At 33.9% G+C, this 144,179-nt stretch overlaps 5 protein-coding genes and 3 pseudogenes across 17 annotated transcripts in view; 2 read left to right on the top strand and 6 right to left on the bottom strand.

The window, feature by feature from the left end:
- Positions 1-12,463, bottom strand: part of LOC138324951 (protein TonB-like) — a 13,060-nt gene extending 597 nt beyond the window's left edge. The window contains exons 1-16 of one of the 5 annotated variants that reach the window (XM_069270237.1): positions 12,225-12,463; positions 11,041-11,117; positions 10,693-10,845; positions 9,720-9,755; positions 9,092-9,115; positions 8,773-8,796; positions 8,060-8,083; positions 7,814-7,834; positions 7,346-7,381; positions 7,042-7,074; positions 4,435-4,497; positions 3,920-3,946; positions 3,033-3,104; positions 1,436-1,462; positions 941-961; positions 360-386 (exon numbers count right to left, since the gene is read on the bottom strand). In XM_069270237.1, the coding sequence (XP_069126338.1) occupies positions 360-386; positions 941-961; positions 1,436-1,462; positions 3,033-3,104; positions 3,920-3,946; positions 4,435-4,497; positions 7,042-7,074; positions 7,346-7,381; positions 7,814-7,834; positions 8,060-8,083; positions 8,773-8,796; positions 9,092-9,115; positions 9,720-9,755; positions 10,693-10,845; positions 11,041-11,074 (622 nt within the window). In that variant the 5' untranslated portion in view covers positions 11,075-11,117; positions 12,225-12,463. Of the gene's footprint in view, positions 1-359; positions 387-940; positions 962-1,435; positions 1,463-3,032; positions 3,105-3,919; positions 3,953-4,434; positions 4,498-7,041; positions 7,075-7,345; positions 7,382-7,813; positions 7,835-8,059; positions 8,084-8,772; positions 8,797-9,091; positions 9,116-9,389; positions 9,423-9,719; positions 9,756-10,692; positions 10,846-11,040; positions 11,118-12,224 lie in introns of all 5 variants that reach the window. The other 4 variants (XM_069270235.1, XM_069270236.1, XM_069270238.1 and 1 more) reach the window with 4 other exon arrangements.
- Positions 12,464-14,765: 2,302 nt separating this feature from the next.
- On the bottom strand, positions 14,766-16,912 carry LOC138326269 (uncharacterized; annotated as a pseudogene).
- Positions 16,913-22,908: 5,996 nt separating this feature from the next.
- LOC138326267 (uncharacterized) lies at positions 22,909-24,863 on the bottom strand (annotated as a pseudogene).
- A 5,829-nt stretch (positions 24,864-30,692) lies between these two features.
- LOC138326266 (uncharacterized) lies at positions 30,693-32,808 on the bottom strand (annotated as a pseudogene).
- Positions 32,809-36,647: 3,839 nt separating this feature from the next.
- LOC138326265 (arginine and glutamate-rich protein 1-like) lies at positions 36,648-44,612 on the bottom strand. Its single transcript, XM_069272391.1, has 5 exons — positions 44,254-44,612; positions 39,711-39,861; positions 39,088-39,470; positions 38,246-38,418; positions 36,648-36,809 (listed from the first exon to the last, which is right to left on the bottom strand). Exons 1-5 carry the CDS (start codon positions 44,350-44,352, stop codon positions 36,683-36,685), a joined length of 933 nt encoding a protein of 310 aa, XP_069128492.1. The 5' UTR covers positions 44,353-44,612; the 3' UTR covers positions 36,648-36,682.
- Positions 44,613-45,874: 1,262 nt separating this feature from the next.
- LOC138324949 (uncharacterized) lies at positions 45,875-130,831 on the bottom strand. Of its 3 annotated transcripts, none has more exons than XM_069270233.1 (5): positions 130,721-130,831; positions 49,685-49,835; positions 48,741-49,129; positions 48,191-48,366; positions 45,875-47,690 (listed from the first exon to the last, which is right to left on the bottom strand). In XM_069270233.1, exons 2-5 carry the CDS (start codon positions 49,830-49,832, stop codon positions 47,555-47,557), a joined length of 849 nt encoding a protein of 282 aa, XP_069126334.1. In that variant the 5' UTR covers positions 49,833-49,835; positions 130,721-130,831; the 3' UTR covers positions 45,875-47,554. The 3 variants fall into 3 exon arrangements, with proteins under 3 accessions (XP_069126334.1, XP_069126333.1, XP_069126331.1); XM_069270232.1 differs by lacking the exon at positions 130,721-130,831 and adding an exon at positions 76,800-77,278; XM_069270230.1 differs by lacking the exon at positions 130,721-130,831 and adding an exon at positions 62,422-62,902.
- LOC138324945 (uncharacterized) lies at positions 103,592-119,965 on the top strand. The gene is made up of 22 exons (XM_069270223.1): positions 103,592-103,659; positions 103,950-104,018; positions 104,187-104,272; positions 104,832-104,927; positions 106,559-106,657; positions 107,878-108,165; positions 108,510-108,645; positions 108,866-109,079; positions 110,024-110,874; positions 111,252-111,369; positions 112,619-112,801; positions 112,953-112,989; positions 113,341-113,604; positions 114,005-114,052; positions 114,338-114,522; positions 114,791-114,995; positions 115,367-115,486; positions 115,861-116,015; positions 116,580-116,693; positions 117,122-117,236; positions 117,565-117,658; positions 118,885-119,965. Exons 1-22 carry the CDS (start codon positions 103,598-103,600, stop codon positions 119,015-119,017), a joined length of 3,672 nt encoding a protein of 1,223 aa, XP_069126324.1. The 5' UTR covers positions 103,592-103,597; the 3' UTR covers positions 119,018-119,965.
- A 112-nt stretch (positions 130,832-130,943) lies between the features above and the next one.
- Positions 130,944-140,333, top strand: LOC138326264 (uncharacterized). 7 transcript variants are annotated; one of them, XM_069272383.1, is made up of 13 exons: positions 130,944-131,061; positions 132,031-132,318; positions 132,967-133,102; positions 133,914-134,062; positions 134,410-135,231; positions 135,470-135,587; positions 136,072-136,245; positions 136,467-136,503; positions 136,919-137,157; positions 137,275-137,322; positions 138,091-138,913; positions 139,427-139,546; positions 140,275-140,333. In XM_069272383.1, exons 2-4 carry the CDS (start codon positions 132,048-132,050, stop codon positions 133,990-133,992), a joined length of 486 nt encoding a protein of 161 aa, XP_069128484.1. In that variant the 5' UTR covers positions 130,944-131,061; positions 132,031-132,047; the 3' UTR covers positions 133,993-134,062; positions 134,410-135,231; positions 135,470-135,587; positions 136,072-136,245; positions 136,467-136,503; positions 136,919-137,157; positions 137,275-137,322; positions 138,091-138,913; positions 139,427-139,546; positions 140,275-140,333. The 7 variants fall into 4 exon arrangements, with proteins under 7 accessions (XP_069128487.1, XP_069128491.1, XP_069128488.1 ...); XM_069272386.1 differs by having other exon boundaries at positions 134,410-135,113; XM_069272387.1 differs by having other exon boundaries at positions 134,410-135,113; positions 135,705-136,245.
- The last annotated feature ends 3,846 nt before the right edge of the window (positions 140,334-144,179 follow it).

Genomic DNA, 144,179 nt, shown 5'->3' with positions numbered 1-144,179 from the left:
CATTGCTGTCGATTGGTCTCATCTTTCAATGATTTTTACGTCACCTTTTGAAGTGATTTTTGTGACGTCATAATCACCGATAGATGGGAATAATAGAAGGTAGTCCGTACTTTACGATCGTCATTTTTTGGATCTCCAACCACCGTACTATATCTACCTGTACCACTAACTGCGAACGTCCCTAATTCAATCCTAGTGTGCATTTAACTCTAAGATTCTGAAATGAATTGTATGATTACCGTCGAATTGTAAAAACATATTGTAGAAGATTTAAAAAGTCTTTTTAAGAATATCCATGATGAAGAGGTAAGTATAAAGCATGCATAATAAATTCTTAATCTTAAAGTATGCATACGTACCTGGTGCAACAAACAAGACATCAGGTCCTTCAAACAAAAAATGGTAACAAATCATTATATTACTATATTTCTCGATATTCTGTCTGATATTTTAAGCTTACTTTGCTTTAAATTCCCCAACCCCCATAAAATGTCGTTTAAAATGTAATATGTAATATGTACATGTTTGCTGTATCATATAAATAACATAGAGTTGTGATTAATTCTCCCCAAAATAGACTCTATATACGTCTCTGAATTCGATTTCGCGTTTGTGTTTTCAGCATTCATTTAGGTGACATTGTTATCAGGATTTTCAGGCTTCCCTCCATATTCTAAGATTTGACTTGTCCTTAAATTACATCGATCGTAAAATCATATTAATCAACTAATACATTTACATATTTGGCATTCACTTTATAAATCCATCAAAATACTTTGTTAATGACAACGTATAATACAATATGTCTAGAAATTACGCATTACTAGAATACATGAAGTTTAAGAAGTGTTATAATCTGGAAATCATCGCATTTCGTTTCCATCCTTACATTATTAGAAAGTTTGTACTTCTATACATTGTATCTTATGGTTTCACCTACCTGAGTATACCGTATTTAATCCTGAAACAGACAGAGCCATAATGTATTTCAGTCACACTGGGTAAATAAAATTTTATATCATATTGAGTCATATTTCATGGTGATGATAACTTGGAATGTTTTAGAACTAAAGAAGAAAATGTATTTTATAGTCATTACTTTTGTTATAACTATTAATAAGGATCGTACATAGATATAATATCAACATAGGATTTCAATTAAACATTATGTGTTTAGATATAGATGGATATCGTTACAGGGCTTGTCTCCAATAAAAAAAAGTACTTGGGAAACTGTTATAATAAATGAAAAAAAAAATAATAAAAATATAAATACATGTATATAATGAAAGCAGAGTCTTAAACGTTCGTGTAAAGTCTTCATACATACATGTAATGTACAAATGACCAATTTCTTATCGATTATGAATATTATTTTCTGAGTAAAGACCTACGTAAGCTTTGTATATGAAACACAATACTGTGTTATACTAACCTGAAAATTGGCTGCCAAATTCGATATCTGAAACATGACCAAATGCAAAAACAAATAAAAATGAAAGTTAAGATTTAAAGGTATGTTTCGCCAAAATGAAATATAATGGCAACGAAAATAGAATTTATCCTATACAAAGGTATATTCTTCGGACCATTTTCAATACATACAGCGAACAATATAGGTGGTCAGTTGTCCAACTTGACCAGGAAAATACTCCTCTAAAAATAGACGGAAGTCAGGTTTTACATAGAAAAAAGACGTTAATTTGTCCAAAACGATGCTGTATCAACAAACGAAAGTTAGCAACAAAATGTCGGAGATCATAGACCTACTATATCGAGTTCGTCTGCGTAATGATCGTTTACACATTCCATATAATCTACAACACTTGCGTTTCCGCTAACATGTGTTGAAGTCCTACCACGAGTCCAACAGAATCCTGGCAAGCTCCGCATCAGACGCGGCTTTTATCTCTACTTTTGAAGCATACCACCTCTGACTTTTATTCCCTAACATATCGATTCCATTCCAATTTCCTCCTCTTTGTTGCCGATTCAGATACCATTTTTTCACACGCTTTCGTTCAGCCATTTTGTTATGTTTATTTTTAGTGCACAACAAGGGCGAAACTTCGACAACCCAAACCATCGCAGCTTCATTTGCATACTAACCAGTCAGTCATTCGTCGTTTATAAAACAAGGATTTCCTCCAATTTTGTATTCATGACATGTTTATTCAACCTCTTACGCATTAGGAAATTAAATTGAGGTATGTTAAATATGTAGTTTCGTCTTTTCTTCTGTTTGTATATCTGTTTTACAAAAATATTTATTAGGTTGGGCGAAACCTACCTTAAAGGCCCAATATCCGTATCTTTCTATTTTTTTCGTGATTTAGAAGAATGTCGAAAAAAAATCCTGTTGTAAATCATGCAGAGACAGGACTAAATCGAAGTCAAGATGAGCGATTATGATTAGAAATATTTTGATAAAAATCAAATAAATATTAAACATCTCTAGGTGGGTTCCACTTAGTCAAACAAGCCGAAGTTAGCCGACCGTATAACGTTGTTGCCGAGAACGTCATGTGACTACCGTAACTACGTAACGTCTGTCCGAACTCTTCCAAACACGGGTCATGAACCTTCCGACTTCCGTTCGGCAATAATCGTAACTTCTGGCGACCAGTTTAAAATGAAGGCATGTTTACATGTATCGACTTTCAACAACTGCTGTACCAAAGTTATTAAAAAAACCATTTATAAATATTCTTTGCTATATCTTAATTTCAACTCAACTACAAATACTAACAATATCGGAGTCGAATTTAACTTGAATTTTTGCTGATAGTTACGTATAGTGTGGCTTTAAAGATATTTTGTCGCAATAGATTGAAGATTCGTTAAAACCGTGATGAATTCATACGCAAATGATATATACAGATAATCATCTCGATAACTGTATGGGTCATAACACATGTAAAATGTATGTTGTTCATGCATGACATCTGGTCTGTTTGATTATGATAAAGTGACATTGTCAAAAGAACAATGAATTTGTATGTAAACATACAAAATAAACATAAATAACCAACCTGAATCATCGTCATCATCAGCACTGTTATCTTCATTGTTTACCACAGTAATAACAGTCGTGGCGCGTGTTTCTACCAAAAGAAGTGCATAAGTAATAATTTGTATGAATAATGACATCAGTAAGATACATGGTGCGATATTGATATTCACATTGACGTGAATATGACTTATTTTAATTCACTGTTTTACGCTGTTTACTTCGTATATTTCAATCCTAGTATCACACATGCCATGTATTTACCAATAAAAAATCTGTGTACGCTTATTTTCTTATACAAAACATTATGTCATTTTTTCAGACATACAAACACTTTCGAAAGCGTATTAGTTTTCATAGGTCATTATCGTTGCATTAAGGAATAGATGTTTATTTTGTTGAGGTTATAATGATAATGGAGCACGTGTAAATTATGTAACCCCGGCGAAGCCGGGCTACATAAAATTTACACGGCCTCCATTATCATTATGCCCTCATAACCTCAAAAAAATAAAAATATATTCCTTATATTTACAGTTTTTCACATAAATAAATATTAATTATTCTCCCGGCAGTTGCATATTTGTTAATTGAAATACCCAAATACCCATTTTTTCACTCCTGTCATCGTCAACGAATTCGATGGAACAGCTGATTGGAATCGAGTCATTCATAAGTTCCCACCAAAAGTAGGGTCATGACCCCACGTTGCTACGCCATCGACTGTTCCCGTAACAATAGAATCGGCGCGCGTGTTGTGCTACCATTATACTCTGATAATACTAGAAAGCATGGTTATTGAGTCTATGTCAGTGCAAACTGTAAATATTTGAATATAACGTGAAAGAAGCCGATCTATTACAGAATATATATTGTTCTGATTTATTGTACAAAAGATGGATGGCGTACCTGCCTGATTAGTTTTTGGTCTTGGAACTGAAACTGAAAAAGAGTTTGTGAGAAAAAAATGAAAAAAGTAAGTATTATCTGTATACTGTGTTTATAGACGTCATTTATATTATTATGTCATATCTCAACTCACCTTATTAGTCACGAGATCCCCCCTTAGTGTAACGTGAATATTACATTCGTTTATCTAAGTATATCCGTAAAATTATTATGTGCAACCTATAGCTTCTTCAATATCCATTCCACTGACCGTTAGAATATACGTTCCAGTACTTAATGTGAATTGAGCTGATCAATCCCATTGTAATGAACATCGTACAACTGTCCAATGGTAAATTATATTAATCATTATGCTGCGGCCTCAAACATTAGAAGTATTCAGATAGGTAATCTATCTTACTCTATCACTAGTATATATAACACAGCACCCACAATAATACGGTTGTCATATCTACTGTTTTCTATTCTGTATATACATGCCACAGCATCATCAATAATATATTTGACATACTTACTGTTCTCTAGTTCCTTGCTTTCTTCCTCCACTTCTTCCTCTTCATCCTCTTCCTCTTCAGAGTCTATAAACATTCACACAAAAAGTAATCAATCATTTGGTATATTCGTAAGCTAAACCTCACTTACAAATATAAACCAAGCTTTATTGAACTCAACATGAACACATAAAAGATAATGGTTACTTAATCATAAGGGTTAAGTTAAATTGATATAGATAAATGTATGCATAACATGATAATTCGACCATTTTTATTTTTTAAATTTTATTTCCTGTATAAAATTTCCTATTTGATAAAAAAACTAAATAAAATCTTGAAATCTTCGATAATGTTATGGTATCTTACAAAAAACAAGTACGATATTTACCGCATTTGCTAAAATACTATTTTTTTCGAAATATAAAAGAGGAATGATCATTCATAATTAATATGAAGAATGAAATACAACATTTAGGTAAATAATACTGCGAATTGAATTAAATTCAATCTTATCTATTGTTATTCTTTTTCATTTTGAACATGGTAAGGAGGAGAAAAGCCGGAGTACCAGGAAAAAACCCACCGACTTACTGTCAGTACCAGCAACTGCCCAATTAGGATTCGAACTCGCGGGCCAGAGATGGAAGGATCGTGGTATTATATATTGGAATATTGGTACATTTTAACCACTAGATCACCATTATCAATTCACTTGCAAAAGGCATTATAAAAAGGAAATTACTCTGTTAGTTTAAAGAAGGAAGACCTCTATCGATATACAAAATGTATATGTATTAAATATGAAATTAATCAAGGATGTTGTGAACAAAAAAAGCAGCAATGACGTTACGGTACCATAAACCGTTATACAACAGCCATAAATATGTAATGTTTATAGTCATGATGGTATTCCAAGGATGAACAATAACGGCACCGAAACAAATAAAAACATACATTTATATGTACAACCAATCTAGCCATACTATGTAAGCTGGTACACCTACATGTACATATATATAGAGAATTTATTCCATTATCATGACGTGAAATGCCTTATAGGGTTGTTGTTAAAATATTTATAGGTAAACATCCATGTTGCAATATTGTTTCCGTTCTCTTGATAATATGATAGTATGCAGTGTGCATTTATTTCATATGAAGGCATGACAACGCCCACGATCGTAGGAGTGTGAGGAATGATTTACCGTGTGTCTTGAGAACAGATTAATAAAACAACCGGGAAGTATATAATGTAACTATAACGACACATTTCATATACTGTACAACTGTCTATAACGACCTCTCCAATTAATGAACAAGGGAAAAGTATCTATATAGCCAAGTGGTTTTTATTCAAACGTATGATAAAGTGTCATTTGTCAACCTAAGGAAGAGGAATAGATAAAGAGGTGATCAAATGTGGTCGCTAAGGCAGATACTGTCATCTGAAACAATGTCAAAAGTAAAGAATATACAATACAGTAAAGGTGGTAATACCATTTTGATTAATATAATTTCAAAACTTTGAATGCACCAGCTTCATATGGGATTCGAACTCGCGTCCAAGTGGTGATCACTCGGCCACCGCGGTCCAAAAATGCATTTAAGAAAAAAAGTTTGTGATTGCCGTCTTTCAAGGTAAACAAAAACATAATCCGTTATGTAACAGTAAGTTTGTTTAAAAATATACAAATAAAATGTACTTAAAATATTCTACAATATAGCAAATATTTAGTCATTATTTTGTATTACTTTGTATTAATGAACTAAAATGTACAATCTTCCAAGGAATATAATTTGGTGCAGTTTATATAAGGAATCCGATGTTGACAGCGTGTAGTTCAGGGATGAGTGGGTGCCAGTAATAACACAGCTTATATAATATCAATGCTGTGTGTACTTGGTGACGTACGTGGTTTTAGAGGAATTTTTTTATCACTTTGTTTTGAATTAACTTGCACATGTTTTTTCATATCAGAAAAAAGGGTTTTGCTATCTTGAAAATTACGACATGGAAATTTATATCTAAAACTCTTCAGTTTCTCTGGATGAAATATCACCATGATTAAATTAATTAATCGCCGTAGATTAATTTCTTACTGACATATACTCTAATAGTAGTTCTGCGTTATGTTACAAGTACTATCACTATTGCACTTTTACTTTTTATTTCACGATTACTCGAAACTAATTTCTTTAGACAATAGGCTTACAATTCAGTCTTGTCATTGTGTATCTCTTTAACTTGGCATAGATACACTCGTTTGAGTAGGAACTCAGTGATTCATAGTCTTTAAGTATGCATCATTTGTGAGAAAGACGTACGGGTCGTTTTTCCTAGGCGACGACTTATAACCAAGTGCATGTACATAAGGGAGAGAGTTTTACTGAATAATAGATGTTTGTAAACGGGTAAACATTATTCCTTACCGGAAATAATGGAAAATAACTTTTGAGGCAAGTGTCAATTATCCTGAAAAACAATTACCGAGGATATTTTCAACTTCCCTGTAGTACCTTACAATTATCATGGGACATTAAATTCATTACTGACGTATAGTATTAATTTCTGCGACAGTCAGGTCACAAACAAACGTACATGCAAAGGGGAATAACTAGTAAACTTACCGGTCATCAACAATTCTTCTACAGTTTTTGGTTCTGAAATCATCAAAAATAAACACTCAACAAAACCTCATTAATATGGAAAAATCTAGCGCTATGTTAAACGTACATAACCGTCACACACGACAGCGCCCAGTTTAGACCACCACAAAATGTCAGTTTTGACGTACTGGTTGAAATTTGAAGAGGAAGAAGGTATAGGAATATTCTGATTTAAAATTAATTCTTTCTGATATTGTAATTAACCCTGTTCACACAAAACAAATCTATATGAAAATTTTGCCGATTTATATTGGCTTAAAAATACCTGGTTTCGGAGTTTTTCTCTTCTTCAGTTTTGTTTCTGGAATACAAAGACATTTGCATCAGACTCTTGCTTCAGGAAATGTTAATTAATTTTGTTCCATAATCCGCCTTTACACAAGAAAACAAATACTTATAATTTTGTATTCATTTTCGAAAGGAAATCATGGCATTATAAATCATTATAACATTTAGTTACAAAATTCATAAGAAACGAGTTTTGTATAGAAATTTCACAAGAAGAAGCAGATTTTAATAAGGTTAAAATGATAACTAAAAATATTCAAATAAGCAAATTTACCAATATGCAGTTAAGAAGTAAAATGTTGCTGAGATATATTTACAGTGCATCAATATTTCAATTAAAGAAATTTGACAGCATTTACTAAGGCATATATAATTTTACTAATAATAGACTTTTATTATGCAAGGACAATTATAGAAGATTTTGCATCTGTCCTTTATGACTCACCTGGTCTTTTACGTGGTTTACCTGAAGTGGGAGGAAAAAACCAATGCAACAGACATGACAATACAATATCTGCTTCAATGGTCAAAGTAGTAATTGAGATTAACAAAAGCAGAGTAACTGAGGAATCAGGAATTATAGTCGTACAATATCAAATGGTGTAATGTTAAATTCTTCCTACAATATAAATTCTCAGTGACCAAAAGATATATTTGATATCTTATGAAAGAATTATTTTAAAAATCTTACCTAGGGACGCATAAGGACCGATACCTGTAAATGATAATAAAAATATTTGCTGATTACATGCAGATTGTAGTTCATAAGTCTATCGCTACACCGCCTTGTAAAATTAATCAATTAGAATACACGTACGTTCATCGTGAATGTAAAATGTCATAATGTTCAACTACTTTTTATTTGTTTATTCTGCACAGCAGTTCATCATCACTTTTTATTTGCATATCCAATATTTTTTTTCTAAAAATGTTTGTCATTTTATTTCTTGTGTCCAGTATATATATGTACTTGATTAGACTACCAGAAAAAAAATCATTCATAATACTTATATATTTCTTGTCATTGCTATGAATTTGGCAAAGTGTAATTGGCATGTCTAAATAACAAGAAAATACAGCAGTCTCCCAAAACATACAAATATTTGCACAAGCAACGTATTAAGCATTATAAGAAGGATGCCATCATTGAAGATCACAGTTGTTAAAAACAATACAATCAATGGTTTAGTTTTTCCTCCAACCACAATGACATAATGGAGCGTATATTTGGATTTCGATGTAATAATAATAAACATTAAAAAACATTTACTTATCAAATATGATATATTTACGGCACCATATCGAAACGAGACATCTACCAACATAATCATCTACACAAATTAAGAAAAAAATGACAAAAAAAAAAAAAATAGCGAAAGATAACAACTAAAACTAGCATCTTACCGATAGGGAAGGTTGCTCTTGGGGCTAAAGTGTAAAAAAGAAAAGTCCTTTAAATTGTGATTTAGTATGCATACAATGTATGTGGATTGATAAACTCCCGATCAATTGCTTGTATACGTAAAAAACTAATCAATTATACAATATACTACTTTTCTCGTGTACTCATGTACAATAATTCGTGTTTTTATTATTTTCAAATACATAAATTCGAGAAAATTTGTATGAAGCGATTTACAGTAGCGTATTGATATTATGTCAATCTTTGTTACATTTCCGCATATAATATGCCTGCAAAATCCCACTATACCCGGCTACTTACCCACAAATTGTTCACGTTCTGGTTCTAAAACACAAAACGACATTTATCAATACAATTTAGCACATAGTCATATACAGCATCAAGCGTACTCTCATCTGATGAAAAATATATGCTAGGTAATTTAAGAAATATGAATAATTGTACTGGAAATTTAATACAAAAAATCTCACTATTAAAAACAGCACAGACATTTATTTTTTAAGAATGAAACTTTACGAACTTAAAGTCAATACGTATCTACTTATACTTATTGAATCTAAACGAATAATCAATGATGTAATAAATGGCGGACAATCACCTTCTTCTTCTTGGTCATGTTGTGCCAAAATTTCTGAAACATACACACACATGAAAAAACAGTAGTTTTAATGCGAAGTTTATGAATATATTTTCTTTTCTTTTCTCGAAACATTGCTTTCATCTAGTAATGTTCGACATTATTGAATTAAATTAATTAACTTATAATTGCTGTTTCCATTATGATTATCCCAAATATATTTCAAAATACAAAAAACTCAACACGTTCTATTATTTAAGAATGGAAACTTACGAACTTATCAATACGTATCTACTTATACTTATTGAATCTAAACGAATATCAATGATGTAATAAATGGCGGACAATCACCTTCTTCTTCTTCTTGGTCATGTTGTGCCAAAATTTCTGAAACTACACACACATAAAAACAGTAGTTTTGATACGAAGTTTATGAATATAATTTTGGCTTTTTTGTTTTCTCGAAACAGTGCTTTCATCTAGTAATGTTCGACATTATTGAACTAAATTAATTAACTTATAATTGCAGTTTCCATCATGATTATCCCAAATATATTTCAAAATCAAGAAAGGATTTCACGCTGTTTCTCTCCTATTTAAACGATTAATCATTAAAATTGTTACGACATATTACAGACCTTATTTCAAAATACTTTTATTTGCTTAATCACACCCAAACTGCAATAGCATTATCTTACTCTGAAATGAAACATCACATAATTAATCGATATATTTTCTTACAAATAACCTTCAGGAAATTAATAAATATAGACAAATGTCATGACATAGCATAATCATATGAACTTATGGTTTACAATAAACGTAGCTAAGATTCCAAAAAGACAAAGAGAATGACCCATACCGAGTCAGATATGGACTATGTACAATACTTGACGAGTGGTAAAAAGTCCACTTATAAATCGTCTGCCTTCTCTTTAACATTGACGGCAAAAAGGAGGCGAAAGAGAGTTCACAGTTAATAAAAATTGACAAGTTATTAATAGTTGTACACAAACCACCACCTGTTTTTGAATTCTATTCCTATTTATGTGATAACAAATACCTTTACCAACAATTTAAACACATCCGACACCGTAAACATTTGGTTTAAAATAACACTTAATGTCTTCTTGAGATTTCGCAGAACTAGTTGAAGCTGCTAAGGCTAAACTAAAATTTTATCCGCCTTTTTCCAACATTTTCTCACCTCTAAGCTAACGAAACATATGATAATTAGTAAATTTTTAGCTTTGACGTTTCCCTTAGCTACACTATTCACCATCTTAAAATCTACCATCACCAAGGCCCCTACACCGGAAATCACCTTCCCACTTGACCACCGGAGGAGGGGGCGTTCCTTTAGGTTTTTCCGGTTCCTTTGTCGAGTCCTCCGATGCAGAGCTTTCTGGCCGTGTTGGCATAGTTTTTTTGTATGTGAATTTTGGTTTCTCGACCACCACAGGCTTAACCTGAACAACTGTTTGTAAAATCAACTCCTCGTTTCAGATTATATTGATCTGAATATAATTGAGAATAATGACAAAACACTCATATTTTCTTATTCGTGGAATAATATATTTACATTATTTTTTTACTTTGACATTCAATTTGGAGAAAATAGTAGATGGGAAATATTGATGTATAGTTGTAATGTCGTATTTTCAATATTTACCTTTCTCTTCAGACTTGGAGCTCCCGCTTCCCATCCTTCGTTACGAATAGATCTCAAATGCACGGTAGTGGTAGGTCCTATCAAAATATTCAATTTAATTGCACTTTCGAAAAATACGGTATTAAATCTAGAAGATTTCACTTGGATTTGGCAGCAGGCAAATCCTATATAGCCCTCTCCATATAATAACACGCAGTTCTATTTTCTAGCGGTGATATGAATACATAGATATTGTTTAACATTTTTTATCTAAGATACCGATTAAATACTAGCCGTATGTATATACTACCACATGACACACATTATAAACTTATATATAGTAGTGACAATGTGTATACGCTAGTCTTGTTTCAAACACTGAATGATAAAGGTATTAATTGATCAATATTCACTAAATAATGATGATTTTCGTGAAAGATGCTCCACCCGCTGACAAATGGTATTTTTTCACTATCAAAACCAAAGGAGCAGACGACTTTAGTATTTTTCTTCAGTTTATCAAAAGTTACTTACTTTACACATTACCACCATTGAAAAGTTTGTAAGCTTACTAATTTACTATAATGTTTAATATATGGAAAAATAATAATTGCAATCCACGAAAAAATTTTACGTGGCACTATATAATATATGGAATGAAGTACTGTATGTGGCATGTAACCAAAGGCTGTAAATAAAATTATTACATAAATATTTGTTGTGTAAATTTAGGCATATATATACACGAATTGAACAACCAATCATCTGTTCAAATGATGTTTATTGATTTTTGCTTTCTTGTCAAGCGGTGGAGCATCTTTAAATAGTTTAACTGTACAAAGTTATTTATTTTCCTCATTAAAATTTTCCTACCCTGGATATATACTTTTTAAAAGGGCAACACTTAAACATGTCATCCATAATGGACAGTTATTCATACATGTAACTATTTAGCAGTGACTCTACTTTAAGTGGCTTTTCATTTGGTACGTTAGACGTTAAATACTCCTCTCTGTGAAAAATGTATGAATATTTATTTTACTTTATTTAAGCATTAAAACTGTCTTTCATTTTGAAACTTGAGTATATATAGATGCCAGAGCTTTGCAGACAAACTACATAATGCGCGATAGCAGACATGGATTTATATAAATATAACATGAAGTTGTATTAATTATATTCTGATATGTCAGTGATATACTTACTATCTTAACCCGGTCGGTTAAGAAAACTGTTCTGGATCAATGACATTGTAATTCCTTTGTAGACAAGTTTTCTTAAAACCACAAAATATCCGAAAAACCTCACATAAATATCAATATTGACATGTATCGTCCCTTCGCACAGGTGTAAATCAAACAGGTATACTGTCTTTATAGTATTGGCAGTGTCTATTCCAATATAACATTATAAAGATAGTATCAGTTACAATGCCCATGCAGACAAACAACTCCTTTGTTAAACGATCATGATTACTTCAGGTGTATCGACCGTGTAGTTCTTTGTGTTGTTTTAAAATCACAGATATTATCTTCATATGACAATGTCATTGATATATAGGGTAATATATAGGAGTTAGCTCCCCTCTAATGGGTAAATAGAAAATCTAAAGCTTTACGATAACAACTGCATTCTGAATTAGAAAGGCACGATGCTCTATAGAAATTAAAGACGTTTTACCTCTAAGAGAATACTGAAATAATAATACTGAATCTAATAGATAATGATACCAACTGGGAACGGTTTTTTTCTTATAGAGTTGTAGATACCTGGAACAATTTCCCCCAGCATGTTATTGATGCAACAGATGTCAAGAAATTTGAAATTCTTTTAGATAATCATTGGAGAAACTGTCAACAAACATTTTAACTTTAATACATGCTTATTAACTGAACATGAATATTAAATTACAAGTATATATTATATATACCGTATACTCTACATATAGCGAGAAGAAGAATATGGATACAAAGAACATTTACAATTACACTAGAAGTAGTAATTATTGTATCATTGTATCATTGAATTCATGTAATATTGATATGGATATAGAGGCTAAAAGCCTGCATCCATTATATGTCGTATTAAGTCGTATCAAATCGTATTATAAATCCGTATCATTTTTTGACTGATTATTGATTTTATATTATTTATTTTAATATATACTTATTGTTTTGCTAAAAAAACGACACAAAAAGGTAGGATTAAGCCCCTTATCATTACAATCTACGCCATCGAAATTAGGGTGAACATTTGCGTCTGGTGCGAAAATTGATGATAAACGACAAATTGTACACTGTTTGTCATCCGAATTGGACACAAGTGCTGTTTTATCGGTTATTTGCTGTGATAGTACCGAAGATGCGTTATACACTCATTGTAATATCAATTATTGATTAATTAATTAATTGATTATCAACTTAATTCTGCTATCAGCGCTCGATTTTGATTTGAGGTTGTAACCTTACCTGGATTCGTTATTTAGCAGTGAGCGCTTACTCTTCGGCAACGCATTGTTCTTTTTTTTTAAAAAGTCGTCGATAAAGGATCTGGAATGAGTGTTCATTTTATATGACATTTTATAAAACATGTCTGATAAGTTACGCTTTACGAGTCTGGGTGAGCAAAAAAAATATCACATGAGATGGACACAAATTTAAAATAATTCTTCTCATCACATAAAAACCTACATATCGAACAAACTGTGCGTAAAATGTGCTGCACAATTGCAAAAAAAAGTGACCATTTTGTCTCGCTTTCATCAAATTCCCACGTCAATTCAATTTGTTTATTTTTGTAAGCCATGCGGCTTATAAAATACAAAGTACAATTTTAATACATATTATTTCTTTGTTCCCATCGTCACTTAGCTAATTCGCTTACACTAGGTTGCTATATAAACTGAGCGAAGTGGAGTGTAGACACGGTGGTTTCCAAGGTTACGTTGTTGTTTGACGTCAATTCAATCCTGCTATTGGAAAGTTTACCATTTGTATTCGGTACCTGTATATTAAGGAGTCATCCGCCCTTACGGGAATATAGTGAGTTCGCGATGGTAACGTCATACTTTTCGGAGGAAAAAACGTGAAATGCGCCCACATAATAATGACGTCACAATGGATACCTACCCGCAAGGGAGCTAACTTTGTGATCTGCAAAGACGGAATACCCTTTATCAAGGATTTCCATTTACGGATGGAAATCCCTAATGTTATTGTTTTATTTGTTTACTTATTATTACAAGCTAACGGAAACTTTATAATATATAATTCTTTTTTTTTTCAGACATTATAAGAGCAGCCACTTGAAACGTCATACACGTGAATATCAAAAGGTCTCCAATACGTTTAAAATGACATACTTGTTGAGTTTAAATTTAGAAAATGAACTAAATTTGGGTAAATAAATAACAAATTTCTAACAGCAAAAGAGTTATCTCCCCTGACCCGGCGATTGAACTCTCATTGATGTTATGTGAGTTTTCCTTATTGCCTTTTGTGTGCATTGGATTACTGTACTGCTAGAAACATTTACATACTAGAATCATATCCTTGCTGAAATACTGGCATTTTTAATACATTTTGTAAGTAGGTGACGTTACAAACGGTGATTTTGAACAATCGGTCATTGCAAGAAATGTTGAATTACGATATGTACAATATAGACATTACATGCTACCTGAACATATGACACTTAACAGTATGCCATAACGAAGAAATATATTACAGAAAACACACAAGAAAGTTGTAAATAAGCAATTTAATAAAATGATTATAACCGTCCATGAATATAATAACTTTAAATATTTTTAACATAATCATATAGACATTTGTTTCAAACTTCCCGAGGACACTCGATCACAAACACAAGATTTCTAACATTATTATCTTTTCTGCAAATTGAAGGACAATCATATATGGCACTGAACTTAATACACGTTAAGCATGTTTGTCTATCGAGATGCCTTTTCGAAATGTTACACTCTCATATACATGTACATGTATACTGTATTGATGCGTCTGCCATGAAGAGCGGCCAGCCCGCGCATTTTCGGTCCATATACAGGGTCATCGGAACTCTTTCGTGAAATGCCGTCATAAAAATGAATATTTAAGGTTGTATTTCCATTTGTTGCCACTGATTTCAAAGATCATATTGCAGTGTCCGAAATATCACTATCTACCACTGGTAGCCCTTTGTTACCTTGTAATATTCCTTCTGTTCGTATCTGTAGGACATTGGCATGGCGCTGACCTTGAGTGGCGGGAGCTGGTCACTGTCTTTGTAAAGGTTGATGAATGGGACAGTCGGGACCTTACAAGTTTTAGCGGAGTCTGATCTTCTCTGAGCTCCACGGATAGGCGGAAGCCGAACACTCTCGATGGCAGTGGTTTCTAGGTACGGCGAAGCTGGTACATTCTTTGAAGATTTCACAAGTTTAAGGAGTGATCCATATTTCAGACTTGAAGATTCAGACATCACAGTGTTTTTCGGTGCTGTTTTCTTTCCGCTGGATTTGAAGCCTGGTTGTGGAATCCATGATTCTGCTTGTCCTACTGAATAGTCATTTTCTTTGTAGTATTTTGAACGCTGAAATTGACACGGTTCTCTCCCCTTTTTTTCCCTCGTTGGAAAATTCCCCTTGCTTTCAGGTACGGTCTTTAATGGTGGCAGCGCATAATTTGGAGATACGTCCTTATTTTCAACTATAATTTTGTGTTTCTTTTTTTTCTTTTCTTTCTTTGGTTTATCTGTTGAAAAGAAATAAAAATAAGCAATATCGTACTGAGACGATTCGATACTATATGGAAAATTCTACTTATAGTCATCCTCGATATTCAATAGATTACTATCACTGTCGCAGTACCCACCCATGAGTTATGTTAGGATAAAAACTGAGAGCGTTTCACGAGAAAGTGTGACCAACTACAAGCGTCCAACTTTGCCCTTATGTACAGAGGGACGCCTAACTTTCAAAACCACACAGTGTACCGTTATTTGATTTTTTTGTTGTTCATCAAGTGACTCATTTATCTATCTCATCCATTGTTGCACACAAAGACTTAAGCTGTGCTATGATATAGGCTAGTGATGGATATCTCGACAGGAGTGGAATATCGAGGATGACTTTGAGGATTCGGGTTTTATTAGTTTAACGTCCTATTAACAGGCAGGATCATGTAAGGACGTGCCAGGTTTATTGATAGAGGAGAGCCGGAGTACCCGGAGAAAAACCATCGACCAGAGGCCAGTACATGGCAATTGCCCTAACATAAGATTCGAACTAGCATCCCAGAGGTCAAGGGATTGTGGTAATATGTCGGGCATTTTAACCACCCCGCTACCGCGGCCCCGGTTGAGTAAATACCCATACTTAGGTTTTTTCTGTACATATGCATGTAAAAATTAGATGCGTTAATTACTGTACCTTCAATGTCAGACGATTAACGATGGAATAAACTAATAGGCGAATCGATGTAGTGTCGTAATTGCCACAAAACTTTCAAGCAATGTTATAGTGGTTTTTTTCCCGTTTTGATAAAATGTTTTATGAAATATTAGAGCCAAGCAATTCTTTTACCTTTTTGTGTCACCTGAAGAGGCATCGTGTCTTCCTTTTGGGACTCCGGTCGGATGTATATATGTTCTGGTTCAGTTCCCGGATTTGGAGATCCCGGAATGGGAGACATGACATAAACAGACCCGATGTTTCCGTAATACATCTTAGTTTCACCAATCACCATACATCTGTCCTTCGAAGTCCTTTTCAGTCGTTCACATTTAGACGATACCTGAAATGACGTCGCATTTTTCGTCTCGTCTTTCTCTTCCTTGTCCATAATTTATCGCAAAATAGTGAGTTTTAAGTTTAGTGGTGTTGAAAAGCAGCCGACGTTAATGTATAAAGCGTAGCTATGGAGGGAATTATGGGTATGTCAATTATGTCGTATTGCATATTGTGACGTCATGATTATTGTGACGTCATCGGACTGTTATATCAGTATCAGAATCACCAAAAACTGTTGACGCGTGCAACAAAAGCATGAGTCCATGAAGTCACGCATGCATAATCGAACAAAAAGTATAGATTTAAATAAAGGCAATTATTTTACGTTATTTTAACTAATATATTTTTTCATCAAAATAATTCGATAATCATCGTCACACGATGCTAATTTATTGCTATCGTACAGGGTGTTTCATAATACTTCTAATAATAGATTTTTGGAGTGAAGAGGTTTAATATATAATCCATAGAAAATGATTTTAATTTTACTTTGAATTCATTTTGGCCTTTTATTTCGGATTGCCGTATTTATAATATTAGCTTTATACCGTTTTTACCTCATTATGAACTAATTCTCAGATCCCGGTGTCTTTTACTTACAAGAAAGATATTTTACACATGGTGGCATTTTTTACTGAAGCCAAAGATATGTATTATAGAGTATTATAGATATAGCGTCGCCAACACGACCATAGAAGTTCTGAAAAAATATATTTCTATCAACTTATGTTTTGATCGTGTTTGCCATTTTATTGATGCGTAATTAATGTGGACTAATGTCATCGTGATTTGTTCCAACTTACAACTTTTTCAGCGCCGTTCGTCCGTGCATGTGTGCGACTTGTGTGTGTGTCTGCGATTTGTCTGTCCGTCTGTCTGCCCATTCATTTATTTGTTCGTGTGTTTGTCTGTCTGACCTAATATAAATCACATTAGACAGTATGTTCGTGTCATATGTAGTGTCTGTTCTGTCCGTCCGTACGGACGTGTACACAGACAGATTAACAGACGGAAGGAAGTTCATCCTCTTTTCCTTTGTTCGTTCGCTAGTTATTTCTATTTTTTCGTGATTGCATTTGTTTGAAGATATAATTAAGACGATATCTTTACAATGGACAAAAAATAAAACATGCTTATTTTATTACTTGGTTCTTAATGTGTATTTCAGTAAATTCGTTATTAATATTGTCTTTTTTAGCGCTGTTCGTTCGTCATTGTGTGCAAATCGTGATCATCCATCTGCTTGTCTGTCTGCCTGTCCATCCATCCATCTGTTCGTCTGTTTGTCCATCCATCCATCTGTTCGTCTGTCTGTCTGTCCATACATCCATCTGTCTGATCGTCTGTCTGTCCATTCATTTGTTCGTGTGTTTTTGGTATTGTCCGTCTGACTTTATGGTGTCTATATGAAAGTATGTGCGTGTCATATGCAGCGTTTGTCCTGTCGGTCCGTACAGACACATTAATACCGATGTACTGCTGGAATCATCATTTTATTAGTTCGTTCCTTCTTCAGTCGTGCCTCCGTTCGATTTGATCGAATACCTGGGTGTGAATCCCGTGTTTTGGTCACGATCAAATCTAGTATATAATTGAATTAATCCTCGGTTGATGCAACTACGTTCTGCATTGTTTATCAAGAAGCTGTCACCAACTGAATTTCTGATTAGTACTCAATGCAGGACATAATTTGATGATCACATTTAACAAAATTTATTACGAAACGCACACACTAAAATCAAAGTTTGAATGGATTTTATTTACATTAAAGATGCTCCACCGCTGACAAATGGTATTTTTTCACTACCAAAAACAGGAGCAGTCGATTTGGTAATTTTCTGCTGCAGTTACAAAAGTTACTTACTTTACACCATTACCACCATTGAAAAGTTTGAGGTTCTAATTCTACTTCAAGTTGAAAATATGAAAAATAATTAATTGCATCCCGAAAAAATTCCGTGGCACTATATCCTATATGGAATAAAGTTACAGATTGCGAATGCACCAAAAGCAAAATAAATTATTTCTATATTATTTTTTGTGTTTAATTAGACATATATATACACGATTAAACACCAATTATTGTTCAAATAATGAATATCATTTATGCTCTGTCGGCGGTGGAGCATCTTTAACGAAGAGCAGCTATCTAGAATAGTTTAATCAATTTATATTAGTTTAAACATATCATCTGAAATATAAAGTTTCAACAATACATTATGGTCTGATGATTTTTGTTTTTCTTAATATGAAGACTTTTCAATGATTTCTGAAAGTTTGATCATAAGCATTGAAACACATGTTTTCCCCGAATACCATGTGCATGAATTCAAAACTGAGGTCGTTTCCTGATTCTAATATATATGTGTATGATAGCAGAATATGAAATGGTTCCATAATGTTAATGTGGCACATAAAAACAATAATGATAATGAAGGCAGAAGAAGACGTTATTTGTTCTTTTACTTTAGAAAACTATAGAACAGACTTGTGTTTAGATCAAAGATAAGAGAGTGACTTATAACAACTACCAAGGAAGCTGCATGATATTTGTATGATCAGTGTAATCACATTACTACAACACATACACAAATGAAACATTAACGTGAACTTGACAGTAATTATACTCGATGATGTAAACTAAGATATGATATAAACAAATGACTGTCTTGATATATTCAAGCAGTAATATTGATGTTAGAAAAACAATTTCTTGTTTTTGTGTAACATTTAGATAAATTATCCACAAAAAATTACCTCTGATTCATTTTCATCATTGAAACAGTGATTTTTATCACAATACAGCAAGTCTTTATAATCGAATGTACCATGGTAAAACAGTATATAATTGTTTTAGTGATGTTATTAATGACGTCATGGTGATTTATTATGAAATCATAACTCTAAATTATTGCTTTCCATCAAATTGTGGTATCGATTGCTCTCAAAATTGTCTGATCGTAAGTCGTGTAATTGAGATTTTTTCATAAAGAAGTTATCACAGTTTTAAATCCAGGACATGTTTTTCTGAAACACCCCCTATATATGGTAAGTACCTGATGTTTACACTTACACCAACAGCATATGTTTCTGTCTTATTGAATAACGAATTTGATTTGATAACAGTTACTTTAGAAAGATTATAGAGATATGCTAAATATATAGAAACAGTGGTAATGATTGGAAAAATTGAAAAGAGCAGTAGAAAGATTTTCATAATTTTCATGAGTGACATTATTTAAAGTTTCCACAAACAAACTAGTTGTTCAACGTTCGTCACTCTTATTGTTTGAGAATTAAAATTGTAAGAAATGTGGATTTGTATATGTTAAACATAGCAAATGTACTAAGAGTTAATTATTATTGTGGAACATATCGACTTGGTAATGACAAAAATGAAAAAAAAGAGTGTATTATATTGCTCGTTATTACAAACATTGCAATTACTCTCTTAATGAACAGTAATACAAATGTGTTTGTTATTGGAAACGTTAAGAATGAATTACATACCAACATACGTGTATTTTTCGCCGAAGATTAATTTCGTGTTTTCAAGCTTAACTGTGATTTATTTTCACGGTGAAGAGTCATATTGGTCTTAAAACATTTTTGCAACGATTTAATTTTGCGAGTTCTATTCATCCAAGAAAATACATAAACATTGATCACATTTAGTTTTAACAGGATCTCGTAGATATGAGGATGTTGGTTGCTCTGTCGTAGATATGAGGATGTTGGTTGCTATGTCGTAGATATTGGTTGTTGGTTGCTATGTCGTAGATATTTGGTTGTTGGTTGCTATGCCGTAGATATGAGGATGTTGGTTGCTATGTCGTAGATATGAGGATGTTGGGTTGCTGGTTGCTATGCCGTAGATATGAGGATGTTGGTTGCTATGCCGTAGATATGAGGATGTTGGTTGCTATGTCGTAGATATTGGTTGTTGGTTGCTATGTCGTAGATATTTGGTTGGTTGGTTGCTATGTCGTAGATATGAGGATGTTGGTTGCTATGCCGTAGATATGAGGATGTTGGTTGCTATGTCGTAGATATGAGGATGTTGGTTGCTATGCCGTAGATATGAGGATGTTGGTTTCTATGTCGTAGATATGAGGATGTTGGTTGCTATGCCGTAGATATGAGGATGTTGGTTGCTATGTCGTAGATATGAGGATGTTGGTTGCTATGCCGTAGATATGAGGATGTTGGTTGCTATGCCGTAGATATGAGGATGTTGGTTGCTATGCCGTAGATATGAGGATGTTAGTTGCTATGCCGTAGATATGAGGATGTTGGTTGCTATGCCGTAGATACGTCGATTTCCTCAATTCCATCCTCGCCTGGAGGATCGTTCCGCAGCTGTAGTTTCTTTTTCTTCAGATTGTCTAATCTTGCCTGGAGCTGCAGATCAAGCTTCTCCTTACTGGAATTGTTTCTGAGATAAAAGATGAAAATGATCATCAAAAGCACGAATCGCCAGAAACATATATATAACATGGTCATATGGGTAAAAATCGTGTTCTTCTGTGAATGTGTATATACCCACATGCATTTGTTTCATGTCTGTTTCATTATAATTATATTGATGGAATTGATATATATCCGATAGCAAAATCCTTCTCTGAGTGCTCAGTCGTGAGATAATTGAGTGATTGTTTAACTCTTTTCGATATAAATAAACCAATTAAAGTAGGCTGTCATATTTCTTTCTTTTTGATATAAATAAGCAGACAAAACACCTCAAATATATTACAGTCTCTTAAACTAGACAAGCTCACACCCAGCACAAGGCACATATCGTCACTTACCTAGTAAGCCTACACTAGGTTGCTATAAAACGGAGTGTAGTGGAGTGTAGACACAGCGGTTTCCGAGGTTACGTTGTTCTTTGACGTCAATTCAATCCTTCTATTGGAACTTTTACCATTTGTATTCTGTATCTGTATATGAAAGAGTTATCTGCCCTTACGGGAATGTAGTGAGTGTGACCTTATGTGTTTGTTAGGGCAACGTCATACTTTTCGGAGAAAACAACGTGAAATGCGCCCACATAATAATGAAGTAAGGGAGCTAACTTTGTGATCTGCAAAGATGGAGTACGCTTAATCAGGGATTTCCATTTACGGATGGAAATCCGTATTGTTATTGTTTTGTTTGTTTTCTTCTTATTACAAGCTAACGGAAACTTTATAATATTTTTTTTTTCAAACATAATACGAGCAGCAACTTGAAACGTCATGCACGTGCATATCAAAAGGTCTTCAATACGTTTAAATGACATGCTTGTTGAGTTTAAATTCGGAAAATGAACTTAACCCTGACAAGGGCATCAGAACGCTTGTTTTGAAAGCGTATAAACACCGTAGTGGTAAAGAACGTCCAAGTATGGTGACAGTGCATATATATATCTGCATCGGAGGGACACAAAAAAAGAGTAATCAAATTGCAATATAATATCATTTTAGATAATCCTCTCAGAGAGCGCAGCAGTAAATCCATACTATTGTTCTTGGGGTTTAAGCTGTTACCAAATAGAAATATACATTTGTTATTAATGCAGTTGACATACCCGGTAAATAAATAACAAATTTCTAATAGCAAAATAGTTGTCTCCCCTGACCCAGCGATTGAACTCTCATCGATGATATGTGAGTTTTCCTTATTGCCTTTTGTGTGCATTGGATTACTGTACTGCTAGAAACATTTACATATTAGAATCATAGCCTTGCTGAATTACTGGCATTTTTAATACATTTTGTAAGTAGGTGACGTTACAAACGGTGATTTTGAACAATCGGTCATTGCAAGACATGTTGAATTACGATATGTACAGGTAAGAACATATCACACTTTACAGTATGCCATAATGAAGAAAAGTATTACAGAATATATGACAACGAACACGCAAGAAAGTTGTAAACAAGAAATTCAATAAAATGATTATAACCGTCAATTAATATAATAACTTCACATATGTTTAACATAATCACATAGACATTTGTTTCAAACTTCCCGAGGACACTCGATCACAAACACAAGATTTCTAACATTATTATCTTTTCTGCAAATTGAAGGACAAACATGTATGGCACTGAACTTAATACACGTTAAGCATGTTTCTCTATCGAGATACCTTTTCGAAATGTTACACTCTCACATGTACATGTACATGCATACTGTATTGATGCGTTTGCCATGAAGAGCGGCCAGCCCGCGCATTTTCGGTCCATATACATGGTCATCGGAACTCTTTCGTGAAATGCCGTCATAAAAATGAATATTTAAGGTTGTATTTCTATTTGTTGCCACTGATTTCAAAGATCACATTGCAGTGTCCGAAATATCACTATCTACCACTGGTAGCCCTTTGTTACCTTGTAATATTCCTTCTGTTCGTATCTGTAGGACATTGGCATGGCGCTGACCTTGAGTGGTGGGAGCTGGTCACTGTCTTTGTAAAGGTTGATGAATGGGACAGTCGGGACATTACAAGTTTTAGCGGAGTCTGATCTTCTCTGAGCTCCACGGATAGGCGGAAGCCGAACACTCTCGATGGCAGTGGTTTCTAGGTACGGCGAAGCTGGTACATTCTTTGAAGATTTCACAAGTTTAAGGAGTGATCCATATGTCAGACTTGAAGATTCAGACATCACAGTGTTTTTCGGTGCTGTTTTCTTTCCGCTGGATTTGAAGCCTGGTTGTGGAATCCATGATTCTGCTTGTCCTACTGAATAGTCATTTTCTTTGTAGTATTTTGAACGCTGAAATTGACAGGGTTCTCTCCCCTTTTTTTCCCTTGTTGGAAAATTCCCCTTGCTTTCAGGTACGGTCTTTGATGGTGGCAGCGCATATTTTGGAGATACGTCCTTATTTTCAACTGTAATTTTGTGTTTCCTTTTTTTCTTTCCTTTCTTTGGTTTATCTGTTGAAAAGAAATAAAAATAAGCAATATCGTACAGAAACGATTCGATACTATATGGAAAATTCTACTTATAGTCATCCTCGATATTCAATAGGTTACTATCACTGTCGCAGTACCCACCCATGAGTTATGTTAGGATAAAAACTGAGAGCGTTTCACGAGAAAGGTGACCAACTACAGGCGTCCAACTTTGCCCTTATGTACAGAGGGACGCCTAACTTTCAAAACCACACAGTGTACCGTTATTTGATTTTTTTGTTGTTCATCAAGTGACTCATTTATCTATCTCATCCATTGTTGCACACAAAGCCGGTGTGCTATGATATAGGCTAGTGATGGATATCTCGACAGGAGTGGAATATCGAGGATGACTTTGAGGATTCGGGTTTTATTAGTTTAACGTCCTATTAACAGGCAGGATCATGTAAGGAGTGCCAGGTTTGTTGATAGAGGAGAGCCGGAGTACCCAGAGAAAAATCACAGACCAGAGGCCAGTACGTGGCAACTGCCCAACATAAGATTCGAACTCGTATCCCAGAGGTCAAGGGATTGTGGTTATATGTCGGGCATTTTAACCACCCCGCTACCGCGGCCCCGGTTGAGTAAATACCCATACTTAGGTTTTTCTGTACATATGAATGTAAAAATTAGATGCGTTAATTACTGTACCTTCAATGTCAGACGATTAACGATGGAATAAACTAATAGGCGAATCGATGTAGTGTCGTAATTGCCACAAAACTTTCAAGCAATGTTATAGTGGTTTTTCCCGTTTTGATAAAATGTTTTATGAAATATTAGAGCCAAGCAATTCTTTTACCTTTTTGTGTCACCTGAAGAGGCATCGTGTCTTCCTTTTGGGACTCCGGTCGGATGTATACATGTTCTGGTTCAGTTCCCGGATTTGGAGATCCCGGAATGGGAGACATGACATAAACAGACCCGATGTTTCCGTAATACATCTTAGTTTCACCAATCACCATACATCTGTCCTTCGAAGTCCTTTTCAGTCGTTCACATTTAGACGATACCTGAAATGACGTCGCATTTTTCGTCTCGTCTTTCTCTTCCTTGTCCATAATTTATCGCAAAATAGTGAGTTTTAAGTTTAGTGGTGTTGAAAAGCAGCCGACGTTAATGTATAAAGCGTAGCTATGGAGGGAATTATGGGTATGACAATTATGTCGTATTGCATTTTGTGACGTCATGATTATTGTGAAGTCATCGGACTGTTATATCAGTATCAGAATCACCAAAACTGTTGACGCGTGCAACAAAAGCATGAGTCCATGAAGTCACGCATGCATAATCGAACAAAAGTATAGATTTAAATAAAGGCAATTATTTTACGTTATTTTAACTAATATATTTTTTCATCAAAATAATTCGATAATCATCGTCACACGATGCTAATTTATTGCTATCGTACAGGGTGTTTCATAATACTTCTAATAATAGATTTTTGGAGTGAAGAGGTTTAATATATAATCCATAGAAATGATTTTAATTTTACTTTGAATTCATTTTGGCCTTTTATTTCGGATTGCCGTATTTATATATTAGCTTTATACCGTTTTTACCTCATTATGAACTAATTCTCAGATCCCGGTGTCTTTTACTTACAAGAAAGATATTTTACACATGGCGGCATTTTTTACTGAAGCCAAAGATATGTATTATAGAGTATTATAGATATAGCGTCGCCAACACGACCATAGAAGTTCTGAAAAAATATATTTTTTATCAACTTATGTTTTGATCGTGTTTGCCATTTTATTGATGCGTAATTAATGTGGACTAATGTCATCGTGATTTGTTCCAACTTACAACTTTTTCAGCGCCGTTCGTCCGTGCATGTGTGCGACTTGTGTGTGTGTCTGCGATTTGTCTGTCCGTCTGTCTGCCCATTCATTTATTTGTTCGTGTGTTTGTCTGTCTGACCTAATATAATCACATTAGACAGTATGTTCGTGTCATATGTAGTGTCTGTTCTGTCCGTCCGTACGGACGTGTACACAGACAGATTAACAGACGGAAGGAAGTTCATCCTCTTTTCCTTTGTTCGTTCGCTAGTTATTTCTATTTTTTCGTGATTGCATTTGTTTGAAGATATAATTAAGACGATATCTTTACAATGGACAAAAAATAAAACATGCTTATTTTATTACTTGGTTCTTAATGTGTATTTCAGTAAATTCGTTATTAATATTGTCTTTTTTAGCGCTGTTCGTTCGTCATTGTGTGCAAATCGTGATCATCCATCTGCTTGTCTGTCTGCCTGTCCATCCATCCATCTGTTCGTCTGTTTGTCCATCCATCCATCTGTTCGTCTGTCTGTCTGTCCATACATCCATCTGTCTGATCGTCTGTCTGTCCATTCATTTGTTCGTGTGTTTTTGGTATTGTCCGTCTGACTTTATGGGGTCTATATGAAAGTATGTGCGTGTCATATGCAGCGTTTGTCCTGTCGGTCCGTACAGACACATTAATACCGATGTACTGCTGGAATCATCATTTTATTTGTTCGTTCCTTCTTCAGTCGTGCCTCCGTTCGATTTGATCGAATACCTGGGTGTGAATCCCGTGTTTTGGTCGCGATCAAATCTAGTATATAATTGAATTAATCCTCGGTTGATGCAACTACGTTCTGCATTGTTTATCAAGAAGCTGTCACCAACTGAATTTCTGATTAGTACTCAATGCAGGACATAATTTGATGATCACATTTAACAAAATTTATTACGAAACGCACACACTAAAATCAAAGTTTGAATGGATTTTATTTACATTAAAGATGCTCCACCGCTGACAAATGGTATTTTTTTCACTACCAAAAACAGGAGCAGTCGATTTGGTAATTTTCTGCAGTTACAAAAGTTACTTACTTTACACCATTACCACCATTGAAAAGTTTGAGGTTCTAATTCTACTTCAAGTTGAAAATATGAAAAAATAATTAATTGCATCCCGAAAAAATTCCGTGGCACTATATCCTATATGGAATAAAGTACAGATTGCGAATGCACCAAAAGCAAAATAAATTATTTCTATATTATTTTTTGTGTTAATTAGACATATATATACACGATTAAACACCAATTATTGTTCAAATAATGAATATCATTTATGCTCTGTCGGCGGTGGAGCATCTTTAACGAAGAGCAGCTATCTAGAATAGTTTAATCAATTTATATTAGTTTAAACATATCATCTGAAATATAAAGTTTCAACAATACATTATGGTCTGATGATTTTTGTTTTCTTAATATGAAGACTTTTAAATGATTTCTGAAAGTATGATCATAAGCATTGAAACACATGTTTTCCCCGAATACCATGTGCATGTATTCAAAACTGAGGTCGTTTCCTGATTCTAATATATATGTGTATGATAGCAGAATATGAAATGGTTCCATAATGTTAATGTGGCAATAAATACAATAATGATAATGAAGGCAGAAGAAGACGTTATTTGTTCTTTTACTGTAGAAAACTATAGAACTGACTTGTGTTTAGATCAAAGATAAGAGAGTGACTTATAACAACTACCAAGGAAGCTGCATGATATTTGTATGATCAGTGTAATCACATTACTACAACACATACACAAATGAACATTAACGTGAACTTGACAGTAATTATACTCGATGATGTAAACTAAGATATGATATAAACAAATGACTGTCTTGATATATTCAAGCAGTAATATTGATGTTAGAAAAACAATTTCTTGTTTTTGTGTAACATTTAGATAAATTACCCACAAAAAATTACCTCTGACTCATTTTCATCATTGAAACAGTGATTTTATCACAATACAGCAAGTCTTTATAATCGAATGTACCTTGGTAAAACAGTATATAATTGTTTTAGTGATGTTATTAATGACGTCATGGTGATTTATTATGAAATCATAACTCTAAATTATTGCTTTCCATCAAATTGTGGTATCGATTGCTCTCAAAATTGTCTGATCGTAAGTCGTGTAATTGAGATTTTTTCATAAAGAAGTTATCACAGTTTAAATCCAGGACATGTTTTTCTGAAACACCCTATATATGGTAAGTACCTGATGTTTACACTTACACCAACAGCATATGTTTCTGTCTTATTGAATAACGAATTTGATTTGATAACAGTTACTTTAGAAAGATTATAGAGATATGCTAAATATATAGAAACAGTGGTAATGATTGGAAAAATTGAAAAGAGCAGTAGAAAGATTTTCATAATTTTCATGAGTGACATTATTTAAAGTTTCCACAAACAACTAGTTGTTCAACGTTCGTCACTCTTATTGTTTGAGAATTAAAATTGTAAGAAATGTGGATTTGTATATGTTAAACATAGCAAATGTACTAAGAGTTAATTATTATTGTGGAACATATCGACTTGGTAATGACAAAAATGAAAAAAAGAGTGTATTATATTGCTCGTTATTACAAACATTGCAATTACTCTCTTAATGAACAGTAATACAAATGTGTTTGTTATTGGAAACGTTAAGAATGAATTACATACCAACATACGTGTATTTTTCGCCGAAGATTAATTTCGTGTTTTCAAGCTTAACTGTGATTTATTTTCACGGTGAAGAGTCATATTGGTCTTAAAACATTTTTGCAACGATTTAATTTTGCGAGTTCTATTCATCCAAGAAAATACATAAACATTGATCACATTTAGTTTTAACAGGATCTCGTAGATATGAGGATGTTGGTTGCTCTGTCGTAGATATGAGGATGTTGGTTGCTATGTCGTAGATATTGGTTGTTGGTTGCTATGTCGTAGATATTTGGTTGTTGGTTGCTATGCCGTAGATATGAGGATGTTGGTTGCTATGTCGTAGATATGAGGATGTTGGTTGCTGGTTGCTATGCCGTAGATATGAGGATGTTGGTTGCTATGCCGTAGATATGAGGATGTTGGTTGCTATGTCGTAGATATTGGTTGTTGGTTGCTATGTCGTAGATATTTGGTTGTTGGTTGCTATGTCGTAGATATGAGGATGTTGGTTGCTATGCCGTAGATATGAGGATGTTGGTTGCTATGTCGTAGATATGAGGATGTTGGTTGCTATGCCGTAGATATGAGGATGTTGGTTTCTATGTCGTAGATATGAGGATGTTGGTTGCTATGCCGTAGATATGAGGATGTTGGTTGCTATGTCGTAGATATGAGGATGTTGGTTGCTATGCCGTAGATATGAGGATGTTGGTTGCTATGCCGTAGATATGAGGATGTTGGTTGCTATGCCGTAGATATGAGGATGTTGGTTGCTATGCCGTAGATATGAGGATGTTGGTTGCTATGCCGTAGATACGTCGATTTCCTCAATCCCTTCCTCGCCTGGAGGATCGTTCCGCAGTTGTAGTTTCTTTTTCTTCAGATTGTCTAATCTTGCCTGGAGTTGCAGATCAAGCTTCTCCTTACTGGAATTGTTTCTGAGATAAAAGATGAAAATGATCATCAAAAGCACGAATCGCCAGAAACATATATAACATGGTCATATGGGTAAAAATCGTGTTCTTCTGTGAATGTGTATATACCCACATGCATTTGTTTCATGTCTGTTTCATTATAATTATATTGATGGGATTTATATATATCCGATAGCAAAACCCTTCTCTGTGTGCTCAGACTTGAGATAATTGAGTGGTTGTTTAAATCTTTTCGATATAAATAACCAATTGAAGTAGGCTGTCAAATTTCTTTCTTTTTGATATAAATAAGCAGACAAAACACCTCAAATATATTACAGTCTCTTAAACTAGACAAGCTCACACCCAGCACAAGGCACATATCGTCACTTACCTAGTAAGCCTACACTAGGTTGCTATATAAACGGAGTGTAGTGGAGTGTAGACACAGCGGTTTCCGAGGTTACGTTGTTCTTTGACGTCAATTCAATCCTTCTATTGGAACTTTTACCATTTGTATTCTGTATCTGTATATGAAAGAGTTATCTGCCCTTACGGGAATGTAGTGAGTGTGACCTTATGTGTTTGTTAGGGCAACGTCATACTTTTCGGAGAAAACAACGTGAAATGCGCCCACATAATAATGAAGTAAGGGAGCTAACTTTGTGATCTGCAAAGATGGAGTACGCTTAATCAGGGATTTCCATTTACGGATGGAAATCCGTATTGTTATTGTTTTGTTTGTTTTCTTCTTATTACAAGCTAACGGAAACTTTATAATATTTTTTTTTTCAAACATAATACGAGCAGCAACTTGAAACGTCATGCACGTGCATATCAAAAGGTCTTCAATACGTTTAAATGACATGCTTGTTGAGTTTAAATTCGGAAAATGAACTTAACCCTGACAAGGGCATCAGAACGCTTGTTTTGAAAGCGTATAAACACCGTAGTGGTAAAGAACGTCCAAGTATGGTGACAGTGCATATATATATCTGCATCGGAGGGACACAAAAAAAGAGTAATCAAATTGCAATATAATATCATTTTAGATAATCCTCTCAGAGAGCGCAGCAGTAAATCCATACTATTGTTCTTGGGGTTTAAGCTGTTACCAAATAGAAATATACATTTGTTATTAATGCAGTTGACATACCCGGTAAATAAATAACAAATTTCTAATAGCAAAATAGTTGTCTCCCCTGACCCAGCGATTGAACTCTCATCGATGATATGTGAGTTTTCCTTATTGCCTTTTGTGTGCATTGGATTACTGTACTGCTAGAAACATTTACATACTAGAATCATATCCTTGCTGAGATACTGGCATTTTTAATACATTTTGTAAGTAGGTAACGTTACAAACGGTGATTTTAAGCAATCGGTCATTGCAAGACATGTTGAATTACGATATGTACAGGTAAGAACATATCACACTTTACAGTATGCCATAATGAAGAAAAGTATTATACAGAAATATATTACAGAAAACACACAAGAAAGTTGTAAATAAGCAATTTAATAAAATGATTATAACCGTCCATGAATATAATAACTTTAAATATTTTTAACATAATCATATAGACATTTGTTTCAAACTTCCCGAGGACACTCGATCACAAACACAAGATTTCTAACATTATTATCTTTTCTGCAAATTGAAGGACAAACATGTATGGCACTGAACTTAATACACGTTAAGCATGTTTCTCTATCGAGACGCCTTTTCGAAATGTTACACTCTCACATGTACATGTACATGTATACTGTATTGATGCGTTTGCCATGAAGAGCGGCCAGCCCGCGCATTTTCGGTCCATATACAGGGTCATCGGAACTCTTTCGTGAAATGCCGTCATAAAAATGAATATTTAAGGTTGTATTTCTATTTGTTGCCACTGATTTCAAAGATCACATTGCAGTGTCCGAAATATCACTATCTACCACTGGTAGCCCTTTGTTACCTTGTAATATTCCTTCTGTTCGTATCTGTAGGACATTGGCATGGCGCTGACCTTGAGTGGCGGGAGCTGGTCACTGTCTTTGTAAAGGTTGATGAATGGGACAGTCGGGACCTTACAAGTTTTAGCGGAGTCTGATCTTCTCTGAGCTCCACGGATAGGCGGAAGCCGAACACTCTCGATGGCAGTGGTTTCTAGGTACGGCGAAGCTGGTACATTCTTTGAAGATTTCACAAGTTTAAGGAGTGATCCATATGTCAGACTTGAAGATTCAGACATCACAGTGTTTTTCGGTGCTGTTTTCTTTCCGCTGGATTTGAAGCCTGGTTGTGGAATCCATGATTCTGCTTGTCCTACTGAATAGTCATTTTCTTTGTAGTATTTTGAACGCTGAAATTGACACGGTTCTCTCCCCTTTTTTTCCCTCGTTGGAAAATTCCCCTTGCTTTCAGGTACGGTCTTTAATGGTGGCAGCGCATATTTTGGAGATACGTCCTTATTTTCAACTGTAATTTTGTGTTTCCTTTTTTTCTTTCCTTTCTTTGGTTTATCTGTTGAAAAGAAATAAAAATAAGCAATATCGTACAGAAACGATTCGATACTATATGGAAAATTCTACTTATAGTCATCCTCGATATTCAATAGGTTACTATCACTGTCGCAGTACCCACCCATGAGTTATGTTAGGATAAAAACTGAGAGCGTTTCACGAGAAAGGTGACCAACTACAGGCGTCCAACTTTGCCCTTATGTACAGAGGGACGCCTAACTTTCAAAACCACACAGTGTACCGTTATTTGATTTTTTTGTTGTTCATCAAGTGACTCATTTATCTATCTCATCCATTGTTGCACACAAAGCCGCTGTGCTATGATATAGGCTAGTGATGGATATCTCGACAGGAGTGGAATATCGAGGATGACTTTGAGGATTCGGGTTTTATTAGTTTAACGTCCTATTGACAGGCAGTGTCATGTAAGGACGTGCCAGGTTTATTGATAGAGGAGAGCCGGAGTACCCGGAGAAAAACCCTCGACCAGATGCCAGTACATGGCAACTGCCCAACATAAGATTCGAACTCGCATCCTAGAGGTCAAGGGATTGAGGTAATATGTCGGGCATTTTAACCACCCCGCTACCGCGGCCCCGCTTGAGTAAATACCCATACTTAGGTTTTTCTGTACATATGCATGTAAAAATTAGATGCGTTAATTACTGTACCTTCAATGTCAGACGATTAACGATGGAATAAACTAATAGGCGAATCGATGTAGTGTCGTAATTGCCACAAAACTTTCAAGCAATGTTATAGCGGTTTTTCCCGTTTTGATAAAATGTTTTATGAAATATTAGAGCCAAGCAATTCTTTTACCTTTTTGTGTCACCTGAAGAGGCATCGTGTCTTCCTTTTGGGACTCCGGTCGGATGTATATATGTTCTGGTTCAGTTCCCGGATTTGGAGATCCCGGAATAGGAGACATGACATAAACAGACCCGTTGTTTCCGTAGTACATCTTAGTTTCACCAATCACCATACACCTGTCCTTCGAAGTCCTTTTCAGTCGTTCACATTTAGACGATACCTGAAATGACGTCGCATTTTTCGTCTCGTCTTTCTCTTCCTTGTCCATAATTTATCGCAAAATAGTGAGTTTTAAGTTTAGTAGTGTTGAAAAGCAGCCGACGTTAATGTATAAAGCGTAGCTATGGAGGGAATTATGGGTATGTCAATTATGTCGTATTGCATATTGTGACGTCATGATTATTGTGACGTCATCGGACTGTTATATCAGTATCAGAATCACCAAAACTGTTGACGCGTGCAACAAAAGCATGAGTCCATGAAGTCACGCATGCATAATCGAACAAAAGTATAGATTTAAATAAAGGCAATTATTTTACGTTATTTTAACTAATATATTTTTTCATCAAAATAATTCGATAATCATCGTCACACGATGCTAATTTATTGCTATCGTACAGGGTGTTTCATAATACTTCTAATAATAGATTTTTGGAGTGAAGTGGTTTAATATATAATCCATAGAAATGATTTTAATTTTACTTTGAATTCATTTTGGCCTTTTATTTCGGATTGCCGTATATATATATTCTAGCTTTATACCGTTTTTACCTCATTATGAACTAATTCTCAGATCCCGGTGTCTTTTACTTACAAGAAAGATATTTTACACATGGTGGCATTTTTTACTGAAGCCAAAGATATGTATTATAGAGTATTATAGATATAGCGTCGCCAACACGACCATAGAAGTTCTGAAAAAATATATTTCTATCAACTTATGTTTTGATCGTGTTTGCCATTTTATTGATGCGTAATTAATGTGGACTAATGTCATCGTGATTTGTTCCAACTTACAACTTTTTCAGCGCCGTTCGTCCGTGCATGTGTGCGACTTGTGTGTGTGTCTGCGATTTGTCTGTCCGTCTGTCTGCCCATTCATTCATTTGTTCGTGTGTTTGTCTGTCTGACCTAATGAAATCACATTAGACAGTATGTTCGTGTCATATGTAGTGTCTGTTCTGTCCGTCCGTACGGACGTGTACACAGACAGATTAACAGACGGAAGGAAGTTCATCCTCTTTTCCTTTGTTCGTTCGCTAGTTATTTCTTTTTTTTCGTGATTGCGTTTGTTTGAAGATATAATTAAGACGATATCTTTACAACGGACAAAAAATAAAACATGCTAATTTTATTACTTGGTTCTTAATGTGTATTTAAGTAAATTCGTTATTAATATTGTCTTTTTAGCGCTGTTCGTTCGTCATTGTGTGCAAATCGTGATCATCCATCTGCTCGTCTGTCTGTCTGTCCATCCATCCATCTGTTCGTCTGTTTGTCTGTCCATCCATCCATCTGTTCGTCTGTCTGTCTGTCCATACATCCATCTGATCGTCTGTCTGTCCATTCATTTGTTCGTGTGTTTTTGGTATTGTCCGTCTGACTTTATGGTGTCTATATGAAAGTATGTGCGTGTCATATGCAGCGTTTGTCCTGTCGGTCCGTACAGACACATTAATACCGATGTACTGCTGGAATCATCATTTTATTAGTTCGTTCCTTCTTCAGTCGTGCCTCCGTTCGATTTGATCGAATACCTGGGTGTGAATCCCGTGTTTTGGTCCCGATCAAATCTAGTATATAATTGAATTAATCCTCGGTTGATGCAACTACGTTCTGCATTGTTTATCAAGAAGCTGTCACCAACTGAATTTCTGATTAGTACTCAATGCAGGACACACTAAAATCAAAGTTTGAATGGATTTTATTTACATTAACGAAGAGCAGCTATCTAGAATAGTTTAATCAATGTATACTAGTTTAAACATATCATCTGAAATATAAAGTTTCAACAATACATTATGGTCTGATGATTTTTGTTTTCTTAATATGAAGACTTTTAAATGATTTCTGAAAGTATGATCATAAGCATTGAAACACATGTTTTCCCCGAATACCATGTGCATGTATTCAAAACTGAGGTCGTTTCCTGATTCTAATATATATGTGTATGATAGCAGAATATGAAATGGTTCCATAATGTTAATGTGGCAATAAAAACAATAATGATAATGAAGGCAGAAGAAGACGTTATTTGTTCTTTTACTGTAGAAAACTATAGAACTGACTTGTGTTTAGATCAAAGATAAGAGAGTGACTTATAACAACTACCAAGGAAGCTGCATGATATTTGTATGATCAGTGTAATCACATTACTACAACACATACACAAATGAACATTAACGTGAACTTGACAGTAATTATACTCGATGATTTAAACTAAGATATGATATAAACAAATGACTGTCTTGATATATTCAAGCAGTAATATTGATGTTAGAAAAACAATTTCTTGTTTTTGTGTAACATTTAGATAAATTACCCACAAAAAATTACCTCTGACTCATTTTCATCATTGAAACAGTGATTTTATCACAATACAGCAAGTCTTTATAATCGAATGTACCTTGGTAAAACAGTATATAATTGTTTTAGTGATGTTATTAATGACGTCATGGTGATTTATTATGAAATCATAACTCTAAATTATTGCTTTCCAGCAAATTGTGGTATCGTTTGCTCTCAAAATTGTCTGATCGTAAGTCGTGTAATTGAGATTTTTTCATAAAGAAGCTATCACTGTTTAAATCCAGGACATGTTTTTCTGAAACACCCTGTATATGGTAAGTACCTGATGTTTACACTTACACCAACAGCATATGTTTCTGTCTTATTGAATAACGAATTTGATTTGATAACAGTTACTTTAGAAAGATTATAGAGATATGCAAAATACATAGAAACAGTGGTAATGATTGGAAAATTGAAAAGAGCAATAGAAAGATTTTCATAATTTTCATGAGTGACATTATTTAAAGTTTCCACAAACAACTAGTTGTTCAAGGTTCGTCACGCTTATTGTTTGAGAATTAAAATTGTAAGAAATGTGGATTTGTATATGTTAAACATAGCAAATGTACTAGGAGTTAAGTATTATTGTGGAACATATCGACTTGGTAATGACAAAAATGGAAAAAAAGAGTGTATTATATTGCTCGTTATTACAAACAATGCAATTACTCTCTTAATGAACAGTAATACAAATGTGTTTGTTATTGGAAATGATAAGAATGAATTACATACCAACATACGTGTATTTTTTGCCGAAGATTAATTTCGTGTTTTCAAGCTTAACTGTGATTTATTTTCACGGTGAAGAGTCATTTTGGTTTAAAACATTTTTGCAACGATTTAATTTTGCGAGTTCTATTCATCCAAGAAAATACATAAACATTGATCACATTTAGTGATGTTGGTTGCTCTGTCGTAGATATGAGGATGTTGGTTGCTATGTCGTAGATATTGGTTGTTGGTTGCTATGTCGTAGATATTTGGTTGTTGGTTGCTATGCCGTAGATATGAGGATGTTGGTTGCTATGCCGTAGATATGAGGATGTTGGTTGCTATGCCGTAGATATGAGGATGTTGGTTGCTATGCCGTAGATATGAGGATGTTGGTTGCTCTGCCGTAGATATGAGGATGTTGGTTGCTATGCCGTAGATATATGGTTGTTGGTTGCTATGTCGTAGATATGAGGTTGTTGGTTGCTATGCCGTAGATATGAGGATGTTGGTTGCTCTGCCGTTGATATGCGGATGTTGGTTGCTATGTCGTAGATATTGGTTGTTGGTTGCTATGTCGTAGATATTTGGTTGTTGGTTGCTATGCCGTAGATATGAGGATGTTAGTTGCTATGTCGTAGATATGAGGATGTTGGTTGCTATGCCGTAGATATGAGGATGTTGGTTGCTATGCCGTAAATATGAGGATGTTGGTTGCTATGCCGTAGATATGAGGATGTTGGTTGCTCTGCCGTAGATATGAGGATGTTGGTTGCTATGCCGTAGATATGAGGTTGTTGGTTGCTATGTCGTAGATATGAGGATGTTGGTTGCTATGCCGTAGATATGAGGATGTTGGTTGCTATGCCGTAGATAAGCGGATGTTGGTTGCTATGTCGTAGATATGCGGATGTTGGTTGCTTTAGACTATACGTCAATTTCCTCAATCCCTTCCTCGCCTGGAGGATCGTTCCGCAGCTGTAGTTTCTTTTTCTTCAGATTGTCTAATCTTGCCTGGAGCTGCAGATCAAGCTTCTCCTTACTGGAATTGTTTCTGAGATAAAAGATGAAAATGATCATCAAAAGCACGAATCGCCAGAAACATATGGTCATATGGATAAAATAATGTCCTTCTGTGAATGTGTATATTCCCACATGCATTTGTGTCATGGCTGTTTCATTATAAACTTATTGATGGGATTGATATATATCCGATAGCAAAATCCTTCTCTGAGTGCTAAGTCGTGAGATAATTGAGTGATTGTTTAACTCTTTTCGATATAAATAACCAATTAAAGTAGGCTGTCATATTTCTTTCTTTTTGATATAAGTAAGCAGACAAAACACCTCAAATATATTACAGTCTCTTAAACTAGACAAGCTCACACCCAACACACGGCACATATGAGCCGTTGACAAGACGTTGAACGGTGAAACATGCATATACATCCTAAAACACTCCACCAGTAATTTTGATGTCACCTCCCCCAGAAAAAAACCCTAAAAAACTAACCTCCTCCCCTCTGCCCCAACCCCCACTCCCAAACAAAATAGTAATACATGTAAAAACAAACACGTCCAATTAATTTAAATCTAACCCGATCATTGTTATTGGACTTTTTGGAAAAACCTTAGGAAGCATTTTACTAAGTTGCGTTAACAAGTGTATAACTGATTAAATAGAGAATACACGGTTAGTATCTTACAATACAAGGTTTATTTTGGTGCGAGACTTAGGAAAGCCGAGATGACGAGGCTTTGCCGAGTCATCTCGGCTTTCCGTGTCGAGCACCAAAATAAACCTTGTATTGTAAGATACTAACCGTGTATTCTGTTTATCCTGCAACCATTATGGCATTCAAAACGAAAGCAAATTGACAGTTCCTTACTTTGTTTCGCTCGAAGCGAGACGATTCTTTGATGCGGAGGTAAAGATTCATTCACTTAACCGAATGAGAGTGCACTCCTTTTTACTGCCGTGGGAAATAAATAAGCGCATTCACAAACAGTCACCGTAATTCTATTCAGTGTGATATATCACTGAAAGAAAATGAAAATACTCAAATAACAATAAATACCTATTAAAGAATTACTTAACAATACATACTTTTGTCATGAGCCAAGAAAAAGACGGCACCGCCATACGAGATTTTCGATATCGTAAAAATGACGTCATTTCGGTGAATGTGACGTCACGTTTTAGCGGGACTGAATGACGTTTCATTCACCGGAAGGTTCAAGTTCTGGGTCAAGTTAGAAAAAGTACCGTCAGATATGGAACAAATTCACGTGATCGTATTGACGGATAAAGCATATCGTATTGACGGATAAAGCACAAGTTTATCCGGCAGTAGTTATCGGTCAGTATGTGGGACAGTTGCAGGATAAATAATTGTATACAGCATTTTAAAATATTTTTATTGCATTTTAAAGAAGAAATTGAGCGAACCTCCCTACCCTCACCACCACTCATAAATAAGGAAAACTTACGCTTGAGTTACTTCTAGAGCGCGGTCCAGTATTGCCTTAGCCTGATTTTGAAGATCATTGCGGGCGGCCAATTTATCCTGCATTCGTTTCTGAAGTTCCTCCTGCTGTCGTTTCTTCTCCTGCATTTGTTTGTTTTCAGCAGCTTGCATTCCGGACAATATGGCATCTGATTCCTGTTAAAATGAAAATTCAAAACGTCTAACTTCAAAAACATGTATGTAAAACAGAAAACACAATATTCCGCTTGTAAACATTATGGTTAAATCTATTGACGATTAAACATGCAGAATAGTATAACGTGAAACCTTTTTATCACATGACTTCCGTGTTTCCCCATTCAAAAAATCCACTTCATAAACTTTATTTATCACACACGTGTGATACAATATGTATTTTGCTTAGTATGATGCCGATAAATGGTACGTATTTCTTCTTTTATAACTTCGAATTCTACCACAAAATGATGAATTGACCGCCGAAGGTTCGCAAAAGACGAAAGAAAAACAACTCGTGTCATAAATCTATTTTGAAGGCATGACAGATCCTCAATATACGTATCGTTTAGAGTAAATTGATGTGATTACATAATATTAAACATACATGAAAGAAACAATTGTAATTAATGAATGTAGACCATTAATGACTGCCTATGTATAACACAAATTAAAATGAAAATGCGTAGAACAGACGAAGGTTTCGATACATACTTCAAAATTTAATTTTCTAATTTTGAGTCCAAGTCGCTAAAATTGTGGCCCACGAAATTCAGCGGCTATATGAGCCGACGAAGTTAATTTTATTTACTGACCACTATACCCGTAATATATAAGAAATACAATTACTTGTTTCAATTGATCCTTGGAGATAGCAGGTTCCCCTGAGGACATGGTACTGAAGGGACGGGGACTATTAGAATGAGCTCTGGAGAAGGGGCGGTTATTTCTGGAATCTGGTCTGCCATTGTCACCTAGGATACTCATTGAACTTTGAGGTCTTTCATTATTCCGGAAGCTTGCAGAGCTGCGATCGTTTTGGCTCTGCGCACGGCTAAGCGCACGGCTTTGTGCGCGACTTTGCGCACGACTGTGTGACCGCTCGTTGCGTATCTGTGCCAGTGTTCTGCTAATTGGTCGCAATGGTTCTTCCTCCATACTCGAGGAAGGTCTCATCTTTGACTGACGACATTTTTGCTGAAACTCTATTTCCTCTTGCTGTCGCCTTTCTTCTGTAGAGGGAAAGTATTTTCAAAATACTGAAAAAATGAAGAATGTACACAAAACACACAGCTGTAATCTTTTTGGAAACAATAGACCATTGAGGCATTAGCAATAATTGTAAAAAATGTTTGGCAGATATAGATTATTCTTAGTTTTTTCCCTTTTAGCCTAAATACCAATATTTGAAAAAAAAATCCAGATACAATTGGCATCAAGTTCTTTAGTTGATTTTAAAAGGATAAACTTACCGTGCATGCGCGCCTCCAGTTTGAGCGTTTCCTGTTCCAGGTGGTAGTCCGTTAGCTCGGCCTTAAATAACAGCCGACTTTCTCCCAGGATTCCAACCGTCTCATTCGCTTCCTTCTCAAACAGCTCCATGAACATGGTCATCACCGTGTTCTGTATGTTAAACAAAACAAATGTATTTTTAAACAATCATGGTATTCAGTACTTATTATTATTTTTGATGGAAGCATTTTACTAGTTTTTAAGGTTGATTTTTCATTCTGATCAATGAAACGCACCTACTAGTAAAACAAGTTCACATAATTTACCAAAATTTACAAGCAACACAACAACCTTCGACTCAACAGTAATACGTTAAGTTATTCCTGATGCATACACAGTTTTTATCAACTTAGTTCTGTTCAGGTATATCCAAGAAGAGATATCGGCAAACAAGCTATCACTAAAGATTGTACGGGGTTTGACACCATAAGAACTAGATCTGTTGAGCATTTTACTGTTGACTTGTCAATGGAGGCAGCGTCATGATATCATTAAGCGTTACCATGTATTGGAAAGCTACTTTCCTCTCTTTATGCTATTTTAATTCAAAGTCATAAGAATGCATGGCTAATTAAAACATGTTTCACGTGATTTTACAACAATAACACTTAAAGTTATGTGTGCTGTATTTTTCATACTGATGAATCAAGAAAGGCATTTTTCACGCTACTCATCACTAGAAAAAAATAAAAAGGAAAATAACAATACTTATAATGTATAGATTTTGATTAGCATAAAAAAAGTTAAAAATGGCTTTTAGCAGTACTACCAAAAATCATTATATTTACTTCAACATTGGAGCGAAATTAGTAAACATGGTCAAATTATGTAGGTAAGTTTTGGTCTAAAATTTCATTACACATTTGCTGGTTTTAATCAGATTGTGTTTCTAGTAATTGTAAAGTGTGAAATGTTTCCATCTAAACATACATAAGACACAAGGAACAAAACTGTTACAGTGCATCCGTTTTCTGTTTGTAACTAATCTTGGCATAATATGTATTTGCCTGTCCATTGGAATGCTTTTTCACGCCGTAATTCTCCAATCCTTATGGCTTCCCATAGATAAGCGAAGAAAAAATAACACATCAAAAATTCTTCCCAGTTATGACATATGCACCTGTGAAGTTGTGTGTAATTTCAAGAACCCCGTATGATATTTTACATGTATTAAAAAAGACAATATATTGATGTTTTATGTAAAACTGTGATAGGACATTTCCCTCCACAATCGCAGAATCCTTTAATTGGTCAATTATTGGAAAACATATACAAATGTAAATTGGATTTGGCTTATCAGTGGACGATAGCCATAAATGATCTAGATAAAATGAGTTTTTCTCACAGAACATTTAGCTCAATTAGTTTATTCCCAAGAGAAACACCACTGAAATCCGAATGTTTCAATGAACAGCCGACATTAACTATATTCATGAGGACGATAATTGGAGTGAATAAACAAATGAAGCGAGATCATCAAAACCTGTCCAGTATCTAGTACAACAGAAAAAAAAGTTCATGTAGCTAATTGTGAATTGCATTGGCCTGTTGTGAATGATGCAATATCGGCATTCCGTAATTTACTGATTTATATATGTACATGTCTATATTGCTTAGTTAACTAGTTAGGACAAAGGATATTAAGCGGCATTTTCGTAGTATCAATTCACGAATCATTGGTACTTTCTGCTATGGATTAGACAAAGGCAGACGGTGTATAGAACTCGCACATGCTGACATGACATAATGATTGCACTTGTAAATAATTTTGATTGGCTCTTTCTTGTCTTCATATTTACTTTTCTCTTCCAATGCTGTTATTGATATCAGCTTAAATCTGGTCCAGTATTAATCGATATGAGAGAGAGAAACGTCCTTCATTTAACGGTTCCAAAAGAAAGCATTACATATGTAAATGACACGTATATTTATGTAAGATAGCAAACAAGAGTAAGAACTTCCTTTATTTTTGTAATAATTTCATATTGGAAAGTTAAGAAAGGATGTCATTCATGAAAGACTCTTGATACTGGGCATTTGTACCTGGCGTACTATATGCTACAATCGGGAGCGGTACGTGTACCATTTGCTTGTGTGGATTATATGTATAGGCTCCATAAAGGCTGACGAAAGAGCGATGGATGGTTAAATATTGAACACGAGTCCTTTTTGTCGTGATATATATAGTAGAGTTGGATATTTTAATAACTATCCTTGACATAAAACGAAGTTACGGCACCCTGATGAAAACATGGAAAGTGACGCACTTGGAAGATATGATTATTCAACACACTTTCCATCTGTAGTATGAAAGATATATGAGTGTATGCATGAAGCCATTGATATGTGTAGCCATTATGCAAATATCGTGTTGGTATAATAAGGTACCATTTTTAAGCGCCATTTAGCTTGTTTCAATGTAATAATGTCGTTGTAAAGTATTTACTTAATTATATGTTATGTAAACATTAATTTTCGTTATGATTTATCAGAGTTATGTCCCTTGAGTAAAGAAGGTAATTAATAAGTAACTCTGATATATCAGGCCTCCATTTCTCGAAATGGACTTAAGTAAAAAACTGAGCCATTTTTCACATAAGTTAATTAAGGAAAAAACGTAAGTTTTAACTTTTGTCTGCGCTTTTGTTTCGAGAAATCGAGACCAGAACTATCTTCTGGAAAATGTTTTAAAGAATGTGTAGTGAGGGAATCAAGTACTCGTAGACTGAATGGGTTGTTTATTTTGTCAAACCGGTAAATGAAATAAATTATTAATCTAAATAAATGCAAATTATGGCATAATCTGAAAGTACACGTCGTTTAGAAAAATTAGTATTGGAAATATGATGCAAGGTTTATGGTAAATAGTTAATCAGCTTGAAAGGGTGAAACAAACAAAACCTATAGTGCACGAGTGTTATAATACATACTATACACGTATGGTGTACCAATTTTATAGCAACCATCAACAAATACCTTGATAATGAAAACTTCATTACCGAACCAACTTTAGATATGAAAAAGTTTGTTGTCGCTATTTCTGAATATGATTGAAGTTCTCAACGTTCCTAACAAATGTATGATATCATCAATATTCTTAAACGGAACTCGGAACTAACTTCAGCCTTCCTGATATCACAGCATTATTATCATGACGTCGACAATAAGCAATGACGTTAAAATAACAGCGACGTTCAGGTCACGTCATTCTTGCTTGCGCTGCTGACAGTATGTTATTAGTGAAGTTTTGCGAAACCCATGGATCTTGTTTTCGATTATCTTTATTTCATATTGCTTTTTAACATGGAGATCTGAAGGTATCATTAAGGATTTTAAATCTTCAAATTATTAACGGCTATTTGGCAGGTAAATATAGAATAACAGCAAGCAGCAGACCATAAAGGGTCTTCATGCAAGATAGTTCAGTCATTATTCGATGGCTGCAAAATAGTCCAACTACATAGTATTATTGACTCTTTCTATTTTAATGGACGCCACAGTGTAAAAATATACTATTTAAAAGTATGATAAAAAGGCCGATATGCAGTGTCTTCAAATTCAGATATTTTACCAACATCGTTTACAAAAGTATTGCATTTTACCCAACGAGAGGTTGATATAGATGGTAACATAAAGTTACAAAAACTGAAAGAGAAACTTATAGGAAAACACTTTTGGAGATATTCCATAAAATATCAACAGACTATATGCATGTATGGCTGAAACTTTGCAAATCGATTTTAATGTTCACTTAGCCGATAAACAACGATGTAGCAATTTTTGCCGAGAACAGAGACAAATCGTATATGACTACAATATCATGTCAAAAAGTATAATGACAGTAACTTTCGTATTTGGAACAATGTGATTTCCTTTTTATAACCTATGTAGTTCTAATTAATATAATTAATAGCTTGGTGTACAAATTCTTTCATGTTTGTATGAAGAATCAGCGAAAAGAGAGCCGTTGTGCTTCAGCAGAAAACAAACGTGTAGATTGAGATGCCCATATGAGAAGTTAATTTCGCAGATAAAACAATTCTATGTTACGACCTTAATCGAACAGATCAAAGTTTAATTAATTTATATATTTCTTGATCAGAATACACTGTGTTGAACTGCCCCGTGAAATCACATAAAATAAGATAGAACCTTCAAAACATTACAACGAAAATAACCTGCTGTAAGGTATTCATTATTGAAGAGAAAACTGTAAACAGACAATGGAACTTTTCAGCTTATTGTTATTGCTTTGGCATTTGGCTTGCAGATCACATGGCGTGGTGCAATCATTGAGAGAAATTGTGAAAAGACGCTTTAATGTTAATGATTCGATCAAAAATATTTATATATGTACATAAACCCAACAAATGACGGCACATACTCTTACCACATTTTCTTGAAGCATATTATATTCCGTTTATTGTTGTGAAATTTATATTTAAAACAATATTTTAGATCTGAGTACTATACATAATAACATTTTTATAATAATGTACACACCCTTAGATCCTGCGACATCTCTGTAGCACTGAGGTATTTGAAGACGGCGTCATCGACGTTCTCCGTCATATTCATGTTTGGTGGTTCGTCTTGCGTCATGGTAAGCTTTATCCTTATTCAGAAGAATGTCTTGACGGTAAAACTCTTTCCTTTAAATGGTGAAATATACAAATGGTCGTCCTGTTACATCCTATATCCAATAATTTCGTTGATGAACACTTGTTATATTGAATGTTTTCAATACGATGACTTTCAATGATATTTTGGCGTTTGAAATACAATATGATTGTTTGATATATGTTGACCCTTGGTGCCCGTATCTAAAGTAATTGCTCCTTTGCCAGTCGTGTGACGTTCTATCAACAAACCAATAGCGTAGATGTATGCTACCAGTAAAACTCAACGATATCGACCCATTTGCATTAAAAATTCAAACGAAACTGAAAATTAGCATAACCTGCCTTGCGTTCGATGATGCAGCCATGCATGTCTAACACAATGGGACAGTATACACTCTGAACAGCGCAGAAGAACAGTAGAATCGGTCTCACATGAATGGAACTTCATACTTTTTTTTCCGGTTCAGCTCACGGTCGAACTTTGGGCTAGGACACTAGCACATTATATTTGTGATGCTTGTGTGATGAATTGTTAATGATGATATTATAATAGGTATACGTCTACAGTATAGGTGGCTCAGGTGTAAAGTATACCTTGACAAACAAAAAAACAGTGCATGAACTCTCGAGAACTAGTGAATATTAATGGGGTTATGTAATGGGGTTACTATATGTAAATGGTTCGTTACTAGATCAGCCGTAACTGTGCTGATACATTGATACATTTCGAACGATATCTTACCTGGTATATCAAGTGTGAAAATGGCGTAATCTAGGTAGGCGGGAGATGGGAGGGGAGGGGAGTGGAGGGGGTGAAATGGGAAAATAACCTTCTATGAGAAAGAGGGTAGAATAATACCTACGGTATTAGCTTGCGTGTAAAGGTAGTAATCTACACCAAACCATTAAATCACATACGCGGTTGTTGTAATACTAAATACATTATAAGAAGCAGATGAATATTTTACAAATGAATATAACAAATGCTGTTAGTTATCTGTTTATTTATCAAACTTTTCTTTCTATATTTTATCATGTTACAACAGAATTGTTATCAAAATCAGTTAAAGAATAAACTGAAATAAAAATGAGTTTGCACGTAAAACCAAGATAAAAACAATTATTGAGAATGAAACCAGATGATATGGTTGAGTGAGTATGTTATGGTTCACTGGAATCCACTCTATATGGAAATCAAGGAAAGACACAGCAAATTCTTGATAATAAACAAGGAGAGATGCGTTATACTTTGATTGAGTTCATACATGTATGATTACTAGAAATAAAGCGAAACCTCGTCAATTCGGTCACTTTTAAAATGGTGTTCTTACCATATATTTTATATCCAATGAAGGATGTCTCTTTATTCTCCGGCTGCTTCAAAATTCCGACACATTTGCCGGGAAACGAAGGTGATTTGATCAACGAGACTTTACTTTACTGTAGTTTTTTTTTCTAAAAAAATCAGAACATAAATGTGTTCATTACGAAATTAAATAAATGTGTTCATTACGAAATTAAACCCTCTCGAAAATGGCTACCTTTATAATAAGACGTTTTGTCCAATCGTTATAAGTGCATATGTTGACATATCCCAATTAATTCAGGAGATACAGTTCGATTAAAAAGGTGAAAAATGATATCTTATTTAATGGTGTCCAAATTAGATGATTGCAAACTTTTTTGAAAACTTTCATCAACTCAAACATTAGGAATACTTAAAGAAGATATTACAGAACGTCATTGACAAGTGGGTCATGCGCTCTTTGAGATATGTATACAAAGCTGTATAACCAACAGGGTCAAATGTTTTAAATTACAAAATGAATAATAAATACCTTATCTCATTTACACGAGTTTAATTTTCTGAACGCTAATAACATTTTGCTTAGGACTTGGATTCAATGTCATATTTACTGCATAAACCATCAATTTGAATGTTTTGGGTGTGGGCATTTTTTGTTTGTTCATTTTGCGTTTTTGCACTAAAGCTCCAAAATTTAACACCCCATAATTGACTATGCATTTATTTGTTTGTATATTAGGCGTTATTAATACATCTTCACGCTATCTATCACTTGATCACGTAATATCGGGTAAGTTACTTTATCACGTTATATAAATATACATTTAGGTATGCTCTGTCGACCGGGAAAATAATACCTGTTCTAGTGTTTGTACATTGTTCCGAACTAAAAACAAATGAAACATGTACACCTTTAGAATCATTCGTTCAGATAAGAAATGTGCGCCAATTACAGAAAACAGGGAAACGCCAAATATAAAAACACCAAAAACTAACCACCCTATTTTGATACAAAAACGCCCAAATTTATCAACGGAAAAAATATCCCAATTTACGATATATCTAAACAATGTATACCTTATGTCTGATTATATCTTACCGGATCTATTTCTGTGGCCTGGGTTGGTTAAATGTAATCATGAATAATCTTCCTTTATATTTTATATTTAGCATATATGTATATCCCCAGCTGACTGTATTAGCGTAAATTCACCAGTCTCTTATATTTTTCTAGAACATGTCATATATCTACATTTAGTTAAATTTCAAAAATCATCAAAACAACATTGACTATTACAACGGAATCTTCATATTTGAGGAAATATGAAGATTTAATGTACAATATGCATTAAATCTCAGTAATATGTTACATTGTATGAAGTAAGGCCATGCAACTTATACATGTACATCTATGAATGGTTCATGACGAGGGTAATCCTGTCTTAAAACATCCTTGATTGCTTATTTTGAAAGAAAAGTATTTAAGGTTTCTCTCCCATGTTTAAAATGTCATCGTGAGACTCAAAAACAACTTGAAGCAGAAGTTATCGCTATTAGAAATGGTCTATTGTGTCTTATTTTGTTAATTGCATGTACTTACTTCAATAAATAAGTCTGCAGAAACTTTCTCTTTTTTTTTGTCAGGGATTATCTCCCCTTAACCTTTTAGCATTTTTTTAAACAACGTGATCATATTATGAAATTGCTATTGACGCTTCACCAATAAAAATATCATGTACATTTTATCCGAAAATATGACATCCCCTTCGTTGTCATAAATAATCTACATTTATCGATTTAATTGGATCCGATGATATGACAGTTGTTAAGCACTTGACATATTTATCAATACAATCACACATTAATGGTCTTTTTATCACATATGGATTTCCTCAATATCTTCCATGTCATCATGATGGCTGGCCCGGCTTGATTGTCTCATTTTGTTTTTCTTTAGAGCATCCAGTCTAGCCTGAAGCTGCATGTCAACCTTTTTCTTATCAGTCGCAGCCCTGTAACCGAAGATAATATCCATTAAGTTTTCTTTTCTGTTAAGGAGTGACATAGTTAATTTAGCAAGCATATGATAAAGATGTCATAGAATTAACGCGAGAATTAACTCGATTATTGCGATTATTTAAAGCACTCATGTTCCATACAATGCTATTATCTGACACACTTAGGACGTGGAAGTGTTAGAAAGCGTGCAAAGTGGAGAGTGAGAGCAAGTAAAGAAAAAGAGGATAGGTGAAAAGGCCGAAGTAGCCATACCAAACGTCCAAGGGACATATCTAGAGGGGTCCAGGACAAAAGGACAGAGACTAGGGCCATTTTAGCCAAACATGAACTGTTTTGGAAGAGGTTCTTCTTCTTTGTGTTGTGTCCTATATCTCCGGTGTCGGTATATATATTCAAACGAACAGGAAAGCGTTCTTTTTATCCTTGGAAATATATAATGCATACATCACCGAATTACTTACTCTTTTTGCCATCAGTTATATTTATTACTTACGCATTGCTCATCTCAATAGCCTTGTTGAGGATAGCTTGGGCCTGGTTTCTTAGCTCGTTCTTCTTATCCTCCATCTTCTCTTCTCTGCGCTTCAGTAGCTGTTCCACCTGTCGTTCTCTTTCCTTCATCAACTTGTAATCTGCATGCTGCATATCTCCAAGGATCATTTCAGATTCCTTAAAAATAAACCAGTGATATTACAACATGAGCAAACTGGAGTTAAAAACAGTAAGTACCATACTATTATATAGCCGTTTACAGGTTAAAATTCGTGAAGTAGCTTGAAAATTGGAAAAAATTATTTCTCTCTGTAACCTTTATCAATGTAGTTGGAGGATGGCGATGGTCTTTGAACACTGTCTACGTAATGGACCCCTTTATTACTCTTTTACTACAGGAGGAAACGTAGCGGCCAGATTAAGGCTTGCATTGGTACCTAGCTTGATGCTGTACTGACAGAGCTACCTGTCATTGATGATTGACGCAATCCAATTGAACTACATTTGAACCGATCATTGACAGTCACATCATGAACAAATATCTCCCTTACCTTCTTCATCTGGTCCTCAGAGAGTAGTGGCTCTCCTGAACTGAGAGTACTGAAAGGCCGCATATCCGGTCTAGGACTACGACTTCTGATTTTGTCTGGTCTTCCTGCCGAAAGCTCGCCCCAGCTCTCTTCATTGCGATTTTGACTCCTACTTGGTCGTACTTCATTGACACTTAGTGTGGTTGGACTTCGCATGTAGGATTTCTCTCTGCGAAGGTCTGCTAGATCACCCCAACTACGTTCGTTGCGGCTTTGTGCTCTGCTTTGAGCGTGCTCGCTTCGTATTTTAGCCAGGCTTCGACTCTTTGGACGTGTTTCCTCGACTTCCAATTTTGATTCTCGTCCCTTCATTTGGTCATGTTCGAGATTTTCCTGCTTCCGCTTTTCCTCTTAAAATAGAAATATACAAAAATAAAATTCGAAATCCAGACCTGTGCAAGCAGTAAATTTAAAAAAGAATAAGTAGTAACTTTATATATTTCAGAATGTGAGTTAATTTGATAGATTATCCAAAGTATGAGTTATATTCTACTTGAAATACTATATAAACTACATTTGCGTTCACATCTACATGTATATCATGACAAATTGCTTTATGAGACCAATTTAACAAGGTCCTAAATAACCGATTTCAACGTAATGTGTCCTGTGTATAAAGACCACTTGACTATAAAAGATATTTCCCCTGTTTATTTAGTATTATTGATAGATGTATTAAAATACAATTTAATTAAAAAGCTGCATTTTTTGTTACTTTTTATTTAATAATTAATTCAAATGTCTTAATTACATTCACACTTGATATCAATTAATGTTACCTCACTTAACAAGCTTAACGGGCTTCATTTTTCAACCGTTAGATTTTAGAATTGAAATTTATACACTACATCACTTACCAAGAAGACCATGCTTTATACACGAGCAATTATTGCTATATCACTTACCAAGTAGACGGGCCTCATTTTTCAACTGTTGGTTTTCATAATTGAAATCGAGGAGTGTCGAACGTATCATCATTCGGGACTCTTCTATGACATTGACAGTGTCCTCTGTCTCCTGCTCGAACAGGTCCATCCATGCCTCCATGACCATTTCCTGCAAACATAACAACGGTGACACGTTTTTAAAAAAGAATTTGCAATTTCACATGTCCATGAAACAAACGAATGATTCATTGATAAATATGTTACGAGAGAAAATATTCATTAGATTATTTATATAACGTGATTTTGTGAAAAATTTGACATACTGTGTAACATCCTAAATTCCATTGTTCAATTAAATTGGAAATGTTCAGAGTAAACGACATATATGTTGTGCCTTTGTAATGTTTCATAACCATACATGTTAACAATGTATTGATTGCCTAGGAACCAAATAAATTGACTGTGAGTTTCTGGTGCATATTCACATACATTTGTACGTATGTAAGGTTCATTCTAATCATACTTTTATCATAGTTTTATTGATATCGGATCTTATGTCAAAAATACCAATCATGATTAGGAAAACCTTAAAATATGAAATAAATAAAATAATAATGCATTACTATTTTAATCGCTCTATGTTCTAACATAGACCATATAAAATTAATAAACTGAGTATTATGAAGAAAAAAACATGATTTGCATAAAGACGACAGTTAGTGTCACATGAAGATTAATGCTTGAAGGAAATCAACAGTCAACGTTGAGAAAGAAAAACGAGAATGATGTCAAGGGTACAGAAACAATAACGTCAGGTGATCGTCTATATCAGTTAGGCATGTTCGTTCAAGGTTAATAAGTACAATCAGCAGACGACAGTTGATACATCAAAGAAAAGAAGAGTCTTTATCAAAGAAAGAAAAGCAAGAATTATCAGTGTACCCCTGACCTAGTCTTATATTTGGACAAGAAATCGATAAATACGCATGTTTTATGTTATACGGTATGGATAAAACCTATTTGAAACAAAATAATTAATAGTGCGTTTATTGACATTTTCAAAAATGATATACAGGATATTATTAATATTCTTTTTTAATAGACCAAGGAATATCGACCGGATTAGGCATACACTATAACCTTGTACTTAATTTCCTTTCTTAGCAAGCTTTTTTGAAATATTTCGATCTAAACCGTTTTCTCACGATCTCCCAGGACTAAATCTATATCGCTAACAAAGCAAAAATATCAATGACGTCAGACGATAAGTAGTCGATAAAGAAGTATTTTTTACATGGTGAAATCCTATAACTCGAAATAGAGTTGATTTTGATGCCTTTTTATCATAAAGTCCTTTACTAAAACTATGGTTGCCATTGAAAGCGTATCAAACGTATTTGTACATCAGAGCACTGTCATCGTTCAGCAGTTGACTTGGTTAAATCAATACAATTCCATTTATAATGTCATGTCAATTAAGTCATAGAAACATTCTTTATACGCCTGTCTAAATGGTTTTATTGACATTATACTTTTTATTTATTGTATTATATCTTTGATCGCTAAAAACAATAATTGAAATCTAACTGAATAGATTTAAAAAATAGTTGTGCATATCAAGCGAAAAACCTACAGAAGAAAAACAGTACATAATCCTTGATTGCAAAACTTTTTGCGCTGCTTTTTTAACATTCTGATCATTTCTCGATATATTAAGACAGTCGTTGTATATCAGAAAATATGATGGGGCAAAATCAATATTTTCATAATCAAAATAATTATTTAAGTTATTACGTAAATATTATACATTCAGGATATGTTGAATCTGACTCCGATCAAGACACCCCGACCTGACACTGTAGGGGAGCTGTATTGATTAGTCTCAATAGACAAACATTATGAAGTTCGAAGCTGGATAGAATGGTACCACAGATTTTATGTCAATAATTATCTTATCATATGTGACAACCAGTTTGGCTGATTTTAGTTGGTCTATTGTTTAGATCAACGTCTTATAAACAGCAAGGTCCATTTAAGGACGACCTCCCATGCATCCATGCTGTATGTTGCGTGTGTGAATTTTATGCGTGTTTTGGGAGACCGCCGTACGTGCGTTTTGCGTCTCTTTGTAATAGTGTAATGTTGTGGCTTTTTATAGTGCTAACACACTGAAGTAGCTGTCAGAACAAAGATTATACTGACAATTGGCAAAGCATTTGTCTCACTCTCTATATACTGAGCGCTAAGCAGAAGTAGAAATCATCAATTATATATACCATGGTGTGTCTTGATCAGGAGATAGAACCATGAACTTTCCTCTTTTTCACGCAAGCTAGTGCTCAACCAATTCCATTTATACATTCACGTCTGTATTACAGTACGCGATTTTCCATGGACATACGAGGAAAACAATAACCTATTAATTATGTATTATCAATTTTAAAAATGTTTTGTCTACTCGTAAAATAATAAGTACAGAATTTCAGTAGGTTTGGATATACGATTTGATATGAACGGTTGGTTGATTTAAATGCTGTGATGATTAATGTATAACTCAAGGGAAGTGTGTTTTCTCAAAATAACCACGGTAAATATTGGATTTGCACAAACGGATCTTTTTGTACTGATGAAGCAGACATACACCCGGATTAAGGGAGTTTGAAAAATTAGGGGATGTGTGTTAAGGCTTTCATAAAAGTTAATTATTAAAAAAAGTGTCAATTCATTGAGCAATGAACCTCATGAATTTACTCACAAATTCCATTCATGAACAACGAAACGAAGACACAAACATGTGACTTTACTTTATTATAATGTTCTTGTCAAACAGTTTTGTAGACAAATTGTAGATTTTTAAGTATAGTTGTTTTTAATTACCGCCGATAATTTCCCTTATATGATATGTTAAGGTATTTACTGAATCAAAATGTATCTCTAGTATATCAATTAATGTTATGATATCATATATCTGAGTCGTAAATAAGGACGACATATCATCGATGTTCTAATTTGTTTTTGTAACTGAGTCGTGAACAAGGATGGCATATCATCGATGTTCTAATTTGTTTTTGTAACTGAGTCGTGAATAAAGATGACATATCATCGATGTTCTAATTTGTTTTTGTAACTGAGTCGTGAATAAGGATGACATATCATCGATGTTCTAATTTGTTTTTGTAACTGAGTCGTGAATAAAGATGACATATCATCGATGTTCTAATTTGTTTTTTTAACTGAGTCGTGAATAAAGACGACATATCATCGATGTTCTAATTTGTTTTTGTAACTGAGTCGTGAATAAAGATGACATATCATCGATGTTCTAATTTGTTTTTGTAACTGAGTCGTGAATAAAGATGACATATCATCGATGTTCTAATTTGTTTTTGTAACTGAGTCGTGAATAAAGATGACATATCATCGATGTTCTAATTTGTTTTTTATAACTGAGTCGTGAATAAAGATGACATATCATCGATGTTCTAATTTGTTTTTTTTAACTGAGTCGTGAATAAAGATGACATATAATCAATGTTCTTATTTGTTTTTGTAACTGATCTCGTGAATAAGGATGACATATCATCGGTGTTCTTATTTTTTCTGTTACTGAATCGTGAATAAGGACGACCTATCATCGATGTTCTAATTTGTTATGTTACTGAATCGTGAATATTGACGACATATCATCGATGTTCTAATTTGTTTCAATAGCGCAATATCGGCATGCTGTTTAAAAGATAAGAGGCTTTCATATGATACTACGAAGTATAGGGATATTACACCCAAGATGTCACTAAATCAGGGAAAACTCGAGGCTCTCAATTAGTGACTCCGAGTGTGGGATATTACTATCATTCATACCAAGCATATGAAAAAACATATTTTCCTTATATCATGGTATTTGTGGGAACTTATGTTTCCTGCTCCCAGATTTTGCATTTAAGGACGCTATTTGTTATGACGTCATTATACATGGAACGTCAGATAACTATTGTGATGTCACAGTAAAAGTTATTTTAAGCGCTTGAGCTGTATAACCTGTGTCATTCTTCGGTTTATTACCCCAGGCAGGTCAATATCACACATATATGAAAGCATGCAATCACTGATCCCCACATTAAAGCTTACCAAAATCAATGGTAGCATTGAATAAACACTTTTCCCCATATTACGTATATTCCCGGACCTGACTGAGGTTCATTAAAGAAAATAATTAACTATGAATTATATGATGCGATGTAATTGTCGTGCACATGATTATCCAGAAAGGAAATCCAATCTGAAATATATTGTATGTCACCGAGACCACCAGATTTGGCTGGTCTTGTCAGTCTTCCGGATAACAAAGGCGTAATGGAATGAAAATGTCTCCGTTTGGAATACTAAATATACATTCAAAACATAAATGAAGTGTATCAGTATTCAATATTTAAATACAAATCCTTTTTAAGGATAAGGATGAATATTTTTCTGTTTTAGTTCTTATAAGAAAAATCAATGCTAATTATGTTTTGATAAAGTCATCTTAAATATAACGGTAGTTAGAGATAAGTATCGACGTCTCCAAAAATCGATCGCGTGACACAAACATATATATAACGTATACGTATAGTCTTCTACCTTTGTTATTCAGATAATTTACCTGATAAAATATCTTTTACTGCTTCACGACATTTGGTCATCACCAACAATGAGTGACAAACAAGAAATATTGTATTTTGGAATGCAAAAATATAAGTTTTTGAGAACAAATAATCGTGGTTTATGGAAGCGAATATATGATAACATGACAAGGTATTTTTTACCAAGATTAATATCTTAACAGCCAATCCCTTATCAGAAGAACTAATGTCCCCAAAGACACCGAAAGACACCAAAAGTTACCACGTAGAGCTATAGGAAGCTTCGCTTTACCAGTATCGAACCTTGTCATATAGACAACAATGTCATATTTATATAAAGAGTACTTTAGTCTATCTATCGATTTTCTGTTCTGGTGTAAGTGTGGTGGGGACCTTGCGGTACAGTAGAGTTCACATCATGTATGTTACTGCGAGACATTGGCAGGACACACTGGCTGTCGTTATCAAGGTGATAATCAATACCTGTACATCATCGACCACCTAACCCGACAATAATGGAGTCGGTAAACCATAGCCATGCTAAATAAAACCCGCTGTTTAATGTCACAGGAACACAAACAATTCTTGTACTATTGTCCGCTAATGACAAATGTTTACACTATTATTTCTCGATATCGTATCGATAGGTCAAAAGGAGCTTGGTGATAGCAATGCTAAAACATCATGATTAAGTAAGAGGAAAATACACATATCAATTATTAAGAATGTATATACATAAAGATAAACATATCTTACATCACCTTTCCCTTGCATATCTAACAATTCAACAATTGCATATAATAGTTTTGCTATTAAATAATTTAAGAGATCTATAGTAGACTATATACATGGCCTGTTGAAATTCGCTGGAAACCTAAAACGTGATTGAACCAGCGGCCATCATGCAGAGTTATACAAAGTATGATGCACTTCCCTATCCACGAACATTAGTACATGTACAACTATCTTTAGAATACTTCAAGATGGTGGTATAATCGTCATCAGGATTTATGGTGGCTTTACCACCATACATGCATGTTAGTTATCACAATTATTTATGTCCGTAATGATGTCTGAAACTTATAAAACATTCAAAACACATCTACTTACATTTCCTTTTCCTTATTTTAGCTTTTTATGGCTGAAGAAGATAACTTAATATATAACATTGGACATGAAAGTAGCAAAAGACCATCTAATTCCCTGTGATGAAACAACAAACAGCGTTACAAATTATATACATATGTTGTTTTATTCGAGGTACACAGACAATATTTACTAATCTGAAATTCACAAGAATTTGACCAAAATTTCTGGTTCAAAATCTGACTTGAAATTGACCTAAAACGAGAAAAATTGTCAAGTTCAGGTAAGAAAACTAACCTGAATTTCACCTGATATTGACCTGAATCTCACCTGAAAATTCGCTGAAGTTAAAATGTGATCAAATTCAAGTGAATTTCTGGTCAATTGCAGGTGCAGTTCATGTCAAGTTTTCCTGACCTGCACTTAAGTTTAGGAAACACTGTCTGTGTATATTATTTATTATTCGTCGTAAAAGTCAACACATATTGAACGATAGCAAATTAATATATGCTATTATATATCCTCTGTGTTTCAGTTATCTCATTTATCAGTTAAAACTGGTTCCGTGATGTCGATATATCAATATGCATTCCCATTAGTTGTTGCATATAATCCTCCTATGGAAGCTAACGTTAAGTAGCGTATCCATAGAAGATTTATGAATTTTTAATATTTCAATTTGCACAGAACGAGTTGATATTGCCCGAGGATCATTTAATTTCGAGTATATCACCTTAATGGATGTCCCCAAAGGGATTCGGTAATGGATATCCTTAATGAAGGCATGTAATGTGCGATGTCTGAAATATTTAATCATTTGAACATGTAAAAGTAAATACACCCTTCTGTTTTTGTTGACAACATATGAACGGACAAAAGAAAATAATGGGACAGTGGAAAAGTTGCTGCAGTTATTCATAATAATTTAACATATTTTAAGCGGAAAGCTAAGCGGTTTAATAAAATAATATCTTATAGTGCATCGAAAATATTAGTACATCAACATTAATAATTACTATTGAGAGGATGATGATGATGTATAGCTAATTGTCTTTAATAATTAATAATGCGTGATATCTCGTAAAAAGTGATCCCCATTCACTTTATTGAATCTAAAAAACGACATGCGATGTAAAAATGTATCATATTTTTGGTGTTGATCGTTACAAAACAAAACGACCACATAAACGTTTGGAGTAATGAGAAAGAAATACCGTAAAGCCGGTTATTTTCGAGGGTAACAATTTTTGTGGGTCAAACTTTTCCCAATTACGACCAAAATCTAGGAAAATACGCAATTAGGCCTCAAAAATATTTACTGCTTGAATTTGAATTACGAATCTGGTGCCAGCACCGTATTCTTTATTCGGTAAAACGTTTATAGACATCAGGTAAACACTTGAAAGCCGTAAAACACCTCCTTACATCGTATTTCGTTATTCAGTTTGGATAACGAATCTGGTGACAGCATCGTATTCGTTATTCAAAGTCAAAACAATTAATCGAGGTGTTTGGCTTGTAACGTTCGCGTGACCGACTACGCCCGCTGAGCCCTGCTCTTTGCTGCAACTACCACTGTAGTACGGTCTATTACCAAGTTTTACCTTGGACCCAGGCACTGTTAAATACAACAAACTAAATGCTGTCGACAATATATACAAATAAATGGCTAGTCTACTTGACTTCTGATCACATATTAACAACCATAATCTGATTCATTTACACGTGGTAAATACAACAACTGAATCACCTTGAGTAACCTGTATCTTCAATACCACAGGTCTAGGTAAAGAGGCTGTTCACTATGACAGTCAGTTCCTCGTGTACGAAGTACACAGTATCACGACATCTACATGTATACCGTGACACCTGTGACTACAATACCGAGTCACCCTTTTACTGAGTCACCGAATGCTTTGGCAAACCTTGTCTCAAACACTGCTTAAGCAATACGTCGCCCTGTGCTACTGAACACCTGGTATCGAACTGACATCCTGTTACCCTGTACTTGACAGTCCGTTGCCATGTACTGCAGTACCCTTCTACGTATACCCCATAGTGATAGCAACAGTAGACCCCAACTTACTCAGCTAGGCCCAATCTTATTCAGCTTGGTCACTGACAGAATCTTGCCGAAGCAAAGATTCGCCTCTTACATCGTGCTCCCAAGTAATGTTGATTGATTGATTGATGGATAATCTAGCTAAACTGTTATGTTAGGATTGGTAGATTATTCCTGGTGTACAGAATTTCAATAATAAAATACTTATTTATTTCAACTGTAATCAACTTCACATTTTGCTAATATATCTTCACTTCATATAACTGTAAATTTAGAAATTATCAACAACACTCCAGCCCCGCCTATTAATTATCACTCCAGTTATTCATTAATCAATTAAAGAATCATCATACACTTCCGAAAATCAAGGGGAATAACTCTTATCAAAATATCGTACAATTATTCGTTTCAGGTTTTATTTTTGGTTGTGAAATTATGTTTCGATCTGTTGTTGATGTTTTGAAATTGTTATATTTGAATAACGAATAAGGTACTGGTATCGGATTCGTTATTCGAATCCCGAATCCCGATTCCCGAATACGTTCCTAACATCACGTTGCAACACTATCAAGACGTCATCAGTAATTTATATTCCTATCTCTAAGCGCTAAACGATAGAATGATAGATAAAAACCAACACATGTAACACAATGTAGCCATAAAATATTAATACAAACACTTCGTTAAGCCGAACTCCCATGAGTCTATTGCTTTTCGATTTGTCGAACTTATCGTTCGGTGAAGGTTTTTTAGTTTTCGAGTCGAATCATGCGATGAGTCGAAGTAAATTGAACAAAACCTAAATGACTTACCACGGAAAAGCCGAGGAATAAAAATAGTGTACGAAGATCTTTTAAACACGTAATCTTCCTAATGTCATCATGCTTTATCATTAAATGGCGTTTCTAATATGGGCAGATATCTTGCATATATTTACGGTATAAATGATAATGAACACAATCGAGAAAAAATAATGGTGAAATCAGTTTGTACTAATCTGAGTTCATTACCATATGTCAACTCTGACCATTGATCTTTCTGATAGACGATGTCTGTTGATATTTAATTGATATTGCCAGGATGTAATTAAGCTATACATTATCACTACTATTGGTGTTGTCATAGCACACGACACGACGAAATTGTACAGTTTCATCTGAGGATTAACTATGCCATACATATTATAAAATACACATAATACGTGGCTACACGCGCCTCCTTTGTTGTTTACTTCAATCAATATTCAATCAATCTAATAATTATGTACAATGGGCAAACAGGGAAATGGTACTGATGAACATAAAAAATGGGACGCGAAATGCCAGTAGCACAATAACATAACGTATAACAAATTATTCTCGCTGGGTTGATATTTCTGGTATTTTCGCGAGACGTTTCTATAGTCCCAAAAGTCTGACCCGCGAAAAGTTAGAAAGGGATGAATTATAATACTCTTAAAGTAAAATCGCTTCATTTGAAATCTGTTCATGTCTAATTTACTCGTTTTTAGTGAAAATCTGGAAAATTTTGAACCGCGAAAATGACAGTGTATTTTGATATAGCTATTTGCGTTATTTCGCCGATTTTTTGTCAACGTTACTGGGGGATGAATTATCATTCAATGAAAAAAAACTAAAACTGGTTTAACAATCAAAATGAAGATAGTTATATATTATGAGTAACGATTGTCAGCATTACATGTGATCAAAAGGTTTGTTCTGTTTATTCCACGTATTTACATTATAACCTTTTATTTTATTAGCGAAAAAAGGTGTTTACAAATTGCATACATTTACTAACAACGCAAAGATGACAGACTTTCGAACAATCTGTCAACACCAGGTGTATTTCCATATTAAAGCGAGGCCAGCCAATTTTTACTGGATCATGAAAATGAAAACAAAAACAACATAAAAAAACAAACAACCAGGATGTGAATTTAATTTAGATAAAAAATACATAAAAGATATCATTAAATACAAACTAAATTAATTATGTAAATAAGCAAATGCTAGTATCGTTCAGTAATCGAAGCTGTCGATGTCAAGGAACACGCAAAACTGGTCAAATAACGTGAGTGACTATTGACACGATACGTTGGTTTTTATTGACATGTGTTTAGTCTTTGAAGCGGTTACTTTGTAACAAGACCCAAGATCAACAACACACTAGACCCAGTTCTATGGTACAATAGGTAATATACACGTACTTCATTGTTTAAAAAGCCAATACAACGATTGTCAAAAACCAAAATCAATACTCTATTTTCCCCGGAAAACAATTGTTAATTCTGCCACGGTGAATATTACGGATACCATGGCTTTGTATGTGTATTATCAATGTGTATATTTGTATCAAGCAGAAATACCATGTGACAGGAAACGTATCTATCAGAATACAGGGTTGAGGATAATGCAAACATTAGCCTTGCCTAGCAGTGTTTTACCTTTCAAATTCTCCACTACTCGAAAACATAGAAAATACATTTATACAAAACATATTTTGTATCCAGCATTTTTTATCACTTAGTTTTATATCTAGGTTGTCGATGGCATCACTGATATAAGAATAGAGGTCATCACATCAATCAAATGATGGCTATTATTACAGCACGACTCAGTCAGGCAGCCAAACAAAATCAACTCAATACACCATTAAGGTGAATTAACGGCATCCCCGGGGACAGCACGACATGGAAATGCAAACATAAAACGCGAGGTAATAATGCAAATTTGAAACCGATTAGAAACAAACATCTAACGCGTATTTCTATGATGTTTTTTTATGGTTATTTTATTGTCTATTTTTACTTTTATCACACCTCTTTTGTTTTTTTCACTCATAATAAAAACTCGAGCGTATCTAACTTACAAAAAAAAGGAACAGATCAGAAACAGATTCTTGTCAATCTCTTAATTATACTTAATGTGAATAATTAAAGTATCTGGATAAATATTTACTCTCATTCAGTTGGATTCATGAAAAGCGTGTTTGAGAAACCGAATCGAATTATTCATAAATCAATGAAACAAACAAATGTAGACATCTGGTCATCGTTATAAATAAAAAAACCAAAACAATTGCAAATGCGTTATGGCTGATGTATTCTCCCTGATTGTAAAACGGAGGCGGATACACACATAAAGATATAGTATATGATGTTGTTCGGTAGGTAAAACGATAGGTAATTTAATATTAAAACAAAGATATGCTAGCGATTCAATTCGACAGTGTTACCGACAATATTTCAACATATTTATAAATCAACACAGTCATTGAACCTTACCGCGTTTACAGGCACTCTTAGGCTAAATGACGGGAGAACACTGGGTGCAGACACGACTTGGGTTGTGAAGTGTTAAGTGATATTAACTGATAATGGTATTAGAATTTTACCTTTGATATCTATCAATTTGTTAACATAGCACAGACGCACTTCAAAGCACTAAATCTCATTTCCGAGAGTTTCACATAGAGAGTTTGGTTTTTATTTCCTCTATATCTAAATATATTTAACTTAATGAAATATTGATTCAAGCAAATTTAATTAATTAAAAAAGGAAAAGTTATTTAAAATATATACATTTAAATGAACAATCTGATTAAGATCTTGATCACGACGCTATTTTGAAAATGGCTCTGTTGTATGTGTATCAAGTCATGATTTAAATTGCATTTCTCGATATGCCATGGTTTACTTTCGCTGTCGTTACAGCCATCTCTTGAATATGTCATAGGTAAGCTGAAGGTTGTGTGTGCTAAAGTAATGGGTAGGAAGTGTGATCATACGATGCAGATTAAAATAATCAAATAACAGTGTATTGTGTGGTCTTTTACGGAAGTCCCTGCAGGCATGTGATTGATCAGGATTTTTCTCCTGAACTGCGTTCAGTTTTGCTATATGATATGCCAGTGGTGAATATAACCTCAGTGACAACCCCTGGAATGTCGAAGGAGGATGCCTTTATGGATGTACAAGACAGGTAAGGGTGCAGTCTTGATGGAAACAAATGAATAAATCTCCATTTACATTTGTGTATATTACACTTAAATGAAAAAGAGCGCTTATATTTCCCCAATATTTGGGAGCCCAATACAAATTTTAAAGATAAAAAACAAATTAAATAAGGTTTTGTAATGTTATCATGTTTAAAAAAAGAGCACGTTTACTATCAAATGTAACTGGATTTAATAGATGGATTCGTTAATTTGCAATAATGTCCTGAATAACGAATTCGTTACAAGTAGCGGACTGGGGATTTGAATAAGGATTCCTCTGTTAACTATAGCCCTCCTATTTTCATTATCGGTTAATTCAATGCAAAAAGTCACATCGGTAGGCAAAACTATTTAAATATATGTCTTCAGGGAGTACATGTAGGAATGCTAGTTGGGTTCCAGAGATGTTCTGAAATCAATAATAAGGTATCAATATATGTATCAAAATTGTTACCGACCATTAACAACTACATGCATAACTTACCACCCGACACTGTACATAGATATCGAATTTTGTATTGTCGCCATGTCATTTAAAATCAATTCCTTTTTAAATTGTTATCACGTATTCGATTTCACATTCCATCCTATGGATTTAAGCTTATTTGCTTCATCTGGCTAATAATTTAAAATTAATATTTTAACAATGAATGATATGTGTAAAATTGTATTTATGAAATATAGTGTGATTCACTTGTTAATCATTATGTCGCCGTCACGACAGTGAAATTTATAAGGATGGGATATTTGAGGAAGATTAAATTAACGGTAATGCAGTAACAATATAAAATAATGTAGCAACAAATGAACTAAATAGAAATGAGATTAATTAAATGTATCAACGTTATACATTTCTTTTGAATTCAGCTATACACCAAAACTCTTAGAGAGATCTGAACAGCAGTACTTATTATAAGCTTCTGTTAAGACCTGAAAGTGAAGCCGTCCTCCCCATTCATTTACTAAATAAGCACTTGACAACTTACCCTCCATTCCTTTGACAGGGAGTTGAGTGACTTGATAATTCCTTCGTCCAAGATGTCTTCCGGAGACGTCATTTTGAGGATCTTTGTATACTTTCTCTTCTAAACGTTAATCTGACTACAATTCGTCTGGCCTAAATCGTAGATTATACTTCCAGGATCTCGCTGTAATCATATCCCGCGCACTTAATCGGCCACAACTTCTCTCTGTTCTTAAATTCCCGTTTGTTTTGTTTGATAAAATACAAATAAGAGAAGGTTGTCCCAGCTTAGATGCCAATGTCTGTCCAATCCTCTAAGGACCTATAAAAACACGTTCTCTATACCGATCCAGACATGGGATTTACCACAACTGGCGCGTGAAATATGTTACTTGTTTTGAACCCGTCTTGCGATCAAACACTACTCATCCCCACTGATTGGAATTGCAGTACTAATAGCTCACCGCCGTACACAAGTGATACGCCGTTACAGACCACACCTTTGCTTTAATTTACAGGTAATAGAAAGATTTGAATCAATAATTTATTCAAAATGTCCGCAATCGCGATTCAGTATATTGGGCATATCATGGCAGTGTTGACACTGTCCCAGCCTCGGACGCAGCGGGTTGTTACGTGCATGAATACGTTTATCGACGTGAGAAAATCCATACCTACCTTTATAACAGTATCAATTATCTGGATTTGCATGGTGAAACGTATTTGTTTTGCCAGTACAAAGAATCTATTTCAAAAATCGAATATGTCGGTGTTAGACGCTGCAATTAGTAAAAACAACCGCATAAATATAAAAGTAGTCTATCATTTGTAAGACTGTAATAAAATCCACTCATACTTGTATAAGTGAGGCAACACCTTCAGGGGTGATACAGATGAAATTAGAGACATAAAGGACCATGAATCTTGGTAATTATCCAAATGAAATGCGTGTATGTATATATGCGTACGTATATACGTGTTTGGAAATTGAATTAATAATAATCGCACAAAAAAAACATGTTACATGCCTTTGATCTATTGTGTGGATTTCCCTACATACATGGTTAGTCTAGATCAAGATCAACTAATATAACTAGAGGCTGTGCATCTTGAATCATATCTTCATCTATTGTAGATAGGGTATCGAGTACCAGCAAAATCAACGCAGCAATAGAGGAAGTAAATCTTGATCTTGAATGAAGGTCATGGTCATTCGTTTGAACAAACGAGTTAGCTCATCATCCCAGCTAGCATGTTATTGTGCCAATATCAGATCCCTGTGCATTTGTTATTGACAATAAGTCATTTAAATAATTGAGCCTATTTGATTCTTTTGACCTCGAATAAGGTCAATACAATTTATCTGAATGAGGCATGATTTAAATCGACACATTGTTAAAATAGTTCAGTCTATTTGACCCCTGGGTTATTAGATGAAAGTCAATGTCATTAATGTAAACAAATGTTGAAGTATTTGATCCCAGCATGCAGGTATAATATTAGATATATAGGCCATCTTCATTACTTGATAAGGGTCTATGATATTTATGTTTTTGACATTAAAACCCATCATTCAGAATGCTATACTCAGGTAAAGGTCCAATATATTTTTATGTATCTTAGTTGACAATAAGTCGTTTAGAGATTGTAACCTATTTGACCCCTGTGGTCATTGATTAGAACAAACTTGGTAGTTCTTTTTCAAAGCATGCCACAATGCTAGGCTTTTCGATTATTGAGAAGAAGTCATTAGAATAAAAAGTTTCCAAACGAACAGTAAACAGCTGACACCGGTGAAATTCACTTATATATGTACATTAAAATTGATTCTCATTTTGTATATTGATAAAACTGAGTTGGTATTCAAATGGATTAATTTGCATTGTTAGTGAAGGGGAGTGGAGTTAAAATAATTGTATGTGGTCTTGAGAGCCTTGAGCATTTCTGAACAAGAAAGCTATGAAGATGGGAGGGATATATGTAATGGTTTCTACATGAGCATGGTATATATCATAAATCACACTTTAGAAAAAAATGCTATACTGCTTTATTAATAAGAGTCAAAGAATTACATCAAATACATAAATATACCATATACATTAATTATAATATAGATATATACTTTACCACTGTCTTTATCTATTGGTGAACAAAATACATGTATACATATTTATCCTGCAACTGTCCAACATACTGACCGATAATTACTGTCGGATAAACTTGTGCTTTATCCGTCAACGAAATGCTTTATCCGTAAATACGATTACGTCAATTTGTTCCATATCTGACGGAACTTTTTCTAACTTGACCCAGAACTTGAACTTTACGGTGAATGAAACGTCATTTAGTCCCTCTAAAACGTGACGTCACATTTACCGGGATGACGTCATTTTTACGATATCGAAAATCTCGTATGGCGATGTCGTCTTTTTCTTGGCTATTGGCAAAGGTATGTATTGCAAAGTAATTCTGTAATTGGTATTGAATGCTTTTCAATTATTTTCAGAGTTAGGCATGTTCGTTCAAGGTTAATAAGTACAATCAGCAGACGACAGTTGATACATCAAAGAAAAGAAGAGTCTTTATCAAAGAAAGAAAAGCAAGAATTATCAGTGTACCCCTGACCTAGTCTTATATTTGGACAAGAAATCGATAAATACGCATGTTTTATGTTATACGGTATGGATAAAACCTATTTGAAACAAAATAATTAATAGTGCGTTTATTGACATTTTCAAAAATGATATACAGGATATTATTAATATTCTTTTTTAATAGACCAAGGAATATCGACCGGATTAGGCATACACTATAACCTTGTACTTAATTTCCTTTCTTAGCAAGCTTTTTTGAAATATTTCGATCTAAACCGTTTTCTCACGATCTCCCAGGACTAAATCTATATCGCTAACAAAGCAAAAATATCAATGACGTCAGACGATAAGTAGTCGATAAAGAAGTATTTTTTACATGGTGAAATCCTATAACTCGAAATAGAGTTGATTTTGATGCCTTTTTATCACAAAGTCCTTTACTAAAACCATGGTTGCCATTGAAAGCGTATCAAACGTATTTGTACATCAGAGCACTGTCATCGTTCAGCAGTTGACTTGGTTAAATCAATACAAATCCATTTATAATGTCATGTCAATTAAGTCATAGAAACATTCTTTATACGCCTGTCTAATTGGTTTTATTGACATTATACTTTTTATTTATTGTATTATATCTTTGATCGCTAAAAACTATAACTGAAATCTAACTGAATAGATTTAAAAAAAACAGTTGTGCAAGCGAAAAACCTACAAAAGAAAAACAGTACATAATCCTTGATTGCAAAACTTTTTGCGCTGCTTTTTTAACATTCTGATCATTTCTCGATATATTAAGACAGTCGTTGTATATCAGAAAATATGATGGGGCAAAATCAATATTTTCATAATCAAAATAATTATTTAAGTTATTACGTAAATATTATACATTCAGGATATGTTGAATCTGACTCCGATTAAGACACCCCGACCTGCCACTGTAGGGGAGCTGTATTGATTAGTTTCAATAGACAAACATTATGAAGTTCGAAGCTGGACAGAATGGTACCATAGATACTATGTCAATAATTATCTTATCATATGTGACAACCAGTTTGGCTGATTTTAGTTGGTCTATTGTTTAGATCAACGTCTTATAAACAGCAAGGTCCATTTAAGGACGACCTTCCATGCATCCATGCTGTATGTTGCATGTGTGAATTTTATGCGTATTTTGGGAGACCGCCGTACGTTCGTTTTGCGTCTCTTTGTAATAGTGTAATGTTGTGGCTTTTTATAGTGCTAACACACTGAAGTAGCTGTCAGAACAAAGATTATACTGACAATTGGCAAAGCATTTGTCTCACTCTCTATATACTGAGCGCTAAGCAGAAGTAGAAATCATCAATTATATATACCATGGTGTGTCGTGATCAGGAGACAGAACCATGAACTTTCCTCTTTTTCACACAAGCGAGTGCTCAACAACTTCCATTTATACATTCACGTCTATATTACAGTACGCGATTTTCCATGGACATACGAGGAAAACAATAACCTATTAATTATGTATTATCAATTTTAAAAATGTTTTGTCTACTCGTAAAATAATAAGTACAGAATTTATGTAGGTTCGGATATACGATTTGATATGAACGGTTGGTTGATTTAAATGCTGTGATGATTAATGTATAACTCAAGGGAAGTGTGTTTTCTCAAAATAACCACGGTAAATATTGGATTTGCACAAAAGGATCTTTTTGTACTGATGAAACAGACATACACCCGGATTAAGGGAGTTTGAAAAATGAGGGGATGTGTGTTAAGGCTTTCATAAAAGTTAATTATTTTTAAAAAAAAGTATCAATTCATTGAGCAATGAACCTCATAAATTTACTCACAAATTCCATTCATAAACAACGAAACTAAGACACAAACTTTACTTTTGTGACTTTACTTTATTATAATGTTCTTGTTAAACAGTTTTGTAGACAAATTGTAGATTTTTAAGTATAGTGGTTTTTAATTTCCACCGATAATTTTCCTTATATGATATGTTAAGGTATTTACTGAATCAAAATGTATCTCTAGTATATCAATTAATGTTATGATATCATATATCTGAGTCGTAAATAAGGACGACATATCATCGATGTTCTAATTTGTTTTTGTAACTGAGTCGTGAACAAGGATGACATATCATCGATGTTCTAATTTGTTTTTGTAACTGAGTCGTGAATAAAGATGACATATCATCGATGTTCTAATTTATTTTTGTAACTGAGTCGTGAATAAGGATGACATATCATCGATGTTCTAATTTGTTTTTGTAACTGAGTCGTGAATAAGGATGACATATCATCGATGTTCTAATTTGTTTTTGTAACTGAGTCGTGAATAAGGATGACATATCATCGATGTTCTAATTTGTTTTTGTAACTGAGTCGTGAATAAAGATGACATATCATCGATGTTCTAATTTGTTTTTGTAACTGAGTCGTGAATAAGGATGACATATCATCGATATTCTAATTTATTTTTGTAACTGAGTCTTGAATAAGGAAGACATATTATCGATGTTCTTATTTGTTTATGTAACTGAGTCGTGAAAAAAGGATGACATATCATCGATATTCTAATTTGTTTTTGCAACTGAGTTGTGAAAAAGGATATCATATTGACATAACTCGTAATTCTAATTTGTTTTGTAGCGTAATATCGACATGCTACTTAAAAATAAGAGTCTTTCATATGATAGTACGAAGTATAGGGATATTACACCCAAAGTGTCACTAAATTAGGGAAGACTCGAGGCTCTCAATTATTGACTCCGAGTGTGGGATATTACTATCATTCATACCAAGCATATGAAAAAACATATTTTCCTTATATCATGGTATTTGTGAAAACTTATGTTTCCTGCTCCCAGATTTTGCATTTAAGGACGCTATTTGTTATGACGTCATTAAACATGGAACGTCAGATAACTATTGTGATGTCACAGTAAAAGTTATTTTTAGCGCTTGAGCTGTATAACCTGTATCATTATTCGGTTTATTACCCCAGGCAGGTCAATGTCACACATATATGAAAGCATGCAATCACTGATCCTCACATTAAAACTTACCAAAACCAATGGTAGTATTGAATAAACACTTTTCCCCCTATTACGTATATTCCAGGATCTGACTGAGGTTCATTAAAGAAAATAATTAACTATGAATTATATGATGCGATGTAATTGTCGTGCACATGATTATCCAGCAAGGAAATCCAATCTGAAATATATTGTATGTCACCGAGACCACCAGATTTGGCTGGTCTTGTCAGTCTTCCGGATAACAAAGGCGTAATGGAATGAAAATGTCTCCGTTTGGAATACTAAATATACATTCAAAACATAAATGAAGTGTATCAGTATTCAATATTTAAATTACAATCCTTTTAAATGATAAGGATAAATAGTTTTCTCTTTTAGTTCTTATAAGGAAAATCAATGCTGATTGTATTTTTTCAATAAAGTCATCTTACATATAACGGTAGTTAGAGATAAGTATCGACGTCTCCAAAAATCGATCGCGTGACACAAACATAAATATAAAGTATAATCTTCTAGCGTTGTTATTCAGATAATTTACCTGATCAAATATCTTTTACTACTTCACGACATTGGGTCATCACCAACAATGAGTGACAAACAAGAAATATTGTATTTTGGAATGCAAAAATATAAGTTTTTGAGAACAAATAATCGTGGTTTATGGAAGCGAATATATGATAACATGACAAGGTATTTTTTACCAAGATTAATATCTTAACAGCCAATCCCTTATCAGAAGAACTAATGTCCCCAAAGACACCGAAAGACACCAAAAGTTACCACGTAGAGCTATAGGAAGCTTCGCTTTACCAGTATCGAACCTTGTCATATAGACAACAATGTCATATTTATATAAAGAGTACTTTAGTCTATCTATCGATCTTCTGTTCTGGTGTAAGTGTGGTGGGGACCTTGCGGTACAGTAGAGTTCACATCCTGTATGTTACAGCGAGACATTGGCAGGACACACTGGCTGTCGTTATCAAGGTGATAATCAATACCTGTACATCATCGACCACCTAACCCGACAATAATGGAGTCGGTAAACCATAGCCATGCTAAATAAAACCCGCTGTTTAATGTCACAGGAACACAAACAATTCTTGTACTATTGTCCGCTAATGACAAATGTTTACACTATTATTTCTCGATATCGTATCGATAGGCCAAAAGGAGCTTAGTGATAGCAATGCTAAAACATCATGATTAAGTAAGAGGAAAATACACATATCAATTATTAAGAATGTATATACATAAAGATAAACATATCTTACATCACCTTTCCCTTGCATATCTAACAATTCAACAATTGCATATAATAGTTTTGCTATTAGATAATTTAAGAGATCTATAGTAAACTATACACATGGCCTGTTGAAATTCGCTGGAAACCTAAAACGTGATTGAACCAGCGGCCATCATGCAGAGTTATACAAAGTATTATGCACTTCCCTATCCACGAACATTAGTACATGTACAACTATCTTTAGAATACTTCAAGATGGTAGTATAATCGTCATCAGGATTTATGGTGTCTTTACCACCATACATGCATGCTAGTTATCACAATTATTTATGTTCGTTATGATGTATGAAACTTATAAAACATTCAAAACACATCTACTTACATTTCCTTTTCCTTATTTTAGCTTTTTATGGCTGAAGAAGATAACTTAATATATAACATTGGACATGAAAGTAGCAAAAGACCATCTAATTCCCTGTGATGAAAAAACAAATAGCGTTACAAATTATATACATATGTTGTTTCATTCGAGGTACACAGACAATATTTACTAATCTGAAATTCACAAGAACTTTACCAAAATTTCTGGTTCAAAATCTGACTTGAAATTGACCTAAAACGAGAAAAATTGTCAAGTTCAGGTAAGAAAACTAACCTGAATTTCACCTGATATTGACCTGAATCTCACCTGAAAATTCGCTGAAGTCAAAATGTGATCAAATTCAAGTGAATTTCTGGTCAATTGCAGGTGCAGTTCATGTCAAGTTTTCCTGACCTGAACTTAAGTTTAGGAAACACTGTCTGTGTATATTATTTATTATTCGTCGTAAAAGTCAACACATATTGAACGATAGCAAATTAATATATGCTATCATATATCCCCTGTGTTTCTGTTATCTCATTTATCGGTTAAAACTGGTTCCGTGATGTCGATATATCAATATGCATTCCCATTAGTTGTTGCATATAATCCTCCTATGGAAGCTAACGTTAAGTAGCGTATCCATAGAAGATTTATGAATTTTTAATATTTCAATTTGCACAGAACGAGTTGATATTGCCCGAGGATCATTTAATTTCGAGTATATTACCTTAATGGATGTCCCCAAAGGGATTCGGTAATGTATATCCTTAATGAAAGCATGTAATGTGCGATGTCTGAAATATTTAATCATTTGAACATGTAAAAGTAAATACACCCTTCTGTTTTTGTTGACAACATATGAATGGACAAAAGAAAATAATGCTTCAATTGAAAAGTTGCTGCAATTATTCATAATAGTTTAACATATTTTAAGCGGAAAGCTAAGCGGTTTAATAAAATAATATCTTATAGCGCATAAACATCGAAAATATTAGTACATCAACATTAATAATTACTATTGAGAAGATGATGATGATGTATAGCTAATTGTCTTTAATAATTAATAATGCGTGATATCTCGTAAAAAGTGATCCCCATTCACTTTATTGAATCTAAAAAACGACATGCGATGTAAAAATGTATCATATTTTTGGTGTTGATCGTTACAAAACAAAACGACCACATAAACGTTTGGAGTAATGAGAAAGAAATACCGTAAAGCCGGTTATTTTCGAGGGTAACAATTTTTGTGGGTCAGACTTTTCCCAATTACGACCAAAATCTAGGAAAATACGCAATTTGGACTCAAAAAATATTTACTGCTTGAATTTGAATAACGAATCTGGTGCCAGCACCGTATTCTTTATTTGGTAAAACGTTTATAGACATCATCTAAACACTTGAAAGCCGTAAAACACCTTCTTAAATTGTATTTCGTTATTCAGTTTGAATAACGAATCTGGTGGCAGCATCGTATTCGTTATTCAAACTCAAAACAATTTATCGAGGTGTTAGTAGGCTTGTAACGGTCGCGTGACCGACTACGCCCACTGCTGCTATGTGCTGCAACTACCACTGTAGTACGGTCCGTTACCAAGTTCTATCTTGGACCCAAACACAACAAACTAAAAACTGCCGACAATATATGCAAATAAATGGCTAGTCTACTTAAAGCTGACAATGCAAGTTAAAAATTATTAAAATGATTTTTTTTAAACAAGTATACTTGTATTTCAAGAATCGTTTATGAGACATTCCCCTGTTCAGGACAGCCATTTTTGTTTTACGTTCCCACGACTCACCGACCCTTACATAAAGCGCGTGAATTGACACACGTGCAATCCATGTAGAACTCTATGACTAGTAGCGATTTAAAGGATTTACCGGTATTTCCCCTATTGGGCCCCGCCCCTCCTGCCCCCGGGGGACCAGAGCCAAAATTTATACAAGTTCTGTTCCCCTTCCCCCGAGGATGTTTGTGGCCAAATTTGGTTACATTCTATTCAGAAACTCTTTGACTAGTAGCGATTTAAAGGATTTACCTCTATTTCCCCTATTGGGCCCCACCCCTCCAGCCCCTGGGGGGCCAGAGCCAAAATTTATACAAGTTCCGTTCCCTTTCCCCCAAGAATGTTTGTGGCCAAATTTGGTTACAATTCATGAAGAACTCTATGACTAGTAGCGATTTAAAGGATTTACCTCTATTTCCCCTATTGGGCCCCCACCCCTCCTGCAGAATAATGCCGAAGCCTAATGGACTATCTAGCTAAACTGTTTATGTTAGGATTTGGGTAGAGTTATTCCTGGTATACAAAATTTCAATAATTAAATACTTATTTATTTGAACTGTAATCAACTTCATATTTTTGCTAATATATATTCACTTCATATAACTGTAAATTTAGAAATTATCAACAAACACTCCAGCCCAGCCTATTTATTAGTTATTAAATTAATCAATTAAAGAATCAGTATACACTTCCAGAAATCAAGGGGTATAATCCTAAAACAAAATATCGCACAATCATTTTTTTCATTTTTTTTTTTGTTGTTGTGAAATTATGTTTCGATCTGTTGTTGATGTTTTTCAAATTGTTATTTTTGAATAGCTAATAAGGTGCTGGTACCGGATTCGTTGTTCGAATCCCGAATCCCGATTCCCGAAAACGTTGCAACATCACGTTGCAACACTATCAAGAACGTCATCAGTAATTTATATTCTTTTTTATCTCTAAGCGCTAAACGACAGAATGATAGATAAAAACCAACAACATGTAACACAATGTAGCCATAAAATATTAATACAAACACTTCGTTAAGCCGAACTCCCGTGAGTCTATTGTTTTTTTCGATTGTCGATTCGTTCGGTGAGGGTTTTTTGTTTTAACTTTCGAGTCGAATCATGCGATGAGTCGAAGTAAATTGAACAATACCTAAATGACTTACCACGGAAAAGCCGAGGAATAAAAATAGTGTACGAAGACTTTAAAACACGTAATCTTCCTAATGTCATCATGCTTTATCATTAAATGGCGTTTCTAATATGGGCAGATATCCTGCATATATTTACGGTATAAATGATAATGAACACAATCGAGAAAAAATAATGGTGAAATCAGTTTGTACTAATCTGAGTTCATTACCATATGTCAACTCTGACCATTGATCTTTCTGATAGACGATGTCTGTCGATATTTAATTGATATTGCCAGGATGTAATTAATCTATACATTACCAATGCTATTGGTGTTGTCATAGCACACGAAACGACGAAATTGTACAGTTTCATCTGAGGATTAACTATGCCATACATATTATATAAATACACATAATACGTGGCTACACGCGCCTCCTTTGTTGTTTACTTCAATCAATATTCAATCAATCTAATAATAATGTACAATGGGCAAACAGGGAAATGGTACTGATGAACATAAAAAATGGGACGCAAAATGCTGCAGTAGCACAATAGCATAATGTATAACAAATTATTCTCGCTGGGTTGATATTACTGATATTTTCGCGAGACGTTTCTATAGTCCCAAAAAGTCTGACCCCGCGAAAAGTTAGAAAGGGATGAATTATAATACTCTTAAAGTAAAATCGCTCATTTGAAATCTGTTCATGTCTAATTTACTCGTTTTTAAGTGAAAATGTGGAAAATGTTGACCCGCGAAAATGACAGTATATTTTAATATAGCTCTTTGCGTTATTTTTGCCGATTGTCAACATTACTGGAGGATGAATTATCATTCAATGAAAAAACCCCAACTAAAAACTGGTTTAACAATCAAAATGAATATGGTTATATATTATGAGTAGCGATTTCAGATTTACATGTGATCAAAAGGTTTGTTCTGTTTATTCCACGTATTTACATTATAATCTTTTATTTCATTAACGAAAAAAATGTTTGGCACAGGTTTTGCATGAAGTCCTCTTCTATACAAATTGCATACGTTTATTAACAACGCAAAGATGACAGACTTTCGAACAATCTGTCAACATTAGGTGTATTTCCATATTAAAGCGAAGCCAGTCAATATTTACTGGATCATGAAAATGAATACAAAAACAACATAAAAAACAACAAAAAAACAGGATGTGAATTTAATTTAGATAAAAAATACATAAAAGATATCATTAAATACAAACTAAATTAATTATATAAATAAGCAAATGCTAGTATCGTTCAGTAATCGAAGCTGTCGATGTCAAGGAACACGCAAAACTGGTCAAATAACGTGAGTGACTATTGACACGATACGTTGGTTTTTATTGACATGTGTTTAGTCTTTGAAGCGGTTACTTTGTAACAAGACCCAAGATCAACAACACACTAGACCCAGTTCTATGGTACAATAGGTAATACACACGTTCTTCATTGTTTAAAAAGCCAATACATCGATTGTTAAAAACCAAAATCAATACTCTATTTTCCCCGGAAAACAATTGTTAATTATGCCACGGTGAATATTACGGATACCATGGCTTTATATGTGTATTATCAATGTGTATATTTGTATCAAGCAGAAAATACCATGTGACAGGAAACGTATCTATCAGAATACAGGGTTGAGGATAATGCAAACATAAGCCTTGCCTAGCAGTGTTTTACCTTTCAAATTCTCCACTACTCGAAAACATAGAAAATACATTTATACAAAACATATTTTGTATCCAGCATTTTTTTATCCCTTAGTTTTATATCTAGGTTGTCGATGGCATCACTGATATAAGAATCGAGGTCATCACATCAATCAAATGATGGCAATTATTACAGCACGACTCAGTCAGGCAGCCAAACAAAATCAACTCAATACACCATTAACGTGAATTAACGACATCCCTGGGGACACCATGACATGAAAATGCAAACATAAAACGCGAGGTAATAATGCAAATTTGAAACCGATTAGAAACAAATATCTAACACGTATTTCTATGATGTTTTTATGGTTATTTTATTTTCTTTTTTTACTTTTATAACACCTCTTTAGTTTTTCAATCATAATAAAAACTCGAGCGTATCTAACTTACAAAAAAAAGGAACAGATCAGAAACAGATTCTTGTCAATCTCTTAATTATACTTAATGTGAATAATTAAAGTATCTGGATAAATATTTACTCTCATTCAGTTGGATTCATGAAAAGCGTGTTTGGGAAACCGACTCGAATTATTCATAAATCAATGAAACAAACAAATGTAGACATCTGGTCATCGATATAAATATAAAAAAATTGCAAATGCGTTATGGCTGATTGTATTTTGTAAAACGGAGGCGGATACACACATATAGATATAGTATATGTTGTTGTTCGGTAGGTAAAACGATAGGTAATTTAATATTAAAACAAAGATATATGCTAGCGATTCAATTCGACAGTGTTACCGACAATATTTCAACATATTTATAAATCAACACAGTTATGGAACCTTACCAAGTTTACAGGCACTCTTAGGCTAAATGACGGGAGAACACTGGGTGCAGACACGACTTGTGTTGTGAAGTGTTAAGTGATATTAACTGATAATGGTATTAGAATTTTACCTTTTATATCTATCAATTTGTCAACATAGCACAGACGCACTTCAAAGCACTAAATCTCATTTCCGAGAGTTTCACATAGAGAGTTTGGTTTTTATTTCCTCTGTATATCTAAATATATTAAACTTAATGAAATATTGATTCAAGCAAATTTAATTAATTAAAAAAGGAAAAGTTATTTAAAATATATACATTTAAATGAACAATCTGATTAAGATCTTGATCACGACGCCATTTTGAAAATGGCTCTGTTGTATGTATATCAAGTCATGATTTAAATTGCATTTCTCGATATGCTATGGTTTACTTTCGCTATCGTTACAGCCATCTCTTGAATATGTCATAGGTAAGCTGAAGGTTGTGTGTGCTAAATTAATGGGTAGGAAGTGTGATCTTACGATGCAGATTAAAATAATCAAATAACAGTATATTGTGTGGTCTTTTACGGAAGTCCCTGCAGGCATGTGATTGATCAGGATTTTTTCTCCTGAACTGCGTTCAGTTTTGCTATATGATATGCCAGTGGTGAATATAACCTCAGTGACAACCCCTGGAATGTCGAAGGAGGATGCCTTTATGGATGTACAAGACAGGTAAGGGTGCAGTCTTGATGGAAACAAATGAATAGATCTCCATTTAGATTTGTGTATATTACACTTACATGAAAAAGAGCGCTTATATTTCCCCAATATTTGGGAGCCCAATACAAAGTTTAAAGATAAAAAAAAAAATTACATAAGGTTTTGCAATGTTATCATGTTAAAAAAAGAGCACGTTTACTATCAAATGTAACTGGATTTAATAGATGGATTCGTTAATTTGCAATGATGTCCTGAATAACGAATTCGTTACAAGTAGCGGACTGGGGATTTGGATAAGGATTCCGCTGTTAACTATAGTCCTCCTATTTTCATTATCGGTTAATTCAATGCAAAAATTCACATTGGTAGGTAAAATTATTTAAATATATGTCTTCAGGGAGTACATGTAGGAATGCTAGTTGGGTTCCAGAGATGTTCTGAAATCAATAATAAGGTATCAATATATGTATCAAAATTGTTACCGATCATTAACAAACTACAATGTACATGCATAACTTACCACCCGACACTGTACATAGATATCGAATTTTGTATTGTCGCCATGTCATTTAAAATCAATTCCTTTTTAAATTGTTATCACGTATTCGATTTCACATTCCATCCTATGGATATAAGCTTATTTGCTTCATCTGGCTAATAATTTAAAATTAATATTTTAACAATGAATGATATGTGTAAAATTGTATTGATGAAATATAGTGTGATTCACTTATTAATCATTATATTTATGTCGCCATCACGACAGTGAAATCTATAAGGATGGGATATTTGAGGAAGATTAAATTAACGGTAATGCAGTAACAATATAAAATAATGTAGCAACAAATGAACTAAATAGAAATGAGATTAATTAAATGTATCAACGTTATACATTTCTTTTGAATTCAGCTATACACCAAAACTCTTAGAGAGATCTGAACAGAAGTACTTATTATAAGCTTCTGTTAAGACCTGAAAGTGAAACCGTCCTCACCCTTCATTTACTAAATAAGCACTTGACAACTTACCCTCCATTCTTTTGACAGGGAGTTGAGTGACTTGATAATCCCTTCGTCCAAGATGTCTTCCGGAGACGTCATTTTGAGGATCTTTGTATACTTTCTCTTCTAAACGTTAATCTGACTACAATTCGTCTGGCCTAAATCGTAGATTATACTTCCAGGATCTCGCTGTAATCATATCCCGCGCACTTAATCGGCCACAACTTCTCTCTGTTCTTAAATTCCCGTTTGTTTTGTTTGATAAAATACAAATAAGAGAAGGTTGTCCCAGCTTAGATGCCAATGTCTGTCCAATCCTCTAAGGACCTATAAAAACACGTTCTCTATACGGATCTAGACATGGGATTTACCACAACTGGCGCGTGAAATATGTTACTTGTTTTGAACCCGTCTTGCGATCAAACACTACTCATCCCCACTGATTGGAATTGCAGTACTAATAGCTCACCGCCGTACACAAGTGATACGCCGTTACAGACCACACCTTTGCTTTAATTTACAGGTAATAGAAAGATTTGAATCAATAATTTATTCAAAATGTCCGCAATCGCGATTCAGTATATTGGGCATATCATGGTAGTGTTGACACTGTCCCAGCCTCGGACGCAGCGGGTTGTTACGTGCATGAATACGTTTATCGACGTGAGAAAATCCATACCTACCTTTATAACAGTATCAATTATCTGGATTAACATTTGCATGGTGAAACGTATTTGTTTTGCCAGTACAAAGAATCTATTTCAAAAATCGAATATGTCGGTGTTAGACGCTGCAATTAGTAAAAACAACCGCATAAATATAAAAGTAGTATATCATTTGTAAGACTGTAATAAAATCCACTCATACTTGTATAAGTGAGGCAACACCTTCAGGGGTGATACAGATGAAATTAGAGACATAAAGGACCATGAATCTTGGTAATTATCCAAATGAAATGCGTGTATGTGTATATGCGTACGTATATACGTGTTTGGAAATTGAATTAATAATAATCGCACAAAAAAAACATGTTACATGCCTTTGATCTATTGTGTGGACTTCCCTACATACATGGTTAGTCTAGATCGAGATCAACTAATATAACTAGAGGCTGTGCATCTTGAATCATATCTTCATCTATTGCAGATAAGGTATAGAGTACCAGCAAAATCAAGGCAGCAATAGAGGAAGTAAATATGTGATCTTGAATGAAGGTCATGGTCATTCGTTTGAACAAACGAGTTAGCTCATCATCCCAGCTGGCATGTTATTGTGCCAATATCAGATCCCTCTACATGTGTATGTCTCTTTGTTATTGACAATAAGTCATTTAAATAATTGAGCCTATTTGATTCTTTTGACCTCGAATAAGGTCAATACAATTTATCTGAATGAGGCATGATTTAAATCGACACATTGTTAAAATAGTTCAGTCTATTTGACCCCTGTGCCATTAGATAAAAGTCAATTTCATTAATATAAACAAATATTGAAGTCTTTGATCCCAGCATGCAGGTATAATATTAGATATATAGGCCATCTTCATTACTTGATAAGCGTCTATGATATTTATGTTTTTGACATTAAAACCCATCATTCAGAATGCTATACTCAGGTAAAGGTCCAATATATTTTTATGTATCTTAGTTGACAATAAGTCGTTTAGAGATTGTAACCTATTTGACCCCTGTGGTCATTGATTAGAACAAACTTGGTAGTTCTTTTTCAAAGCATGCCACAATGCTAGGCTTTTCGATTATTGAGAAGAAGTCATTAGAATAAAAAGTTTCCAAACGAACAGTAAACAGCTAACACCGGTGAAATTCACTTATATGTACATTAAAATTGATTCTCATTTTGTATATTGATAAAACTGAGTTGGTATTCAAATGGATTAATTTGCATTGTTAGTGAAGGGGAGTGGAGTTAAAATAATTGTATGTGGTCTTGAGAGCCTTGAGCATTTCTGAACAAGAAAGCTATGAAGATGGGAGGGATATATGTAATGGTTTCTACATGAGCATGGTATATATCATAAATCACACTTTAGAAAAAAATGCTATACTGCTTTATTAATAAGAGTCAAAGAAATACATCAAATACATAAATATACCATATACATTAATTATAATATAGATATATACTTTAGCACTGTCTTTATCTATTGGTGAACAAAATACATGTATACCTATTTATCCTGCAACTGTCCAACATACTGACCGATAACTACTGTCGGGTAAACTTGTGCTTTATCCGTCAACGAAATGCTTTATCCGTAAATACGATTACGTCAATTTGTTCCATATCTGACGGAACTTTTTCTAACTTGACCCAGAACTTGAACCTTACGGTGAATGAAACGTCATTTAGTCCCTCTAAAACGTGACGTCACATTTACCGGGATGACGTCATTTTTACGATATCGAAAATCTCGTATGGCGATGTCGTCTTTTTCTTGGCTAATGGCAAAGGTATTATTGTAAAGTAATTCTGTAATTGGTATTGAATGCTTTTCAATTATTTTCAGAATTATTTTAGAATTACAGATACTGTTTGTTAATGTGTTAATGCTCTTATCTATTGCCCACGACAGTAAAGAGAGTACACTTTCATTCTGTTTAGTGCATGAATCTTTACCCCCGCATCAAAGAAGCGTCTGGCTTCGAGCAAAACTTAATAAATAACTGTCGATTTGCTTTTGTTTTGAATGTCATAATGGTTGCAGGATAAACAGAATACATGGTTAGTATATTACAATACAAGTTTTATTTTAGTGCTCGACACGGAAAGCCGAGATGACTCGGCAAAGCCTCGTCATGTCGGCTTTCCTAAGTCTCACAACAAAATAAACCTTGTATTGTAAGATACGAACCATGCATTTTCTATATATAGAGGTTCCCCAACGCGTGACTGTTGTTTATCATGTTTATCAAACTCGAGTTAGTTAATTCTCAAATTTGAAAATTAACTAACGAGAGTTTAGATAAACATGATAAACACCAGTCACGCGTTGTGGAACTTATTTATCCTATAACTTTAGCTTATTCTATTGTTTGATACTTTGAATAAGCAAATACCATCAAAACAGTAAATAAAACGATATTTAAATGAAAATGCGCTATGAAAAGTAGCCCGAAGTTGAGAGCCGATCGGAATCAAGGGATTTTGGAACTGACCAATCAGAGGCGCCGTAGGTGTTTACACACTGGAGTGTGTAAACATAAATGATAACCAACTGCTATTGAATTTATCACATTGTTTTTCCATTGTGAAACATGCATAGTTATGGGATAAATACGTATATATAACGAGAACCACATCATTTGTGCATCTGATGATTTATTATTTGTCAATAATCATCTTTCATAATGCTAGTTTATTTAGAGTCACATCACGTGTCATCCAACAAAAATTTCAAAAATGATCTCATTCATTTTGCTTTATACCCAGTGTAATCTCCCTGGTATTATTTATACAGGTAGTCAATAGCATCATAAAAAAATCGATTTTCCCTTTTTTGTATTTCATTGATTCGTTCACTGCTCTGAAAGATTAATGCTTATCAAGGTTTCCTTAAAGCATGTATATACTGTTTTCCACTAGTCTAAAAGCTGTCTTTGTGCTTCCGTTTCCTCAGTTTAATGTGAAATATACCATTTTATTGAAAGCAAAAACAAAACAAAACTAATGATAAAATATGCAAGAAAAAACAAACAGATAAAAGAGATATCACGATAAGCGTTTGTTACCTTACATATAGTATATAAGCGCTAAACAAAAGCATATGAGATATAGCCTCGCTAGCAGCATATTATCTTTTTCATATCGAGTTACCTTAATGTTTTATTTGATTCCCGTGGATATCAAAAACATATTTTTTGTGCTTAGTATGCCACAGATCCCTTTTTACGCAGATAAATATACGTTTCACACTTTCGTTTTTTTTTTTTTTTTTTTTATCTTATCGGTAATTAGTATTCCGTCTTAGTATATTAAGGGCGCATCCCTTCGTGCCCGAAGGTAACACGTACATGAAAATATAAGAAAAACCCAATCTTCAAATTCCAATCCTACACACTGACAGCTTCAGTTTGCAGATGCCATTTTTGTAAACCTATTGGCAAGGGAATCATGGGTAATCACCATGAATATGATGCTTTGAAGTAAGCTCATTTTATAATAGAGCGATTCAAACGCTGTTATGATCAGACAAACGTAATTTTCATCCGGCAGAAGCTCAGTGCTATCGCTCTGAATTTGCAAACGTTCAAGTGATTTAGACCACCTTCCAATTTAATCAGCTGACCAAAACACGGAATATCCGTTTCGGAAATATAATTTCTTCGTTCTCTAATGGGGGTTTCCTTCTCAAATGAGGGTTATTGGACAAGCATAGAGTATGAATTTATGAATGAAAAATAAACAGAAAATTCGGCCTCCGTTATTTCAATAAATTCACCTTTTTTGCATTGTACAGTATAATCAATGGGTACTGAAACATATGGCTGTGCCCTTTAAGGATGTACTCCTCTGAGAAGTCAAAATTTTCTTGTATCAAACTTTTTTTCTCATATGAATTTTTGGAAAGAGGAGTTCATACCATGAAAGAAAATGGAAGAAAAAACGTATGTCCGTGTGCTCGTTTTTGAGTTATTGTCACTCAAAGATACCAAAATGACAAAATAGTGGATTTTATTGGAATTTCGCCGTTTTGACCACATACACTAGAATTTAAAGCCATAATTTCCTAATGAGGTGTTTGATATGTATGGATGTTTGTAGAATTTATTTTCCAGTAGTCTTCATTAAAAATATATCAGTTATGATTAATAAGAGTCGTATTTTTTCTCAAAATAACAACATATGCTACCCCTACCCCTTAATTTTGAGCTCCAAAATGCACCATTTTCAGCCATTTTTGTCAAATTTAATACTTTATAGAAAAAGTTCTGATATTAAACTTTTGTCAATAGTTTGCATATCAATAGGGAAAGGGTTGTTCTTTCTAAATCAGGCAGAAAAATGGGGGGTCCGTGTGCTTACTTTTTTGCCCCATTTAAATATATGTTATTTTTCAATATTTTTGACTAAAAATAGAAGTGCTCAAATTACCATTAAATGTAAAAATAAAGTGACAAAAGTGTATCATTTCACACATTAATGTTCAATGTTTTAATTAACATGAACCCAGTGAAGATTAACAGAAAAAATTAACTCGATACAGCTGAAAATGCTGACGCGGTGATGATTTAAGTAAAAACAATTTAAGTAAAAAAATGGGAAAACGATGGCTCTACTCAAAGCCAAAAAAGACACAATTTCAAAATGGCCGCCAAATGGGCAATTCCTTAAAATCGCTGTGTAAAAAAATCCACTAAAATTAGAAATGTAATTTTTTGACAAAATTTGCTACAGACCACATGCTACAGATATTGATAAATCGTATTTGAAAATCTTATAACGTTTTTGATCTATGTCGAAACGAGACTTTAACGGGACTGAAACCACAGAAGAATACATCCTTCAATCATATTAAACACAATATGATTACATATTACTAAGTAGCCTCCCTTACAGGGAGGTATCCATTGTGACGTCATAATTTTGTGAGCTAACCTCACGTTTTCTACAAAAAAAAAAGAATGGCGCTACGCTCGCAAACACATGACGTCATAATAATTACCCACCCGCTTTGATATAAGACATATCTGATGAAGTTTAAAGAATCTTTCTCCTACACTGTTCACACTTGTAATTATTTACAGTAATTTAATACATTTGTATTTAATTAGAGACGTCAGACTGTGAGGCAATCGCCATATTGTTAAGATGTCTTGTACTGTTTCAGAGATTGTTTTAGCGTAGTGTGTTCTTTTCTGAGAAATACAATGAAGTCAAATGAACTTCTCAAACTGGTCACAAATGTATACGATGTTGTCACAAAGAGGCAAATATCTTTGTTTCCAATACCTAGACATTTAGCATGGCTACATCTCGTACATCAATCAGCGATTAAAATTCTCCAGTGTCAATCTACTCAAACAAGCCTTTCTAATGGCTCGTTAGGAGATATTATCAATCACTTTTATTAATCTGATCACGGTCTATCGGCTTGTCAAAGTAACATTATATCTGTAATTCCATGTAGGTTTGTATCGGAATGATCATTAAATATTGCTTCAATACTTAGTGGAATAAGGTTACTGGATCATTGCAATATTATATATAGGACAACCATATTGTATACATCTTGTTTTCCTTTCAGTGACTAGCTATTGGCAGTTGTAAAACAAAGCACATATTCTTTATCTTATTTTATGCATTCATCTAGATTATAATTAATACATTATCAACTTTCTAATGTTATAGTTATGGAGCGCAAACCATTGTTGATTTCCTCTCGTCAGCTTGTACTTTTGATTTACTGATAACTTTTATGATGCTTATGTTTGAATTTTTAATTACATTATTAAGTAATCAGGAGATGCAGTTGTTTTATTTTCTTATTCTGAATTTTAATCAGATAACAATCGTTCTTTTTCTGAATCGTACTTGTGCGTAAATTTTATATTCATATTCATTATGTTATACATATACAATGCATATTCATCTGTTATACGGTGATCATGACGTCCCATGCGATGTGTTTTGGTATGTCTCTAGTGAATTATGAGCTTATAGTATATAGGTGTCATTGAGACGCCATGATAAAAATAATGACGTGACGTCAGTAAATCTTGACGGGACGTCAGGAATATAGGACGTTGCGAACAATTGTCGGCGTCCGCTTGATTTTCTCTCCTTTTTTGCCGATTCCGATTTTTTTTCGGAATTTTCGAAAAGAAGGTTGTTGTAGTTTTCTGATTCAACAAATGAAATAATTCTATCTTTTATTCTACATGTATGCCATATTCGTACGTTATAGAAATTATTAGACATCGTAAATAAACATTTTAGACAAGTATATCATTTTTAAATTGTATTTTACTAACACATGGTAATGTATATACATGCATGATGATGATCACATTTGCTATTTAATTATTGAAACCAGACTATGGTACATGTATATAGTCACTAAAACAAAGATGTTTACTATTTATCAATATTTGTTTATCCCAACCCTACCTGCTAAATATAGATGCATTTCCAAAGGATGTGCGTAGAAATACTTTAAACAACAATGGTAGACCTCAGATTTGAACCGTTGTCCAAAAGTATGCAGATTATCGAATGATTTAAAAGGCCAATGGTTTTAAATGAAACGCTTTTCATACTGCATTATGTTCATGTTGCATAACCAAAAGTAAAAACTTCATGTAGAGTATATTTGCATCTAACTTAATTTTGTAAAGGGATGTGTTGTCTACTTGTTCTAGTCGAGTCTAAAAGTTAAAGTATATAGTAAAAACGATGGGAAGGAATTGCAGTAATCGTTTAAAACAGAGTGTCGCATAGCAGAGATGATCGATTGTACAGATTCCACTTAAGTTTAAAAGACATCAATTTAAAACGAAACGCTTACAACTACATCTTCATATAGCAATAGCAAGAGAGACAACTCTTACGCACTTGGTATCAAGCAAAATCGATTTGTAAAGGGGTATACACGCTGGCATAGTCGATAAGATTGTGCCAATTAATTCGATATTTTAGAAAATGTCTACTATTTGGAACAATTTGAACTATATATGCCATATCATCTGAAAAAAACCAACAACTTTCTATTAACCTTTAGTTTTGTGATTGCAAAAGCTAACCGTGCAGCGTTTATATGTGTTTCTATTTAGTTGGTTCAATGTCGTATCATTATACCGTATAAATAATTCATTTTCTTAACATTTCTTATAAAATTTTCTTTAAAATTTGTCATGTGATGTTGATAAAGTGGTTTTTTTCGTGATCTTGGGGCCAGGTGCAATTTTCCAGTTACATTATATGGTAATAAGTGTTCACTCTTGCTTATACTTATTTTATAATGAAATGTATTGGTGTGTCGTTGATATGTGTGGCTAGGATTTGCCGTCGTATTTACATAACCATGTTAGTTTTATATAAGGGTTAGTATTTGCAGTAATGGTTCGGAATTTAATTGATCCCGTTATTATTTCAGACAAGTGTGGTTGTCTCACTTTCCCGCCGTATCGGGCGTATAGCCGGTTACATTCGCTTTCTATTTGACATTGTTCCGGTTAATAAAAACGTAATCCGCGACATACTGCGAAAAAGATTAATTATATAGGCAAATTACGAAAAAATTAAACTGTTCAAAATTTAATTTCCCCTTTTTTAGTCGTTTTCGCGAAAACTATTGGTGATACGGTATTATAATTACACTACGTTCGTCTTGTGATTCCATGCTTGGTAAAATGAGAGGTTGATAGCTATATCAGCTATTGTTCTCCGGGTGGCTTTCCCTTATCTGTTTAACTGTGTAATCCCGCGATGAAATGTCATAAGTGTTGTAAAGATGCTGACACTATACTAAATGTCACCATGAAAACCACTTTGCTAGTAAAGGGTATGAGAGTATATATGCAATAAATTAATAAATAAATAAAATAAGTAAATAAAAACACAACATTATGTAAATGATGTAATGCAGAATATATACGGAGTACGTACAAAGGGATATACACCCCTTTGTAACGCAGTAATGCGATTGTGTTCATCTGCGTAAATTAGGTTGGGAGTATCTATACAACTGGCTTTATTTACGCAGACGAAACCAATCAGATTACATAAGGAAGTCTAACCCTTTTTATATCCTGTATTAGATCATGCCAAAATTAAATCTGACACTATCAGAAAAAAAAATGTCCTGACCTGTCAATAATGATTTGTTAATGTTTGTCTTCTCCTGCTTACGTACCTTTTTTTCATTTTACATAATAAAACCAAGGAGATGTATGTAGCTGTTGACGTCGCATAGTTCTTTGTCTTTAATTTGTACATCTACATGATATATTCTGTCTAAAGAGAGGCGTCAGTGTTTAATGAAAAATTAGAAACTATATACTATTATGATAATTTTCATTTATCAGTTTTGACGTTATGAATTGGGTCTCAATTGATTAAACTAAATCACTCATCAACACATCTACTTTGGGATAGATTTTCTTCAGCCGTAGCTGTGGCCAGTAGGACGATATATATTGATCTGGAGTGGGATTTAGTCACATGATCAAGGGATTGATTAACTTAATCTTTTAATCCATATTGTTAATGACGCTGCATGTGCTGAAACTAAGGCAAATAAACTACGTGAGGCATAAATTACACCTTAATCAATGTGATAGTAATGTTCGTGTTTGTTGTGCTATAATATTGATATATCGTCAGTGTCGGGTATAACATCAAAGTAAAATCCATATCAATATTTATTTTAAAATGATAAATTACACTTTTTACAATCTAAATCACGTGTGTTATACACTTCCTGTTTTGATTGGAATGTGATTTTCTTGTTAGTATCGCGTGGGTCGGCAATATTAATCTTGTTATTTACATTTCAAGCTTTCAGCATTGCTATGGCTGATCTTTTGATAAATTTCTGATATTGAAGAAATTAAACTGCATGTACAAATCCTATTATTGTTTATAACTGCTTCCCCGTCCTGATTTATATTACTTCCATAATGCCTCGGAAAGCTCCGGGATAAAACTTGTATTATCAGAACAAGGAAGTAAATAATGTTAATATATTTAAAGTGGGGCAAGGTCAAAAGGTGAAGTAAAATTAGGAATATATAACATGTGTAGATATATCAAAGTATAGCTATTTATTTCACTAAACTAACGCTGAACGACATGTTAAGTATATGTTTAATCTTTTTGAACTTGCCGAGCGATAACGGAAATGGTGATATATTATCACTCTCCACATTCACATTGATTGACATAATGTTTTAAATAATAGTCTAACTTCCCCTCCACCTCCAAACTGGGCTTTAGAAGGTGAGTCAATAGCACATAAGATTTTAGTTTATGTTTCGCGTACGTGATAAAGGATACCAACCCAATATCGATTTTGAAGGGGGAGTCATTGGAATCTTTCCTTGGCATTCGTAGTGTGTATACTTAACGCTCGTTGCCTGTTTTTGTTTTTTACTTCCATTTCCTAACCCCATGTTTCTGTCACAAATATCCATAATGAGTGAGTTGATTAGAGAGTGCATGTTTAGACTTTAGGATACATAGCAAATCAGCATTGGGATTTCAAATACACCACCGTCCTTCTGAAATCACAAAGAAGTGTTTTGATAATAATTACGATAACGTTTGACTCGTTTAAAACGAACTTCAAGGGACCTGATTATTTAATTCATTATACAAGTAGTGTGTTCTATCGTTAGAACAAATGGAAGTAAAGTTTGTCTTAATTTCATAATAATTTTTTTTTTCATTCACGAACACCGACTCTGGTAAAAATTTAAATGTATACAGTTACGTAAATAAATTTACTTAAAAAATAATAATACATGCATTGTACCAAGATTATTTCAAAATAAGACATACATTATTTTCCTAACAAAAATCCTGATAGAGTCATTGTTGATTAGCAATATAAGCGTAAACAAATGAATTCGCTATAAACAAACTTTCGGTAAATAAATAAAATACATAGATGTAGTAGTATAAGACTCTTTCATATGTGGATATGAAGGATAGGGATATTCTACCCGAGGGTCACAAAATGTAGTAAAACCCGAGGCTTGCCGAGGGTTTTGCAACATTTTGTGATCCCGAGGGTAGAATATCCCTATCCTTCATATCCACTTATGAAAGAGTATTTTTCTTTCATACCACGACGTTTTACTGCAATTTTACAACTATAATATCCCGCCATTTTGAAATAAATTCGAAGAAATCCACGACTGGAAGTCAATTTCCATACATGAAAAATTTCGTGATATTTTCAACACAAATTCCGTTGCTTGCATCTTTTATAGTAAAACCAGTCAATTTTGTGAAAAAATGTTAAAATTTTACCGAGGAAATAGATATTTTGTTGACGCCGTGACGTCACGAGGCTTTATTGCATGGGTAGCCATGCAATACAGCCTCAGGCGACATGAGTGTATTGCCCTAGACCAGCCAGTATTACACATGTAGGTATGAAAGAATGCTGTTTATTTCGTTATACTGTACATGAAGAGTCTGTTTTATCATAGTGGCATTTATAAGGCTTCAATTACACCAAATTACAACGTTAAACTGGAATTCTTGTATCTGTGTACACGTTGTACAATATTTAATTTCATTCCTAATGAATTAGCAACAAAAAGTTAAAACGCCCTTGTACAACGGTAGGATTCTTCAGATATTATATTTCATAACTTCCCATTAATATCTATAGCGTCAAAAGGTTAACTTACAAACACATTGAGTGTCTAAACGTTTTTACATTAAGGCATATATGCTTGTCATAACGTCATTTATTTTTAAATGTTTCAATCTCTGTTTCTCTCTTTCACATTTTTTCGTTGATGGGCGGTTATCACGAATTTGATTGACGTATTATAGAATCAATCACTTACATGGCTATGATGATAATATGCCGAGGCGAGGAAGTATTTCTTCCTGGTGTCATCTTTGTATTGAATTAAATACGTAGAAATGCTTACTTGTATATTCTAGCAAGGGTTACCGCCAGTGAGCAATACCGATTACAGTGTACCAAGTACGAAGAGAAATATATTATATACATTTGTATTTCTCAACATATTTGATAGCCTCCTTAGGACAAACTGTTTCATTTGCCATTGCAAATATATTGTTTTCTGTCTGGACTTAAAACATTAATATATGTGTGTCACACAACAATACTCTATGTATTATAACTATTGTATTCTTTATTTCCATCGCGTTGTGTTTACAAATTTCCTCTTTCTCCAATTCTTTCCGCGTTCTTATCTTTCTGTCTCACCTTGTCGGTCTCTCTCTACACCTTCACAACTTCGGTACACTTTCCTTCGAACACCTCCTCTACCCCACCCCTTTGTGCATATATTGAAAATGCATATGCGCCCTAAAGGCACATCTTATATAATCCACATTCACTTAAACACCTTATGTTTCGATATCAAGATCGGTCTCATAACCGACAACTTTAATAAACTAAAAGTCAGTGACCGTACTGTCTTATCGTAGGTTGCAATTTCAAAGCTGACAGACTACGTACTATAGAGATAGCATGTGCCCCTACTACTTATCCTTGTTTACGCTAACAAGTGGTCTTTTAGCTCTGCTTCAGTAAAGATCATGGATATGCTATGTTTGTATAATGGGAAAACACAACAAAAACTCCATATTCTTGAAAATAGGTTTTTACGCTATAGCGTTTTAATATATTACAGAGCCATGAGCAGATGAAATATATCTTAGAAACAAAACTAGAAAAATACGAGTTGTACGAAAAGATGCAACGTTGACAAACAAGAATAATTTCATTTCAAATATTATTTGTCAACGCAACGCCAAAATAAAGGTTTGTACTTTAAAAAATACTCTGTAAGAATACAGATAAAGATATTTTAATTGTTTTGAATTTCCGAACATACAACTTTTATTGGTGAAAGAAGGGATGTGACTTCAAACCGTCTTACGACCACTCAGTGATAAGCAAAATATTTTTCATGAAAACACCTTAGGGTCAGCTGCATATTGTATACTGTTTAAAACATCCGTTTTTTCTTGGTTCAAGCAAATTTAGCGGTCGAAGGTCAAAAGGTGAAAATTGATGTTTTCATTGTTTAAGTAATAGTTATTTAAATCTTTGTGCAGTTTTCGCTAAGATACTTCCATACAAAATATTTTCTTTATCGCTGTATAACCGTAAAACGGCTCAAAGTGATATCCATCCTTAACCACAAACATTAAACAAAATCTTTCCTAAAATATCAATGTTTTAGTTTTCCATACACTTACACTGATATTCATAGTATGACGTTACGCTCGCAAACAGATGACGTCACAATCAATACCTACCCACAAGGACAGACAACACTGTAACATACAAATACAGAATAATAATGATATTGCGATGTATTATTTCTTGGATCTAGAATTCGATATTCATGTATGGATACTCTAACTGCAACAACACGACTCACAACGAACGTTACAGAGTTCAGGTAGGAAGATAATTAATTCCCACGTATTCCTTTACGTCCGTGTTTGTTACTTAGCGGTCAAAAGCTAACAAACAAATCATGATGGTTGTCTTAATGTTTTCAGATTAAGTACTTAGTATTAGGGTCATGATAAACGTAAACATCAGTTTTTATCCCCGTCGAATGTTGACTGTGGTATTTGATGATAACGTACACAAGCGAAATAGGATGTCTTCGCTGTGACCTTTTTTATATGCTAATTGGTAAATGTATACTCAATAAAATGAGTTAAGGATCACTGAGCATGATACATTTTCAACCAAACAATTTGAATATGATTTTATAATAATTTATTGCCAACAGTATCACATTTATTGATTCAATATTATTCCTTACCAGAAAATGGTACATTTATCAAACCACATGCATGCAGCAAGGCATAACTTCAATTTCAAAGTGAAAGTACGTATGGAACTTAACAGTCAATTTCATTCAGGAGTGATCATTCGGTTATCAGTACCTGTTTGACCTTCTCTGGCCTGAATGACGTCACGACAACGCCTGCTGAAGCTAGAGATAATTATACGGATGGTCACATCATTCTTCTAGGGTGGTTTCCTTTTCAGGATTTGGCAATTGAACGGTCCGCCTCTGAATCTTTCTCTGACGAACATCCCAGATGTGTTTTATAAGATTCCAGTATGAAGAAGCTGCGGGCCAGTCCATGGTCCATTGCTGTTCGATACCTATTCAACTATAACATTGTTTGTGTTTATTTTAAAAATTACGTATTTGACGCATATCGTGTTTGGTTTTATTTTGTTTATATAGTTTGCTTGCCTTCGTGACTTTTTTGTTATTTGATTTTTTTTTGTTTCTGAATGTCACGACAAATCCTTTGTGAAAGCAGTAATTCATACGGTATATGATGACACATTACCTACAGCTCAATGCATGTTAGTGATAATGGCATGTTTCTTCGAGAGACCAGATGCACTAAATCTTGTGATAACTAGCATGAAATATCTTATGCTAGTTCATTCTAACTAGGAAGTAGAAGTATTTTAAAACCTGTTAAAGATTGGTCAATATTTCCAAGTGGGGGAAACGTGCAGCGTGATTAGGTATCTTAACTCATTACCCCCTGAAACATAATGGACTGTTCTTATCTTTGAATAGGAAGAGCGTAAATGAGTCTTCAGGGGTTGATGAGTTAAGACAAAGGGTTTAGCATTATACAAGGAGGTAGATTACGTCTAAGTGCAGTATAAATTATACTTGGATAAGGCGTTATTTATAAAAACTACTCGATTTCAAAGTACGTTTTTATCTAACTGACGGAGAAAAATATTTGAAGAGTGATAACTCTCAACAATGACGTACATGTATGTGTTTTACATAAAACAGAAGGGAAATACCCTGTAGCTTCCAAAACTTGATTTAAATATGAAATAGATATATCGCACGTAGCACCACATTATTATTATTACAATTACAAGCTAAACCGATATTTACATTATATATAATTCATGTTTCGCAATTTTCAGTCATGTGGACATGACGTACATACGAATTATTTTTCATGATGAATAATTTGCGAGCCCCTGTGCTTGGGCTGAGGTGACCAATATTACATTTCACGGTCCCGGAATAGCAGTTGAGATGGGTTGTTTTATCTTGTATATACGTTCCTTCCACATTTTCAAAATTCTAAATATAATTGTCGAAGACAGATATATCTGGATCAAATTATCGATGAAAAGTTACACAATACATATGTATAAGACCACGATCGAGTGTATTGTGGGTAGCGATAGGCCTAGGACGTCTCCTTGCAATTATTATTTGCCTAGATGAAATAAATGATTTGTTTTAATGTCCAGGAGACAGGAGTCACCTCGTCTTTCCGTGTCAACACATAAATAAAACTAACAGGCCTATTCAGGGACACGTCCTTGGCCTAGCTACTGTAAGATACTGACCGTGTATATATCCGATGTAAATCCTCTGATATATAATTATTTATTCTATAGTAATAGAGCTACATGTGCATGTAGCCCTCGCTAGATATTGTGAATAGTTTGAATAGGCATGTTTGCATGATATATTTAAAAAAAAAAAAAAAAAAAAAAAAAAAAAAACGAAAAAAAAATTGCCGCCGGTGGTGAGAATCGAAAGATCAGAAGATCTGCATGTTGACACTAAGCCAGATTTCTGCTTTTTTATAAACAATGATTTTTTTTTATAAGAAGCAGATAACATTGTTATTTTTTTGATGATGTATGATTTAAGTATTTCCTAATAGGAAAAATAAGAATTTGTAAATGTAATGTGCATGTAGCTGTTGTTTCAGCATGAAGAAAAGTGAAAAAAATGATAATAACACATTGATCACAAATCACAAAGTTTTTGGTTATTCTTTAATATACCTGGTACACGATAATCTTTGTTTGTTATTTTATTGATTTTTTTTTTCTGAAATGCTCGAACGTCGGTGAAGACACCCCCCTGAGAGGAATGAGTTAGATTTCGCCGAGACGAAGCACAGGCTTGGTTACGTTGATACGGAGAAAACGAGAGTTTTTATTTTATACCATGGAATATCAAAGTTATATGCAATGAGAAATTGTACAATACAATCTCTTTTAGATTATATCTTTCTACTGCGTATGCATCGTAAAATTCTACTAAGTTACATGAAAATACAATGCACAGTCGATGTTGGGAACAGGTCCGATTTGATGCATTCAACACAAATATATATAAAAAAAATAATGCTATTGCCGAAATTTTTTTGGACTTAAGATAGTCTTAAGTCTTCAAAGATCGCTTCTTTTTTAATAAATAAGAAAAAACCACGAAAAAATCTCGATAGTTACTCGCAACCCAGTGGTACCGCGGTTTCATCGGTTTTCGACGGAGAAAGACCAAATGGATTTTTCACACACAATGTCAAACATATTCAATTCAAATCATTCATTATTTATTTCAAAAGCATGTTAATGATGTTTTTGTGCAATATTTCTTGAATTTCATCTACTAAACGAAGCACTGTATCCACAAACGCTGTAAGATTTACATTGTAGCCTACTGTAAATGTACGTAGGCCTACTGTTTCTTTTTGTTTTTGTCAAAGTGACGTTTAAATAATGAAATGTTTCAAGATAAAGTAACACTATTATTTTAAACTATGTTAAGCTGTATATGAGTGCAAATTGCCACCATAATACCACAAATGAATGCTTATTCAATCCTTCAAAACGTCAGCTTGCAAGGTCGAATCACCCGGGCTCATAGAGGACTAAAAAGTGACGTCATTGGAATGTTCGGGATCAAATCGTCAAATTTAGAAATGGTAATCAGAATAAAGAAATTAATCACTTATTTACTCATATCGCAATATTTTCATATCGCAACTGTTACAAGGAATTCTTATTACGTGGTATCGAGTTCTATGCCTGATTAATCTAAAGTGAATTTTTGCATCGGGGGAACAGGGACATAAAAAATTGATTTTCTCAAAAAGTAAGAAAATAAAATACATTAATTTTGCTGGAACACTAAAAAAATCATTCTGATTTCGGAACAGTTGGAATCATGAAGATACCTCTAACAGTATTTTTATTATTATTAGTAATTTTAATATTATGTAAGTAATTTTTTTTTCTTCAGAAAGTAAAATTAATTCAACTAATTATTCATCGAAAGGGACACTATAGTGTATGTAAATCGGCTTTCTTTCGCGGCTAATAAATTTGGCGATTTCCGTTTCAACATATGTTCGCGGATTTGAAATTGAAGCTTTGATTTTATTTGTGCAAAAAAATGGACGGTAAAAATTCAAGCAGAATAGCTTTCGGGAATTTATCAGATAAGTTTGCGAAAATAAATCATAGCCAAAAATATTTATTTACAGTACGTATCCAAAATTGTATAGCCGTTACCACCAGCACATCTCTGACTACATATACCTCCAATACTTATTTTGTAAAACTAGGTAGACTTTTCCATATATGAACGAAAGGTTGTATAAATGGAAATCTACAAGGAAGTTGTTTTCGTTTTTATTGAATATTGTGGTAGGGCATCGATTGTGGGAAGATATAGATGATATTTCTTTTTTTTCTTGATAAATAACACTAATTGCAACGGTAGGAATTACAAAATGTATGCAGGAAACATTGTAGTTTTGGTTTTTTAACGATATTTCCATTGTGTTCCGATTGGTCAATATTGCGTGAAACTATCAATGGTGATATTTTCACCCGGGTGAAAAATATCACATATATTTTCATCATTAAACGCTATATTTCACATAATGTTTGACATAATGTTTTCTTATCAAGTATCCGATTATCAAAATAGAATGACATAGCATGATACCAAACCGACACTCGAGTATTAGCCTTTCTAGTATAAACCATGTCATGTAAACATCACCAGGAGTGCACTCGATCACGATGTACCTACTTCAGGTGGTAACCTATTTATACACAGTAGGTATATGCTAAATAATAATATCGCAATTTTGAAGATCTTGTTTCGTTTGGAAAAAATTGGTCCGCAAAAATAGGTAACTAGTTATTATATGATTGTGTCGGTTTCAGTCAAAATTGTAAATCAGCAAAATTATTCTGATAACCGCAGACAGTGTTTGTTTTAATTTATTTTTACTTGAGCAAATATAACGTCTTTATAAAATAAATCTAAATAACATACCGTATAAACTGCTTTGATAGCGAAAAGTGGATCCTTGAATTATTGAGATATGGTTCAATCAAATGTACCCTGATAGTAAAAGTTTAAAACCGCTAAATATATGTGTTTCGTCTTTATTAATAATTTCTATTTATTTTACATGGATTGCGAAACAGGTTATATCACCTTATACTAATCAATTTCGATGGCCCGGAGGGGTCTTGTACTCAGGGTCATTATTAGAAAATCTGGACCCGCTTAAATAACGAACTAGACTAGACAAAAAACCAATGAAAAATATAACACCAGAAAATGTTTTGATTTGGTATATATTGTTTACTTAATCTCTTGCCCTCTGATCTGCTATTGATTGGAAGTGACAGTCGACATGCGCATTGTAAACCTGACAATCTAACGGGTATATAAACTGAATTTGGACGCATTGCATGATATAATTCGCGTAAAAGCGAAATGGATAAAACATTTTAGATATGTTTCCATTTAGCTGGTTCGATGTCGTATCATTATACCGTATAAATAATTCATTTTCTAAACATTTCTTATAAAATCTCCTTTAAAATTTGTCATGTGATGTTGATAAAGTTTTTTTCGATGATCTTGGGGCCAGGTGCAATTTTTCAGTTGCATAATATGGTAATAAGTGTTCACTCTTGTTTATACTAATTTTAGTAATGAAATGTATTGGTGTGTCGATTATATGTATGGCTAGGATTTGCTGCCATATGTTTATAACCATATCAGTTTTATATAAGGGTTAGTATGTGCAGAAATGGTTAGGAATTTAGTTGTATGCTCCCGTAATAATTTCAGACAAGTGTTGTTGTCTCACTTTCCCACCGTATCAGGCGTATAGCCGGTTACATTCGCTTTCTATTGGACATTGTTCCGGTTAATAAAAACGTAATCCTCGACATACTGAGAAAAAAATAATTGTATAAGCAAATTACAAAAAAATAAAGCTACACTATATGTAACTATCAACAAAAAATCAAGCCAATGTCGATGCCTCCGGGTCCACTTCAGGCGATTTTGACGTCGACGTTGTGTCAACATGTTCCCACGGAAGGGTATACAGGCTTTCAAACTGGCGCTACGCAAACGTCGGCGGACAGTAGAAACCGAAATTCGTCTTACATTGATACCTATCGTTGTTCTGGCCGTTTGGGAGGCAGTTTGGAAGCAGTCACGGAGATGGGTGACCCGAATGTAACAGTCCTGACGATCAGACGTCACTCGTTGCCTCCCAGGGCGCAGTCTATCATTCAGAGAACCCGTTTGAACGTACCGCTGATGTAGAAGGAGAACATCCCATTCTATACGCTCAATTTCTCACCGCAGAAGTCTGCCTGCCAACATACCTGTTGACGCTGGATATCCGTAAGTCGTGACATCGTTTTCCAAACTAAACGGCGTTTTCAAAATCTGAATGTGTAAAACAGTCTTCCTATCCACAAGGACTGTACGTGTGTAATGGGTAGACCAAGCGCGCATTGATACCTAGTGCACGTGCAGATACATGTAGGTACTTTTTCAACAATCGACCGCTTCACGGCCCGAGAGCAAGTTCAGTCATGCGAATCATTGTATACATAGGTAAGGTGCTCAAAGTTTTACATTCGTAATTTGTTTGATATGAACAAAAAATTTAATTGAAAAATATTCAATTAAAAAGTGTTGCTTTTTCATCGGCGCTCAGTATATTAATGCATTCTTTATTTCCTTCGCGTTGTGTTTACAAATTTTCACTTGATCAATTCTCTCCGCGTTCTCATCCTTCTGTCTCACATTGTTTGTCTCTCCTTACACTTTCTAAACCTCGGTACACTTATTTTCTAACACCTTCTCTACCTCGCACCTATTGTGCATATTTTGAAAAAAATACCAGCAGCCTAAAGGTACACCCCATATAATCGACATCTACTAAACAGCTTATGTTTCATGATCACGATCGGTCTCATAAACTGACAACTTTAATAAACTGTAAGTCAGTGACCATACTATAATATCATGGGTTTCAACTTAAAAGTTGACAGAATATGTACTACAGAGATAGCCTGTCCATCTATTTCTTGTCCTTGATTACGCTAACATATGTTCTTTTAGTAAGTGTTAAATTTAATTCCATTAATGTTCTATCTAGACTAATTATTAACTCATTTGGTTACACATTGGCACATATTATAAGACATATTGGATACTGCCGAGTGTTCTAATAACTCATTGCCATGGGAATACCTACAAAACGTAGCCCTAATTTCGTATAGTGTTGTGCTATTTTATTCATTGAACAGGATAGATGATTTCATATGAAAAATTATGTCCATCATATTAAAAACAATGCTGTGAGATAAAATCAATAGAAACTTGTAATTTGATCATTTTGTCATTTATCTATCTCCTGCATCCGGGTGTGATTTGCGGAAGTATTTAAAGTGACATGCGCATTGTAACATAACGTCGCAAAATTTACGATTAACCAGGTACACCGACTGATTAAAAGAATTCCACAATAGATAAGTTTTATAAACGAAAATGGGGAGGTCTATTTTTTCAGCCATCGTTATTGCAGTGTTAGGATTTGGAGATGCCACGGGTATCTTATAGTTTAATTAGGGCTTTTTGTTATTCAATGTCCCATTTAATATTCTGCGCAATATTGTTAATGTGTAATTCTTCAAATATTTACGTTTTTACCTATAGTCTTAAAAGTTTTCTACGCTATAGTAACGAAGACTATTATATTGTTTTAATACCGAAATAATGATAATAACATTAAAAAGTTACTTATTACAAAGTCTTGAGCAAATGAAATATACCTTAGAAACAAAGTTATAGAAAAATGCTGAATTAGTGCTCACGATAATTTTACATCTTGTACGAAGAGATCCAACATTGACTAACAAGAATAAAATCATTTCAAAATTTATTGTGATATGGTCGAAGAATGCAAATGTGAAATGTCACAACGATTCAACGCAACACTAAAATAAAGGTTCAGATTAAAAAAATACTCTGCAATGATACAGTTGAGGATTTTTTTAATTGTTCTCAGTTTCCATGCAACTTGTATGGTGAAAGAAGGGATATCTGTTCAAATCGTCATAGGACCACTCAGTGATAAGCAAAATATTTTGCATGAAAAACATCTTAGGGTCAACTGCATAGTGTATACTAGTTAAAACATCCGCTTTTTCTTCGTTTAAGCAAATTTAGCGGTCAAAGGTCAAACCGTCCAAATTGATGTTTTCATTGTTTAAATCATAATTAATGAAATATTAGTGAAGATTTTTTTTTTTTTTTTTTTTTTTTTTGCAGTTTTTGCTAAGATATTTTGTTTATCGCTGTATGACCGTAAAACGACTTAAAGTGATATCCATCCTTTAACACATACATTAAACGAAATCTTTCCTAAAATATCAATGTTCTAGTTTTCCATACAGCTGAAGTTGATATTTTTACTTAAAACTTATTGAATCCATATTATTTTAGTCGAGAACACCACTTTCAGGAAAAAAAAAACTTTTTAACTTTAAACCAATATCTTGTAGCATTTTTGGATGTAGAATTGCTTCAATAATATGAAAAAACAATAGCACTGCATTATCGTACATAACAAAGTAAGAGTCGAAAGTATTTGCAAAGATCGTTGAGATTTGTTAGACTAGCCCGTGAATAAATTAATAATGCAGATGAGGAATGAATTAGTATATTAGTTATAGCCAAGAATATACATTAAATCATTAATGAAACTTGAAAACATTTGAATGCTTGTTTACCATTGAAAAGGTATCAAAGATATAAATAGATGATATATGACGATTAATTTTAGATAGGAAATTTATCATTAATTTTTAGGTCACCTGAAACGAAGTCACAAGTGACTATTCAAATCGAACTTTGTCATTCGTCGTGCTTTGTGCGTCGTTCGTAGTCCATCCTCCGTCTTATGGCAATAAACGATTTAATTTTTTGACTTCTTCTCCAAAACTACTGAACGACTTTTTTTTCAAATTTTGCAGAAACCTTCCATAGCCAAAGGTCAACCAAAATTGTGAATTATATGGTTCCAGTCCCCTAGGGGCCTGAGGGGTGGGGCCAAAAGGGATCAATTAGGCTAAAACTTCAAAATCTTCTTCTGAAATTCCAGAAATGGTAGAATTAAATACTTGTCTAAGATGAAAAGGTCTAAAGATCTTTTACAAACATTGTGAATTATATGATCCTTGGGTCTCACGTTTCCCCCTGGGGAGGAGAGCAAGTTTACTATAGTTTATATAGGGAAAACACTTTTTGAGCATTATTTGGTCATTTGTAATAGGAAATAAGTGAAATGTTGTCAGAATTATCAGTATAAGATGGCCATTGAATCCTATTAAAATTTTTCCACGACTGAAACCCAGGAGCCTAAGGAGTAGGGCTAAAAGGGGTCAAATAAGTTATATCATCAAAAATCTTCTTCGTAAATTCCAGAAATGGTAGGATCAATTAAATACTCTTCATACATGGAAAGGTCTAAAGGTTCTTTACAAAAATGTGAATTATATTACCTTGGGGTTTCACATTTTACCCTGGGCATGGGGTCAAGTTAAATATAGTTTATATACATGTAATAAAACACATTTATGAGCATGGTTTGCTCAATTTTCATAGGAAATGAGTAAAGTTTTGTTAGAATTATCAGCCTGAAATATCATTTGAACAGCATTTCCATATTAGTCCTGGCCAACCCCCAGGGGCCAGAGGGCGGGGCCAAAATTGGTCAAAATGCCAAAAAATTTCAAAAATCTCCTTCTGAATTCTCAGATTTAATTTAACCAATTACTCTTCTTAGATCTTAGGGCCCTTTACAAAAATGTGAATTTTTTTCCCCTGGGGACGGGATCTAATTTACTATAGTTTGTATACGAAAAACACATTTATGAGCATTGTTTGCTTAATTTCCATAGGAAATGAGTCAAACATGATTAGAATTATTACTCTGAGATATAGAATTTTTACATATCCATATCGGTCCTCGCTGTCCTCCAGGGACCAGAGGGGCAGGGCCAATCGCAGTCAAAATGACTAGAATTTCAAAAATTCTTATTTTGAATTCACAGATTTGATGGAACAAAATATTCTTTATAGATTAAAAAGTTAAATTTATAAATCACTGACTTAACTCAAGGGCCAGATGAGCCAATATAGTGTTTATATGTCTTTGTTTCATTCCGTATCCGAACTCAGGTGACCGTTAAGGTACATGGGCCTCTTGTTCTATTTTCAAGACACAAAAGTTAATGGAGTGTCTTTTATATATAAAAAAAACCAAGAAGTGTGGATTCTATATAAAACCCATGATTTGCGTGACCTCTTTCTACCAGAATTTGGAGAGGAATGAACAAAGAGACGATAAAATGCATATGTCTATCAATGATACATCAATCGATTGTTTAAGGTATGCATGTTCGGAATTATTGACACTGATATTTATACGATGACGATACGCTCGTAAACACATGACGTCACAATCAATACCTACCTTCAAGGGCACATAATTCCGTTATATACAAATACAGAATCATGATAACAATATGATTTATATTTATTTCTTGGGCATAAAACTCGATATTCATGTATGTATAATCTAATTGCAATAGCACTACTCACAAAGAACATTGCAAATTTCGGACACGAAAAGGGTTAATTCCCAAGTTTTCCTTTACTTCCGTGTTAGTTACTAAGTGTTCAAAAGCTAACAAACAAAACATGATGGTTGTCTTAATGCTATCATATAAGTGTTAAGTATTAGGATCATGACAAACATGATCTATCTTTTCACCCCTCATCGAATGTTGACTTTGGTATTAGATGATAACATTCACAAATGAAATAGGATGTCTTCGCTGTGACCTTTCTATATACTATCTGATATATGTATACTCAACAAAATAAGTTAATGGTCATTGAGCTTGATACATTTTAACCAAACAATTCGAAAATGATTTTTACAATTATTTATTACCAACAGTATCATATCTATTTATTCAAAATGGGACATTTATCAAACTGCAGGCATGAAGCATAGCTTCAACTTTCAAGTGAAAGCACGTAAGTTGCTGAAAAGTAAGTTTCAGTCAGGAATGATCATTGGATTATAAGTACTAGTTAATGATTTGACGGTTGAACGGTTCGCTTCTGAATCTTTCTCTGACGAACATCCCATATGATTCAAGTCTGAAGAAACCGTGGACAGTCCATGTGCTCAATGGTTCAAACCTGTTCGATATCTATTGAGCTAAATGTATCACATTGTTTGTTTTTTGTTTTTTGTTTATTTTCCAAATGATGTATTTGACGCTTATCGTGTTTTTTTCCCTTATTTTGTTTATAACGTTTTTTATGATTACATGACTTTTCATTATTAAAAAAAAAAATTGAATGTCACGATAAATCCTTTGTGAAAACAGTGATATATACAAATCATGATGAATTACCTACAGCTCAATGCATGTAGTGATAGTGACATGTTTCTTCGAGATACCGGTGCCCTAAGCCATGTGGAAACCAGCATGAAATATGTTGTGCTAGTTCTAACTAGGAAGTAGAACTATAAAAAGAAACCTTTAAAGATTGGTCACGATTTCTAACTTGGTAAAAACGTGCAGTGTTATTAAGTATCTTAACTCATTCACCCCTGAAAATTCATAATAGATTGGTCTAGTCTTTGATTTAGAAGAGCCTAAACGTGTCTCCAGGGATGACAATCTGTTAAGGCAAAGGGGTTAACGTACCCCACTGGTGCATTTTACAATGAGTTAGATCACGTCTAAATGCAGTATGGATTATACGGGGATAAGTTGATCATTTATAATACAAGTAGGTATAAAAGTACGTCTTTACCTAACTGACAGAGGAATTTCTCCTATCCTCTAAACTAGATTGTGGTTTTCATAAAACAGATGGGAAATACCCTTTAGCCTCCAAAACTTGACTTTATATATTAAATAATGTTATCGCACGTAGCGCCAAATCATTACTTTTCTGTGCCTCAAAAATCAAATTAATTTTTCTAATTCTTTATTATCTATCGAAAGGAATACTTTACTATAAAACAGTTTCACAGATTTAAAATCAAGAAGATAGACTTTCGCGAATTTTAAATTGATCGCCTAATTCGCCAAAAAAGTTTATTTATACAAATGTATCCATACGCTGTAACCACCGGTACATCTGTCACTACATGTATCGCCAATAATTATTTTGTTACACTTTCTTCATATGTAGGTAGACTGATCCACATACATGTATGAACTATAGTTTCTAAGTAAACGAAATACCACAAGGACGTTGTTTTCGTTGTTTATTCAATATTGTGGTATGGCTTCGATTGTGTGTAATGTATATTATACTGGTCCTGGTTTTGTTAATTCATTATTTCAATAAATGTGTATTTTCATTATTTTATCACTTTTTATGTGCCATCAGACAATAGTGATTGTAATTTCTAAGTCGTTCGTTCATTTTACTGTTAATATGCATTTTCCGGAATTTTGTTGTCCGTGTCCGGATCTTTTGTTGATGACGTTAGTGAATAAACCACGTTGACAGAATATAAGAAGCTGAAGAATTGTTTTTTTCCTCTCACAATGCCAGCGAGCCCCAAACAACGAAATAACACTACTTACAACATGTGGAAATATATAGATGGTTCTCTTCGTTTCTTGATGAATAACAGTTATATTGCATCGTGTGGAGTGGAAACTATAGAAAATACGTTTAAACGTATGATACCATTGATTTTCCAAAGGATTTTTTCTAAATCAATTCGGAACGTCGACGTCTTTATTTTGACGTCATGATAACGTCGAATTTTCGTGCCATTCTCGGATTTTTTCTTCATAATATACGAAGAAAAAAATCTGCCAATCAGAAACTCGGATTAAGTATAAAAAAATTATTTAAAAATGAAAAATAAAATGAATAAGAATGATGCGCATAACACTACATTTTTGGTGTGAAGTAAAACATGTTTTATGTTAACCTATATATATTGTATGGTTGCTAATATACTCTGGGTTTTTAATTTTGCTAATTTCGCGAATCCCTTCAAATTCGCGAAAGTTAATACCTCGCGAAACTTGATCAAATTTATGATTTGGCATATTTTAGCATGTCATATGAATGACGCTTTCATGTGCTACAAACATGATTCGCGAAATAAACACCGCGAATAATTTGCAAACAGTGAATCTTAAAAATTTCCATCCGTGAAGTTTAACACCTATACAGTATACTGTAGCTACGTATATGCTAAATGAGAATTTCGCGATCTTGCAAAACGTTGTTTCGTTTGAGAAAGTTTGCTACACAAACGATAAATTGGTAATCATATGATTATATCGGTTTACGTCAAAATTGCGAAATAATGATTCGCAAAATTATTTGGATAACTGATATATAGAAAGCGGTGATAATTTGCGTTGATTTGTTTTACGTGAGAAAAAATATTGTTATCATAAAGTAAATCTATAAACATTTAGCATACCGTATACACGGTTAATATCGTAGCGATTTCGCGGGGCAATCGCAAAAAGTGGATCCCAGAATTATGGAGATATCGTTTACTCAAATGTATTCTAAAATCCCGGTAGTAAAAGCTTAAAACCGCTAAAATTTATTAATTTTTACATCGACTGCGAGTACAAGTTGTATTGCTTATACAAATCACTTCTGATAGCCCGGATGAAAGCACTAAAGGCTTAGGGTCTTTATTAGGAAGACGCGAAAATTTTGACCAATGGATCAGACAATAAAAAAAATAAAACGCATCACCAGAAAAATGTTTTGGTTTGGTAAATAATGTTTACCCTATCTCCAACACTCTGATATGTTATTGCGGAAGTTATAGCTGACATGCGCATTGTAAACCTGAAAGATAAATCTGTCAATCTAACGGGTATATAAACCGAACTTGGGCACAATGCATGATATAGTTCGCGCAAAAACGAAATGGACAAAACATTTATATTCGCCGTAGTTACTACAGCAATATTTATAGGGATATGCGACGGGTATATTATATTTTCATCATATAATTCTATATTTTATTCTTTTATCCACATGGAACACTATTGATATATCACTGTAACAGTTTTTGTTCGATTCTATTGGAATTTATACATTTGGAACGCATTTCTTTTATTTGAGTAGTAACGTTACTTCGGAGATGTGTGTGTATTTAAAGTTATTTGGACATTAAATAAAGAAAATACTGACAATAAAACATATGGATTGATGGGAACATGGAATAATGAACAGGCCTTTGTGAAATGAGTAATTATATCATATTATTCATTTACAGGAGTGTTTGCTCATATAAGGTTATGGTGACAACTCGGAAAAAGATATGTGACGCAAATTGGGGATGGTGGTGAGTATGGATTGTATATTGTAAGCAAATTTGAAATATTCAAATTCATTTTCATAATATTGACATAATTAAGAGCGTGTTTTCTAAAGATCATTTCATAAATATTAGTGATACTTTATTTCTAGTTGCCAAATTTAGATATTTTGAAAAAAAAAATATTCTATTCAGTTGGCATACCAAGTACGTGGACAGATGGAAAAGTGTGACTAGATACCGCTGTTGTCCTGGGTACAAAGGAACTGGGTGTACTACACGTATGTAAGATGTAGACGAATAGTCAAACAACATTTTATATATATTCCCGCCATTAAAATGATATATATATTTTTTTTTTTTCAAAATCAATACCTTTACATGAACAATATATACAATATATAATCATTCAGTACCTTTGAAAGTAACATACCTGCAGTCGCAAAATATTGCTAATAATTGCCTTGAAAAATACTTACGTGATTTGTAATCGAGAAAAGTAAATAAAACAAATTTCCTTTTTTCTCTTATATATTTAGGTTTTAGATTACACGCCAGCTTTTTATGATATCCGCCGATATTGTGAACCTTAATTTAACATTAACATAAACTGTAAAATTGATTAGTAGAGGTTAACTAAAGCATTGGTTTATATAAATAATTATGAAAACATAACAAGGACATTTGAATTAGATCCCCAAGAGGACAAAAGCTATAATATGCATCAGTTATTTAACATAATCAGTTAGGAGTTATTTATTTGTAGGCATACACATAAATAAAGCGTGTCATTAAAATTCAAACTTTATAATTTTGAGTAAAAATCACATCACGTTGCAGCCATCTGTTCACCTCCTTGTCAATACAACGGACGATGCGTTTCTCCGAATCATTGCCAGTGTTTGCATGGTACCACTGGAAACAGATGTCAACAAAGTAAGTGTTCTATCTTGCTTAGCAGAATTGTGTATTGAATTTAGCGTAAACTATTCATACAATATATATTGTAGTAGCGTTGATTTTAAAATGTATTTTGGGTGATCGGGTGGTGTAGTGGGTAAGCCGCTCGCCTTTCACCTAGCCGGCTGGGGTTCGATTCCCGGCACGGACGTGAAAAGGTTACGGGTCATCTGCCCGATCACGTGGGTTTTCTCCGGGCACTCCGGTTCCCTCCCACACTAAGACCCCTCTCGCGCTTACATCCCGGCCATCGAGAGTGATTTGCATAAATTGTATAACTTGTTTTGTAATCGATGTAAAGGAAATAAAGCTTATATTTTAAAATGTATTTTTACTGATACAAAATATCGACACTTAATTTGCATGTACTGTTTAATTGTTTACACCTATAATCATTAAAAAAAATTATGTTGCAAATGGAACATTTTTTTTTCTTTTTAAAAACATCAAAAACGATAAAATAGAAATTATTTAGTAGTATGTATATAGTAAATTGAAGTACGTTGCATAGTGGGATAGTTTCAAAACGTATTATTGATGAAACATACTAACCTTTTGTTTTATCATGATTCATTGGAATGAGTTAGATCACGTCTAAATGCAGTATGGGTTATACCACTCGGTATGAAAGTACGTTTTTACCTAACTGACAGAGGAATTTCTCCTCTCCTCTAAACTTGATTGTGGTTTTCATAAAACAGATGGGAAATACCCTTTCCAAAACTTGACATTATATATCAAATAATGTTATCGCACGTAGCGCCAAATCATTACTTTTCTGTGCCTCAAAAGTCAAATTAATTCAACTAATTCTTTGTTATTTATCGAAAGGAATACTTTACTAAAAAACAATTTTCTTTGGCAGCTACTAAATTTCGCAATTTCCGTTTCAACACGAGATTAATTTTCATGGATTTAAAATTAAGAAGATAGACTTTCGCGAATTTACATTGATCGCCAAATTCGCGAAAATAATCGTACCTGTAACTACATGTACCGCCAAGAATTATGTTGTAACACTGTCTTCATATGTAGGTAGACTGATCCACATACATGTATGAACGATAGTTTCTAAGTATTGCATTTCAAGTATTATAAATTGTGTTGCATTTCATGGGCAGTGCTCTCTGCTACCCTACACAAATGTAATATGTCATATGTATGCTTATCTAAATAATACATGTAACAATTCTTAACAGTGTGGAGAACTCTTAACAGAGGAACACATGTCACATCTGACTGTGAACGGTCATTGATCATTAAGGATCTAAAGCGTATTTCATGGTTCCCGGAAGTTGTCTTAAACACAATTACAACTATAAATGTAATCACAAAGTTTGAATATAACATTAAATCAATATCTTCAAGTTTTAATTTTTATTCAAATTTTGAAAAAAAAAGTCCACCATTAAATTAATGATAGTTTTATCTCAGCTAAATGCGATGGGAAGGTTTAGATCAGTTTAATAGTTTAATATTTGTTTACCTTAATTCTACTCTACCTTATAATAACTACTGTTGCGTCCCGTAGTTTTACAACTGACGGAATGCAAAAAGGGAAGTAACTCTGATAGAACAGAATGTATGTTATATAACTTATCTTTCAGTAACCTGCTCCTACAGGAAACCCTGCTTTCCAGGAATATGCTCCTTCCCGGATCACTGTCGATGTGAAGACGGATTCGCTGGGCAAACATGCTTAACAAGTGAATTGACCATTTTATATACATGTTTTTTTTTTTTTTTTTTTTTTTTTTTTTTAATATCAGATTATATAAATCGTTCCATATCCCCCACAAGTATATGCTGTATGGGACGATTTATTCCAACAGTGTAGACAAACTAGTGATCAAGACCCATGCAGTAGTATACTGAAGATATGCCTCAATCTAATTAGAATAAGACTTGTAATTCCGCCCCACTAAGATGTTCTACTTTACGCTCCTTTACAACTTGTTTTGTGGCGTAACGTAGAGCATTGTAGTGAAGATGAATAACAAGTCTAATTTCAATAAGATTGACCTATGCCTCTTTTCATTTTAAAGGTCAATCAAAAATTGAATCATACAGAACACTTTTAGCGAACTTTTGTAAATATTATCAATCAAATGTAGGTAAACAATCAAACTTTTATCGCTGCTATTTTTCCATTGTTGTTGTGCACTGTTTCATCTATAAAAAGTCTGTAAAACAAAAATGAATGTATTGAGGGAGTTACATTCCTTATATCAAACATTATATTCGGTAGTAATTTTCTAAGGATGTTTTGTATTAAATTCATAATGAATATGGTACCGCTTAATGACTACGCACACACATGTTATTTCAAACGTCGATAATCATTGGGTATAATTGGTCATGTATGTACGGAATAGCAATTTCCAGTTTCTTATATAAATGTTAAAGTAATATGTGCCATATTTTTCATACTCACGAATCAAGAAGAGCTTTTGATATGTTAATCACAGCCAAAAGTTACCGAATGTTCTTTTTTAATTATAATGCTTACAATACATAGGTTTTAAAGTACAAATTAGACCTGAAAACGATTTTTAGCAGTATTACCAAAAAAATCATAATATTTTAATATTTACATCCACAGTACAGTGACAGGAGTATATACGCTCAGACCCACGAAGCCAAGTTGTGGTTTACAACTTTATTTCACATTTTGACAGTATTATTAGTAATTGTAAAGTGATTTCTGCGGGTGTGTTCAAATATAAACAGAAATGAGGTATAAAATCAGGAATTGTACATTGTATAAGTTCTGAGTTGTAACTAATGTTTATAAGGCATCATACACGCGTCACAGCTTAAGTAATCAAACCTTATGATTTTCAGTAGAATACTGAAGAAAAAATTGCATGTCGAAATTTCGCCAAGTTACGACACATATAACTGTTTTTTCTACTTTTGAATATAGTACAAAACCCTCCTACAATGTTGAAAACTACCGCTTTTCTTCTCAATGAAGAACGATCTTCCGGGAAGGAATTGTACCGGTTTGTGACAGATTCCTCTTCTCCTGACAACAACAAAATAGATCTGATCTGGGTCAATCAGAATGACTACAATGTGTTGAATGTTAACTTTGAAGCTGACTACTCCCCCTATATACAAAGTTTACCTGACAGACGATATATTGAGGATTATGTGTTTGGTATTGTGGACGCTAGGATACAGCTGACCCTAAATAAAATAACACGACCAGGTATTTACATTGCATTAATTTATCTTTTTTTTCTTTATTTTTCACGGTATATTTGGCGATTTTCTAGGAAAACAAGAACACCCCTTTACCCCCAAATACCAAGATAGATCATGCCTTGTCATTTGATGATGGACTATAACATGTAATATCAGCCATTCTGTCTTTGTTAAGTATCTGTCCTTGTGAGCATGTGTCAACTGTGACTTTAGTACAGTTTGCGAGCAAAACCATCAACGTTTGCTGCAAAGGAATATATGCCGTATTAACAAATACCTAACATCTAGATGAACCAAATTTTATGCAAAATATCCTTTCCAAACTTAACCCAATGGTATATTTTACAGGTGACACTGTAATATACAGGAAAACACCGAAAACCTACAACTGCGCCGGTTACCCTGCATCCACCACACTAGCCCATAGAATGGTCTGCAACCACACCGACACAAATTTTGACTGGTTATTGGAACATGGGGATAAGTATGTGTTCTGTGATATTGAAAACCCTTCTGTCATATTCTATTCTCCCGGGAGCTATCACTGCCGCTAAATATCCAGCCGAGTCCTCAGGGTCCTGAAACAGACTGTAGTCCAAACTGCCTTTATTTTAGACTGAATCATTCAACTATTACGTTACAAAAAGTTACATCATACTATCAACTATCATATTTCATAATATCGTGGCGATGTTCTTTTCTAGCTTGACCGTTTCGGTTACCGCAACGAATGGTGGAATCAGACATATAAAAAACCAAGACACCAATCGCCTGTACAGGACTGAACAGTATGCAGGGAGGACAGCTACAAAACAGATGCAGTACATGTTCGACTTCCATGTCCCTAGACACTGTAGTGAAAACAACAGCTGTTCCCACCACGAACCCCCACTACACCTCTCTAAAGACATCAGTAAGGTAGGGTTGGCAATGCCCAGCTCCAATAATGTTTTTATTTTGATCCTAAATCTACACACAACAAACGATGAAATATTTCAGTACACCATCTCTCTACAAAAGAAACAGCAATTCCGCAAACGCTCAAAACGTATGAACCAACTATAAATGTGCGTATAGACTACAATTGTGAAAACATATTAAATCTTGGTCAAATATATCAAAATTTAAATATAATCTCGTATAAACATCAATTACAATAAATTTTCGGAAGTGCAAACAAAGTCTGAAATGAACCGCAAAATAAGTTATGAATTACCTTATCGAATCGTCAAAATTTTAATTTATCATGAAAATTATTCAATTTTGCTGTTATTGTTACGATGATTTTCATTGGCTTTAACATTGACTTTATCAGAGCCCATAAAGGAAAAAATGGCGTCGCTGTTTGGTGACGTTGCTTCTGATTGGCTGAGATGACTGCGTAATGATTTCATAGACAAGAGTCCCAAAATGATTTTGGTTTTTAAGAGATTTGTTATTGAATTGTAAGATTTTTAATAATTCTGTTGAGTGTAACTCTCTGTTACTCTCATCAAAACGTTTCGCGGTTTATTTAGAATACACTCAGATTTTTGTGTTATATCTCAATAACATAAAAAAGTCTATTCAAGTTAATCCTTAAATAAATTAATTTTTGAATGACGTGCTGTAATACTTTCCGTCAGCGTAAGACATTTGTCATACAATGGTTCTATTGCAGCACCAACGGTATCGGCAATGGTACAACTCAGAAAAAAACCCCAAGAATTGCTCAAAATATTGCTCTTATACATCGCTCTTGTCCTGTTTAATAATCTTTATACTGTGGTGACAACGCTTTAATTACAAAGCTGAGGACCAGTTGGAACCAGATAAACAGCCACCATGACATAAAGTATATATATATTTGTTTCATTTAACAGGAGCCAGTCACCATCAGCTGGGACGGCTGGATAGACGATCTTTCTGGTGTCAACAAGTACACGATTTATGTGTACAAGCTAGAGCCAGATAGCAGGACAAGGGAACTAACTGAACCAAACACAAACCACTCTTTCTCTACTATACAGGTGAATGTAACTGAGCCATTCCCTGTTTACGCACCGAATGGAATCGGTATATATAGTATTCTACTAGAGGTAGCGGATAAGGCGAGCAACTTTAAGTATGCTAGACGACTGTTTCTGTTCGACAATTCTTCACATATCTCTATAAATGATACAAAAATGACTATACCCGGGTCGGTTGGAGAAAAACATCTATGGATTTCCACACTGCAAAACGAAAGTACTCTAGGTCAGCCTATTCAGGTAAGCTGGGTCAATCATTTCGTCAACAATGATCATGTGAGATTGAAACTTCTAACACGAGTGTCCCCATATAAAGCGAATGTGTACAATGGAATTCTAGATCGCAATGTAAAACCGGGTCTTGACGACAATGTGGGAGACCGTATGATGCAGCCCGTTGAAAATAAACATGGAATAGTACGTGTACAAACAGCTTATAAACGTGACAAAGATGGAGGAACGACCATAACCCAGACCCCTACCCATGGATGGAAGAACGTGTCTGGATACCTAACCGAACGCACCTTCATCAACATCCCGCGACAGGACGGTGACTCTATACGTATTTGGGTGCGTGCATTCGATGCTGTAAACAACAATGCCACCGACTCCATCCTGTTGCATGCTGACTCATCCCCACCCGTGATAGAAGAGCCAGTTTTTCACAAAAACATTCAAAATGGTACTTTCCCATTCTCAAGCCGGTGAGTTATATAAAATAGTTTGCTAGTAAATATTATTCGTGTGTATGTGTAGAAATTTTGATTGATTTGTTTATAGCACGCCTTTAATGTTTGACAGCTTATAAATAGTAAAATAGAAACGAATAAGGAAAGTATTGACACAAAACGCACCACCAAACGTTATGTTATTAGATAAATTTCACAAAACCATGCACAATAAATAATTTCCGTTATCTAGACTGTGAGATGTATAGACAAACTCTGTCTTCACATGTATATAGTGTTTGTTTCTATAAATGGGTTGTTTAATGAACAAGGAAATGATTGTGGCAAACGGAAGCATTCTTCGGGTTAAAGAAGATTGTTAAAATGTATAATGGTATCGTTTAATATTGTAGGGTTTCAATATTGGCATCTGACAAGCACAGTGGAATCCGCATGATCAAATGGAAAATTATCGCTAATGATTCAGAGGAATTGTTTCAAACCGGAAATGAAAATGGAAATATCACCGAAGTAAGGAACTTATCATCAGTTTAACTTACATAATAACTGTTTAAAAAAATGTTTTGTGTATCTTATTCTGTTAACTTTTCACTATATTCTATCATTTCAGGTGAAATAAGCAGTGGTCAAAACAATAATAAAAAGTGTTACCTAAATAAGCTATGGTCAAAACAATAGTAAATGTTAATATAAAAATAAGAAATTATCAAACAGTAATGCACAGTACTATCTAAATACGCAATGGTCAAAGCAATAAGGAATAGTTCTCAACTTAAAATCTGATTTCAAACAGTAAAACATTAAGAAATTAAAGACGGAAATTACAAAGCTATATAAATAATGTAAAAATCACAGTCTCAAATGGCAAACAACTATCGACAATAGATCACAAATACATCAACGAGTGTCCAAAATATTTGGACCAATATAGCAAAAGGCGATATCAGAATGAGCTACTATCAAGTTAACATTTCTAACAGTCTTATTTAACTTGCAGCACTTGAACATCTAAGTTGAATAGTTATTCAAACACACGAGCACGTCAGCGTCATTGATATGGTATAAAGTATGCTATCGTCCATAAATGGCAAATTAATGTATTGATTTATAAACTAAAGCCATCCTTTTTGTTATGATAGATCTTACCGATTAGCTGTTCCTTTTCGTTACAATGCAAATACAATTCCTATATACAGCTACCAAAATAGCTATATATATATACAGTAGAGAGGCAAGGGAGTTAAGGACACATTTGAACTATATATTTTATGTATTCTAACATTTGTTTAAATTTCTAATCATAATGTTATTATTCTATTTGTTCTTGAAATTCTAGGAGTTTGTAGAAAATTTGGATATGTTTGAAATATTTTATTCTTTTTTAGTATGCAATGTAACCAATGTATGACGTCAATATACCCTTATATCTTTATTCCGGTGTCTAAATTTATAACAGATAAACTAAAATACCGCCTGTGATAAGTTACGGAAAATTCTACCTCTATTATCTACGGAATCCCGCGAAAATTAATTGAAAATTTACAGAAATATAAAGAAACATATGACGTTTCTCATCACCTATGTCCCCCTACTGTACAAAACATATTCCTAATAGCCACGCGTCATTTTTAGATAATAGTTAATCCACCGCATCATGTTTTCAAATAATTTCCAATTTTCAAATAATTTCCAATTTTCAAATAATTTCCAATTTTCAAATAATTTCCAATTTTACCGAATATATACTGTATTGATGTAGAGCAGACCTAGTCTCCAGGAGGGAACCTGTTCTGCTGACGGAGAATGCTACTTTTTCTATCATCAATTTGAGATCAACAACTGCTGGTTCAAAGTTCCAAAGGATGAACTTCAAACACAAGTTACAAACATCGACATCGAAGTTTTCAACTCTGCGATGCTAAGTTCAATCGGACGATTTCAGGTAAGTACGCTTGCCTTGCTGGATTACATAATTAAACGATTAAAAAGAAATAATGAAAGAAAAGGAAAATTTGAACTTTAAAGAGAGGAAAGCATATATACTGTTATTTGTGATTAAATTGCGAATTATGTCTCGTTTATGTCCTTTTAAGGTTGTCGACCTAACGTCATTGGGAGGGATGGAGGAATGTAAGTGTTTATATAGCATTAACGCTAAATGTTAAGGTGATATATATCGGAATGAATGCTAATGCTTATAAAACTACCGTGCAATCAACTTCATCTAAGCCGCAATATATATATTCATATTACCTAAATAACACAAATGTTTTTTGTAAACCTTGCAATAATGTCGACATGTGGTATTGAACTACAAGATCTCATTTACCAAATGAATAGGTACAAAGATGTACAGATCCTGCTGAAAGGAATCGACATTATGTCGTTACCTATCATATGACATCATCTTTCGTAGCCCAACAGGGTTTAATCATAGCTAGACTAGGGAAACCAGCTATTCAATCAGTTATTTCCCAACAGATTCTGGTCCTATGGATCTCGAGGTGTCGGGTTCGACTTCGTACAGCGTTAATTTCCAGTGGCATCAGGGACCGACGTGTTATGACCGTACGGACATTCTATTGAAGTACAATGTGTCTGGACAGACAAAGTCAATGCACATCCATAAAGACTCGGAGTACTACACGCTTGGCGACCTTGACCCCGAGACCACATATGCAGCGCAGTTTGTTGTTTTATACGGAGAGGAAAGAAGTGACCCCGTAACGATTACTTTCACTACAGGTAAATAATGATAGCTTCAAAGAATATTCAACGAAAGAGTTATTTTAACATGTTCACTTTGAAAGGCAGCCTTCTCCTTTTCTTACTAATGCCGTTTTAGGCGGATGTCGCCGATTTTATTTTCTCACATTGAGATGAATATATTGAATATTTATTTTTATGAAATATATATTCCTGTGTCAGGTGATGTTCAATACATGTACTGGTTTATGATAGTTTTTATTATGACTTATAAAGGTACAAAGGAAATCTGTATAGCTTTCTAAAACAATTCGCTTAAATTATGTTAATGACAATTTTCTGTATCTGTAGTTGTGGGAGTGTGTTTTCAGTTTCTGCTTATCAAGGGGAATAATGACCACTCTACAATTTTTGTAAACTTATTTGTTTATCATTTCAGGAAAATACGAAGGTCTGTCTGCTGGTGCTATAGCAGGAATCACAATAGGTATGAAATATAAAAGTATGACAAAAAAAATATAGTATGCAAATATGCTTCAACAAATTTAGGGAGCCGCTGCCTGTATACTGTAGACCATTAACATAATGCTTAAGCTGAAGTTTATAGAGACTGATATATTTTAATAACTAAATTGTAAATCTGTTGTACATTGTAGTTTAGCATTTTTAAAAGTGTATCATATAATAATCTTAGTTTTTTTTAACATACTTTATATATTTGATGTTGCTTGATCTAAATTCATCACCCTTTCTCTTCCCTTTCCATTTGAAGTTATGTTGATCCTTGTTGGCTTACTTATCGCCGGGATTGTACTTTGGAGGACGGGGAGACTGAATCGCTACAAAGAGTCCATATATGGTCATATACAGAGGCGAACGACCAGGCGCCGACGAGCCGCAAATGCCTACTCCGACTCAAAAGAAGTCAATAAACAAAAGGAGCGAAAGTCTTTTGCTGTAAATAGTCATAGAATCATATTAATTTTATTCGGGACTTAATGTGTAGACGTTTTATAAACAACCAAATTAAAAATATATATACATATCAGATGAGTTTTCTCGAGGTTTGGTAATTCGAGGATCCCACGGCGCTCGAAATATATGATATTATTTAGATATATAAAGGTTTTTAAGATAAAAGTTTACAAAAAATTACGGGGAACACAACAGCCCGAATCGATTAAAGCAATTCCTTGACATGAGAACTTATCATCTATTTATATAGAACCTGGCCTATACGGATGTTGGTGACGATGATGTATATATGTACGGTCAAATGGTGTTTAATGACCACCAATCCTGGGAGGTACCTCACGACAAGGTGTCCCTGGTGGAGAAGCTGACCACTGGCCGGTTTGCTGACATCTTTAAAGCTTCACAAAACGTCAAAACAAACAATAGGAAGACGGTTGTAGCCAAGGTTCTAAAAGGTAAACAAGGAAGAAAATTAAAAAAAAATAATGAAATGTTGTCTTGAACGTCAATGCAAGATAACAGAAACAATCTAGTTATTGTTGTGCCTTTCGTTATTAATATAGTACATACATCTAGACAACACAAAGATGATAATATGAATAATCTGAAAATCATTCTAAATTATATTAAACAAATATCTTAATTATGTATCTAAATGCATAGGGGAACACATTTAAAAATACCATTTAAGACAACAACATATATTGCTATATTTTTTTTATATCTGCTGCATGTAATTATTACATTGTAATTGGATTATCAAACACATTTCGATTTGTAATCTACACTTAATCAATCTCCAAATACATTTTTCGTTTTAATATAGAATCGCACACAGAGTTGGATGCGTTGGTTATGAACGCCAAGATCAACTTTTTCGCCACCAAAGTCGGTTCTCATCCCAACGTAGTACAGTTTGTTGGAGCCGTCCTTGATAACCAACCATGTACGTTCTTGTTTACACATGAATTTGTATACATAACATCTATTTTTTACCCATAATAGAAGTTTTCGAATGTGGTTTTGATTTTATTGACTAAACAGCATCAATACATTTCTTTTATGAATTTATAATACATCATGAACAATTAATGTTCAAATGAAATAATAAAGTTGCTGGTCCAGGAAAAAGAACATTTCAAATTTATTAATTACAAATATATATATATATATATTGTTTCTAACGTGATGTAATATCCATATTAACAAACATCAATGATTATTTTTTTACCTCTGATTAATAGTAAAAAAATTACTGTATCAATATACGAAGTCATTAGTCTAGCGATTTTGTAAAAAAAGTAGTTTCCCTTTATTAAGTGGGCCAGTTTATGTTGCTGGAGTATTGTGAGGGTGGCGTGATGAGGACGTGGTTACAGAATCAGAAAACAAACGTCACAGACAGTATAGTGGACACCATGTATCGTATGACCTTTGACATTGCGAAGGGGATGGACTATCTCGCCTCCAAAGAGGTAGGATTCTGCCCATTACTCTTCATTTGAATAAGAATCATTTCTGCATTATTCAAGGTTCATTTTTATCGCGAAATATAAGTGATGCATTTCATGGAATAAAACGTATACTGCACTTTATTTTCGCAATTAATAAAGTGTGTGTTTTCCGATTGAGCTCAAACGCAAATTTAGACGTTTCGAGAATTATTGTATAAAATGTAATAACATTATACACACGTATTTAATACCCCTTCATTATGCTGTAAACTTTCGCGTTCATGCCCAAACGACGATTTTATTTCGTGATTTATAATTTCAAAAAGTCTTTTGTACTTGTGGAATTTCTTTCGCGGACATTCAATTTTGCGAAAACTAATCAGCTACGAAGTACAACTAATTAAAGTGTTCGCAAAAATAAATTGATGTACTGTTTCACATGAAGGTTTCATTTTCTTACAAAATATAAACTTATCATTTATCTTTAAATGGAGCCTGTAATGTATGATAATGCGTAAGTTAGTTATTATGGCAGATTGAATAAGTTTGTCGCAAATGTACTAACTATAATTAAACATGTTTTAGATTATCCATCGCCACCTGGCTGCCAGAAATATTCTTCTAACATCAAGTTTTGAAGCCAAAGTTGCCGGATTTGGACCCACAAAAGAAACCGAACAGGAAGGGGATACGGGGAAGGTAAGTATCATGAATATCCATACACAAATCGATGTTACTATTAATAGTATACCTGACATAGATTGTCTCATACTTCATACTCATACATAACACCGAAACCGACAAATCGGGCGTCTATGAAATCCCGACATATTACCTCACTAGCCTTTCATTTCTGAGTTGCTATATCGAATCCCGTATAGTGGGCATGTGGTATTTGTACTTTGGCTTTTCTCACCTTATACACTTTGTACGTCCTCAAATACACATGGTTGTTCATAGATTTATAGGACGGTAGATTATTCAAATCAAACCAAAAAATGAAAAAAGGAAAACCTCATTTGAAGAATATTTAGTAAACATAATCAATTGGTATTTTTACAGCAAATTAACATAATTCTTGAAGTATTTTAAAATAGAAAAACTGTATCTATTTCGTTGCTTGTCAGGAAAAGGTTCCAATCAAATGGATGGCTCCAGAATGTATGACGTCATTGAAAGAGGCGACCCTAGAGAGTGATGTGTGGGCCTATGGAATAGTCCTATGGGAAATATTCAGTTTAGGTATGTTATGGATATTCTTCTATTTTACAATATGTTTTTTTTGGCGATTCCTTTTTATTATAAACAATTTAAAAAAGCAATGTTCGCTATATTGCCGTGCATAATTTGAAAATACAAAAAAACGAAAGAAACAAAACAATCCTTTTATGAAATGTAAGACATGTGCAGATAATGTATAATATGGCAATCTGAGCAATACAGTATTGATAAATATTCCAACAGTATGTAAGCAGAATTAACGACCTTGGTCAGATATACAATTTTTGTACTGTATGATAATTAAGCTATGTTTGATATTGTTATGTTTGGAATGATATGTCGTCTACAGGTGAAACGCCTTACCCTGGAATACGGAGTATGGAGGTGGCCACAAAGGTATCCAATGGTTACCGTATGAGCCGTCCGGAATACTGTGCTGACATGTAAGTTTCATCGTTAAGATGTCGTTTGACAGTTACATTACGTAGTGATAATGGTTGATCCACCATTTCTCTTCATCACTATGACACTACAAGTTTAAATGCGTATGTCATGCTAGATGAACATACTCGGATTAAATGTGAAATATGTAATTAACACAGAGAAACACGTGTTTACAATGTAACACGTAAAATAATCATATAGAAACGCGTGTTTAACACGTCAAATAAACACATAGAAGTGTTTAACACGTCAGTTGCTATTTCAAAATTCGGTCATTGCTTAAAGCTTAAATATCTGGGAGGCTGAAGTTGGTTCCGAGTTCCGAGTTCCGTTTAAGCTAAACGGAACTCGGAACTGGGTCCGAGTTCCGTTTTACGTAAACGGAACTCGGAAATGAGAGTTAAATTAAAGTGGATTTTACCAATATTAATCAATTAAAAAAGCCAACAGGCAACATATCTCATATGCCTTAGGCATATAGAATGATTTTATCTAAAATGATAGAACATTTCCTTAAACGGAACCCGATTTCCGTTTTACATAAACGGAAATAGATGTTATCTGATAACGTATTTAAACCATATGATATTTCTCCATCACAAATTATCTATGGCAAAACACAACAGAGAACATTTTTAATATGTTCAAATTACATAAACTGAATTTATAAAATTTTATTTTAAAAAACAAAATCCTTAAACAGAACTCGGAACTGGTTCCTAGTTCCGTTTTACTTAAACGGAACTCGGAACCAACTTCAGCCTCCATAAATATCATTAATCATTAAACGACCGTTTGTTTTAGAATCTGAGGTTTATGTAAATGCCAAATTTTTTAATACAACCGACTTAAGCCCACATTATGAATTGATTGTCTCAAAAATCAAATACGTTGACCATGTATTCCACAGAACACAGTTTAATACATGCATTTACGTTATTCAGAGCTTTGCTTTTCAACGTTGATTTAGTTCATAAAATGTTACAGTCATTCTGACAGTGATCAGTTGACATGTCAATATTAGTGACGTCATAGTAAACACGTGTTTAATATTAATCATTGCATTATATACTTCTTTTCGGCTGATCAAGTTTATACAGTAATCGTGACAAGTGAAAATAAATATTTATACGATCCGAATGCAGCATATTAAAGTTAATAAAAAGTGATATATCCATGATGTTGCTTGATTTAACACAGCTAACGGATATGTTGTATGTTTCAGGCATTACGAGATAATGAAAAACTGTTGGCAAGATAAACAATCATCTCGTCCTAAATTCTCGGCCATTGTACAAGAAATAAGTAGTACATTCAGCTCCAGCCAGGGAGATTATTATTACTACGCCACTCAATGAAAATAGTGCGAACTACACAACCTGGACCGGACAGCGGGACAAAAATAGTAGTTCTATTGCACCTTTCTTATCATACTTAGGCATTCATCTTCGGTGTGAGATCAAAGATTCTTCAAAACACTATAAATACTTATATATTCAAACATTAAATGCGCAGTTCATATAAACATGGATATGATAATAAAGTGCAGCACAAAAACAAACATGTTCTTGCAAAAATGATAACGAGCTTTGATCAGCAGTCAACCTTGCCTTATTAACCACATCTATATAAAGACAACCTCCTTAATTGAACACTTTTACTTTTTCAAAATCACACGTTGGTTTATGTATGAATATTGTAGAATAATAAAAAACATTTGTATTGGTCCCTAGCTTGGGTTGTCATAGTAGACAAGTTTATCTTACGTTTTGTATATAACTTTAATGAAACTCTTTCCTTTAATGAAACACTATTTTGTAATCGTTCATGCAGTAACTTTTATAGTAGAATGTAACATGTTTTGATAGTTTAATTATTGCTTTTTTTTCTAGAAGATTTCTCAATACATAACGGGACTTTCACTATACCGACTTGATTTGTTCTCATATAATTATAAGTGTAATTATTTGTAGTTTTTGATAACATTTATAGTTACTTGCAGTATAATTATAGTGACTTGCAGTAGAATACTTAGTGTACATCAGAACTTGTGTAATTGATAACTACAGTAGAAACTTATTCATCTTTTAATACCATAGAAACACAGCCTAAACGTGATTTATATGTATATACTATGTATATATTATAATAGAGTGTATGATGCTTTCATCAATTCCTTTATTGTTTTCCTACGTTGGTATCCGTGTTAAGTGCATCATGTTGGTAAGGACTAATTGTTTCATGGCGATATTCTTTAGGATTTTGCCATGCACTCTTTTTTGATAAATAAATATATTGTTCATTTACGTCTGTTTGTTTTCCTACTTTACATACTGTTAACCAATCTTTCGTGTGCGATTTACTTTTCGCGAATCTCGTAATCCAAATAAATTTGCGAAAGTTTATCTCAGCGAACTTCATTTTCATCATTGATACTGATAGGAATTTCCAGTCATTTGTTTTAAATCTGCGAATGGTAATCTTCGCGAACTTGTTTTGAAATGGAATTCGCGAAATTAAGAAGCCGCGAAAGGCAGTTGGTTTACAGTAGTACATATTTAAATATGACCTTTTGTCGTTCCTTCCTAATCCAATGCTAAACAAACGTATTAAGGAATAAGAACAGAATATACAGTATGTACATACTGAGAGGTTATGTCAAAATATATTACAGCACTAGCTACATATAGACACGACAGGGTGTAATTTAAATTCGAATAATAACTATTGGCATTTCGATACAGCATAAAATCTGCGGAAATATTTCGTAAATATCGTACGAAAAGTATTCACAAATAAAAATAGCACTACTAAAAAGCGTGACAGAAGACGAATTGTATTTGTATAACACATCGTGGGAATTTTCTGCCAATGGCAGTTTCTATATTTACTTTTCAATATTCCAAAACAATCTATCAAGGTGTTTCTGTTTGCTTTCACATTCAACAATAAGACAATGTGGCACTAGAACTAGAAGTAAAATAAATTACAAGAGGGAAAACAAATAATGCGTACCGCAAACTAAACACTTAATAGGCTTCACTGTTGTCCTTGATGAAAGTTCACTTTAAAATCTGGTGTCGCTTCTATTATCAATGAAGCTCGTAGCATACATTTACAGTGATCAAGTTTAATTTCTCAATTAAGAAACACCAAAACACATATATTGTTCCTTCACAAACAGTGTCAACGACCATAAGTTTGTGTATTTTTCTGGTTGCGATTATCTATAAAAGTTCTTACATGTTCTTTTCATATATATATATATTTTTTTTTACAAAGTTTGTAAATTCAAATTTTCGGGACGAGTTTCACCAAGTCTCATATGAAATGAATACAAATTTAAGATACTTTTATCACAAATGCAACCTAAATTTCGAAGAATCACACGTCAAACTGTATGTAGAAAATCCAGCCACTATATTGCAGCGCCGTTCAAGAAATTCTAATGTCACTTTGATTTTCCTGACGATATTTTATTTCATTACGTCATAATGAATTTTCAAGCAATGATAATCGCTTCGGTTCATATTACACTAGTGACGATTGCAAAAATATTACATTGTCGAAATAACTGGATATCAGGCGGATTACGTAATGAAGTCATAATTAACAGTATTTCTAATTTATATTTGTAAAACAGACTTGCACGTTGGCAACTATCGTTTTAAGTTTCTTTCTTGATAAAGGAAATTGGTGGTCAGAATTAATGTATGCTACGGGGGTAACATTTACTTGTGAATTATGTATCTCCCTCTTAAAACATTACAAACAGTACGATTATGAGATAATTGATAGCCCTCATATATGTATTTTAAACGTAAGTGGGGAATTTCCCTTCCCTCCCAAAAACGTGTCTTGATCATAAAAACTGAAGTATGTATCTATACGAATGACTAACGCGAGGTAATTAGAACAATGACATGGAACATAAGACGACCCGCGTTATGAGAAGCTGATGATAAGTGCAGCAAAAACGTTGAGCTTATAACTTTAAAAAAAATTATCAATCTCGTTTTACATTCCCATTTTAAAAATTAAAAGCTGGTTTGGAACGGTATTGGGACTTTAAAAACTATCTTTATATTGAGACACGTTTACTTTTCCATAATGGTTTATTTCTTATGATGATTTTCTGAATCAATACAAAAATATATTGTTGATTTTAGCATCATCCAATAAGTATCCATCCTCACATTATCATCGCCATTACTATCCTCGTCGTTTTTATTGTTAATATCGTCACATACATATTTCATCATGATCATCATCATTATCCATCGTTTGGAACACCCACTCGCATCCTGAAAACATTGTCACATCATATTTTACATTACCTTTGGATTAAATGGAAATACGCAAACATAGATACATACAGAAAAAAACCACTAACGAAAACCAAGAAGGGATTAGGGAGATTCAATCAGTATAATCTAATATAATAAGAATGAAAGTGACTTTAAAGGTAGGTTTCGCCCAATGAAATATAAAGACTACTAAATTGAAATTTATCCTATACATAGATATAATCTTCAGATCATTTTCAATGCAACAGCAAACAATATGGGTGGTCAGTTGCCTAGCTTGACCAGGAAAATACTCCTCTAAAAATAGAGCGAAGTCAAGCTTTATATAGAACATGACGTATTTTTTTCCAAAACGAGGCCGCAGCAACAAACGGAAGCGTGCAACAAAATGTCAGATAGAAGTGACAGTCTTGCCACGGCATGTTTAGTTAAAAAACAACAACAACAAATCGAAGTGCGAGGGACTGTTTATACATATCATATAATCTAAAACACTTCATGTTACTTACATACGCTCGCTAACTTTGTACACCAAATATACATGTAGTAAGTCTGCGGCTGTTTGTGCGCTGGCATATGTGTTGAAATTTAACTCACCACGTGCAATGCCGTTTCACGAGTTCCAACAGATTCCGGCAAGTTCCGCTTGAGATGTGGCTTCTGTTTCTTCTATTGCTACATGCCATCTCTGAATTTAAATCCCTGTAGATATCCTAGGGTGCTACCGAATCCATTGTAATTTCCTCCACTTTGCTGCCGATTCAGATATATTTTTTTCATCTCACACACTTTCGTTCAGCCATTTTGTTTACTTTTAGTGCGTAAAATGCGCATGCGCCAAACTTCGACAACGCAATTCATCGCAGCTTCATTTGCATATTATTTTGTTAGACGGACACCGTAATAAATCAAGGATTTCCTTCAATTTTGTATTCAAGACACATTTGTTCAATCTCAAACACATAAAGAAATTAAATTGAGATATTTTATTATGTTTTTACATCTTTTCTTCTGCTTATCGCATTTCACAAAAAAATATTTATTTGGTTGGGCGAAACCTACCTTTAATCAATGTGATGCGGCTTGAAATATCTATCGAAATTAGGCACTTGCAGGGTTTAAGGTAAAAAGTACATGTACTATTCGACTTTTAAATGATAATATTGTTATATATAATGTTAGTTATTCTATTAGATTTACAAAATGTATATGCATTAGGGAGAAATATATAATATTAACCGGTCCAACAATAGAGTTAATTGTAAACAACTGCATTTTCCCCCTTGATTGTTAACTATCCTTTCTAACAATAATACAGACATTGATATTTCGGAACACTTTAAGCATCTAGTCTTACATATGTAGTGCTTAGTGTTTTCCTTAATATGTATTGTGTTAGCATGTTGTGACAGATAGGTGAGTTACTTTATTATGATGATAGAAAGGAATCATGTAACAATAACTGTACCACTGTATGGCAGATGGGGAAAATATACAGAAATCCTTCTTACGTCTCTCACAATAATATATAACAATGGTTTGAACTTAGAATAATACACAACACAGGTATATATGCATGCCAGCAGAGTTAGTTTTAGACGGGAAATTACAGTCGAGGTGCCTTTTTCGACATTATTTCCAGTGAAGAAACCAGTGAAGAAACCTATCATTACATGTCACGTAATCCACCCTGATTAACTCTGAACAGTTTTAATGATATTTGCGCACAGAACGGTTAAAAACGCGTGGAAATAAAGCCGATATATATCTATTGAAACATTCTATTTCGAACATAGACTTGGTGCTGCGAATGTTAACATCGTTAAAAAACATCTCATAAAAATGACATTATCAAATAACTGGCTCGTTCAGCCATGTCACACGGTCATATAGTAAATATCGTTAGAAACACACAAGTGACGTCAGAGGTAATAATGAAATCATGATCATGTTCAAAGTTTTCTGTTGCTCTGCGTAATTTCATTAATGTTAAAAACAACTTATTTTCTGGTGGCAAGACAGAGTATCTGAACTGCTAGTCATATGCAGCAGGACTAAGTGTATTGGAAACTAACTTAAAATGGTCATAGTCATCAAATTCTGTGTAGTATTTTAGTATTTTTGGAGAGCTGCGGAAATTTTCAATTGAATAACCCTGGCTACACTCTTGAATTTCACACTGAGTAGACATGGAGGATTTAATTTGGTCAACATGTTCAGTATTTGTAACTATATGTAACTCTGAAACTTCACTTTCACTTTCCAAACAACACTGTTCCCAACACTAGGAATAGGCACATGCACTATATCTTACGTGCTTTAGATGAAGGACTGACAGTGTTTCTAGAGGAGAATGGGAATACTGAAGGGACAGCATTTGGTTTTAATCTTTTATGTTCTCCTTAAATATAATATCAAGTAGGAATAGGATTTTTGTATGGGAAAAACGTGCAGTATTTTAATATATTTTTGGCTTTTTATACATATGTTGCTGTAAAGCTGATATAGGTACACAAAAACACTTTTAAAGCTTTTATAGATAGCAATACTTAAGAGCTAGACCTGGAATTTATCAGGTATTACAATGTAAATCCTATTGTAGTTGTTTGTATATTTTTTCTCTAACTTCTTTTTAATACTGCTACATGTACACTGCTTTTTGTTGATGCAATTCACATGCATAATCTTGTTTTAATCATATCATGATCTAAAATAAAACACCCAGTCACAAATTCAAATATACAAGGTTTTTTTTCTCGTTCAGCTATCATGTTCATTATGTATATCTTCTTCTTATAGTAGACACAATTCCATTGATGTCGATGATTATATTGTGCGTTGTGCGGATTGTCAGGGGCGTGATTGTCAAAAAAAAGAGTGAAGTTATTTACAGTGATTGTGAAGTTGCAGGTTATTTTTTTAGTGTATAGTTATAAGATAAAAACATGATAGAATATTAAGGAGTGTAGTTTAGGTATTCAAGTTCTGTTTTTAGGATATGTGACTTGAAGAACTCTAGTGCTTTTACGGTAGCCACCGGTAGGATGGTCCATTGTTTAATTATTTTTGGACAAAATGAATGTTTGAATATGTCCTTGGTGGCAGCTATATGTCTATATGTGAATGGGGTGTGATTATCTGGTCATGTAGTCTGTCGGATGAAGAATTTGACTATAGTCTATTGCCACATGATGGTGTATGATTATATAAAATTATATTAAACGTGTTCTTGTTCTGCGTGTTTATAGTGAGGTCCAGTTGATTGTTTCCATTATGTCTTGTCCTGAACTTGTGTTGTGGTGTCTACGTGTTGTGTAGCGTGCTGCATTCGATTTGCATGATTTGATTTGTCTGGTGAGGGTCCCATACGGAGGAGCAGTACTCCAGTTTGGGTCTGACTATGGATTTGTAAGCATGTTCTTTTATATGTTGTGAGTTTATCTGTAGATTTCGTTTCAGGAATCCTAGTGTCTTGTTAGCATTTGCAGTTATGTTGTTGATGTCTGTGTCCCCATCGTAAGTTATTTTGTATTGCGATTCCAAGATATTTGCAAGATGTTACTTGTTGTAATTTGTGGTCGTGGAGTTTGTATGTATAATTGATCTTTGTGCGTTTGTTTGAGATGCTGAGCACTTTTCCGGGTGGAAGGACATTAACCAATCTTCCTTCCACCTACCTGCTGCGTCTAGATCTTCTTGTAATTTAAGTGCATCTTGTGTGTTATGTATGGTTTTGTATATTATGCTGTCATCTGCAAAAAAGAGTCTGAGGGTGCTGTGTTTGATGTATTCTGGGGAGTCTTTTATGTATATAAGGAAGAGTAGTGGGCCCAAACAAGTTCCTTGAGGTACTCCTGACGTAACTGGTATGTTTTCTGATTGTTTCTCTTCAAGTACAACTGTTTGGTAGGGATGTGATAAGAAGTCTGTAATCCATGTAAGTGTTTGTCCTGTAATACCGTAATATTTGAGTTTTAAAATCTACAGATGCAGATCTTCATGTATATACAAGATATTTGAAGGTAAACGTGTATCAGAGGAATACACACATTTGATTTTATCAGAAACGTTTCGATTACTTTCTAAAATTATTCGATATGAATCAAATATGCGTGCACCTGTGATCATACTAGTAGTAACACACGCCAATACCCTGGTCGCCACTATTTACAACTAACAACGAATCGGTCTTGATATTTAATTTAACTTATATTATAAACGAAAAAATAAACATTTCACAGCAAACGTTCGTGACTTCCTTCCAAAATACATTGGATAATATCGTTGGTCTCTTACCAAGCAATGTCTGCTCAACGTAATCCGTTTCGGAAAAGTGACCTTGTTTGCCGGGCTCCCATAAACCTTTGGTCTTTTCGTCTACACGACGGATTAAAACTCGCCATAATTTATTCAAGTGTTGATCAGAATACGTATGACCACTTCCATCCGATTTACAACTGGGAACACAACAGTAATAAGGCATTGCAAACTAAATAAAAAGCACACAGTTTGGCCTATCTACCAACGTATGTATTGGAACTCTTCATTCTTTCCAGAACATACCAAGCAGAGCACGCGCGCCACCTACCGGGAAAATGTGCAGCCGATGAGCGCTATTCCATAAATACTAGTTATGCATTACGTAGAATCTGACAGTCGTGATTGCATAATACGAAATGTGTTAAACTCGTTAAATAAATTCCATAGTACAAAGCCAGATTCTCTATTTCTTAAAATCATCTCCGCCAGGACTCAGTTTCATGAACATTCCTGAAATTTAAGGAATCCCTTAAAGAGACTAAATCATCACATTTACATATATTTCTTACAGTTTTTTTACTTCCTACAAACATATCTATACCTGAAATTAGAAAGTTTTCAAAATTACAACATTTTATTTGATCGCTGAGAATCTCATCCGGCTAATGGGTATAGATGTAATAACACCACTACAAGAGGCACTTATATTTTATCGGTTATAATGGCCTGATTCAGTTTAATAGCAGATACATTTACAACGTAATGAGCGTATCTACATTGGCAAGTAAAACAGCATACGTTCTATGTAGCTTTAGAGTATTTGATGGAAATACGACAAGAAGTGAGATGTATTTTTACCCGTAAATTATGTATATATATTTTTGTATATATGTTATACATGTATACAGGTGTTCATGTACATAATTAAGCAAACATATACACATAGGCCTACAATGTATACGTAAGTATATCAAGCCAATTTAACATTTATTGAAGGAGCAAGGTCTATCCCGTATTTAATCGAATTATATAAGATATCTTATATGATATATATAATATCTTATATAACATATAAGATATCTTATAAAGAATATAAGATATCTCATATAGTATAAAAGATATATCGTATATCCTATAGGATATCGTATATAATAATATCAGATACATGTATCTTATATAGTATATAAGATATCTCATATTGAAAAATAAATTTAAAAAAAAAGTTATATAACTAGTGACATATAGGGAATGTACATTAGACAGATGCATATTATAATTAGGGATATATAGGGGATGTCAATTAGAGGAATAGACATTATAACTCAGGACATATAGGGACCATATTGATATAATGATAAATAGAAATAGATGTACATAATATATGACAAATGAAAATAAAATAATGGTAGAAGCAAGTATAAAACCATAGAATATAATGAAAACTCTTCTTTATAGCTGAAAAAACCTGTACAAAATACGATTATTTACACTTGGAAACTCTTCACAAAACTTCTGCATACGTTTCAAAGTTTATTAGATTTAACACAGTAATCAGGAGCATGTAGTCGATAAATAGGGGTTTTCAGTCAATAGACAGATGGAATTCCTTGCGATTCAATGTGGACAATGTTTCCCGCATCGCGCATGCGTATAGGGATTGTTTAAACTCGCCGAAATATAATATTATGAAATAGTGACTTGGTCGTTTCTATTAATTTTCAGTTTTTCTCCATTTTGAAGAAAATGGTTATACAAACTTTTAAATTTTGTTATTAACACAAAGTGCACAACTTTTACAATTATTTTCAGTTCTATAATTTATTTTATATTTTATTACATGATTTTTTTTTTTGACGATTTAGTCCCTTTAAGTAAACTTAAAATTATCCACAAGAACGCATTACTGATTTTAAGGAAGGCTCCTTAACTTAAGATATGTCCTTAACTTATGTAATGCTTTTCTGTAGGGAAATTTAAGTTGTGGAATATTCCTTAAAGTTAAAGAATTTTCATGAAACTGGGCTCAGGTCTACGCATATACTACCAGTGAAACCATACAATATATCTGATATCAATACCCTACCAAAACCAAACAAACTGTTTGTGCTTGTGTTTGGAATACAGAAGTTCATGTACTGTATTCAAAAGTGCCTTTTCATGGTTCAAACCTATGTTTTTTTCTTATTTAAGGCGAATGTTCATTGTATATTATTTGAATACTCCTTACATAAATAAATGAAAAACAATATAGAAGGATATAAAGCTGATTGTTATCTTAATTAGTGTTGTTTCTTTTTTTAGGGGCACCTGTCGTTACACGTATGCATCTGTATATTACAGCAGAGTATGCACTCGCTACTTCATCTTCTGGTAAAATAACTGTTTTTCTACTACATAACATTTACATATACTTATTTTTACGTCATCGTTGATCAGGCAAATGTGTTTTCTCTTACACACAGCATAAATATGTATTATGTTGTCTTGTTAAGATAACGAAACGTTTAAATTTTGCGACACATGAATATATTTATCCTTAACCACACAACATCTCCCTTAAGTTTTTGTTAAAAGAGATTGTTAACCTCATTCTTATGTATTGCTGTTTCATTAATTGAAGAAAGATATACCTTAAACTTCAATTAAGTTGTGTTTTATTATTACAAACTACTAATATAACATGAATAGATTTTCAATAGCGTAAGTACGTACCTTTACAAGTCGAGTATATTTCCACGTCTAGCTAAACTGAATCTAATATTTATCCTGGTTAGTCGAATAACTTTGATGACAGTACAATATGCCACCATATCAACCGAAAAAATAACCAGGACACGTATTTATTTTGCAGCTGGTCTTACAGAACAGCGACCAGATATAGACATCAATACAGATACAGACGCTGTTCTGGTTATACTTGATCAGGCTGCAACACACGTATGTATTAATGACTGTTGTAGTCTCATCAGTCAGTTAAGTGGACAGTGATATATCAACCAGTGTAGTGAGTGAGCTTGTCATGGGTTGGGACATCCCTGTCCATCTGATAAACCCAGGTTGAATTGTTTCCCCATACGCCATCATATTAAAAAGCAATCAATTTTTAGACTAACGCATTTTTGGAAATACTTAACAGAAATTATAAAATAAAAAAATGTAAATTTGGGAATGAAACTAAATACTTGGACAACAATCCGATTTCGTAAGTATCAAATCTATATCTTATAGAACATATTTATAGTATGTTGTGAACAGAACATATTTTTTATCATATAACCTTTAATAATGATTTTCAGCTATTTGTTCCACTCCGTGTCAAAATGGAGGCAAATGTATCAGTCCAAATCAGTGCCAATGTGCTTCGGGAACCATTGGAAATAACTGTGCCCGAAGTGAGTAACTTTAATGATAAATTCATTAAATATTCAATCGGTAAAATCTTTTTTTTTCAATTTACTTCGATATGAAAATTATTTTTTTACTTTTTATGATTTTGTGTTTGTATTAGAACAAATAGTTGACATTGGTATTTTTAGTTGTAAACAAAATATTGATAAATGATATAGTTTAATTAGATTTACTACATGACCATTACTGTTTCGAGAAATGCTCACTCTAAATCACACACAGAATGATTGATCTGTCCTTACTTCTACTTGATAGTTGCCAATATTCGCGAGGGTTTTTATTTAGCTAATTTCACGACCCACCCAAAGTCGCGACATAAAACACCTCGTGAATATTTTTATACTAAGACATGGTTTTATATGCCTGCAACACACTCTGTAACGTAAATACACAAACTGAAGTTTAAGAGGTGTATCTTTGATTTCATTGTTTTATAATGTATTGGATAAGGAAATGAAAGAAGCATATGACAAATGGTTTATTTCATACAGTTTCTGAATGACACTATAAATTTAACCCACTGACTTGTAAAACTCTTCGAATAAAATAGAGTAAATCGCGATGTATAAAACCCGCGAAATGTACAGTATTCAACAGAAACATCACATGTTTATGTGTAAGTTTTGCTATCTGTTTCAGTAACTTGTTCATATCTAAAGCCATGTTTCCCTGGTATATGCTATTTTCCCGACAACTGTCAATGTCAGAATGGGTTCAGAAGAACAACCTGTCTACAATGTAAGTTAGGATTTTTCAATTTTTTTGTAGTATTCCAATTGCATCACTAGATCTAAGGGCTAACATTGGTGCATACAATTATATTCCACAAATATTTAACTTAAAGCTGACAATGCAAGTTAAAAAATATACATTTGAGATTTTAAAAAAATAATGGTTTTTTTTCAAAATTCGTTTCTGAGACATTCCCTTGCGTTTCTAAGGACGGGTAGACGCCATTTTGTTTTGAACTCTGCTTGTATAAAGCGCATGAATCGACACACGTGCGCTCAGTCATGTACATGTACATATACACCTAGCACTTGCCCACAGTGTATCACCTTCTAATACATAAACAGAACCCCTTACCTGTAAATATGAGTAGGGCTTGTTTTAGAAAGCAAACATGTCAACTCCTCTAAGCTGTCATTTAGATGTTTCACAAATTGAACTTTCCACACAAATGAATAGAAATCACAATAATGATCCGCCCATATATCTCCACGTATGCTATTGTACCCGATGTACTCGACTGGCCACGTGCACGTGACCAAATGTCCCGAACAAGTGACGCTTCCATAAAAAAACCTACCGAAGGTACATACGTGTACATGTGCGTGTTATATCTAATGTATATTGAAGTGTTCTAGCTCGTATTTGACATATTTTAGGATCTAGCTGACAATATTACTTCAATGAAACCTTTTCAGGTGAGTGCAATGTTTATTTTTATCTTGACAATGTTATCTGCTGTTAGAATTTCCGAGTTTGTTTACATTATAATCAAACTGGATCTCGCACGTAGAAAGAATTATGGATTCATTCAATTCTTTTTATTCAACTGTAGAGATCTAATATAGTTCATAGAAACTTTATTTGAGAAAACATTGAACGTACTAACCATTTTATTCTCATGGCACGGTCTCAGGTTACACGTAAATACGTCCTGGGTATATAGTGGATCTAGAGCCGGTCAGGTGTAAGTTGTTACATCTTGAACAGCAAGCGTTCGACTGATTGCACGTGTGTGTGGTTCACGCGCTTTATATAGGGGTCGGTACCCGGTGGTGTATCCAAGTTAAAACAAAATGGTGACTGCTGTCCTTAGAAACGCAAAGGTTTGTCTCAAAACGGGTTGGAAAAAATATTGAATTTTTTTTAATTTTTTTTTTCAAATCTCAAATGTATACTTTTTAACTTACATTGTCAGCTTTAAGAGTCTAAGTTCAAAATACCTACATATATTACTATCATAATAAATGACAACACATGCACCAGTAAGAAACAAAGGAAAGTTTGTAACCGTCATTGTGGTTTTGTTATAATTATATTATCATAACAGTATTTAATAATTATACTCTATTTATGTCTCTGTCATATATACTTGCTGTATAATACCACTATGTACATTTTTTTGTATTGAAATAATGATATAAAGTCCGTCACGGTGGTGAAAACTTCATTGTATGGTGGCTGATTTTGACCATGAAAAGGTGTCGTATTGGCAACCCCGTTCAGCGGAAAGCAGCATGACACATTATCGTCATAACATATATGCCTTATACCTAGACCTCGATCTTTGAATTAGTTGAATTTGAGTTTTTACGTCAACCGCTGCCGAATGCTTTGACACGCAAATGTAACCTGTTGTACATGTGACTTATAGTGTATCGATATAGTTTCAGAATCTCCAACAATGTTGAGGTGCAGCGGTTTTCTTCTTATGAAGGAACGATCGTCAGGAAAGGAAATGTACCGGTTTGTGACAGACTCGTCCTCCCCAGATAACAACGAAGTAGATCTGATATGGGTCAATCAGAATGACTATAACATCGTCAATGTCTATTTCGAAGCTGACTTTACTCCTTATATTCATAACCTACCGGATCGGCGATATATCGTGCAGTATGCGTTCGGCATACAAGACGCTGATGTAATGTTAACTCTCAATGAAATATCTCGTCCAGGTAAACTTATTAACTTGCAATAGAATATGATAATATATAAAAGTACGATGATGATATCGTTCGGTCGACTCAAATTAAACTTCATTGATGAAAATATTGAGAGTAATCAGTGATTTTTTTCATGTAGCTCATCGATCTATTCCAATTACTGATAGTCACAAATTAATATTCTGATTTAAATATATAGAATATGTGTAAAATGTAAGGAGGACCAATATTTAGCATTGAAAAAGACTATGTGAATTACCAATATTTAGCATTTAGCACTCTACCCGAGTACGAAAAAAAGAAGAGAAAACCTGCAATAGATAATACAATCGCTCTGATATATTAGGCTATGATAGTCCACTGTTTGTTCATTCATATAAAAGACACATTGAATTTTTCAAAACTTACCATTTTGATTTGCATGTCTTAATCGATCTTCACACTGCACGAAAATCATGCTACGACTTGAAAATAGTGCAAGGTCGTCACAAGTTCGTAGAGGTCATTTTACCCTGTAACCTTGAATGGAGGACAAGGTTTTACATTTGAACAAACATGGCAGTCCGAGTGGCTTTAACAAATATCAAAGTCATCCTTTGTAGAGCCGTATTTTATAGAGTGCGAAGTGTACTTTGCACGATACATTTTATTATTTTATAGGAAGCAATGTGATATACACACGACCACCGAAAAACTACCATTGTAATGGCATCCCAGCGAACACCAACATAAAACACAGTATGATGTGCAACATCACAGACTCAAATTTTGACTGGTTATTGGAGCATGGAGATAAGTATGTAATGTAGTTTCTGTAAATAAGTATCACATGGAATACAATATAGATAAAAAAACAAAATGTTGCCGTTCTAGATTAACCCGAGGCTTGCCAAGGTTTGATAGTCAAACTCTTTCACGGGGGTTGAGATATCCATGTCCACCTGACAGGCCCATGTAAGGCTAAATTAATATAGAACGGCAATATTTTTTTTATCTATATTGTAAAAAAACAAATTGTTGCCGTTCTAGATTAATATAGCCTTACATGGGCCTGTCAGGTGGACATGGATATCTCAACCCCCGTGAAAGATTTTGGCTTGTAAACCCAACAGGCCCATGTTTGATTCTTTTTCGCCCATACTTTAACGAGAAATGGTGAAGAACGTTGCTGTACGTAAAAAATGGTCTCCGCATGTATTGATGACATTACTGTCTCGCGCGTTTGAGCTGTTTTTTCCCTAACCTGGTAAAAGACAGAGTTATCTTTCCCTTAGCAACCGCGGGATAACCCTTTCAAGTATAGGAGAAAAATATCAACATTTTTATATATTGACATTTTAGAAATCCACAATTAATTGTTGTACAGACTTGAAATGTGATATCGTACTATTTATTGACGAAATTGTATATATAGGGCGTTTTTATATTTTGAAGAGCATTTAATGGCAGACAACATAAATGTATCATATTATTTGTATATTTAAAAATGAACGATACACGAAGAATATTTGAAAGTAATTGTTGCTTGATGAATTATGTTAGACATATAATCGTGCATCCTTCATGTTTCATAATAATACAATAAATTTTGTGATATTTGCTTTTAGCTTGACTGCCACAGTTACCGCGAAGAGTGGCGGGTATAGGTACATAACAAACCAAAACAATCGACTTCAATGTCCCTAGACGCTGTAGTAAAAACAACAGCTGTTCCCACCACGAGCCGCCGCTATACCTCAATAGGGATATCAGTAAGGTAGGCTCGAAGTCACAGAAGTCTACAACATTGCATTTTCCATTTTCTGACTAAAGGGAGATCAATTGATTTTGAAGGTATACTTAAAAACACTTAAGTTAATGTGTAAGTATAGATTTAAGCAGAAATGTTTAAATTTTACTAACCATGGGATTACGCTAATAACTACATAATGAAATAACCGGGTCCTGATAACACATAATTCATAACAAGAAATGTCGCTACTTTGAATTGGCTTTTTGCCCGATTATAAAAAAAATATCATTATCTTGGAATAATTTTACTTGGATTAATCAGAATGACTGCTACATAGACGACTACAGAAAGTTGTGATTTGTATTTAACAGGAGCCAGTCAGTATCAGCTGGGATGGTTGGATAGACGATCTTTTTGGTGTCAACAAGTATACAATTGATGTGTACAAGCTGGGGCCAGATAGCAGGACAGGGGAACTAACTGAACTAAACACAAACCACTCTTTGTCTACTATACAGGTGAATGTAACTGAACCATTCCATGTTTACGCACCGAATGGAATCGGTATGTATAGTATTCTACTGGAGGTAGCGGATAAGGCGAGCAACTTTAAGTACGCCAGACGACTGTTTCTGTTTGACAATTCTTCCCATATCTCTATAAATGATAACAAAAGACTATACCTGGATCGGTTGACGAAAAACACCTATGGATATCAACATTGCAAAACGAAAGTGCTCTTGGTGATCCTATCCAGATTAGCTGGTCCAATCATTTTGTTAACAATGATCACGTGAATTTGAATCTTTTCACACGAGTTTCACCATTCAAAAAGGATGTGTACAATGGAATTATAAATCGGTATGTACAGCTGAACCTTGACGACAAAGACGGAGATCGAATGATGCAGCCCGTTGAAAACATATATGGAATAGTACGTGTGCAAACAGCTTATAAACGTGACAAAGATGGAGGAACGACCATTACCCACACCCCCAACCATGGATGGCAAAACGTGCCTGGATGCCTAACCGAACACACCTCTATCAACATCCCTCGGCAGGGCGGCGACTCCGTACGTATATGGGTGCGTGCGTTCGATCCTGTTGCATGCTGACTCATCCCCATCCGTCATAGAACAACCAGTCTTTCACAAAAAACAGGCACAATGGTTCCTTTCCGTTTTCCGGCCGGTGAGATATAGTAACATAAACAAGCTTTGGTATCTCCCCAGTCCAACATCAATCGAAAGCATTGCCGGATTGTTTAGCTGTATGGTAATATTGCCTGTATGGAAATGTGAATAACACACCTGGTGTTTGAATAGTTAATAGTACAAGACAAAGAATAAGTACATTATTGTTGAAAAAGCTAGACTTTTACTATTTTGATGATTTTTTGTGATTATTATGTTATTTGTTTGCATTGTAGTGTTTCTATTTTGGCATCCGACAGACACAGTGGAATCCTTATGCTCAAATGGAAAATAAGCGCTAATAATTCAGGGGAGCTGTTTCAATCCGGCAGTGAAAGTGGCAATGTTACCGAAGTAAGGAATTTCTCCACAGTTTAATTTACAGCATACTTGTTTCGAAATCCCATGCCTTTGATGTTTTATGTTTTATTTATTGTTCATATGATCAACCATTCAAATTGCTTATTTTAGAATCTCAGAACAGTATGATGTTAAGAAATTCTGGACGGAAGTAACGAAAAAAGTAAAACCAGCGGTCATGAAAGAATTCGAGGTTGTAAAGAAACTTTACTTCTAAACTGGCTAAAAAATATTGCAAAAACAAACAAATGCTTTGAAACATCAGAACAATTTGGTCAATGTCAACAAGCTCATGCCATTCATAACACTTATGAAAATAATAAGATATGAAATACTGAAATAATATTTCATAAAGCAATAAGAATTTAATACCTTAATTCGCATTCTATGTGACAAATATCCCGATTTCACGCAACAATGCTGCTGTCTACTATGTTCAAAAGATCACATTAAGAATTGACTGATAATATTTATTCAGAGTAAACCAAGTCTACAGGAGGGAGCCTGTTCTGCTGACGGCGAATGCTACTATTTCTATCACCAATTCGAGGTCAACAACTGCTTGTTCAAAGACAAACTTCAAACACAAGTTACAAATATCGACATCGAAGTTTTCAACTCTGCAATGTTAACTTCAATCGGACGAATTCAGGTGATTGTACTTGATGCATTATAGAATTTACAAATGAATAGAGAAATATATCAATACGATATCATCATTGAAATTTCTAAGAAAATGTTTAAGGTGATGTATATATATATATACGAAAAATAACAACAATGACTGACTCAAACCGTTACAAAAAATAACAATAACCCAACATAAATTAGTGATTAGATTGTGAATTACATATTTGTTTTCGTCCTTTAAAGGTTGTCGACCTGACGTCTTTGCGAGGAATGGAAAAATGTAAGTACCATACCCTCTGTTAAGATGGCACTTGTCGAGTTAAAATTCTATTCGTGTAGATAATATTTTATGTTCTTGTAGCATTATTACATTGCAAGGTGTAAGACTACCACGCAACCAATAGCAAACGCTATTGCGTAATACATTTTTTATAAACCCTAATCCATAGAAAGTCCCACCACATATTATACTATTACGACAATATCGTCTTACGAAAATGGATTTCAAATTTAGTTTTACTAGATGCAAGCAGGTAGACTGTATAAAATGAAATAATTTTATTTTTAAATAATAATATGTTATCTTGTAATCTCTGCATGGCGTATTCGCAATAACTGTAGGATGAGCCACTATTCAATCATTTTTTTATTTTTGCAGCAGATGAGCCAGTCAATATTCAATCTTTTTGTAACAGATTCTGGTCCTATGGATCTCGAGATGGCGGGTTCGACTTCGTACAACGTTAATTTCCAGTGGCATCAGGGACCGACGTGATGTACAATGTGTCAGGGCAGACAAGGTCAATGAACATTCACAAAGACGCTGAGTACTACACGCTTGGCGACCTTGACCCCGGGACTACATTCACCGCTCAGTTTGTCGTTGTGTACGGAGAAGAACAGAGTGATCCCGTAGAAATTACTTTCACGACAGGTAAATAATGAAAGCTCCACTAAAGAGTAATTGTCATGTTTAACGACAATGTTACTAATTATCTGAATATTTTTTGTGGTATTTTTGTTATTAGTGTTCTTCTGGTTTTTATTTCAGGCGAATACGAAGGTCTGTCAGCTGGTGCTATAGCGGCAATTACTATAAGTATGTAGAAAACATAAAAACTAAATCAAATTATTTCTTTCTCAAATATTTATATACAAGATCTCTGGGCACCTTTAGGGTTATCAGGACTTGCTACCAAATATCATTAATATACCTTATTCTAACAAGTCGATCAAGGCTAACCAAATCACGAGACCTATGCGAACACAATGTCCCTCGTGTTTCCCTCTGAAAATGTCGATCCCTCGTGGGAATTGCCCACAGATTTGTCGTTCTATATATGAAAAAGTCCTAGGCGACGTAATGATGTTTGCCAAATGGGTAACGTCCAAATGGCGGAACACTTCTACATTTCCACCGATTCCTTGGATAGTTAAAAACGAACAAAAGTAGCTGTGAAATATTTTCTAAATATTTTTGAAAGATTCCATTTTGAATTAGTTTCATCTTGAAGTCTACATCGTCCATATCCGTTAAGCCAAGAAGAGTACGGAAAGAAAAATATACCTTTACTTCAGATTTTATCCGATATAATAAAATAGTTTATTGTATTTAAGTGAGTGAACATGGCGATATATTTGCTCAGCAATAATTATTTTCCGGAGATATTGTAATTGTTTACAGACATAGCACACTAAATTCAACAGGTAAACAACCTGATGCATTTCTTTAAGCAGTGTGCTGATGTACTAACATCGTGTAATAAAACGTGGCATATTTTAGTGTAGTTAAGCAGTACATAATAATCAATATATTTTCTATATTTGCACGAAATACATCACTCTTACTATTTTGTTTCCCTTTAAGTTATGCTGATCCTTGCTGGCTTACTTATCGCCAGGATTGTACTTTGGAGAACTGGGCGGCTCAATCGCTACAAAGAGTCCATATATGGTCACATACAGAGACGAACGACGAGACGCAGACGTGCCCCAAATGCTTACTCCGACTCCAAAGACGTCGACAGCCAAATGGAAAAAAAATCCTTTGCCGTAAATAGTCTTAAATAGTAACAACATTGAGTCAGGTCGTGTTATGAAGACGTTTGATAAAATAAGAAACAAGAAGACTATTTCATCTCGAGGTTTGATAGGATCCTAGGGTGCACGGATTATGGAACCTTTATGAATACCGCCAATTCAGAATACGAATATTAACTTGAAAGTTAGAATTATTGTTTAGATATCCATATTAATCATATAGTTTCGCTTCGTATTTAGTACTTTTTATTGTTAAAATTGCTAATGTTTGTTTCATATTATTATTCATTATTTCATATTTGCGATAAAATTTATTCTTAACGCAGAACACAAATTAGACTATGAATAACTATGAAGCATCGATAAATCAAATATATTGTTTGAGAAACAAGTACATGTTAAAGACAAATATATAAAAATGAAACATTCGTTATTATTACAACTAGAACCTGACCTTTCGGATGTTGGTGACGATGATGTATATATGTACGGTCAAATGGTGTTCAATGACCACCAATCCTGGGAGGTTCCTCACGACAAGGTGTCCCTGGTGGAGAAGTTGACCACTGGCCGGTTTGCTGACATCTTCAAAGCTTCATAAAACGTCAAAACTAACAACAGGAAGACGGTTGTAGCCAAGGTTCTAAAAGGTAGGATAACCTTAAATTCAAACGAAAGAGATTTTTTTTTCATTAATATAAAAGCAAATCATTACTTTTCAAACTACAAATACATAAAGTAAAAAAATTAAATATACTGCATCGCTAAAAAAATCGATAATTCTGATAACACATTAATACAATGAATGAATTGTTTTGAATAGCATGCTAATTATACATTGAAACATATATATAAAGCCACAAAGGACAAGGGAATGTGGTCTCTATAACCAAGAGGTCTTTTACACACAGGTCAAAATATGTTATATAACCAAATGGGCTTAATAAGTAAGAGGTTTGTATACAGAGGGGGTCGATATATGCAGGTTTCACAGTGTTAATGTTGAAGAAATTTGGGAAGCAGGGAGGAGGCAGCTTTTTACAAATTGTTATCAAACAAGAGAACAAAAACTGTGTTGGTTTAAAATGCCAGTATCGTGCAATAATGCGAGTAGCAACATCTATGTATTTGTCATGGTGAAACAATTCGATGTTATATTTCAGAATCGCACACTCAGCTGCACGAATTGGTAATGAACGCCAAGATTAACTTCTTCGCCACCAAAGTCGGTTCCCATGCCAACGTGGTACAGTTTGTCGGAGCAGTCCTTGACAGCAAGCCAGGTACGTCCTCCTCTGACATATATGTACATATATTATATTGTATAAACATCTATTTCTTTTCTTAAAATTTTTCTTCATGTTATACCTGCTTAATAGTGTTGATCAACGATATGGAATTTCAACGCTATCAATCAAAATACTTACCAATGTCGTAAAATTTGTCACTATTTCTAGTTATATGTCTCATGAGGAATGTAGAACAATACATTTATGTCATATTTTGCTTCGTGGTTATGTAACAGAATTAGCCTCATTGAATTGTCCCTTTAAATATTATCTTGAATAGATTTGTTTATGTTATGGAGATATAGCAATCATCCGAGTGTACAGTAAGATACCTTTTATGAATTCGTGTGATCCCCATAACATAAAAATATTTAAATCAATCCTTATAGCTTATTCTTCTAATTGATAATCTTTTCGATAATCTTTTCAAAAGTTATTTGAGGGACTATTTTTCTATGTAATCATTACACCGTTTTATCAGCCAAATAGAAGCGACGTTACATACGTAAAATCATCTAAGCCAAAGAAAATGTGTGTTACAGTATAGAAAGAGATAAATGAGTAATATTCAGTAATGAAAATTGTATGGAAATATTATGTACATGTATACATGTCAGATCTACAGACGAAAGCTGTAATTATGTATACAATTTTAGTCATGATAAGGATACTTTTCTATGATGGATATTATTCTATCTAAAATTAATCTTTGACAACTCCAGGTGAGAAGCCGTACCCTGAAATACGGAGTATGAGTCGTCCGGAATACTGTGCTGACATGTAAGTTATCGGCAAGGACCATATGCCATTCCATTCACTGTCTGATCAAGACTTTTAAAGTTATGTGTGCCGTTATATTCATTCTCGCTGTCAAAAAGAGCTTTTAATATCTTATTCACCACCAAAAGTTACCACCATTTTGATAATTATAATGCTTACAATGCATTAGTTTTAATGTTCTAAACTTATATAAGCATATTACAATAAAATATAATTAATGGTATGTAATTAAAAAAACATAAACTTTAGGAGTATCTGGGACAATAACCAGCAACTGACTCTGTTCCAAGAATTATGAAATTGACCAGAGCCCAGCTATCTAGTACCTAATATTCATGTCACAAAAGGTTTGCCCAATCATAATTGACTGTCTTGGTCATGTGACTAATCAGCCCAAGACTAACTAAGGGCGCTGTTGCAGCAAGTGTCCTCTAGTGATTGGTTAAAGGCTAGATCCCCTAAACTCTAATACCCTAAATTATGTACACACACCCACACCACGTGCAGGATCCCCACTCCCTTTCTTACATCACTGCCTTTCCTTATCCAGACCCTAAAGCAATTAATCACAGCCAAAGGCTGAATAACATTCCCATGCATAAACACCCTCCTTTAGATGTCCAGAACAAAATAATGACATTAGCCCTGACTGCTTGACCTCAATTGAAATGACCTGCCAAACTCCCATGAATAAACAAAGGCCTTATCTGACACCCTCATCCAACTCTATTCCCTGACCCCCTCCTCTTCCCTATATATGTGTCTGCATTGATGTCCTGATTACAACATAAGGTAAATTCAGTATTAAATATAAATCAGAAGAGCAGAAAGCTTGTTACAGAAAAATGTTAATATAGGTAAACAAATTTACATATAAATCGCACAAAATATTGAGATTTCACTTATAGACAAAGTATATCTTAATATTCAATCTTAGGCAGTGATCCATTCAATGCAATGTATATTTCACAAAAAGATATATAATTTGCTTCCATCTATGTTGCATTAATTTTGTTGAATGTTGTTAATATGTTTCTCTACACAGTGTATTTTGTAAAGAGACTAGTAATAAAGTTTTAAGTTTGAAAGTCCAGAGACACGACAGGTACATGTAATGATCTATTTAATTTATTTTATTCTCATCAGTTCTATTACAATTTAAATAATCTTTTTTAATTTAAAAATCTTTAAGTGACAACATCAACTAAACCATAAGTATGGGTACTGTCTAGACCCAGTAGGTAGCTAAATCGACAATTTTGTCGGTCATTTCACACCTTTTTCATACAAGCTCTCATCTAAACATACATAAATCATAAAGACAAGAACTAATATGGTGCATAAATGCTTTGTTGTCACGGGTGCGGAAGCCTATAAAGATTCATACATGTTTGTACGTGCCTTTGAATGATTTTCACGGGATCCTACCCAATTTACAATTTGGTGTTTAATGACCATTTTTCGCACATTCATGTAGGTATATACTATGGAACGATATCTATAACAGTCTTGAGTTTCTAGGTCATATAATACAAAATAGCAGAGATATTGGCTCATGAAATTGACAATTTGATCATCAAAGTTAAATAACGATCGCGACCGGTCGGCGAGATCATCTCGAATTGCGTCCTTTTGACCATTATTCAACTTACTTACTAGCTAAAGAAACCACAGATATACTATAGTAGAATGCATTTATGACTACGAGACTGCATAAGGACAAAAAATTGAATAAAGTTGTGCTTTCACGTTTTCATAATATTAACATATACATCGTTCTATGAATGCTGTTAGATCTGGTCGCCACTTGGACGCGCAGTGTTACGTGTTAATGATCACATATAAAACAAACATAACATATACATACAATGTATACATTAATCACACAAAATCTTGAGATGGATTCTAAAGATATAGTATATTTCAATATGCCATATTAGGCAGTGATCCGTTCAATACATATGTATGTTTCAGAAACATCAAGTTATATAATTTGTCTTTCATCTATGTTGCGTGTGTTGAATGTTGTAAATATGTTTCTCTACACAATGTATTTTGTAAAGAGACTAGTAATAAAGTTGAAAGTTTGAAAGCCCAGAGACACGACAGGTAGTGATCCATTCAGTTGATTTTATTGCATCAGTTCAATTAAAATGTAATTTTAACAATCTTTTTAAACTAAAAACCTTTAAAGATGCTCCACCGCCGACAAAGCATAAATGATATTCATCAGTTGAGCAATAATTGGTGTTTGATCATGTATATATATGTCTAATTAACACAAAAAATAATATAAAATAATTCATTTCGCCTTTGGTGCATGCGCAATCAGTACTTCCTTCCATATAGGATACAGTGACACGGATTTTTTTCGGGATGCAATTAATTATTTTTCATATTTTTAACACGAAGTAAAGTTAGAAGCTCAAACTTTTCAATGGTGGTAATGGTGTAAAGTAAGTAAATTTTGTAACTGAAGAAAAATACTAAATCGTCTGCTCCTGTTTTTGATAGTAAAAAATACCATTTGTCTGCGGTGGAGCATCTTTAAGTGACAACATCATCTAAACCACAATTATGGATACTGTCTAGACCCATTGGGTAGCTTAATCGACAGAGAGTTTGTCTACAGTTTATGCGTCGAAGTCCAGATGAGTAGAACTTTTTAAGATAACTTCGACTATTTGAGATTTTACTGTGCTTTTACAGCAGGTAAAAAGTAAAACAAACTTCTCAAGAAGTGAGTGGCCAATGAGGCCATGAACATCCATCTAAATCCAATTCTTGCATTTTGGACAGTTTATGCAATCCACCTAAATCAAGCTTCCAAGTATGAGTGGCCAATGAGGCCACAACATCCATCTAAATCCAATTCTTGCATTTTGGACAGTTTGCAATCCACCTAAATCAAGCTTCTAAGAATGAGTGGCCAATGAGGCCACAACATCCATCTAAATCCAATTCCTTGCATTTTGGACAGTTTGCAATCCACCTAAATCAAGCTTCCAAGTATGAGTGGCCAATGAGGCCACAACATCCATCTAAATACAATACTTTGGACAGTTTTGCAATCCACCTAAATCAAGCTTCTAAGAATGAGTGGCCAATGAGGCCACAACATCCATCTAAAGCCAATTCTTGCATTTTGGACAGTTTGCAATCCACCTAAATCAAGCTTCTAAGAATGAGTGGCCAATGAGGCCACAACATCCATCTAATGTCAATTCTTGCATTTTGGACAGTTTGCAATCCACCTAAATCAAGCTTCTAAGAATGAGTGGCCAATGAGGCTACAACATCCATCTAATGTCAATTCTTGCATTTTGGACAGTTTGCAATCCACCTAAATCAAGCTTCTAAGAATGAGTGGCCAATGGAGCCATGACATCCATCTAAATCCAATTCTTTGATTTTGGACAGTTTGCAATCCACCTAAATCAAGCTTCTAAGTATGAGTGGCCAATGAGGCCACAACATCCATCTAATGTCAATTCTTGCATTTTGGACAGTTTGCAATCCACCTAAATCAAGCTTCTAAGAATGAGTGGCCAATGGAGCCACAACATCCATCTAAATCCAATTCTTGCATTTTGGACAGTTTGCAATCCACCTAAATCAAGCTTCTAAGAATGAGTGGCCAATGGAGCCACAACATCCATCTAAATCCAATTCTTGCATTTTGGACAGTTTGCAATCCACCTAAATCAAGCTTCCAAGTATGAGTGGCCAATGAGGCCACAACATCCATCTAAATACAATTCTTGCATTTTGGACAGTTTGCAATCCACCTAAATCAAGCTTCCAAGTATGAGTGGCCAATGAGGCCACAACATCCATCTAAATCCAA

Source organism: Argopecten irradians, chromosome 6, assembly GCF_041381155.1.
Source record: "Argopecten irradians isolate NY chromosome 6, Ai_NY, whole genome shotgun sequence".
NCBI lineage: Eukaryota > Metazoa > Mollusca > Bivalvia > Pectinida > Pectinidae > Argopecten > Argopecten irradians.
Note: the sequence above shows the minus strand (reverse complement) of the source record. Positions and strands in the feature narration are given on the sequence as shown.

Coding starts and splice junctions, on each gene's coding strand:
- LOC138324945 (XM_069270223.1), top strand. CDS start 103,598: ATGGACAAAACATTTATATTCGCCGTAGTTACTACAGCAATATTTATA. Junction 112,990..113,340: donor ATTGGGAGGGATGGAGGAAT/GTAAGTGTTTAT, acceptor ATTTCCCAACAG/ATTCTGGTCCTATGGATCTC. Junction 114,996..115,366: donor TGTAGCCAAGGTTCTAAAAG/GTAAACAAGGAA, acceptor GTTTTAATATAG/AATCGCACACAGAGTTGGAT.
- LOC138324949 (XM_069270232.1), bottom strand. CDS start 76,871: ATGACGTCTCCGGAAGACATCTTGGACGAAGGGATTATCAAGTCACTC. Junction 49,130..49,684: donor AAATGAGGCCCGTCTACTTG/GTAAGTGATATA, acceptor TTCTATTTTAAG/AGGAAAAGCGGAAGCAGGAA. Junction 48,367..48,740: donor CTGAGGACCAGATGAAGAAG/GTAAGGGAGATA, acceptor TTTATTTTTAAG/GAATCTGAAATGATCCTTGG.
- LOC138326264 (XM_069272386.1), top strand. CDS start 132,048: ATGTTGAGGTGCAGCGGTTTTCTTCTTATGAAGGAACGATCGTCAGGA. Junction 132,319..132,966: donor CAATGAAATATCTCGTCCAG/GTAAACTTATTA, acceptor ATTATTTTATAG/GAAGCAATGTGATATACACA. Junction 133,103..133,913: donor TTATTGGAGCATGGAGATAA/GTATGTAATGTA, acceptor ATTTGCTTTTAG/CTTGACTGCCACAGTTACCG.
- LOC138326265 (XM_069272391.1), bottom strand. CDS start 44,352: ATGACGCAAGACGAACCACCAAACATGAATATGACGGAGAACGTCGAT. Junction 39,862..44,253: donor AGATGTCGCAGGATCTAAGG/GTGTGTACATTA, acceptor TTTAACATACAG/AACACGGTGATGACCATGTT. Junction 38,419..39,087: donor CCAAGGATCAATTGAAACAA/GTAATTGTATTT, acceptor TCATTTTAACAG/GAATCAGATGCCATATTGTC.